General features: G+C 41.9%; 4 protein-coding genes across 11 annotated transcripts; 2 read left to right on the top strand and 2 right to left on the bottom strand.

The window, feature by feature from the left end:
* Positions 1 to 44,599: 44,599 nt before the first annotated feature.
* Positions 44,600 to 45,859, bottom strand: FOXD1 (forkhead box D1). Its single transcript, XM_062513682.1, has one exon. The coding sequence runs from the start codon at positions 45,857 to 45,859 to the stop codon at positions 44,600 to 44,602; it is 1,260 nt and encodes a 419-aa protein (XP_062369666.1).
* Positions 45,860 to 56,448: 10,589 nt separating this feature from the next.
* On the top strand, positions 56,449 to 63,801 carry BTF3 (basic transcription factor 3). Its single transcript, XM_062512894.1, has 6 exons — positions 56,449 to 56,533; positions 56,842 to 56,910; positions 60,013 to 60,126; positions 60,330 to 60,531; positions 62,873 to 62,929; positions 63,443 to 63,801. Exons 2-6 carry the CDS (start codon positions 56,842 to 56,844, stop codon positions 63,487 to 63,489), a joined length of 489 nt encoding a protein of 162 aa, XP_062368878.1. The 5' UTR covers positions 56,449 to 56,533; the 3' UTR covers positions 63,490 to 63,801.
* Positions 63,802 to 78,942: 15,141 nt separating this feature from the next.
* Positions 78,943 to 88,267, bottom strand: ANKRA2 (ankyrin repeat family A member 2). Of its 3 annotated transcripts, XM_062512762.1 has the most exons (10): positions 88,020 to 88,267; positions 87,865 to 87,925; positions 87,159 to 87,547; positions 85,110 to 85,268; positions 83,698 to 83,763; positions 82,256 to 82,353; positions 81,988 to 82,113; positions 81,531 to 81,597; positions 81,359 to 81,439; positions 78,943 to 79,727 (listed from the first exon to the last, which is right to left on the bottom strand). In XM_062512762.1, exons 3-10 carry the CDS (start codon positions 87,445 to 87,447, stop codon positions 79,672 to 79,674), a joined length of 942 nt encoding a protein of 313 aa, XP_062368746.1. In that variant the 5' UTR covers positions 87,448 to 87,547; positions 87,865 to 87,925; positions 88,020 to 88,267; the 3' UTR covers positions 78,943 to 79,671. The 3 variants fall into 3 exon arrangements, with proteins under 3 accessions (XP_062368746.1, XP_062368744.1, XP_062368743.1); XM_062512760.1 differs by lacking the exon at positions 87,865 to 87,925 and having other exon boundaries at positions 88,035 to 88,267; XM_062512759.1 differs by having other exon boundaries at positions 87,865 to 88,267.
* A 16-nt stretch (positions 88,268 to 88,283) lies between these two features.
* On the top strand, positions 88,284 to 98,940 carry UTP15 (UTP15 small subunit processome component). Of its 6 annotated transcripts, none has more exons than XM_062512755.1 (12): positions 88,284 to 88,508; positions 88,898 to 88,935; positions 89,017 to 89,201; positions 90,310 to 90,488; positions 91,271 to 91,396; positions 92,082 to 92,217; positions 93,354 to 93,438; positions 95,471 to 95,620; positions 95,796 to 95,897; positions 96,098 to 96,231; positions 96,724 to 96,782; positions 97,286 to 98,940. In XM_062512755.1, exons 1-12 carry the CDS (start codon positions 88,409 to 88,411, stop codon positions 97,507 to 97,509), a joined length of 1,518 nt encoding a protein of 505 aa, XP_062368739.1. In that variant the 5' UTR covers positions 88,284 to 88,408; the 3' UTR covers positions 97,510 to 98,940. The 6 variants fall into 6 exon arrangements, with proteins under 6 accessions (XP_062368739.1, XP_062368738.1, XP_062368737.1 ...); XM_062512754.1 differs by having other exon boundaries at positions 88,284 to 88,498; positions 88,843 to 88,935; XM_062512753.1 differs by having other exon boundaries at positions 88,284 to 88,498; positions 88,843 to 89,201.
* The last annotated feature ends 22,956 nt before the right edge of the window (positions 98,941 to 121,896 follow it).

A 121,896-nucleotide genomic window follows, 5' to 3' on the forward strand; every position in this document is an offset into this window, starting at 1 on the left:
TGATCAGCTTTAAGCACTGCAGTTCTGTTTGGTCCTTAACAAAGTGGAAACACTGTGTGTGTTTTTTTTCAGCTTACGAATAGTCCATGGATAAACAAGGCTGGGAAACAGGCACCCAGCAGAGATCATAAATAAACACTGTCCCAAAACTCTGAAGTTGTGATAGTTTTTGGAAGAGGGCAACAGGATATTGCATTTTTGTTCTTCAAGTACTCTGCCAGAGTACCGCAATGCACACAAGCACTCCACAGTCCTGCTTCAATTTCTGTGTTGTATATAACACCTCAGCTACAGACTACACTGTTTCAACACCCTTGTACATGTTTAGCAAATCCTGCAAGACTTTTTACATCTTACAGGAACATCAAGCAAAGTAAGACTAGAGTAAAAGTATCTTGAAATGGTCTGAAGTTAAAGGTATTTCAATTTCCTCTCTCCAAGTGGAAGGAAGATTTTAGAACAATAAGTCTTGAAAACTTTCTGTCTCTGTTTTTTCTCCATAAAATGGGTGTAACAATACGTACTTCCCTTGGTAAATGCTGTGAAATCAACACATGAAAATGCAATATGGAACTTGGGTATTTAATTGGTAGTATTACTGCAGTTCTTCATGCATTTGCTCTGAAACTACAGTTACTGTGTGAGGACATCAACCAAAAACCTTACTACAAAAACATTAATATGTCAATAAACATCACAAAAAAATTCACGCACTCTCAGTTAAGCAAAATACCTCACACAATTAGGTCAGGCTCTTCAGACAACACTTGCAAAATTCAGGCCCAATTTTTTATTAATTCATCCTTTAAACAAAACTCAGTTTTGATTGATCAACTGGTTTTCAGCAATGCTGCAAAAAAAGCCAAAACACCTTCTCAGGGATTATGCCGACAGGAGTTTTGAACAGGTTTGGGGCAATATTCAATGAACTGTAACTAATTATTTTCATCTTATCGCCCACAGAGTCATTGCAGTGGAATGATGTTTGGCTAATTTTCCAAAGGACACGTTTACTATAGATTGTTCTACATCGCTGTCAGGAATGACAGTGAGCCAAAACATACTCTGCCAAGGGAAGTGTTTGGCTGATGAAATTATAAATAAGTCATCAACCAAAAGTCTGTTAAAATGAATCATCATTAAATGTTTCTCTAAATACAGTGTTTAATATCAAACTCCAAAATAGGAACTGCAAGACAGTCTTTCCCTACCTCATTCACAGATCTCCTCTTTGAACACATCATGAGAATATTAAGTTAGTTAATTTAAGCTATATGTGCATGCAAGCACATGCAGAGAAGCAAAGACTGTGATATGTTTTACATAAAGCAGGCCATTGTGCACTGATTATAATGTGTAAAGAGGAAATATGTTTATACCACAATCTATTCTAAACTCAAATAGGCAGCAGTACACTGTGTTTATAAATACAAATGCAAAACCTATGTTAAGATAATGTTAAGAGTCTGGATTCTAACCACAAACCCTAGGAAATTCAGATCAAACCTTGAAAGTCTGAGCCTGATTCTGATTTCCATGTAAACCCAGTATCTTCAGCAAAATTTGTACAGGAGAAAACAATGAAGGCTAGGTACAGGAAAAAACAGGTAGCTGTGACAGTGTCCCATGGGCTTCTCTTAATCTAATGAAGTGTGTACGCATATGTGGGTGTGTGCAAGACGGGAAGGATAGAAATGTGCAGTTTTGACAAGCACATCCTCAAAACTCTCTTTTGTTGTTCAAGACACATGTAGACATTACAGAAAGCTTGGAGTAAGCTGAATATTATCAGTCTTTTGTGATGCATAATTTACAGCATTACATTACCACATTTTAAGGGGACTATAAAAAAGGAGCATGGCCAGGGATGTCCCCACTGAGATACACAACTGAAATATTAATCAAGAGACTTCAGTGAGGTAGGAGGAGGAAACGACCTAAGCCTGCAGTCCTGTGCACTGGAACACCTGTGTGATGTTCCAGTGCACAGCCATGACAATATAAGAAAATATGATAAAGGCAAGAACAAGGTTGGAGCATTCCAGGTAGACAAGGAAGAGACATGCAATGAAGAACGGTTTGTCTTGTGGTTTACCTCTAACAGCTGGAGCAGATATTGGCTTTCCTCTATTGGCAGAAGTGAACTAGCTTTCCAGATGGTAATGCTGAGACTTCAGAGCAGCCAACAAGGATCTCCTGCAGCTACAGTGTGTTTCATGTTTCACCTTTCTGCAGCTTTCCATATATACAAAATTCCATACATATATCCTTTAGTAGAAATGGCTTTGAATATCTTATTTTCCCTAGCAAGAAGGCTTGTGCTCTGATGAATATAGCAAAGCCTTCCCTGAGACATAATCTTTTATGAGTGTCTTGTAGACAATGAATTGTGGAGTCAAGGCACATCTGTAGAAAAAGCCACTTATCTAGAGGGGACTGATAGGTGGTTAAAAAAGTCACCATGTTACATTGTGTTATGTCTCTCTGTAAATGCTCACCCAAGACTTGGACCAAACTTGGAAGTCATAATGAGGTTCTGAAAGAGCCCTGAGAGGGTAGTTTAGGTGGAATTTAGGTGCAATTTTTTTGCACTAAAATGAGGAAGTCACAAAAGCATATCCAGTTGCTATACTCTTAAGCAGCTATAGATACCTATAAATGGAGCAGCCATGTAGCACAGATCCTGTAAGCTCTGCTCACATGGTGCCAAAAACCTTCACTTTGAATGGCCTTAATCTGCCTAAAAGCAGAAGTTGACCTCTTCTTTCCTGTAATAGCTGATGTCCAGTGAACCTCCTGAGGAAGAAGAGATGCAGGCTGCTCACTGTCCTCAGCCTGAGGCAGTCCCCACTCATGCTCTGCAACACATTCAGTGCTCTCCTACCAACTTCCTCAGAGACTCGCAGTTCTTCCTTGGATTGGAGCTTCCTTGTGGGCTGGAAGGCAAACAGCCTTCAGAGAGGAAGAAGGCAGTGTCCACACCCATGTTATTAGTAACAGTGACAAAACTGACTCCCAAATCAGACAGAGGAAGGACCAGATGGCACTATCTGACTAATCTGGAAACAGATATGTAAACCTCCACTGAAAGAACCAGAGGGAAGAACTTACAGTCCTCAAAAGAAGGCTGTCCATCTCACTTCATCTAAAAGAAGAGGAAACCCAATGCACAGACTCTGTGAAAGTAAGGAAGGGAAGTATGCTAAAATAATATTGGATGCTGGTAGAATCCCAAAACACATCAAGAAGAGTGGATTATACCTAAAGGAAATGTTTCAATAATGGTTAAGTTTGCTTAGATGTATACCATTTTCAAAGGAAGTACAAAAGGGGACAATGTTAATGAGTTTCTGTTCCCAGTTAATGAAAATTATACTTCTGATGTTTCTCCTGGATTTCCATACTATTCATCAAATGATTTTTAATGAGACACAACTTCACAACTTGATCATCTTTCCACAAACATTGACATGCTTGACGCAATCAAGAATCATTACTTTACTATCTAGTCCTAAAGTTCATTACTGTAAAAAGCTTGAAAAAAATGTGTGTGTATTGTTTGCTACTCAGTTTATTTAAACCAGTACTTTCTTTCAGATTACCTTATTCAGGACCTCTGTGTCATAAGTAAAGCAGTAAGTACTTCAAAAAAGCTCTAAAAGTTACCTTAAATGTAAAGAGATTAAAATACTCTGACTATGGTCCCAGTTGACATAATCTAGTGAAAACCAGGCATCAACTCAACTAAACGAGTCTTCCATGGGCAAAAAAGATTATGATAGAAAACTCAGGATTGGTCCATTGTTCCTACCCCAAGGGCAATAAAGAAAAATCCAGGAAACTTGTTCTTTATTAAAAAGACATAAAGAAACATGCTGTACAAATCAGTGTGCCAGATGAGAGCACTTCTATATAAGGCTGGATCTAGAAGACAAATTCAGAGATAAATCCTGCCTCCAGTCATAAAAACCAACACAGAACATCACAAAAGCAAAGGGAAGATCTCCAGTAAATTATATTGTCTTTCACCATCCAGCTTGAGATACTAACACAAGTTTGAACCTCAGTAGGACAGAAATCATCCCAAAGGAATAATATTCTTGTCTTCCTATGAGAAGAACATGTTTATGCACACTGCAACTGCTGTTAATGTCTCGTGGGAGATCCATACAGAATTTCCATTGCATCTAGATGGAGCTGTCTCCTGAAGTATGTACTGTAGTATTGAATTTTTGTAATATGTTCTTTCTGCAAAGGACTCAGAACTAAACCCAAGGAATTCTTAATCTCTTTCAGTTCTTGATCCTCTTGAAAGAAATCTTGATGTTCATTACAAATTTTTATTTCTCATAACAGCTTTATCTGAAAAAGATTAGATAGACAGGGTTAGGTTTACAGATGAGTAGATGGGCTCAAGCCAGAGATGAGCAAGTCAGACAGTCTGCTGGAGACCCTGTGAACTTCATCACAATGTTCATCACCCTGTGCTGAAAGGAGCCCTCAAGGCCACAGTCCACAAGTAATGGAGATGGCTGCCTGACATCATGTTGGTTGTGGTTTTCAGGCTTTATTCCATTTGTTGTCATGCTGATATAAATCTTGAATGACTCCATTAGGGGTTGCTATGTTAGTGGGACAGACTAGTTTTGCATCTCTGGAAAGTGAGCTTGGCTCCTGTTCTGTGGGGCCTCACTTGCTAGACAGTGAGAGAGCATGTTCAGACTCCTCATCTATTTGCTTTCTGCTCCTGACAAAAAAGTAGCAACTCGTCAACTACACATAGAAAAAGTAAGATTATTTAAAATGATTAATAAAATTATTTGCATAAGAAATCGTTGTACCCAAAAATTAGACTCAAAATTTCTGAGAAGAAAAGTATTTATTAAGAGCTTGGAGTTTTGATGGATTTTTGTTAGTATTAGAGTCACATAAAAAAACACCTAAATCCTTATGAACTCTATAGTTTTTGTTTTGTTTCATAGTAATTTTTAAGTGTGTCTCACCGATTATTTGCAGATAATTTTTTCTGTATCCATAATTTGATGGTAAAACTGTTTTATGATGGAGTTTCTGTGTGATATCCCAGACTGCTTTTATGAGGAGAAATTTGGATTTTGTTGATTGATAATCCTCCTGGTGATTTATCACCAAGTGGTAATATAGGCCATAACACATTTTGATGTGTCAGGCTTTTCAGAATGCATTAATGCCATCAAGGTAGCTCATATACCAAAGGACATAGAGGTGCCATGGTGTTAAAATCCTAGTTTAGGTTCAAGATAAACTCATGCCGCTCAAATTAGATTTAAAAATCAGAAAATAATAAGTGAATCTCACTGGAATCACCAGGACAGGAAAAATATGGAACTGAGTCAACACTGAAGGGAGATTAGGTATGTTTTAAAGAGAAGGACAAGTACAGGACCTTGTCTCTTCCTGAAACCAAAAATAATCCACAATAGAGACAAGCTTATACGAATCAGGGAACTAGACTAAGGCAAAGAAAGCAGGAAGGGGCAAAGACCACATAACCATATGGATAAATCTGAACAACATGTTCAGAAAAAGAAAGGAAAGAAAGGAAAGAAAGAGAAAAAGAAAGAGAAAGAAAGAAAGAAAGAAAGAAAGAAAGAAAGAAAGAAAGAAAGAAAGAAAGAAAGAAAGAAAGAAAGAAAGAAAGAAAGAAAGAAAGAAAGAAAGAAAGAAAGAAAGAAAGAAAGAAAGAAAGAAAGAAAGAAAGAAAGAAAGAAAGAAAGAAAGAAAGAAAGAAAGAAAGAAAGAAAGAAAGAAAGAAGTAGAAAAGAAGGAAAGAAGAAGAAATTGAAGGAGAAGAAGAGAGATGTGTCTATAGAACTTCAAGTATCTGGGAGACAGAAATAGAGGGTGAGTAAGGTTTTCTCCCCAGGAAAAAAATAAATTTCAAAGGAATGTTTTGTCCAAGGGGGCAGGAAGCATGCCTTAGGTTTTGCATAACATTTTGCTCTGCACTTACAACATCTTCTACAAAGTCTTGCAGACATTTCTAAAATCTGAGACTTCTGTTTGTTCTCTGGGCTTATCTAAACTTTGAACCAGGCTAATCACTAGGGTGCCACTTGCAGGTTATGCCTCATAGGTATTGTTCCATGAGCAGCTGGTGTGTGACTAGCTACAGAATCTTTGTCCAGATACACCAAAATTCTATTACACTGGCAGAAAATCTGAGGGTTCAAAATGTCACCCCTAGTCAATGACACAAGCAGCAGCTCTCAAGATACTGAGGTGCTTCAAGTAATTGTAAATGTAAGGCTAGCTGCCAGATGTTGTGCTTTGAATTATAATTTCATACAGTGCTCATACCAATCCATACATTATTCCTAATTTTAAATATTTTTTACAAATTTCTGTGGTTAATTTTTGTCTGTCTTTCAAAGGAAGCCTGAAAGGCTAATTTTTAATCTGAAAATGTACCCAAATCTTGTGAAAGAAGTCCCTGTCTTCAGGCAATATTCTGTTGTCTTCTTTCCCATTTTCCACAGTGGTTCAGCCATTTCTCTTTGATGTGGTCTCTGGCACCTGAAAAGCAAGTAAGCCCATTTCAGCTCTTATGTGCCAGCATTTCAATACCTCCAGCCACCATCTCAGTATTTACAGATGAACTCTGGGGCTGGGGAATAGGCAGAGAAGTGTGAGGGACATCCTGAATTACATTCCTGCACATCCTGACTTCCAATTCTGAAACCAACAGCACAGCAGTTAACCAGAAATCTTTACCACCAGAGTCAAATGACATCCAAAAACCTAGGATTTACGCACATGTCAGAGACTGATTGCAGCTTGTCAGACACTCCAGGCTAAGTGATTTTAGAGCAATTTCTTCAATTGCCAATCTTTTTGTTTGTGTGGACCACCATGAGCAGATGAGCAGACACCCAGAAATCTCATGACTCCAGTAAGGACTTGGCAAAATATACACACTTGCATATATATATATATATATATATATATATATATATATATGAGCAGGCACACACATGCACAAGAGAAAAAGGATATAATGCCTGCAATTTCCTACTTTATTGACTGAATTACGTTTTTGAGACTGGTTAAGTGGACGATGTGCTGGGTAGTTAGTGTTATCATTTTTCTGCAGTGTTAGGATACTTGACATTTTCATTCCCCAGTGACTTCAGTTAAAAACAAATAGGTCTACCTGCAGTCCACATCTGATTGCCAGATGGTCTTTTTGCCTATGAAGCTCCCATCTCCAAGTGAATTCAAATGACCTCACACATACATCTTCAAACATTGCTATCTGACCACAAAAATGTATGGAAAACGCAACATCTGTACATGTCCACATCTTAAATCCCTGTTGTTTTACAAAATATATTGCTTGTCACCCTAAAGTCTCAAGCCTGTTAATGATCTTCAGGAGGCGATGTAAATGGTAGCCTATGAATTTAGAGGTTGTTTGTTGCATTAAACTGTTTAATTTCAGCCAAAGGTCGAAAGATAGAAAAGTATTCATTTGAGTCCACTGAAGCAAACAAATATATCCCCATTAAGTACTTCAAATGGTCCCCAATGCACAGCAGCATGTCACTGTGTGTCTCTATGTTGTGTGTATTCTTATGCAGCTGATGTGTCCAAGCAGTTAAAATAAACTTAAGATATTATTAAACCACCACTAAAAGTTTGGAACCTGCATAACAGAGGTTCACTGAGCCACACAGCCTGTTAGATCTAGATTAGTTCAAGGGGATACCTTGTCATATCAACATCACTGTACATGTAAACCCAATGAGAGGGTAAACACAAGTCCACTAAAATGACTGGGTGAAAAAGCAGATGGAATATCACAAACATTTTCCAAACTGCAACAGACTTCTAGGCCAATTAAATATGGTTAGCTTTGAATGGGAGAGGAAATAGTTTTCTTTGCTGTTAAATGTCAAAAAAAAATATTTCCTTGGGGCATAAAAACCCAGTTCATTTTTGGAAACTTGCTAAAATTAATCAACCTTCCATGAACTTTTAACCAAAACAAAACAACACACAAAGAAATAGAAATATATAGGGGAATATCAGAAAACGGAAGTGGAACAAAAGAGATTTTGAGTTATGTGGTACTTGCATTAGTGAGAGCTTTTTCTCAAGATGTCTTAACCAATCAGCATGGAAAAACATTTGCCTTTTATGCTTAGCAGAATAAGAAATTGAGGATAAAATGGGCTGTTTTATTATTACTATGTGCTTTCAAGCTTAAATACAGTCATGAGAAGCCAGGCTAAGATATTTTATCATGTAGATATGTAGAAGCCAACATGTAGAATTTTCATTTTCAATTTTTTTTGTTGGGGTTTTTTGTTTGTTTGTTTACAAAGCAAATTTAATTTTGGAACCTGAGAACTGCAATTTGCCTCCTGCGAAATAAATTAAGATGACTAGCTACCAAGGGGAAAATGCCAGTTTAAATAATTTGTTCCCTTCTACCTTAGTAGGACTTCATTTTAAAAGGGAAGAAATGACATTTGAAATCCTCCAAATAGCAAGCCATCCCAAAGTTCAGGCGTCCCAAGTTTCCAGAACTGATACATATTTAACTTCTTTAAAGGGAGAGCCTTCATCACACAGCAAAGTCAACAGTGGCCATCAGGACATAAAGAAAACATTGAAGAAATTCAGTTAATCTATCCTAGCAGACGAGGTCATGACAGGACCACGTGCATAAATAGAAGAGGTATTATTTTCAGATGTAGATGTTCCAAACAGGAATGGACCAGCTGGGGAAAGGTTTCCTTCCAAGTCCCCTGAATAAATGGCAGTTTTTGGCTAGGGAGAGTGTGAGCTGGGATGTCATCCTTTTCTATCACTGTCAGCTCAAGGCAAAGTGGGAGCAAACCTCACACCAAAGACACAAAGAAAATATCTTCTACTGTACCTGAGAGGCAGTAGTGCATAATGACAGAAAGAAATGAGAGAAACTACTTTTTCAATTGCATTTGTTTTCATGCTTACTAGTTTTTTTGCCCTGAAGAAGACATACTGAATATTCAACCTGCAGTTTGCAGTGTGGCATGTGTGATACTGAACTTAGATGGGCTCCTTCAGCCTGTGCAAATGAGAACTGTGCGTTTGCCCTGCACTTTTAATCCTTGATAGTGTAAGGATTACACCACTTACTCTCTAAACCAAATAAATGCAATCAGACTAATGTCCCAGAGGGGTTTTCAGTCGTTCTGTGTCATCTGACATTTAGAAGTGTTCGGGCTTAAATTCCCTTCGTATTCTGGACTTGTACAAGTAACCCACAACCAAAGCATTTCCATTCCCTTGAAGCCGCTATTGCAAACACTTTTTGCACTGCTTGTCAGATGTGAAAAGAGGATGATATAATTGAGCCTGCTTTAAAAAAAAATCAAACTGACATAATATTGCTAGTAACTTGACAGCTTTATGTAAAGCCTTCCCCTGAAAACCCAAGCTGATCACACTGTTGAAGACAAGCAAAGGTTAGGGAGAAGGTTTAGGCTCTAGGAATCCTAGACTCAGGCTTTCAGAGGTTCGGTCATATTTAGCTTGCCCTTTGACATGACCCAGGCTTAAACAATAGCTTTGTGGATATGCTAAATGGCCACATCTTGCCAGTTGCTGCCAAATTAATGAGCCCATGTCATTTTTAGTTTACAGTTCAGTCATAAAGCAGCCAAGTGGAAAATGAGGCAGGGACCGTTAAGGAGTGTCACGCAAATTTTCAAAGGGTATAGTCCCTAATTCCTCACTGCCCCTTTCAGAAGTCTCTAATCATTGTTCACTTTCCTCCCTTGATTTCTTCAGATCCTCTAAAGATCCCCCTCACCGGGCAAAAGAGGCTGGTCAGAGGAAATAGGTACCAGTGACTCAGTGCAGGACAGTTGAGGAGGAGTAAAAAATGCAACCTGCACTCATTATGTGCACAAAAGTTTAAGCAATCTGACTGGTCACCTGAATTCCCCACTGGGGCATACACACGAGAGTTTTCCATAGTTATGCAGAGCATAAGCATTAGCTGGAAGCAACAGAAGCACAAGGAAGCTTCCACGTTAAAAGGGATTGGTTTAAAAGGAATCCTGTCTAGAAAAATGCTTCAAGAAAATAATAAAAACATAATTTTCTGCTGTCTTACATTATTTACAGGCAGGAAAATTTAAATCAATGAAGCCTAAGATCCCATCTGCACTTTTAGAACTCTTTTATTGGTCTGTGGCTTAATCAGAAACCCAGAACTCAGTTCAGAGTTGCAAAGCTTTCTGCTTCAATCCTACAAAGACGCACATGTTGTACAAGTGGTTTTACATACTTTCAACCTGAAACCACACAAATCTTACCAGTGTTCCAATGTGACTTTGGAATTTTGAGCAGCTCTGTTCTTCCATGTCTCACTCAGCTCCCACCTGTGGTTTACCTCCTCGTGACAGCTGTACTGGCATATTTCCTCATTCTTAATCCATCTGCTTCCATATCTTCTGTCCATGTTTCTCACCAGCTGTGGACCTCATTCTTCTATTCTACAGCCTGGGCTTCTACCTTGGAAGTGTCTCAGTTTCTCAAAGCTCAACTGTTGGATTTTCCTGTGTGTGGCCTTGCCCGGATGCACAGGATTCCCTCCTTTGCAGTTGTCAGGGATCAATGTTCACATTATCCTCAGGCAGCCTCCATGGTTCCCTATTCAACTCAAATTTGTCCTTGTTGTTTTTAAAGCCTGCCTCAGACATGCCTCAGGCTCTCTCATACAATTTGTCTCCCTCTGTTCTTCTTCTAGCTCTTCCTGATTGTCTAGCACTTGGTTTCCTGTGTCCCTCCAGGAGCTATGTGTATTCCTTGAAATTTTAACTAGGACTATTCAATTGAACAAAAAATGGTTTTGTTTCATGCTGCACTCACTCCCTTTTGGCTTGAGTATAGAGGGTGAATTTGCTAGCAGGAATATTTGCAGATGCAGCAAATTTGAAGAATATAGGTCAGAATATTTTTGGAATATGAATACAAGTATTTGCAAAGAAAGTTAGCTCTAGGAGATATGTTCTTCCAATTGGGAAGCAGAGCGATTGTCACATGACCTCTGTGCCCATCCAAAATTTGAAACACATTTCACATTTTAAAGAAAGAATTTTCTCACGGAACCTCTTGCAAACCATTTACAGACCCCTGGTTAGATTGTGGTGCTGCACCACATGCCCTAAATAGAGAGCAGTTCAAGGCCACACAGGAAGAGCCAAAGAGATTGAGCCTGTCTAAGAAATAATTCTTCCCCAGGCTCTCAATATGTGGAGGTGAACAGTTTATATTAACCGGTAGGAACAAAAATATTTAGGGATACAGAAATCAGTCCTCAAAATACATGAGGTATTCTGGTTTTCTTGGAGTGCACTTCAGGTCATCCTTCTCTCAACCCATGCAAGCTTCTCCCAGAAGCAGGTATGGTCCTGTTCTCCTGCTCCAGCCAGAAGCCAGTTCCAGCACCACACCCATCTTAATTTAAGGAAGCCTCTTCCAGTTCCCAGCCTAGTCTTGTTCCTAGCTATTTCAGACATCTGTGCATTTCTGATAAGAGCACCATTGAACTGTCATTAAGCTGTTTTTTTCCTTCTTAAATGCCAGCCCTTGTGGTTGCTGAAGCTGCAAGCAGATGTTGTCTCAGACGGTTTCATTGGACTAAATGTTGTTGAACAATTTTAGTTTTCTCTTGTAACATCAGTTCTTGTTCCCTTAAATGTGTTCCAAGTCAGCCGTTCTTGGCCTCTGTTCCTTTTTTAATCCTTCTTTTTGAAACATGGGTGCTCAGAATGGCACATTTTATTTCAAGGGCCTCACTGGTATCCAAAAGATTAGCATCAGTCCCTTTTCATCTAGTGAAAATGCCTCTTTAGGCATATATTGTGACCACATTTGACGTATTCATTGCTATATCATGTCTATATTTATTTTGTATTCCCGTTATTTTCAAATTAAAATCTTAATTTTTATAGCAAAATTCATGCTATGTAGCAGTAAACGTATGATCTTAAAATTTGCACTAATGACTCTTATCCTGTTTCTGTTACTTCAAACCAAATGTAATTCAGGTTTTTGTGTTATAAATTCTGGCTCACTGCCATACCCTCTCCTTTTGTGCTGATAACAAATGTCATAAAAACATTTCTATGCTTTCTACAGAGTCATTTTCTCTACCATTAATTAAATCCTTTTAAAAGTTTAGCTCAAGATTAATCTTTGACGACCTCTTTCAGTAACCCTTAGCCAATGAGATGCTCCTTTGGTTGTCTTGTTGAGCTTCCACAAATTCCAATATCTTTTTTATATAAAATGTTAATTTCTCATGTAAGACCATGTGATACACTTTACCAGAGCTGAGATGAAAGAGATCATTCTTATTTCCTTGTTTAACAATGCAGTTAACAAGGAAAAGGTCATTCCTTTAGTGTTGCTTGTTTCACCTTTATCTAACTCAAATCCTGTTTTTCACTAACTTTCATGTGTGTAACTATCTTAGTCTTCAAATGGGCATACTCCTGAGGTCAGACTAAAAGGACTTTTTTTCAGCTTACTACTTTCCTACTTCCTGAAACAGTATGTACATTTTCTGTCCTCTAAGCAAATGCTACCGGATTTAATATAACTCATTTATTCAGGATCTCATCACCACAAATTGCAGTCTCATCTTTCAGTTCATTAAGGACTCAGGAAAAAGTTATCCCTTTCCAAACACTTTGTGCTCCCTATATCATGTTCCTTCTCAGAGACTGTAAATTTCCATGCCCATTCCCTCATTCTTGCTTGTCTGCCCTGTTCCCATGTCAAGAAAAAGGTCCTACAGAAAGGGAGGGAAAACTTATAGCTTCTCAGACCCCATTTAGACTATGTGGAGGATCCACACCCCTTACTCTTTAGCAATATATGGTCATCTTTTTTTTTCCTTCTTCACCTTCCTTCTTCCGCTTTCACTTCCTTTTGCATGGGCTTGACTTTGACCTCAGCAGTTTTTATCCACCTCTGTACTTCTGGTGCTGATACTTGCCTCCCCACTGCCTCTTTAGATCTTGAGCAGGACCTGAACACAATGTTCCAACCTCATTCAACAAAACATGTCCCAATACCTGTGACCTCTTAATCTTCTTGTCTTTCCAACCCATTCAAACACTCTGGTAAAGTAGAGCCTTTAAGCAGGTGCTCTTCAAGGAGGAGGAGTTCTGCTGATTTAACCCCACTGTACAACTGTGAAGACAATCATAATCTTCCTTCAATATCTACTTTCAAAAGATATCATGAGTAATGGACAAACCTGAGACAAATTAGATTGGATGCATGAGCTATATCCTGAGAGAAGAAGAGAGACAAATAATTGGCATGAATAAAACAATGGTTTAAGTCACCCACTCTAGTGCAAAAATCTTTCTCTCCTTTTCACTTTACCTTTCTTTCTTTCTTCTTCTTTCTGTCTTCATTTTTATCCCAGCTCCACATTTTTCTATCAGTATTACTGTCCCCTGAATTTCCCTACAGCTGCTAGAAAGCATCTTAGAACACCATCTCAGATGCTTCATTCTGAAGTCGTGGAGGTGTAAGGTGCTGCTCTGTGGCTTGCTGCAAGGTGTCAGTCCAAAGTCACTGCAGGAAAATGCTGGTGCTGGTTTCAGTAAACCTCTCTGGTGAGGTGCAGGGAGTACTGGACTGGTCTCACTTAAATTCTTCACAGCAGGATAGCACAGCCTGCCATAGTTCACGGAGAGAAATGGGGGCAATGAAGATCAGACATGGGCTGCTCAGAAAACAGACAAAACTGGCTTTAGAAAGGTGTCCAGGACCAACAAAAGAGATACTGAGTTACTGCAAGAATATCTACAGCAAATAATTTTTGTATTATTCGGCAGTAGAGAAATCCAGATCACTACTGAGGTACCAGCCTTCTGTGTAATGCTGCTGCTCTTGTGCCCTACAGAGAAACCCCCTCTCATCCATGTTCTGACATGCCAAAGGGGTGGGCACATGTTCTGTTGGCTCTTCCTGCACCACAGCAGAATGAGCAGCGGAGAGCTGTAACTCCTTAAACTCCCATAAGCTGGAGTTGCCAGAAAAGGAAAAAAAAATGCACAAACCCAAAACCACCACCAGAACTATGTTACAAAATCCTTGGTGAAAGATTGACATTTTCTTCATTTGAAGCCCAAGACCTTGCTCCCACTGAAGACATCATTCACAATACAGGCCTGTAACCTTGACCAAACACTTCCTTCTGTGCAGCTGAATTTTTAGACTATGCATAGGATAGATTTGCAATAGGATGCAAACCTTGGCTAAGGCAGTTATAGATGAAGCATTTGAAAGGCAAATGTATTTCTAATGGCAAAAGTTCATACACAAAGTCACTGGAGAACGGTTTATTGTTATTTATTTATTTATTATTATTCTGATCTCTTATTTAGTGAGTATTTTATCCCTCACGTTCTGACCTTGAGCACTCTGCACAGCAGTTCTAAAACTACCCCAATCAGTTACTTAGAACATAGACTGACATGGTCGAATGGCTTGGCATCAATATTCATCCATAACCTGAGCAGCTAGATTTGCTTTAATCCCATAAAAAGCAGGCAGGAATACAAATGTGCCAGATTATCAGCCGAAACAAACTAGCTCTGCATCACTGGGCTCAGTGATGCTGTGCTGATTGAATCCATTGAAGTATTTGGCCTCAATATAACCTCAAGAAACAGTCTTTCAGAAAAATAATCAATGCAAAACAGTGTTGTCACTGGAAAGCCTGGAACTGATGCACATTATTACTACTCAAGTTCTTTGGTATGATATTTAAATACCAGTGTTTGAATGCCAGGGAGCTACAGGCCAAAGAAACTGTTCCAAGTTGGATTTGGTAAGCACGGGGTTTTCTTTAAAGCACATTAGTCAGAAAAGTTCAGTCAAAAGTCATATGTAAGAATATTAGCCCTTGTGCAGGGGTTTTCTCATTTGTGTTGGCTCTTCAAACGCTTTGGAAGCTGTACTGAGCAAAAACTGAATAGCTGAAGATGGTTGTGCTGGAGGCGGGCTTTTTTCCACGCCTTCTTCACTGTGCATCCGCTTGCCATTGGAATCCCACAAGAAAAAATTCCATTCTTACAATCATAGTTTTGCAAAAGCAGTTCTGCAAAAGAGAGGGAAAAATATTATGGTGAAGCCTCCTTTTTCCAGTTTTCTTAGTATTAAAGACAATGGACCCTGTGGTGTCTCACATAGCTAAACAAGGGAAGGGACCCAGCAGAAATGAACATCTTAGTCGTGCTAAAATAATAATTCTAATGCTAGGATTCCAAGTGGTGAAATAGTCACAGCCTTAAGTCTGATCCTTGAATATATTGTGAGAAAGCCCCTATTCCCTCCTTACAAATCCTGACACTGAAACACATTAATTAATGAATTAAAACATGATTAAAGCCAAAAAAATCAGCATGTAAGGAAGGGCCCAGTAGGTGGCCCTTACAAAACTTATACCTTGGGCTCATGTAAGTCTGAGCAACCTGCAGGGACCAGACAGCTCAGGGAGCAGCAGAGGTTCCTCAACAGTATCCCGAGGCTCCCAGTGACCAAAGGACCACAGCTCTGGAAACATCTAGAGTAACCATGAAACTCAGAGTTAGTTGAATTGTTTGTAAAGACCACAGAGGCTGGATGACCTTTTGAACACAGGGCAACCTGTGAAGCCTGGCAGGTGTGTTATCTAGTTGAGTGCCTCACAGATGAGTCTGGCTCACATTAGGTCCTCCTAGTGTGGTGGCTGGAGGACAAGCCATAGGAGCATTGTTTTGTTCCTGTATCCTTTCCTTAGAATGTGGTGTAAGATATGAAACTGTTGGGGCACTTTAGCAGACTAAACCTTGTGTTCTATGTTCTCATGGCTTTATCAGACAGATAAGTTGGAGTCTAACTTACTTCAAATATAACAGACACACTAGGAAAGACAAACTACGGCAGATATGTCCTTGAGGCAGTGAAAGAAAAACAGCTAAATTCATCTTCCTGCCTCTGACACTATGGCCCTTCTGTTATTCCCATTTTATTTTCATACCTCATATCCCAAGTAACTTTGAAATCAAGTTCATGGTAACATATGATGAATATATTTTATTGATCTTTCCTCTAGATTGGCCCAAGGCTGAACTGCTTAAGCAATAATGTCAGCACTCCAACAAATGGAAAGAGGCAACCAGTACCTCTCAGCTTGAGCTCCCTCTTCCTTCCTCTTCTCTTCTGGAAGTCTCAGCATTCAGCTGAGACTGAATGGCCTGTTGGTGTCCTTCAGAAGGAAGCCCAAGCAACCATTTTGAACGTGGTTTAGGCATAGCAGCCTCTGTGAATTTATTCTGTACCATACTCTGCTTCTATATTCAGTTACAAGCATTATATGGCTCTAAAGAAAAAAATAACTTAGAAGTTACTTTCATTACATTAATTTTATTTCAAATAATGTTGCTCTAGATCTGGATTTATGCCTCCTATACATCAATGCCTCTTGAAGTATAGCTGAAGCCAAAACTACACTTCAAAACAAAGTTAAAGTTGCATGTGAATGCATAAGATTGTATGTTTTGCCTTTTTCCCCAGCCTTCTCAGCTAACTCTGATCACAACACTAGCACCCCAGTGGCAGGTCAGTATTCTGCCAAGCAGTGGTTCAGAATGGATTTCACCAGGTAGGGAGAGGGGTGCACCATCCAGTTATATCACCAGCAGCAAATCCTCCTCCCATCCTGAGCAGGGAGTAACATCTTCCTTCAGTCCCTTCAGTCTGTGGCTTAGACCTCTGGCTTGCCTTGTTTTTTTTTTTTAACCTACTCTCTAGCCTGCTGATGATGAATATCAGAAAATTCTGAGGAAGTTGCCTTATGTCATGATTTCAGAAACTGCTGGCCGGTCAAACACAGAAATGGAAATTGGAAATGAAACTGTTGAAGTAAGAGCCTATAAGAAAATACAGAGAGAAAGAGCTGGGGGGAGAAAGAGAGAGAGAGAAGGAGAAAGGGTAGGTCCTCTTTCCCTGGTTTACAAAGGTCTTTTTTTTTCCTTTATTTTCACAGAATAATGAAAAAACAGCTGAAGGGACTTTTTAGAAATTTGTGTTCTAAAAACATGAAAAAAAAATCCTTTTTTCTGCACTCCTTCTCTGTATCCACTAGTTACCAGTCCTAGTTACAGATCTGAAATTACTGATTAGTATCTTGGACTTGCACAAATGAACAATGCACAAATAAGACTATCAGTGTATTCTGAGTAGAGAAAAGTTAATGATTATCATGTTTATAGCTTGAGTTAAAATGAGAAAGCCATAAAGACGAACTTCTGATAAGGTAATACCCATATCCTAGTGAACTGTGAGTTTTCTACTGGGCACCAAGGTCTCCTGTCTTATTAGTGAGTCACTTGGACAACCTGCTTATGAAGTAGTTTAACCTAGCAGGACTAAATTTGATAAGTGTCTGTAGGAACACTAGCATAATTCCTTGCTTTGGTCAGCTGCTAATTTGCTAGACCTCCTCTTGGGTGTAACTCTAGAGGAGTGTTATTTTTTCCTTCTTTTTCAATTTGAAAATCCAACAGAGTCTATCCAACAAGAAGGCAGCATGTCTAAATTGCAATATGCAGTTTGTATGTACATTTGGTGTAAACCAAGTGTTTACTTTGGCTATGTCATGTTGCAATAGATGGGTCTTTCATGAACAGCATGAGAAATGGAAGAACCTGCTCAAGTCAGAAAAGGACCTTAGCCTTCAGATCCCAGACCTTCAGCAGTAACGTGTCATTGACTCTGTGCTGCAGTTGGGGTACCCATCTGCTCTGTAGCATGTTGCCACAGGTGTAGACTGTTGTTGTTTCTGACCTTTTACATATGCTTATCTATACAACTGGATGAGCGTCTTTCTGTTTCATTAATGTTGTAAAGCCTGTTATTTACCCTGCAGCTAGAGCTTCATATAGCAAGAAACTCACATAAAGCATTACTGAAGTACAAACAAGGTTTTCAAAAATTTAGCATGATTGCCCTTGCAGTCACTGGAATTGGATTGGAACTCAAGCCTTCAAACACAGAACAGGCTGGAGAGGTAAGATCCATTTTGCCTGCTAGAAAAGAAAACAGTAGTCAGCTGGATGGTATCTCCTCTATTACCTTAAAAATTATGGCTAACCAATTAGGATGAATAGCTACAGACAGGAAAAGAAAATAGTAAGGAATAGCTACGACGTTCAGATAAAAGATGCAAGTACATCACACTTTGGCAGAAATTAAACCCTGTTGTATTTTTTCAAATATTGGCCTGTGTACAGCAAAAGGATGAAAGGTCTAAACTGTGATTTAGGTACTTGAGAGGTCTCAGAACACTGCAGATAGCCAAGAGCTGCTGGTAGAATATTCGGTCTTTTTCTGTGTGTTAAATCTGGAAAGGAAAAAAATCTCAAGTAGCATGGAGATAACATGGAATAAGCAAGCATAACTCTCCATTTGGTAAAGCTTTGGAAAACAAAAGGACCGCCTTGGGAGATTATGGATAAGGATATTGATGAAGCTTTTACATTTTATAAGATAATAAAACAACTATAGAAAATATTTTCTTGTACTGCTTATACTATCATAACCCTGAGCAACAATAATATATTGACTGCATGGTCACCGTATGGAATTGTGTATTGAGCTTGTTCTTTGATGGTCAACACATTGCAGTGAATGGCTGAGTTTTATTAGTTTGTTAGTGTGGTTTTTTATATAATAAGCTACAAGTAAGGATTGCACTTCAAAATACATTTCACACAAAAACACAGTAGAACTGCATCTGTAACTAGAGGATTCCCAGTGACATTATATTGTTTTTGCTTTTGGCACAGCTGGGAACTAAAAGTGTCTTAACTGGCAGAAGTATCTCAAGTCTCCAAATGTGAAAGGGTTTATTACCAATTACTATTTTTCAGTTCCTAACCAACTAATGACTCTCCCAAAATAATCAGAAAGAGAAACGCTGTCCCCATATTACAAAATCAGCAGAAGTTGAAAGAACAGGCCTTGAATTTGACAAACAAGTATTTTTCTTGTGATTTTATGACTAGAACATGACATCAAGCAGCAGTCCAACAAATTCCAAGTGTGTGACTCCCGGCCACCTGCTAGGAGCTGGTGTGGGGCTAGTGAATATGCAGTTCTTGTTGTCTTTTGTGTTTTGGATCATCATCATTCCAGAGATAAATTTGGAGCTCTACAGAATCCTATCTCTTGGGGATTGCTAACACTTGAAAGTGGAATGAGCTTTTAGAAGTGGAGTCACCAGAATGGCTAAATACCACAAAAAAAAAGGCCTGGCATAGGGATAATGGGAAATTCAACAAGGTAGGCATGAGACATACACACAGTAACTAAACTAGAAAATTCTAAAGCAGCAAATTAAGAAACAAAGAAAAATAAATTGCAAGAAAACATCCTGTGATGGTGCCTTTTCCACCACACAGCCCCCACCCCATCCCAAGGCCACATTATGATATGAGAAATGCTCATTAGACTTTAGCCTTGATGAACAGTGCCTGGGCTCAGGTTCTCTTGAGCTTATTATAAACACTGTCTGCTCCCAGAAGCTTGTGCTTTCTAATAAGCTGCTTTTTTTTTTTTTATTAATAGCCTTGGAGACTTATTTTTTCTTGCCTAAATAACAACCCAAGTGGAATCATGTTTTTGTTATCAAACTTTCAAAGTTACTAACATGCATTGTGGCCAAGATGGAAAATTACTCTGACTAAAGCCCACTCTCTTGCAACCCTATCAATAGCTGTCCAAAATAAGACCCTTTCAGCTTTTCTGGACCACAGTAGATTGTGGACAGAGACCTCCCTCTAAGCAGGCTTCTCAGAGCCAGCAAACTCAAGTTTGCCATACTTAGAGGGCCACTGAATGACGACAATGGATGACACCAGGATGCCTCAGGATAACCTTCAGAAAATGTGAACGTGAGGCAGAAAGTCTCCCCAGGGCAAGTCTTGGTACTACACTGTGCAAGGGATGCTCTCAGGACCCTGAGATCCACTTTGACGACCTACTCCCATCCTACTCTCATCACCTCCTCTTTCTTGTTATTTTCTAAATTGTAACATATTTTCGTTGCTTTACAACTCACAATGGAAGATAGTTAGCTTGCTGGCAGTAATTTCAGAGAAAATTAGTTCTAATGTCAGTGGCATTAATACTTTGTAGTCTTCCACTCTCGATAAATTTGGCTCCTTTTGATATCTCCTGTTGCCAGGAAGCTGACCCATCACAGCTCCAAATTTATAAACATTATTACCAAGATATTCTAGTAAATATATATTCATATTTATATATGCAATTATATATTTTTTAATTTATATATTTTAAAAATAATTAAAGTTGGCATAAGCTAATATAGAGTATACCCAAAGGACAATATACAGCAACATTCAGCCTTAGGTGTTTATAAAGACTTGTACTGTCTGAAGTAATCTCTCTCTACATTGCTTTTTCTCTGCCTGTGGATCTAGAGATTGTCTGAAGGAATTATGGAAGACCCCCGTAATACAAATAATTATCAAAGCAATCTGGCTGAGCAAAACTGTTTAACGGATGGCAAGCTGCTTCACACTGTGCTACATTATGCTTTACCAATCAAATGCCTCAGTAGTTAATTCATTGAGCTCCACATGGATTAAACAGGCTAGAGTGCACTCATCCTCTCCTTATGCAAAAGGAGAAGATTTGGTTCAAATGTTGATTTGCAACATGTCAAGAAATGTTTTCTTCAATTAAGTAATCTCATATTAAAGAGAGTTCCATGCCAGAAAAATAAACAGTGCAACTTTTCTACACATGTGTAGTAGTTACATGCAGGATACAATCTTGTGATTTCTGCGAGGCAGCTCTTGAAGGCCAGGAATTAATACTTACATCAGGATCACAGCTACAGAAGTATTAGGTGAGTTTTGGATTCAATTTCATCTATATACATTATAGCTACTTGTTTCTAGTGGGTCTACACAGGTTTAGTAATCATAATAGAGAGAAAACACGTCTTTCAAATTGATGGTTCTTAGTGAAGAAGAATTAATCCACAGACTGTGCTCCACACAAACTTCAGTACTAACACTCCTTTTACACAGTTTAATTCCTCACAGAAGGTTTTATTTCCCTCTGGTCTGAAACAAATTGATTGGGATAAAAACAGGTAATTATTACTAAAAAAAAATAGGCATGTCTTCTCTGGTCTTTACTACTAAGGAGATTAGAGATACAAAGATAATCACACTCCTAAGATGATGAAACAAAACAAAAACTCCATTTGTCATTGTCAGACAAAAGAAGAATAAATGTACTGTATGGTTTTATCTCATCTTCAAGCCCCATGACTAGGGGTTGAACACACACATCCTGAAGTCTATGTAGTAAGAGCAGAGATGATTTTTGGCCTTGTGACAGGGAGTTTGCATTAAATAAGCTAGACCTAAGGAATATATTTTCTCAGGGCTTTGTGATGGCATACCTGAATTATGAATAATTACTGACACCCCATCTGAGAGCCCAAGCAGCACACCATTATGCAGCTCATTGGATCTCTTGGGAAACTGGCAGTAAGGCAGCTTTGCTTTTCTCTGCAGTTTTGCTCACCCAGCTGCAGTAACTGGCATGCAGTGGAAGAAGGCTGGGCTCCTTACTCTGCTATGGCCCATGCAGCAGTGGAATAAAACCCCAGGAGTGTGACCCAGAGGTGAGGAGACTCAGGATACTGGGAAAGCCCCTACAAACATATGGCCCAGTTCATCATTTGGTCCCTTCATCAAGCTTTTAGAGAGCACAGGCTATGGTGGGCTTGCTAGATTTTTTTTCATTGGGAGAGGGGAGCAGATTTTTATTTTAGGGGGGACACATTTGAAATCTGAAATAACAAGTCAGCACATTGTTTCATATTCTTTAGGAATTACAACATCCATGATTTTCTGTTATTTATAATGAAAATAACAAAACAAACAGTCCTTTAAAATGTAGACAACCTAAAAATCAACTATAAATATCAACTATATCTATTGATTCACCCTCAATATCAAATCAGGGGAAAAACATGCTAGAGAAACTGATAATCTAACAGGTGCTAGACACCCCACCAATCAAATCTAATAAGCTCTGTTGGAAGCTTTAGAAGATGGTAGTCTGACTCACACCCTATTGCTCTGAGCAGGAACTCAAGATGCTGCTATGTCCTTTTCAGAGTCAGTGACAATGAAGGTCTGTGATACACAGGGATTCCCTGCTGCTAGACTTACACCTCCTCATCCTTGGTGTGATCCCACTGAGGCCAGGTGTCCTGACAGAATATTATGCACCTGCTGATGATCTGATTAGAGGTCTTCACCCACTCCCATTCATTAAACACTGCCTAGGAAACAGGCTCAGACATGGTCCCTGATCCATCCATGCATGCACTGGTACCAACTTTGCAGGTGTGTTCTAGCACACAGCCAGCATCCTCTAGGAAAAAGCCTGATGGTGTTGCCCGTGTGGAGGATGAGACACAATGACCAGCACTGACACACTGTAGAAATTGAGGTTTATTCCCATATTCCCCAGCTCTAGAGTTTGTACTGATGCTTAAATCTGACTTGGACATGAAGCAAATTTGAATTCAAGTGCAGGAAGAGGCTTACATTCATATGACAAGCTAGAAGCAGTGAAGTGGCCAGGCCATTCTCCAGCAATGAACATAAGTGAGAGTGTCTAATCAATTATATTATGGCACAATAAACAATTAGTTAATCACAAAATTACAATGGATTTTTAAATTCAGAAATTTTTTTTAAGTTTTAGATTTTTCTGGCACTGTGAAATTTTTGTGGTTTAAAAATGGGTAGAAACTTCTTCATGGAAGAAGAACAAATCCCTGCTGGTGACTGGACTCAAGTAGGCACCACTGCTCTGCACAGTTACTATGTCTGAAGTAACATCTCTCCTTGATTCTGCTTTACCTCCTATCAGAGGAGGCTTAGCAAAGTCAGTAGGTTTGCTTCTTGTCATTGACTGACTGGGGATAAATCTTTACCTTCTGTACGTAGGCTGTAATTTGCTCAAACCTTTGCCACAGAGATGCTGCAAGGATGAAATGCAACATCACATGTAAGATCTAAATAGGATCTCATTAAGCTACTGGCAATGAACAGTGCAGACAGTAGCGAGTAAGCTCTTTCCCACCAAATTCCTGTTTCATTCCAGATGAGCTGTTGGGTACAGTAGGTACAGTCCTGTGAAGTTCACCACATGTACACACATACACTTTGTATTTCATTTGCAATGCTGACACCCTGTTCCAACAGTTTGCAGAGGCTGGGATTTGTTTCAATGGTTTTAACTGGGCCACTGCTTGTTCTCAGCTTCCTGTTGCTTTGATCATGGTTTTCCAGCTCTCCTCAAGTAAGTTGTATCCTCCAAGGTGGATTTTCTCCTTTCCTGTGCTGGGCCAAAGCACCTAAGTGACCTTTGATTTTTTTTTCTTTCCTCTTTTTTTTTCCCCTTTGGCTTTTTGTTTTGTTTTGTTTTGTTTCTGACCCACCATATGTGAGATAATTGTGCCCACAGGAATTCCTTTCAGAGTACCTAAGCACAAAAGAAAAACACCCGGCCAGTTCTTTTTCTAGAGCAGTACAAACATTTCCTTAAACCTAAGTGTCTCAGGAGGGGCATTGATAGAAGGCTCCTTTCACCCAGAAAGCGCAGTCTGTGCTGAGCTGCCGGTGAACCCTCAGCCGCCTCCTGCATTTTGACGTCACTGATGGAGCAAAAGTTTTGCCAATAAAAGCAGTCAAGTTCTTTGATTCCAACTTTATGACAATGGAAAGGAGGATAGGGCCAATCACGCTGTGGTGGAGTTTATTAATGGAAAAGGGGAGTGGGAGCCAGTAACTCTTTGGCAACTTTTTCCTTTGACTACTGTCCCCCTGCCTTGCACTTGATGGATGGAAAACTGCATGCTCTCCTCTTCAGTGATAGCTTTCCCATGCTAATAATCTCCCCAGTAAGAAGGCCTGGACTAACATTAGGAATTTGCACAGCTTGGGAAGGGCAAAGCAGATCTTAAAACCACCCATGTGATTTGATGGCTGTAAGGAACCATGCTAAGAAAATATCCCTGTACTCTGAACTCATCTTATTAAGGGAATAAATCTGATTTCTTCTTTGAGCTCTCCTCCCCTGTGGTCTGAACTGTTAACCCCTTGGTTTTAATAGATGAGTTATGTCCCTGGACAATGACATAAAAATTTTAGTCCTATTTACAGCATATCCCAAGAAAATGAATTTTAATCTCTCCTCAAAACTGCTTGAGAATGCTTCTGTCTGTCACTGCACTAACAAAAGATGGGGCTGACAATAAGCTTATCGGGGGCTCATTTTTCCCAGATTCAGCATGGTTGTGTACTGAGGAAAGGGACTCTGGCTTTAAATCCCAATTTGTGGAAAGGGCAGATAGGTGTTGCTTTTCCCTCCTTTCCCTGCTCTGTCACTAAAATTGCCAGTAAATGACTTGAACAAAGCAAGAAGAATCTCCATACCATGGATCACTGAAGAGCAAAAAAAGATAGGGGGACAGCTGTTTTAGTGGTCAAGTCAGCTTTAGGGAGGACCAAAATCAAAGTAAGGAGCAAGACAGCCAGAGCTTGGCTGGAAGGTAAGAAAGAAGTGGGGAAAGCCACTTCATTGGGAAAGAAACTGATATGGGGCCTAAGTGCCTCTTTTAACTTCACCAAACACATCGCAGAACAAGTCAAAGCCGAGAAGTTTCAGGAGCTCCTTCCCTCTCCACTTTGTGATCCAGGACACCGTCAGTGCAGCCAGAAGTCACCCAGTCTGGATGGTTATTCACAGACCTTTGCTGAGCACCAACAAGGAATCAAGCACATAAATTACATCCTGAGCAGTACACTCCTGAACACACCTCCCAGGGAAGCAGCAGCCGCAGAGGATATGAAGCTCCTGGCATAAGAATTCTGCAGCACAGTCTAAGATAATGTCAATAAAAATTCTGAAAAGCATAACTCCATAGGAGTCCATGATTTAGGGCATACTTTAGGTGTGACGATCTTATTACTGTTTGTAGGGGGAAAAATTTAGAATAAAATTAGAATAAAATAAAATAAATAAAATAAAATAAAATAAAATAAAATAAAATAAAATAAGGAAGTACTTAATTTGAGCTAAACATCTCCAACATTTGTAGTTGTAGAATATAAATTTCACAACAATCCTTGCCAAGGGTCATTACAGATAAGAATACCACAGTTTATCTCTCTTTGTCTGACAACTAATAAAACATCTCTCTCCCTGAAAGTGTACAGCTTTAGATAACTAAATATCCTTAAAAGTGCATAGAAAAAAATGCATTGAAATACAATTTATTAATTAGCAGTTGTGGGGGTTGAGGATGCTAAATGTCTAGGGATTTGGAATTTTTATGACATGGACCCAGATTAATAAGAAAATTTTGATATATGTAGGTTGAGGGGGGTGGTACATAAGATGTAAGTGCTAACATTCACAATACGCTATTCAAGTTTTTTATAGCAACTTGAAAGCAGAATTTATAGAGTGCTATTAAAATGCCTTTGTTGTACATGTTAGACCTAGATAGCAGCTGGATTAACCTTAATTTTTATATTTTTTATAAGACAAAGAAAAATGTGGCTGTGCATCCCAGCATGTGAGCGAGTTTCTCAAATACAAGGCAGCAGCCAGAACAACAGGAAATCGCATAAGAAAGCCCAACTCCTGGCTAGCAGAAGCACACTGACCTCTCCTTCATGTCACTGGGTTTAATGCTCAAACTTCGCTGTAAAAGCTTCTTCCCCGAGCCTGGGTTCATAAACATGTTAGCGCTCCTTGATGTTCCCAGCAGAGGACAGTAAGGAAAATACAGCCCTGAATAGCTCACATTGATTTCAGCAAATACAGAGCAGGAGGGTCAGAACCATTTCCCAGCCCAGAGCCAGTGCTGTAGAACTGAGCAGCTATTCATAGCCACTGGATCCTCTCCAAGCCGTGAATGTAGATTTTCTTGTATCATCTTTGCAGAGAGGAATTGTGGTCCCCAATGCCTCCCGCTTGATTCGGATAGACTGTTTATTTGTTTAGTCCTGTAATGATATTATCCACAGGGCTAGAGTCACACAGGGAGGATTAAGAATTCCTGGGGGAGAAGCCATGTGTTTATTACCCTGACAGCCCCGTGTGACACAAGCCAACAGTTATCTGTATTGTTCTTCCCCTCTGAAAACATGGAGCATGCAGCGGTGGGGCGAAGGTGTTGGATGGAACTCGCAAAGGCACAGGGCGAAGAGGCTGTCACAGAGAAAGTGGTAGGATTAGCATGCTAGAAACTCCTTGCTCGACTACTTACCAACAGCTCTACCTCTGGACGCTTTTAAATGTAAATGACGAGAGGGGGGACATTAGAGACCGAAGCCTTTCAAACATTGATAACACTCACAAACCTGTGCATTTAACCTGTCTTTCAAGAGCTTAATAAGCCATGCAACTCAGATTTTAGCCGGAAAAGAAAAAGGAAAATAAAAATAAAAAGGAAAATGAAAATAAAAAGGAAAAGGAAAAGAAAAAGAAGAAGAAAAAGAAAAAGAAAAAGAAAAAAGAAGAAGAAAAAGAAAAAAGAAAAAGAAAAAGAAAAAGAAAAAGAAAAAGAAAAAGAAAAAGAAAAAGAAAAAGAAAAAGAAAAAGAAAAAGAAAAAGAAAAAGAAAAAAGAAGAAAAAGAAAAAGAAAAAAGAAAAAGAAAAAGAAAAAGAAAAAGAAAAAGAAAAAGAAAAAGAAAAAGAAAAAGAAAAAGAAAAAGAAAAAGAAAAAGAAAAAGAAAAAAGAAGAAAAAGAAAAAAAGAAAAAAGAAAAAAGAAAAAGAAAAAGAAAAAGAAAAAAGAAAAAGAAAAAGAAAAAGAAAAAGAAAAAGAAAAAGAAAAAGAAAAAGAAAAAGAAAAAGAAAAAGAAAAAGAAAAAGAAAAAGAAAAAAGAAGAAAAAGAAAAAAAGAAAAAAGAAAAAAGAAAAAGAAAAAGAAAAAGAAAAAAGAAAAAGAAAAAGAAAAAGAAAAAGAAAAAGAAAAAGAAAAAGAAAAAGAAAAAGAAAAAGAAAAAGAAAAAGAAAAAAGAAGAAAAAGAAAAAGAAAAAAGAAAAAGAAAAAGAAAAAGAAAAAGAAAAAGAAAAAGAAAAAGAAAAAGAAAAAGAAAAAGAAAAAGAAAAAGAAAAAGAAAAAAGAAGAAAAAGAAAAAGAAAAAGAAAAAAGAAAAAGAAAAAGGAGAAGAAAAAGAAAAAGGAGAAGAAAAAGAAAAAGAAAAAGAAAAAGAAAAAGAAAAAGAAAAAGAAAAAGAAAAAGAAAAAGAAAAAGAAAAAGAAAAAGAAAAAGAAAAAGAAAAAGAAAAAGAAAAAGAAAAAGGAGACCTGAGTTTTTAAAACAGCAACCAAAAAAAGCACCAGCACAAAAAGCTCTTGCAAGATTTTGCATAAACCCAGCAAAAGGGGAAGAGGGGCCAAAGGGGAGGAAGAAGGTTGTTGGTTTGGGGTTTTCTTCCTATTATTTTTCTTTATAAAAAATCGTTTCCTATTTTAATAAATATTTAATCATGGAAAGGGAGGGGAAAGGCCAAAAGTAACAAAGAACTGTAGGTTGTTTAGATTGCTTGGGAACTCCCTCTTTGCAGCTGACCATTGCTACATGTAGGTTAATTTCCACATGGAGCTGGAGAAACTCTATCCCCGGTTTGTGAAGTATGGGTCAGCCGAAGCATGTTAATCTGTTTAGCATGTGTGCTTCGTGGAGGTGCCAGACCACCACCGTGCAAGAGCAGAAGCAGCAGCAACCACAGTCCTTAGGGGTAGTTAATAAAGACTTAAAGGGAAACAAGTTTATAAAGGTTTCAGTTCCTGCACCGTGCCAGCTTTGGACATTTCAGGCTTCCAGCCCTGCGGATCAGAAAACTGAGAAATCCCTGGGCTATTTATCGCAGCCCTAGAAGGCAAAGCGCCGATGATGCAGCCTGCGCAGCCGGGGAAAGAGCGGGAAGAGCCGGAGTGCTACTTCTCCCCCTGAAAAGGGGGCACCAGCTGAATCTCCCCACGGCTCTAGGGGCATCCCCAGCCCCCGTAGCCCCGCACAAGTGAATATCCACTGCCTTGGGTAGCTAGAGATGGTTTTGGTACCTCTGTTTTAACCTGCACCCTGACCGATGAAGAGCCTCACACCCAGCTGGAGGCTTGGAGAGTCGTATGAGCCACTGAATGAGATAATAGCAAATAAAACTCCATGGGCTTATTCCTACAACCCCCCACCATGCCAGCTAATCAACGTCTCGTCTCTCGCTCAGGGATGAGCTGCAAGACATGTGGCGCTCGGGCTGACACGCCACTTCTCTCTCATAATTTTTTTATTTTCCTTTGAAATTCTAGACACTTATTAAAGCATTTTTAAATAATCAAAATATTTGCTGATGAGTATTTATTTTGACAAGGGTTTTGGTTTGGCTTTAGTCTTTCTGTCCAACTATATAGACTGCAGTATTAATTTACTATAAAACCAAATGTGGTTGAGATTATTCTGCCTCGACGCTGGATTTCAGTCATTCGGGAGAAGTTTTTCTAGCAGATTAAATGAACAGTCACAAATAGATCTCGTTCCATTTTCCAGCGTGATTTGCCATGTGTTCTTTGGAGCTAAAGGAAGCCAAACACCTACCGACAGGAAAAATACCCCGCGAACAGATACATACCGTCGTCGTATCCTGGAAACAAGGGCATTTATGCAGTCTCGTGGTTTTGCTGTCCTCATCGAAGATCAGAAGAAGCCACGAAATGAGATGGGGGTCCAGAGCACGGAACCGAATTACTTCATCCCGGAGGAGTTCTGGACGGTGCCCTTTCACTGCGGAGGACTCGGAACCAGAGTGAGCCCGGGGAAGGATCCCCCAGTTTGGACAATCTCTACCTGGCAATAATTTTTTTTTTTTTTTTTAATTCTCCAGGCCTTGAGCACTCATTTCTGTTGAGTAATGTATTGACAGCAACAAGTATGGGGACAGAGCCAGAAGCAGTCGCAATATAAATGCAGTTACCTGGAGAAGCCTCTGCCCTCTTTCCCACTGCCTGGCAGACAGGCTCCCAGACGTCCTTCCAGCAATAATACGCATGTGAACTACTTCCCTTGTTTCTTCTTGACTTGCAGGGAACAGTAGCAGTGGTCACCCACTGGTGTCTGCTGGCACTGGCTCATACTGGGCTGGAGTCCGGCTCCTCTCAGCAGACCCAGCTCCCTCCAAGAGATGAAGCTCAGCACCAAAAGAGCCCCCTGCTAATTTTCCTGGCCTTTTGTGGCATCTTCAGTAGTTTACTTTCCCCTGCAAAGCTGGGGTTTTTTTTACTTTAACATTTTGGCAGTTTTGTTGGTTGATGTGTGGGCATTGTTGTTGTTTTGTTGTTTTACAGCCTTGCTCACCCTTTTCTCCTTACATTTTTATTAACGCTTAAAGAAGCTCCATGGCTTGACATTGCTTCTGAATCCAAACTAACACGTCTGTAGAACTAGCTGACACTGATGTCAAGCATCCTTAGGCCGAGGTGTGCAGGGGGAAAGTGTCAACTATTTCAGAACAGGGTATCCCTCCCAGTTAATGCTTGCGGAGTCAACACACACACACAGATGTTTTAAAAACTTTCGGGGGAGGGGGAAAAAAAAGTGTTCTCTGCTTTCCCCACTGAAATCTTTTACAAAATGTTATTTCCTTGGGGAGCATCTTGGAGTGGTGGGGAGGGTGGGGGTCAGGGAGGTAGTACCCCTAGATTAGCACTATCGATATACGTGAGAAGCCCTTCTCTGCTTAGGGTGTTTAATGCTCTGAAGCCCTGTCCTCGAGAGGAAGCAGAGAGCTCCCTTTGCTCCCATTGCTCCTTGTCCTGAGCAGGCCTGTTTTGGCTTCTCCAGCTGGGCAAGGAGCACGTGGGGAGATGACATTGTCATTTCAAGACGCTAAAACTCCTTTTATTGTTCTAGTGTCCTACAACCTATTTTCTTTCTCCGAAGGATCCAGTAAGACCTATTCTGTATGAAACAGCCACTGTGCATTCTGATTGCAGGCCAAGTAAGAGTCCTGCCACAGGAAGTTTAACAATTAATTTTAAAGAAGTGTGTGTATTCTACACTTGAAACATGCTCCTGGTCAGAAACCCAGGCCTTCCCCGTGTGGCAGCTCTGTTCTCGGTCATCTCTGCTTCTTTTGGAGCAAGAGACTATCACTTTCACTTCGGTCAGTAATGCCAAACCAGGAAAACAAGCCTGCAGTGGCTCATGAATAATTGTGATAATTTAGTGGCATCTGACTCTCAGACCCGTTACATCCAGTTAACAGCATCCAGTCGGTCTTTTCAGAGACCAGAAACATGGCATAATTATGTGCAGATACCAGGTTGGCTTTCCAGTAAAAATGAAAGCTCAACCACCTTTGAGCCTGCACTGGCGCAGTCGCAGCGGCAGCAGGGTGGAACTGTGTGGACGGGGAACGTCCGTACTTAAAGCCAGCCCACACAGAAGGGACAGGGTGGCAAAGGCCTTTCGTGCTGCTGCAGAGGGCGTGCTAGGTGAGGGGAACTCCCCAGACACGATGCAGGGAGGCCCGGCACACCCCTCACACTGATGGGAGGGTACAGTGGGCACAGCCACTGAGCTGCGGAGAGCGAGTGCAGAGGGGCGCGGAGTCACTTAGCGTCCAGAACAGCAATTCCATGGCTGAGAATCTGGTGGGGAGAACTGATGCATTTTAGAGGTGAGACAGAGTGCCAGCGCAGGAGATCCTTCTCCATCCGTGCTGAGACAAGAGTCATGGAGCCTGGCTCACATGGAAGGGCCAAAGTGGCGGGGATACTTGTATCGCTGAGCTTTCGGAACACCCCGTCAACAGCAAAATGTCGGGTGGAAGCACCTGCATGGTCACCATCCCTCTGGAGATGGTTCCACTCCCTGGCCAGCAGGCTGAAGAAAAAACAAAGAAACAGCAATAAAAAAAAATAATCTGCACAACCCAAAACAGCTATACAAAAAATGCACAAAAAACCCATCCCTGCCAAATAACCCACCTCCCTCAAGATCAGGACGTGAAATTAGGATTTCACAGTAGTCAGGGCAGGCACGCAGCTGTGCCAATGTGTAGGCCGGGGGACGATGCAGAGCTGGAAAGCCATCGCCTGTGCGGCTCCTACTTGCCAGGTGGCTCCGCACGGGTACAGCAGACGGGTCGCACCTCCTCGGCTTCACCTGCCACGAGCAGAGGATTTCCGTGGCAGGACATCACTGGATCTGTTCCCTCGGCCAGCCCGGGACATGCGTTGGCGGCGGCGATGCCCTCCTGCCATACTGCCGGCACCCGGCCTACTTGCTGCGGTTTCTGCACATTCCGGGCCGAACGGCATTACAAAATGCAGTACCTCGGGCCAATAAATTCCCCCAGCTCAACGCAGAGTAGGCTTCCCCTTTTAGAAGCTCTCCACGTGTAAAGAGGTAGTTGGGTTGTCTCCGAAATAATAAATCCTAACAGCAGACAATAAAATTTGCTATCACAGAAGTAACAGAAGCCTAAAATATTCCGAACATACTCCCTGAACAAATAACATAATCCGTGGCGCACTAGAACACATGGTTTGCTTCAAACATGTTTCATTTTGTCATCGCATTGAGTGTACAGTATTTCTCTTTGGGTGCAAGAGTGATTGATATCTTTGGAAGAATTGTTTGCAAGAACATTAAAGTTGCCAAAGCAAACACGTTGGAGGGAAGTGTGCAGAAGGGGGAGCAGAAGTATTTGGAGTAGATTTGGGTTTGGGGAGTTCACACAGAGGTGAGACAGCTAGAAGTAGAACAAATAAAAACATTCTGCACACTTCATCTAAATAAATTATACACAAAAATTGCCCTTTTGTAGCCAGCTACAGCACAGTTACAGCACTTTCCTCATGCCCCTATAGAATGTGGGCTGGAAGCCAACTTTCTTCAGCTAATGATTTGTAACTTTTGCTCCACTTGAATGAGTCTATTAATATTTAGATCTCTCCAATTCTGCTCCATACAGGCTGTCAGCATTGTTAAACAAAATAATCTATTTACCTTCAGTTAGACGTGTCCAGCAGTGGCTTGCGTGGCTCCATGATGTACATTAATATGTTTTTCTTACGCTCCACTGCACTGGCCAAAGGCAAAACTTCACATATTCTGTTCTGTCTTTTTAAAAAATAATGTTTGACAAAACTCATTAGATAGTGCAAACTTTGGGGTGTTGGTTTAATAACTTCCATTCCTGAAGAACAAATATTTATCTCAATTCTCTTTTTATCTCTTTCTGCCATCAACATCTGGGGAAAGCTGTTGTTCTGACCAGTTGAGATGGCCAGATCACATGGGTACTTTGGCGGGACATGGAGCGGAGTGCGTGTTTTCAGACATGCAAATCGCTGTCCCTCTGAAATCTCCCTTCGTAAAGCCCCTGACCCTTCGCGCCCCGCCAGCACCGCCGCAGCGGCCCCCGGGGCCCTGGGAAAGGCTGTCCCCCAGTGGGGCAGGGTGGCGTAGGGCCCCTTGCATCAACCTGCTTCCATCAAAACACCTGCTGGAAAAATAAAAATAAAAATAAAAATAAAAATAAATAAAAATAAAAATAAAAATAAAAATAAAAATAAAAATAAAAATAAAAATAAAAATAAAAATAAAAATAAAAATAAAAATAAAAATAAAAATAAAAATAAAAATAAATAAACGAGAGGGAGAGAGAAATGTCTAGAGCTCTGCACATCTTCCCCAGGGGTGGCTATGACTCTGTACTCCTTCCTGCATGGAATTTTCACTGAGGTCTGGATTTCAGAGAGTCCTAACCCATCTTCTACCCTCAACCTTCCCCCTCTCTCTTCCCCGTTCCCCCCTCAAAAACATCTAATCTCCCACCACCTGCCTTCTTGACCAGCCTGGGGTGAATGGCACGGCTGCACAAAACGCATCCGAGGCAAAGGCATAACCCAGACTAAAAGGAATGGAGGAATGGATTGGTATCAGGGCACAGGTTTCAGCTAAACCTCTCACCCCAGAGCTCTGCCTCTCTGCTGCTTGCAGAAAATCCACAAGTGAATTTACTATAAAACAAACAATGAAAAAGAACAAGAAAAAAAGAGATTAAATCCCGGTGCTAAGAAGGAAACTTGCTATATAATGCCCACGAGGAAAGTAATGTGAAACATGTAAAGTGTAGACAAACAGCTCAGCCACCTGCTGATTGCGATGGACTACCAGGCACACAGCTGCAGCTGCCTTGGGTCTGAACACGAAGCTCTGTCCTCATCTGCTTGTTTTCCAAAAGAGAGAGGTCACCAAGATCAGTATCTATCCTTGGGCTCTAGAAATGCAGACAGTGGTCCCGGGAAGAGCCTGTACACTAAAATTAAGAAACTCTGAAACTCACTAAAACTCAGCAAACTCAACTACTTGTCATGCAGTTCACTGATCCTTAGAGTCCAGTCACTCTTCCTGACTGTATCTTGGGCATTTCTGGATTTGTATTTCGTGATGAAGTTCGGTAGGGGCACAACCCTTGAGCGGGGGCAAGCAACAAACCTGCCTTTTGGAGTCTGTGTGTGTGTGAGTGTGTGCTCTTTTACGTCCTCAGTAACCCACTGCGGCTCAGCAGACATGAAAAAGTTTCCTGCTTGTCCACAGGGGCAAATTCCTCCCTTTGACAGAGGGGTCTCCCCTCTCAATCCAGGGTGTGGGTCCCAAGGGATTCCCTCAATCCTCGGTCCTCCAGTAGAGCAGGAGCGAGATCCTCAGAGAACATGAAGATATGCGCTCTCTGCAGCTGAAAAAATCTGTCCTCTGAGCTGGACTCGCTTTTGGAGGGAGAAGGAAAAAAAAATCTATGTCCCTAAGGGAAGTATTTGATTTGATCGGTTTTGTCCTTGGGACTCGTCCTGTTGAGTTCACTGGAATTAGACATGATACAGCGTGAGCAGCTCCCCGTATGTCCCTAAGGGAAATATTTGATCGGTTTTGTCCTTGGGACTCGTCCTGTTGAGTTCACTGGGATTAGACATGGTACAGCGTGAACAGCCCCCCGCCTGCCCGAGGAAGAGCGCGGCAGAGCCGGGACACTGCGGGAGCCACCCCACTTCCCACCTGCCGGCTCATTCGAGTCTCCAGCAAGTCCTTGCCCCTCCGATAACATCTCCTGAGTACTGGGACGAAGAGGAGCAGATCCTCTCAATTCTCTCCTGTTCCCCTCCTCTGCAGAGGGTTTCAGGATAAGGTGGCTCTGGAGACTTGAAAGACAGTGAAGATGTCAACTGGATTTCTGTGCCTGACGTCCCCGTATGTCTTTCTCAGAGGCTCAGAAGGGCCTCTCCTAGGACAATGCGGGGAGAACGGGAGCCGGATATGTTTTCCTGGTAGGTCGGACATTTTATCCAGAATGCCCACCGCATCGTTGTCAAGAAGAAGAAGAAGAAGAAGAAGAAGAAGAAGAAGAACTTAAAAAAAAATAATAAAAATTTAAACCCCAGCTTTATTCTCTCTTGATGCGCTGTAACCACCAAAGGCCAGGGGTTGAAATGCACACCACCAAGCCCCTACCGACCCGGTGGTACCCACGGGGCCGCCGCCGCACTCTGGTTTGCCGGAACAAGGACGGTGCGCTACCGAGTCAGAGCCGGCTGCCGTGGGCTCGTCGCCTGCCGAGTGATGAGTGTGAGCCCTTTTCAGGCACTTTTGGTCATATCTATCCCGTAAATTAAGTCATCTGTGTAACAGGCTTGAGGTAACGAAGACAACATTTTCTTCATCCCTTCCCTCGTCAGCGCCAATCGTTGACTCGCCTTTATGATGAAAAAACGTGTCTCTGTCGTACGGGGAAGAAACGGTGCCGCAAATCCGCGAGGTGCCAGACTGAGTGCTTTGGCTGAGGCTACCTTTCCTGGGAGCGGGGCGACCCTAGCGCTGTCCGCGCCCCTCCGCACTCCTCGCGGGAGCAGAGAAATGTGTGTGTGGGTACTTAGGTGCGCGGCGGTGTTCTCAGGTTAGAGACGGAGGCACAGGGTACCCCGGGAAGGCTTTCCAACCGCCCTTCCTTTACTCAGCCCGGCGACCTGTCGGAAACTGCTGCTCTGCGTTGGACTTCCTGCAAACAACGTCTGGGGGACAGGAGCCGTCATTTCCTTGGGTGACTTTTCCCCACCCTACATCCTCCCGGTTTTTTACTGCACTCTTCTCTCTGAACGAGGCCAGCGGGGCACAGCGAGGAGGTCAGCCGGGCAAGAAGGGAGTAGGGCTACACGCTCCGCACCTGTGCGAGGGAGGGGAGGACGGAGACGGCCTTTCCCCTTCCCAGAGCTCCTGACTGGCTTACAGCAGGCAGAGGAGAAGGAGCTGCCCAACCTTAACCTACCCCGGCCGCCGAAGAGGAATCCAGGAAGAAGAGGCTGTGCCTGGCGTCAGGAAAAAATCGGGACCAAACATAACGCTTGGGGAGAAAGACTTTGGCCTAGCACCATTTCTTTCCCCCGTTTTTATAGCTCAGTTATCTTCTCTCCTTTCGAACTCCCGCCCCCGCTCCCCCACTTCTTTCTCTTTTGGAGGTGGGGGCGGGGTTGTGAGGGAAGAAGAAATTCTGCTGAACAGGGAAGCCAAGACGGGGAAGGAGTTCCTTTTGACTGCTCAGGGTGATCTATCCAGGCCTTCTAATTAGAGAGGGATCCAGGGTGGCATTAGTTTCCAAACATTTTAATCGAGCTTTAAGCAGCACTCTTTTCAATAGCAGGAGATAAATGTAGCAACTGTTACCGCATCCCTGAATGGCCACCTCCCATGGCGGGCATTCAGCTTTCCTTTCAGAAGCCCTAAGCAGTTTAGTCTATGGACCCAGTAACACTCCACATATCTTCTAATTAGTCTAATTAGAAAAGTGGATTGATAGATACAAGGAAGACACAGTTAAGTTAGGAAGATGGTCAATGCTACCAGTCTGTGCTGGGGAACCGCTTGTTCTCAGTGTGAGGGGAAAAAAGACATAAAGAGAATAAAAGAAGAAAAAGAGAAAAGAAGAAAAAGGAAAGGAAGAGAGGGAGAGAAAGAAGAAGAAAGAAGAAAGAAGAAAGAAGAAAGAAGAAAGAAGAAAGAAGAAAGAAGAAAGAAGAAAGAAGAAAGAAGAAAGAAGAAAGAAGAAAGAAGAAAGAAGAAAGAAGAAAGAAGAAAGAAGAAAGAAGAAAGAAGAACCCCGGGGCCTGACAGGAAGAACAAGTCCATAGAAATCTGACGGGAAGGGGCTGCTGTCTCTTAATTGAAGGGGAGACATAACCGAGGTGCTTCTCCTGGCTGAATTTTCCCCCGATCCGGGTTGGAAGCACTCCTCGCTGTACGGCACAGCCCCACGCTGGGACGTGCCATTGGACTCTGCTCCGGACCCCGCCGACTCTCTCCTGGGACAGGGGGCCCTGGGCTCACACAGATACGGAGAGGAAGGAAGAGAAACAGAAGGGGCCGAAAGGCGGCCACCTCGACCGATCACCACCCGTGCTGTCGCCGGGGAGAGATCACCCGCGGAGACCCGTCTAGCGGAGGCAGCACGGGTGGCTCGAGGAAGACTGAACCATTAATTGGGCGATAAATCAGGGAGAGGAGCATGGGGCAGTGCGCGCAGGTGTCAAAACAGAGGAAAAGTCTGCCGGTCAGCATGACAGGGCAAGGCCTCCTGGCCCCCTTCCCCGTTTATGCCTCCGCGTTAACTCTCCTGCCCTCAGACGGGAGAGGAAGAGGAGGGGAGAGGGATAGAGCAGAGCCCGCGAATCTCGAGTCATCTCGGGCCACGGTGGGGGACGGGGCCGCTCGTGTTATAGTCTACGCTGTATGCTCCGAGCAGGCTTGTGCACCTGCGGGCCTTCTCTTTCTTCTGCCAAGCCGGTACAAAAGCCAACAAGAGAAGCTTGGGAACTGCTCCCATCTCTCATTTCGGCATTCAGCGATAATTGAGCTCCTCTCCGTCCCGCTCTCCTTGCTCCTTCTTTCCTTACCTGCCTTTCTCCGCACTTGCTCGAATTCTGGTAGATTGAGATTACGGACCAAATTACAAACTCTTTCAAATTCAATACTTATCTCGGGAAAAATGTGTGTGTGTTTCTCTCTCTCTCTCTCTGTGTGTGTGTGTGTGTCTGTGATTACAATCCAGCTTGTCAAAGTCCCTAATCAAACTGCTGGCGAAAGGGGATTCGTAGACAAAAGGAAACAATGGAAGTCTCGTTAGATCATTTTTCTGGACATTGTTTATGGTCTGGAAGGGATCAATCGTTTCTAAATGTTACGAGTAAAAATGATCCTGTGTGGAATGCAGCTAATCCTTTTAAGTTCCTGTCAACTGTTTCCACTCAAAGAATCCGATTTTCCAAATCAAAGGTGCAGAACTCAATTGCCGAGGGATTTATAGCGTCGGCACCGGGCTCCCCTCACCCCACACGCCCCCGCGCGCCCCACGGTGGGTGTCGACGGCAGGACGGGACTGGGCCGAAGGTTGTCCTCGTCGGGGGGAGTTATGAACACAGAGTGAGGGCTCCGTCGACGGCAGCAGTGGTCTGCTCCACCGGCGGGCGGCCGAGACAGCCCTGTTAGGACAGGGCAACATACCTGGGGCCCGGAGGAGGCACAGAGCCCGGTCCCTCCTGCCCGTCTGCCGGCAGCGCCCCCGGCTCCGCCCCGGCACGGCCGCGGAGCTTTGTGCCGCTTACCCGGGCGAACCGCGCCGTCTTGCAGCCGCAGGCGCAGCAGCATCTCCGGGACCGGGTTCAAAATCTCTTGTGGAAGCGCTAGGTTTGGTTTGCCCATGTGTTAGCAAGTTGTTGCGGACTCCTCCTGGGTGGGGAGGCGGCTGGAGGAGAAGAGTCTTTTTAAAAGCAAAAACATCCACTCCACATCTCTTGTCGGTAGCCCTGCTCCGGTGAGCAGGACGGGGGGTCTGCCTTAGAGGAGAACTGGCGGGACTGGGGATTCCACCGAAAATCATGTCCCGGCCGGCAGATGCTTGAGCACCAGGAGGAGAGACATCGGAATGGAAGTAGGGCTGAAAGCGATCTAAAGCGGTTAATTTTCAGAGGAGGGTCACGTTTTGGCTTCTCATACAGAAGCGAGAAGTAGAGGGGAAGAGGTCTGCGGTGTGGTGTTTGCGGGGTCTCCGGCCGCCGAGGCTTGCAAGACAGAGCGAGGATACACACTTGAGTGCGCTGCCACACCGGCAGCGCCGTCTGCACGGAGAAAGACAGGCTAAGGATTTCCATTAAGGAGGGAGGGATGTTTGACAGAGCCCACCGAGCAGCCTAAGACGGCCTTTTGCGCAATCAGAGGCAGACTGGAAAGAAAGTATGCAATTTTTTCCCCACGGTCTGTAATTTCCGATCCCGTCCATTTTCGAGGCAAGTCGACTGATATATCTGATATACCTGCCCCTTCTCGTTCGGCACTGGGTATCTTTTCTCCTTTTTTTTTTATCCCCTCACCAATGATTCTTTTAATCGTCTGTTTATTCAAAGAGGCTGTTCTCCTCTACCCCCCACCCTTGTGCAGCCGACAGGTGGAATTTCACTGTATACCCGTATATTAGAAAGCTATCTTTTTCGTCTGATTGTTGCTGAATAAACAGACTTGACAGTGTTTATTTTATATAAAGAAAACTCAGGGAAGTCACCTCATTAATCTTGACTGTATGTATTTAATGTATCTCGTATATACAGGTGTGCATGTACTCCCCTGCAATGAAACTAAAGAAGTCCTACTACCACAGCGGTACGAAGAGACATTCACGGGTTTTTAAAGGACTTGCCAAAGCCTGGGCATTAGCAGGAGAGATGACCGCGGTGCGGGCACTGGATGGTGATATCACCGGGTGCGAGAAACACACTCCTGAATGTTCAGATTCTTTTCGAAGCTCTCACATGGTTTCCTGTTTCGCGCAGGGGACAGAAATACCTTCGGATTTACCGTAGAGATAAGGCTTCCTCAGCCTTAAGAAACCCATTAATGCAACAACTGAATTATCTAATTCTCCTTTTGCTTTTAACATAAATTGCATAACCTGTCATCTAAATATGGGGGCCCGCAGATTTCTGGATGCCGTTTTTATGCCGCAGCCAAAGGGAAACAGAATCAGTTCAACAGGTCTCCTGTGGCTTAGAGGAAGAGCAAGTTTAATTATTTTGATTAGAAAAATGAAAAACCCACAACTACAAATTTCCTTCTGAATTCTGCTCAGAGGTAGGATTTCTGAAATTGACTAAACACCGCGTTTAAAACAAACAAACAAACAAAATAAAAACCAAACAAACAAAAAAAACCCCCGTCTTTTGCCCAGTCCAGTCCAAATGTTTCTCTGCATTTTGGGCCCTGCGGTGGCTAGCCGATAGGTCTCCCCGCGACACAGAGCGCAGCGGGTGCCTCTGTGTCTCTCACTGCTGCACTGAGGGCACATTTTCATACGCTTTGCATCTTCCGTGGGCTTGATTCCCGCGGAGACGCCGGCCGGCGCCTCCCCGCTCACACGCGCGGAGCAGCGCCGAGGCCGCGGAGGCTGTGCCCCTGCTCCGCTGCGCAGCAGTGCACAGCCCTCGGTGCCACCCGCACTGCGGCAGCCGAGCTGCGAGTTTGGCCGAGGGTCTCCCCGTGCGTGCCTTCCCAGCCCCGCAGCCTTTGCCTTTGTTGTTTTCGGTCGTGCCGGTGACCGAGAGGCGAGCCGAACCAGGCGTCTGGGAAGGGGCCGGCGTGTCTCCAGGGCCGGCTGCCCGCAGCACACCTCCAGGCGGGAGGGACTGGCAGAGAGGAACAAGAGTTCTTCCGAAAGTGAAAAACAAGAGCAAGAGGTTTACCGACTTAGAACTCGTGTTCATTTATCCGTCTCTCCCCGAAATCGACGGGCACTCAACTGCGCAATGAGGCACCGAGCGCGGTTGTTGCCGCAGCGTGGATCCGGCAGCCGCTTGTCACCTTTTGAAGTACCATTCTCCCGCACACACATACACACACTTCTGCGTGAATGTCTCCTCCACATCTCGGGCGTGCTTTGCAGCGCAGGAAGGAGCAGCGAGCAGAGACCTAACGGCCGCTGCTCGACGTGACTCTCACGGTGAGGGGTGGAAAGCAGAAAGGACTTTTGGAGAAGGAAGGCCTTGCAGTCACCTGCAGCAGGTTACTGGGGCTTGGGGGTGAGGAACGGCGGAGGCGGACACCTACCTAGTCGGGATGCACCTAGCTGCGGGCACATGGCAGGCAGTTCTCGCCGGTGCTCGGTTCCGATAGCATGTGCAGCCCGTCGCGGAGGGAAGGAGAGGAAATACCACTGCAGGTGGGGAAGCCACTGTGAACGAGCTGAAAAAGGAATCTGCAGTGGTTAGCAAGTTCCAGAGCAGAGAGGGTTTGGCATCGATCATAATTTCCATTACTTCTCTTAAATACAGTATTATCAGAGTCTACAGCAGTACTTACTGTAACTACTAATGGAAAGTACTACATAAGGAGTGGAGTCTCCGGGCCGTGCCAAGGGACAGTAAAACCAGATCCACTTTCCCACAGATTCCCCGAACAGGCCTCAGTCTCGATGGAGGAGACCATGCGCTCTGCCCTCACCAACTGCGCTACAAGAAAGGGAGCAGCTGAGAGCAGGTGAGAGCCTCGCCCCCCTCTTTCATCTTCCGGACTTGGTGCTGGGGCCGATCCTGGTATTTGAAACCAGCCGGCAAGCACGGGATGTACACCTCGCTGACCCCCGGTGCTTCTCACCGCACCTAAAATACAAACCAGACCGAAGGTGTGGTCCAAAGGAGGTGAAGGTGAGGAAGGTTTGGATTTAAAGCAGCTTCGGGGCCGGGGAGCTGAGCACAGGAGCCACAGGGGCTCGGCCGGACCTCCGGGCTGCGCTGCCTGTCGCAGCCCACGGCGATGTCGACAGTGAGCACGATGTCCGGCCTCTCTGCACAAGGCTGCGGGAGCGCTTCAGCGGGAAGGGCAGAGTGTGTGGACGTGCAAAATAATCATCTTCGAAAACAGGGAGGGAAAGGGAAACCTCTTTTTATAGGGGATGTGGGAAGGGACCTAACACAGTCCTGCCTAAGAGAAACGTTATACAAGATGCTTGAAAAGAAATATTAAAAAAAAAACCAAAACTAGTTAAAAATATATAAATCACCCATCAGAAACAAAGAACTATGTGGAAGGAAACATTTCTGGATAGAGACACTGTGTGTGGCATAGAAGACGATTGAATACATAAGGGCTTCATTAAATTCCCAATAGATAACATTTGGCTAAATCTATCCCTAGATTAAAACTCCGCATAACAGCACCATAAACTAAAAAGTTTCTTTTTGTGTGGTCCTTCAGGATGAACTGATTGAAACATTAGCCCCTCATAGAGCAATCCCCTCCCAGTTCAGATCCAGTAATTCGTTTCAGCCCTACGGGGATATGATGAGCAAGGAGACGGGTTAATGAATCCACACTTTGTCTCTGGAAGGAGAAGGAGGCGATATTATACTGCATGTCCCACCAGACTGTTTATTAGGGCCCAGACCATTTTGGAGGAATTGTTCGTCCGGGCTCAGTCATTGCGAGGACTACACTGCTAGCCTCTCTGTTAGTCTTGAAAGCCGCGGAGAGCACGGCGGGCTATTAGCATGCGAATGGGGCGCTGCGGCCCGGCGGTGCTGCGAGCTCATCAAAGGGCTGTGTTGCCGGCGCCTTTTCTGGCGGCACCTGCTCTGGGGCAGCAGCGGGGAAACAGGGACCCTCGGGACCGGGACTGAGGCTAGGCGGCTTCCCCGCCTACTCGACGAGAACAGGCAATAGGGTCCTTCACCACGACCCCCGGTCTCTTCCTCGACCTTCCTTCCCTTTTCAGAAAAAAAAAAGAAATCTATACCACCTACAGCAATTTGCTCCTGTCAGCTTCCCTACCAACTCCCAAGGGAAGGTCTTGTCCGTACGAGATGCAGGCAACCGGCGAAAAGCATGGAAAGAGCAAGTAGCCAAGCAGTTTACTTGCCATATACTTGCCATAGTCCCCCCTCTGAGGGGAACTGAGGGACGAGCGGTGGGCACACTCGGACCCCACTGTCCGCCGGCCTGGGCCGGGCTGGGCTCTGCGTGGGGGAGGTCGCCGGGCTCTCCAGGGTCTACTGCAGAGAAGCCAAGAGAAACAAACACAGGGTGGGTCGCCGGAATCTACCCTTCTCATGTAACTGCTCGTGGAGATCGCTAGGACTCGAGGGGACAGAACCCAGACTGAGGGCCAGCAGCATCCCTCCTTGGGGAGCCTCGCACCGCTGCACGGCCACAGCTGCCTTCTCCCTCGCAAAACCTTTCCCTGCTTGATCTGCATCTTCGAGGGGGGCCTCTGCTTAGCTCGGTACTCCACGCTGCACTGGCCTGTCGGCCCGGCACATCCCCCGGCCAGTCCCGGGGAAAGTGAATTAATCGGTCTCTCGTGAAAAAGACGCGCTCTCCCCAGAGGATATGCACACGGTGCCTCTGAAGTATTTTCCCTTTTGTTTTAGAAATTAGAACGGACTTTACTTCTTTTTCTGCTAAGGAGCCCGGGACATCCAAAGAGGCCTTCCAACTCCAGACTGCAAATGGAGCCCAGCAGAGACCTTATGTCCAGTTTTCCTGCTTTCTGAAACCCACTATTTTAACAGAGCATTGCTACAAACAAAACGGAGAAGCACCACTTTTCTATCTATGAGAATATCTAAAATCAAGGTGACGAAGTACTTATATATGTAAAACCCCTCCTCACTCCAAAGAGTACTAAAAGGCATCCCTCCCTTTTAATGTTTTTTTTTATTATGAAAATTCACATAATTGATCCCCGAGTCTCCTAAATTGTTATAAATACAGTCGTAGTTGAAAAGCGCCTTCCTGGTTTGAAAAATGCATATGCCTAGCCCACAACAAGTACTCACACGCCTACTCTTAAAACATGCGATTCTCTTTTCCATATATAAGCTCTGAATATTTGAGGACGGATTTTTAGCTAATTTTTTTTTAGTCTACAAAATAGATATCTCTCGACCTTATGCTATTAAAAACGAGTGTTTGGAATCAGAAAAACTGCTTTCATGGATTGTTTTGTACATTCAGATATCCTTACTTCGACAGCCTATAAACTTAATCAACTCATCACACGAGGATTTTACAAAGCGCACTTTATATTTTATGTATTGAAAAGTAGAAACACATGCCGCTATTATCGTCACAGAAACATAAATGTCTAGAACAAATCTCTCTTAAGTTCAATGCATGCCCTTTATTAGTAGTATTTTCCTTTGGGCCTCTTGGAAACCAAGCTATGATGCAGTTGTGATTTAAAACACACCCAAAAGTATAAAAATAGTTTTAAACCGGCTTTTTAATCAATCCCCTGATTGGTGCCTTACAGAACTGGGCTTTACTCCCTCCAGAGAGACCTATTTCTATTTATCCCCTTTTTCGTTCCTGCTGTTTTTTGTAGAGTGTTTTTTTGTTTTGTTGGTTTTGTTGTTGTTGTTGTTGTTGGTGGTGGTGGTGTGGTTTCTTTTATTTTCTTCTTTTTTTTTTAGTTTTTTTATTGTTTGGTTTGTTTTGGGTTTTTTTTTGTCTTTCTTTATCTCCTAGGGTTAACAATGCATTGACTGCAAAGACTGTATTTTTATTTTCTTCTTTGCGATCAAATCTGCACATAATAAATTTCAAGCTAGAATATTCCTTGACTATTGTGCTATTAATCTCAAAGAAAAAAATATCAGTGCCCCAAAGAAAGGAGAAGTGCTAAAGACGGAAGGATCCAAAGCCAATTTTTTGGCTGGGCTCCTTTGGTCTTTGGGTTCGGTTTTGATTTTTTTTTTTTTTGAAAATTAAATTTTTTATTTTTGAAAATGTGTAAAAATTTTACATTAAAATGGTACAATAATACTTGCCAGTAATTTTAACAATATTCCTTGTAAAGAATACGCATAAAGTACAAAATAAAAAACTCCGTAAGTCTATTATAATACAAAACACAGGTTAAAATAAGAAATGATAATCTTGACTTTCTTCTGTGTAAACACGTTAATCTTTTCTTTTATAAAAGTACATGAGACAAGTGTACTAAATGTAAAAGTATTGCTCTGCTGTCCTCCCTCAAGCCTTTCTTTCTCCTGTACATTACTGTTTTCAAGCTCCTAGACCTGAGAATCTCTGAACTTTAACAGTTTAGAGACATTATTTATCACCATGTTTGTTTATTTTTAAGGAGTAGCGAGTAACTTTCCGACGTAATGACCGCCTGCCCGTGCAGTATCTAGATCTACACCTGTCTTTGCACTAGTGAAGGTCACGGGAGGTCCGTCGCTGGCGGCGGACGGCCCCCGAGCCCCGTCACAATTATCCCCACGCAAAGACAGGCAGCCCCCGCGGGCAGCGTCCGCCGGGCGTCCGAGCGGCGGAGAAAGGAGATACCCCAGATCCTACCTTCGGAAAGACTCCCAAACACTTAACAGTTAGAGATCCGTGCCGCGAAGCCGGGAGTGGCGGGCAGGGCGGCGGCGGGGGGCAGGCCGCTCCCGGCGCTCCCCAGCGAGCGGGCCAGCCCCGGCGCCGCGGTCGACTGCGAGGCGCAGCTGCTGCCCGCGCCGGGGCCGGGGCTTCCCCCGATGATGCTCTCGATGGAGAAGGGCGAGCGGGCCAGTGCCGCGCCGCTGCCGGGCTTGGCGGAGTGCAGCGAGGCGGCCAGCGCCGGGCCCAGCGGGTGCGCGTAGCCGAAGGGCGTCCGTGCCAGCTCCGCCGCCGGCAGCAAGGGGCCCGGCGGCCCGGCTGCGGCGGGGGGCAGCGCCGCACCGGGGGCGCTGCCGGGGGCGGCAGGGGGCTGGCGGGGCGGCGGAGAGGGATGGTGGAAGGCGAAGAGGGCGGAGTGGGGGTGGTAAGGCTGGATCTGGAGACCGTAGCCGCAGCCGTAGGGTCCGTAGGCGCAGGGTGGCTGCTGCGGGGGCTGCGGCGGAGGCTGCGGGAGGAAGGCGGCTGGGTCCACGGCGCGCAGAAGAAGCTCAGGCGCCGGGAGCTGCTGCCGCTTGAAGCGCTTTCGGCGGCGCAGGAAGCTCCCGTTGTCGAACATGTCGGCGGACTCGGGGTCCAGCGTCCAGTAGTTGCCCTTGCCAGGATTGCCGGGCTCCCGGGGGATCTTGACGAAGCAGTCGTTGAGGGAGAGGTTGTGGCGGATACTGTTCTGCCACGCAGGGAACTTCTCCCGGTAGTAGGGGAAGCGCCCGCTGATGAACTCGCAGATCTCACTCAGCGTCAGCCTCTTCTTGGGGCTCTGCAGGATGGCCATGGTGATGAGAGCGATGTATGAGTAGGGCGGCTTCACCAAGCTGTTCTTGCCGCCGCCGCTGCCCGCCCCGCCGCCGCCGCCCGCCCCACCGCCGCCCGCCGTCGCCTTCTGCGGGCCACCCCGCGAGGGGGGCCGAGAGCCACCGGCAGCGTCCCCGCCGCCCGCCCCGCCGCCGCCGCCACCTACGCCTCCACCGCGCACAGGCGACCGCGGCAGCAGGGCGGCGGCGTGGAGGTCGCCCACATCCTCCTCGTCCTCCTCCTCGTCGTCGTCCTCGTCCTCCTCCTCGTCCTCGGCGTAGGAGCGGCGGCGGCGGCGGGTCTGTGGCTCCTCGTCCTCCTCCTCGTCGTCCTCCTCACCCACCACATCAATGTCGGTCTCCTCAGCCAGAGTCGACGCCTCGGACATCTCCGAGCTAAGGGTCATGGCGCGGCGGCGGGGCACCGCATCGGAGGCGGCCGGCGCGGCGCGGCAGGCGAGCGGGCGCTCTCCCCGCCGCCGCCAGGCCTCCTCGCCGCTCCGCGGAGAGCCGCCCCGCCGCCGCCGCGGGCAGGCGGGCCGCTCCGAGACGCGCCGGCCCCCAGCGCCGCTGCCGCTCCTCTGGAGCGCTCCCGCCGCCCGCTCGGAGGCGGTGGCTGGTCAGGGTTTTGTTTCGGGGTATTTTTTGCTGCCGTTTGGATTTCTCTCTTTCTCTGTTTTTCCCTTCCTTTCCCCTCTTTCAGAGATCTTTTTCGGGTTTTTTTTCGGCTGGGATCAGTTATTGTGGGCGCAGGAAGATGGTGCCCTCGCTCCTGGAAGTCAGTTTCCCCTTCTTTCTCCTCACCTCAGCCCCCAGACATTAATGGATGCGGGGCAGGAGGGAGCGCGCCTAGTCCTGGGAGGAGGAGAGGGGAGGAGGCTGGCGAGGAGGGAGGGCGTAGGGGATGGCTTGCTGGGCCTTAGGAAACACGGTGAAAAGGCTGGGGCTTAGTCCCAGGGAGGGCGGCCTTCCTCCCCGCCTTATAGCGAGGGGGCCATCACATGGCTCCCAGCGTCAGACCCTGGAGGGGGGAGCGGCGCCCCGTCTCCCCTCTCCTCTCCCCAAGAAGGGCGCTTCGCCACCGTCCCGGCTCCCCCGGCCTCACCTCATCCATCTGGGGGGACCCGCGGGGAAACCGGTGCCATATTTAACGGAAAAGGGGGGAAATAAAGATAACACTTGACCCCCCAGGGAAGGGGTGGGGAAGTGCAGGTCTGTCTCAAAGTGTGGGATCATCTTCCTAGAAACCGTCCGGAGGGTTTAGAGGCTTCTCATCTTTCGGGGCTGCCCTCAGAGACGGGGCGCTGCTTCCCGTGGGAAGGAAGAGGGTGGGAAAAAAATCAGACCGGAGAGGGAGATGGTGAGTTACTAAACTTCAAACTTCTGTCCGCGGAATGGTTTAGAGACATCCTTCCCTACCTCTCCCCCGTCACTTTCCAGAGTTTAATTTACTTTAGAATGAAATAAAATATCTCTCGATGTTGACCTCACAAGCTCTAAAAAAACAGCCTCCAAAACACATCACTATACTCAATTTAATTGTAAGGCTATGGTTATTAAACAGAGAGAAGCAGCTCCCTCCATTATAAGAAACACTTACAGAGAATTAGCGTTACCTCCTTTGTATGCAAAGGAAATAAATTCACTGGCCTAGAGAACGAGACTTTCGCTTTAAGCAGGGGCAACACCCCTGAGAAAGCGACAGAGGATTGCTTGCTAATTTAGTGACACTGTTCCCCTTTTCAGGTGATCTATGAGACGACGGAAGACCGGGGACCCCTTTATGCAAGGGCTGACAGAGGAAAAAAAGAAACAAAAACTCCACCAAAGAACCCAAACAAAATAAAACCCCCACAAATTTGGATAGAATGCAATTACCATGGTCTTAAAAAGAAAGGCTTTGAAAAATCCCATCGTTTCCAGTTCTGGCAGGATAAACCGCAATCAGGATCCGACTGGGAAAGGAGTAGGGGAGTATTTCGTTCTTAGGCAGAAATCGTCGTAAGAAGGGCAGATTGATACATCAAGTGTCTGGTAAAATCTCGCTTTGCAAACAACGTTCACACCCAATTTCTTGAAATATGTTCTCGACATACTGTCCTAACCCAAAGTTACAAGCCACCCCGTTTCAAACCCAGTTCCATGGATTTACAACATAATCCTTTCTACTATTTCCAAATAATCCTATTTACATTTTGTTCACTACTAAGGCGCCTGCAAGACAATGCCACAAAAAGTCACATAACAAGGAAGAAGAAAAGAAAAGAAAAAATTAGAACCCCTAGACCCAGGAACTGACTACTATTTTTTTTCTCTGCAGAAAAATATATATCACTCGAGATTTACAATTCCTACAGTTCATAAAATCTCTCTTCGAATTAGTTTTGAGGTCCTAGGGAAGCTACTAAAAGAAAGGGAGAAAGGATTTTTTGTCTTCAAGATGTTTCTCGTCTTTAAAAATAGTATTTTAGCTTTCTGCTTCCTTTCCCCCACCTTTTATTCATTTTCTTCTCCTAGCTTGAACGTTTAAAACCGTCTTTTAAAAATCATGCTTTTTAAGAAGAACGGTGAAGTTTAAAGACGCACGGGGAAGAACCACTGCAGCGACGAACCACAAGAGCCGGGGACTGCCCTCCATCCTCTGCTAGCAGAACACACGGGTGCTTCACTGAGCGTGTGACACCGGCGGCTCTTCGATAGCAGCGAGTTCCCGGGAGCCTCGGCTGGGGTGCGGGTCTTTCTGGACGCGGCCGATCGGGGTGGCCTCGGGAGCTGATGGTGACCCCTCTGGAAGGCTTGGGCAACACTGCAAGCTCTCGTCTGTCGCTGGTGGGGTATTTATGTTGTGTGTGTGAGCTGCTGAGGGGATTCCTTTTTGGGGGTCAGTTGAGTCAGCCTCCAGTGCGGGCAATCAGTACCTGATGTTACTTCAGTCCCTGGAGATGGCGACTTGCCTTTGAGTATCTTCTGATGGCTCCCGTCTCAGTCCCGGCAGGTGCCGTTTCAAAAAGCAAGAAAGCAAAGGAGGAAGGAGAGCAGCGGCGGCTCAGCCGTGAGTGGCTCTTCCCTCGGTAAAACCCGGTCAGCGGAGGGACGGCGGGCTTTGCTCTGTCTCCCACCTCGCGGCCGGTCCCGCTCCGCTCCGCTCCGCTCCGGGCGCTGCTCAGCGCGGACGGGGGATGCCATCTACCGGCAAGGAGCGCCGGCTGTGGGGACGCCTTGCGCGGGGCTCGGGGGTCAGGCGTGCCTCCCCACCCAAAGCAACCCGCGAAAAAGGCAGGGTCGGGCAGGAATCCCCCACTCAGCGACTGAGCGGGACCCCGAGACCCTGAAGGAAAGCAGAGTTTTGGAGGGGAGCTAAGAACAGCCCCTACGCGAAATGGAAGGAACTTCCTCGACTAACTTTACCACCTCCATCCCGGGGGTCTCTGCCCACACACCCAAACGACCACCCTTGACCCAGGATCTCGGGGGCTGTGTTCTAGGGTTTCCTGCTAGTTGTGAATGATCTGATACATCATGCACCTAAAAACACAGTTGCACAGAAGCAAGATGAGAAATACAGTTATCCAGCTAAGGTTAATACTTTTTTACTGTTTGGGCATATTAAAATTATTTTAAATTTTTAAATTACTATAAATTGTAATTTTTGTTATATATTATACACACAATTCCTTCGTGCACATACAGAACATCCATATTTTGCCAGTGCAGCCCAGACCTTTATTAAAAATCGAAGATTAACCTTGGGCACTATTCAGGGAATTTTCAAGCAGTCACACTGGCACTCTGGCTCATGTGCTCTGGAGTTTTCTGGAGCTGAAGAACTGGACTTTTTCTTAAAGTATAGAACCATTTGTTGACTAATTTACGTTTTCTGTGAATTTCGCGTCTTGGGTCAAAGATTGGACTGAATTCTGAGGTGCTTGTGTCACAGAACAAATAAATGCTTCAGCAATGACCTTGCAAAAGGAAGGTGGTGTCCATGACAGAGACAATAACAGTGACAGCTGTGGTCTTCTTTGCCCAATATAAAAGTGACTGCCATTTTATCTCCACTTTTTTGGGTGTTTATTTTCCTCTGCTCTTGCTATGTAGTTTTGGGAAAGGTAACACTTCCTTTAAACCTTCTGCAGAGGCTGGGATTACAGTCTTTGTGATCACAATGCATTGAAGAAGGTTGGCAGCAGTCACCTGAAAAGATGAAGAAAAATCTGGGGTTCTGGCCATGTCTACTGCTGAAAAATAGTTTACCATCCTTGGAGATGATCTCCCCTCTACCCTTGTCAGTTATTTCTTTTCTTCTTGAAGATTTTGGTTTGGTTTGTTTGGTTGGGTTGGATTTTGTTGGGGTTTTGTTTTGTCTTTTGGTTTGGTTGGTTTGGGTTTTTTTTTCCTCCTTGTTCTATAGTTCTTGCAGGACATGTACATTTGCTCTGACAAGTGAAAGTCACTTCCTATAAGTCCCACTGGATTTTTAACTTCTGTAAAAATGTGATTTAGTGCTCTCATTATGTTCTGACTTTAAGAAACATTATTGTCAGGTTAGACCAAGACCCATCTAGCAGCATAAACTGACTTCAACATCAGCTGAGATGTTTAAGGAAGAATATAGGAACAAACAAGTGTATAAAATTGATTCCTAGCTGCCAGAAACGTAAGTTTCAAGTTGTTTGTTTGTTTGTTTGTGTTAAAGCAGAGATATCTGAATTTAATAGCCTGTGACAGAATTTATTCCTTTAATTAGTCCAATAATTTTTTTTTAAATCATGTACATTAACACCACTAAACATATTCTGTGGTGAGATGCTCCTAAGCTCTAACCATGACGGGTAACAAGCGTCTCTTTTCATTAGCTTTTTGCAAGTCACCTGCTCTTTAAGTGTGATTTGTTTTAATTTTTGTACTAGAAGAGTCAAGGAAGAAACACTTTCTCCCTACTGTTCATGACTCTGTAGATTCTATCATAAATTTTTTTATTGGTCACCTTTTTTACATGCTGGGGAGTTCCCCTTCAGAATCACTGGACTATCACAGAAGTAATTATATATTTCTCACAATCTTTGTCATTCTCTCCACCTTTTTACTGGTTCATCTCATCCCTATTATTTTCATAATAGTCCTTCAAAACAGCATGAGATTCTAAAATTTGCTTTACCAGTTTTAATTTCAATATATTGTTCCTACTCTTTTAAGACAGTAGCTACTTCCAGTGCCAGCGGAAGGATATCAGATGTACAAAAGCACTGGCTGCCAGAACTGATATAGCAGAGTACTTTTCACACACACACAAAAAAAATCATGCTTGTTTAGGTTACCCTTAATTTCATAGCCTCACCAACTACTGAAAACATTTCTAATATTTTCCACATAAGCTCTACTTTTTCATTACAGACAAGCTGTAGCAAACAAGGAGGCAGATTCTGTAATTAGTGCCTCAAATATTTGAGATATTTTCAATTTCATTCTGTAGAGATGGAAGTAAGCCCCGAAGGAGTGCAAACTCATTCATAAATGCAGTGAATACTGGCAGGTATATTCTTTGTTCATTTAGAAAACCTTGGGGATAGCTATATTGCAGTCAAACTAAAAAGAAGATCAGTTTTTCCATCTAGAACTTAGTGGGCAACAAGTTCCTTCCAGTACTTGAGCAGAAATAACAGCTAGCTGTTGCAGAAGGAGAAAGGTCCTAACCCTGTCCAGCCTTTCCACCTCTTGCCATTTACGCTCACCACTTACCTCCTGCTGAGCACCAGTTGGACCAAGAGTTCTAGAAAATTAAAGAAGCCAAATCCAGAATGAATAAGAATTTTGCAACTGCTAAGGCATTAGTAAAAGGTAGCATGATGGGACCTACACTTCTAAAGTGGGCCAAATTTAGTCCTGATTCATCCTAGGCTAACTGCAATACACTACACATTTACATGCTGATGTTGGGTCATGCTGTCTCAACAATGTTTTGACTTGTGTTAATTGTTTAAGGACAACACCAAGACCACTGTCTTCACAGAGGTCAAAACATTTCTGTGATTGTGGCTTGAAGGATTTAAGTCCTCTTGAATTCTGCATACAGGATGCCTATAGGAATAAACTGTTTGTCTAAGTCTCTAACATCTGCACATAAATTTGAGTTTTCACACATAGCCAGTAAGGAATATAGTGACTTCTATCTCTTTCTTATTTTCTAGCAAGACATTTGTTATTGACTAAGACTAACAGGCAAGCCTTTCATGGTGAGCTTCTAGCAGATTTTTTAACATGAACTCAAAAATGTCCTGCAAAGCCTGTTTGAACCATGTACAGTGAAGGCAGGGGATTCTTCATGTAGTACTTCTCCAACTACTCTCCAGTAAAGATCTCTAGGGTGGTACAGAGAGAGGCATCCCAGAGGTCATGAAAGGCTTGTGATATGGCTTGATGCCCAGATATTTTGGGTTGCTGAGTTTAAATGTTACAGACATGGTGAGAAAAGGACACTTTGCTGGGCAGCAGCCTCTCTTCCTTGACACTGAAGTCTACTTCAGGTTAACCCTGCAGCACATGATACAACATGGTAATATGTGGGATGAAAACAGTACCAGACTTAAGTTCACTCTTTCTGGGCTACTATCAATGCTTACATATTTTATATACCTTAAAAAGTTACTAATCCTTTAGTGAATATTATATATAGATATCTAGAGATGGTTTCTTTTCTATTAATCTCTCTCTCAACACTTTTGGTTCTCTACTCCATAATGTTACTATTTTCCTCCATTAAATTGCTAACATAAGTGGATATTTTCAAAATTACTTCATGCCTTCCCCCTTATGTTCTGCAGTTAAATACAGCATTCTTCTGAACAAATGTTTTCAAATGAAATTTTGATTATCAGATTTCCTTTGCTGCCTAAAACCTTGTTATCTCTGATAATCAGGACAAATATTACTTCACTGTAGCCTAATCATTTCTGTTTATGACTTGTGATTAGTTCCCTCAATATGATACTAATACCTCTCCTCAACATGCCCTGTTATTACTCAGCACTGCCATGACTTTCAGGACAACCTTTCCACTAGCATTTTGAGAGCAAATGTCATTCTTCTGTCTTTAAACTTTCATAGAATTTAGGAAATAAATTTTCCAAGTAATCATTTTAATGATCTTCCTCAACTCCTATGCTGTTCCCGTGTAGCTAATGAACTCTTTTTTAGCAATGTATATATATTCTTTGATGTTTTTGAGATCATGACTTTCATCCTTTTGCAGAACTGAAAAGGTGCTTACTGAGTTCAGGGTCCCTCTCAGTGGTACAGGCCTTGGATCTGCTTCATTTCTCAATAGAAGTTCTTCAGCTACAACTAAATCTAGGTTTATGTTAATGTTTCCCATTATGAAATTAGGAAAGAACAACTGAAGAAAACAAGCCAATACTATTTTAGCAGGCTAAAACACTTTTCCTCAGATGTTAAGTTTGTTTTTTGAAGGTCTCCTGTTTGATCCCTGAATGTAACCAAATCTTAGAGTCCCTTGAACTGCCACTCTTGAATCACTTTAGCTGAGTCCTAATACAACTCAGTGATGTGGTTGTCATCATAGTTTGTCTTCAAAACTCTCACATGAGGACATATGAGATCATATCTCTAGATCAGTTGATCATAAAATGCCAGCTGGAAAAGCATTTTCTGCAATTCCTATCTTGGAAAAATCTTTCTGTGATTAATTTTCACTTCAGTATTTCAGTCTAATAAAATATTTTGCTTGCTTGTAATCATCATTTGTCCTAACAATTGTAGAATATTTCATATATATTGATGGCAGCCTGTGATAAAACTGAATCAATTTTTACTTTCAACACCTTGCAGTGACTCAGGTTTGGGTGTTTTTGTTTTTGTTGTTTGTTTTTATGTTGTTTTTTTTTTCCATCTCAGCTGTCTTCATTTCTGCTGCAAGTACATTGGCAGTTTCATAATGCAATAAACTGATAAGCTTTCTTTTTAGTTGCTAAGAAACTCTGTCTTCCCCAAACTATCCTCAAACACTCACTTCTCCTAAACCTGTTTTTTCTCCCTTTCTGAATTATTTTCTGGGTTTGCTAGTTCAGATTAAATAATATGGGCTTTCCTTGCCATCTTTTCCCACAAACTGATTGACTCTTCAAATTTTCCAGATACGGTAGACCAAATTTTTGGAGGTCCCCCATCATTTTTTACATTTGTTTGATCACACTCCAATTTTCATCTGTGATTCACCTGGTGGGAAGCACAGAGGCTGCTGCTCTTCAGCAGCACCTTTTGAATTGTCATGTCCCTGAGAATTTCTATCACCACCAGATGGAGTCATCTTGGGACTATCATTAATTTTCACTAATTACAAAAGCCTCGATTTTAAGAGGATCAAAATCTTTTGTACAAATTCACACTGAGTCCTGGTGTAGTGAAAAGATAACGTAGGAGCAAACAAAATTTACAGACACATGAAAAGTAGTGCCTTGGCAAAACTTTGGCTCTGGGGATTACTAACAAGGGAGACAATGTTAATCAATAAAGGAGAATAAATTAATTATTAACATAGTCTTACAGAAACAAGACCAAAGAGAATAGTTAACTGAGGATATTCCAGAGAAGAACCAGTATAAAAGTTCAAAATACAAGGTGAGATGGCAAGGCCAGTAGTCTTCCTACTGGTGCTAGTAGGCTCATGGGTTCAGTTGTGGTGGTGATTGCGACCATGGAGCAACAAGGCTTCTCTCTTGCATCACTCCGTGAGCACATGCAGCACTGATGAGAATGCCAGGCTCGCTTCCCCATAAATCTGCTCCTGCCCTCTGCTGTGCAGCACAGGTCCTGCAACGACCGCCTTGCCTTCTGCTGGAGCCAGGCATGTGCGCTCCCCATGGCTGTGAGATTAATCCCACACAGACAGAGTAAACTCAAACACATTGGCAAACTTTGGGGGGACTGGAATTGCAGGCCTTGAATGATCTCTGCCACAGAAATGCAAACTGAGGAACAGGGTTTACAGATATTCAAAGGCAGCAGCAACTGTGTGAGCTAGGGCACAGGAGGTGTTTTTGGCTCTCAGAATAGAATTCGGAAAACACATAGACTGCCAATACATAAAAAAGGCATATTAAGGCCTCAGTGAGGGAAAACACGGCTACAAGGGAACATCTCTGAGGAATCCAACAAGGGCACACAGAGGGTAGGTATCCAGTGACCAGCAACAAGCAGCCACAATTTCTAAGCCATGTCTTAGAAATTACCATAATATAACAGAGGAGGAAAAGCCACAGTGAAAACACACAGGGTGGAAGAAATAAAAAGAACAAGGACTGACACACAGGCAGTAGTGACAGAAAAAACTCAGTAGTTTGGCAGGGAAGGGGCAGGTGGGGGTTGGTTCTTTTAAGGGGCCCCACCACAGAGCCCTGCACTGGGCAGCTGGGAGGAAGGAGGCAAGTTGCTGGGGATCACAGGGAGAAGCACAGCCATGTGCTTTGGGAGCGGCCCTGCACTACACAAGTGAGAAAGAGACACAATGCTTATATGTTTTCTAGTATGAAAAACAATAAACATAATTAGCGAGGCTACATCTGGGGCACCATGTCCAGTTCTGGACTACTGGAGAAGGTCCAGACACACAAACACAATTGCTGGGGCATCTCTCTTATGGGAGACTGTGGGAGCTGGGCCTGTTTAGTCTAGAGAAGTCTAAGAAGGGATCTTGTCAATACACATTAATATCTCAAAGGAAGGTGTCAAGAGCATGGTGCCAGACTTTTTTCAGTTGTGCACAGTGACAAGATGAGGAACAATGGTCATATCTTAAAGAAACAAGAAATTCCACTTCAACACGAGGGGTAATTTCTTTATGTTGAGGGTGGCCGAGCACCAGAGTGGGCTGCCCAGGGAGGCTGTGGAGTGTCTCTGTAACCATTCAAAACCCACCTGGATATGTTCCTGTGTCACCTTCTCTGGATGACCTTGACTTAGCAGGGGCATTGGACTGGATGATCTCCAGAGGTCCCTTCCAACCCCAGTGGTTCTGTGATGCCAGACCATGGACATCATGCCTTTGGCTGGGAAATTCTGTGGCAAAGCTGCAGGTAGGGTGGGTAAGAAAGCAGCAAAGTGAGTAAGGCATGGTAATGCGAGGTATGGTGAGGGGAGGCATGGCAAGTCCTGGGCCCTGCCCTTTGTCCACAATAACCCCAGGCAGTGCCACAGGCTGGGGCAGAGTGGCTGCAAAGCTGGCTATGGGAAAAGGACCTGGGGGTGCTGGGGACAGCAGCTGAACATGAGCCAGCAGTGCCCAGGTGGCCAAGAAGGACAATGGCATCCTGGGCTGTTCCAGCAATAGTGTGGGCAGCAGGACCAGAGCAGTGACTTTCCCCTTGTACTGGACACTGGTGAGATCACACCTCCAGTCCTGTATCCAGTCCTCAGATCTTCACTAGGAGGAAGACATTGATGTGCTGGCAGAAGACCAGAGGTGGTCAACAAAGCTGGCGAAGGGTCTGGAGCACAAGTCCTACGAGGAGCAGCTGAGGGAACTGGAGTTATTTAGCCTGGAGGAGGCTGAGGGGTGACCTTATCACTCTCTGCAACTACCTGAAAGGGGGGTGTAGCAAGGAGAAGGTCTGCAACTGATCAACGGCGGGGGGGGACATGGTCTTAAGCTGCACCAAGGAGCTTTAGGTTTGCCATCTAGAGGGATTTCTTCACAGAAAGAATGACAAGATATTGGAATGGGCTCCCCAGGCAGATGCTAGAGTCACTATCCCAGAAGCTGTCTAAGGAAGTACTGGCCGTGGCACCGGGTGCCATGATCTAGTCGACACGGCCACGGTCGGTCACACGGACGCAACGACGCCACACGCCCGTCCCTACCCAACCTATCCCGGGACTCCGGCACTCACCGGGCCCCGCCCGCCCCGAGGGCGGTGGGGCGCCCCCTGCCTGGTCTGGCGCTGCGCACGCGCGGTGCGGCACGCAGGTCCCTCCTTCCGGCCGCCATCTCGCTGCGCCCGCGTGCGGATCCCGGCTCCGCGTCCTGCCCGCCGCCTCCAGCCGCGCTCCGCGCCCCTCCTCTCGCCGAGGTACCGCGGGGGCGGCGGGGGGCGGCCGGGAGGGCAGCGTGACTAAGCCGGGGGCGGTGGGCGGCGGTGGTGGTTGGAGAAAGGGACGGCTGTTACGGACTGGGCCTGAAGGGAGGCTCGGCTGAGCTCGGCGGCTCTGCCCGCGATCTGGGGCCGTTCCGGCCCTGTGGCGGGGCGGGGCTGCCCGCGTGCCGCGGAGGACGCGTGTGGGCGTGTGGAGAGGGGCGGCTACAGAGACCCCCGTGCCCGCTCGCCCCCACCTGAGTTACCACACCCGGCTGCTCCGGGCGCTTCCGTTGTTTTCGCAGATGAAGGAAACCATCATGAACCAGGAGAAGCTGGCCAAGCTGCAGGCCCAAGTGCGCATCGGTGGCAAGGTAGGAGCCGCCTCTCCGCGCTGCCATCGGCATTGCGTGTCCCTGCCCGCATATTGGGCCTGGCACAAGGGGTCCTGGAAACGGAGGTGGGGAGCAGCCCTGAGTGCTCTCACCTTCACTAGACTGTTCTCAAGGGAAGCTGTGCTCCTCCACGGTCCTCTGAAGTTAGTTTTATAGGTGCAGTATCTAGTTGGTGAATCGCCAGCCGTTTCTCTCAGTATATGTAGACTTATTATTCTATATTGGGAGAATGGGAATCTCATCATCAGCAAGGTCAAGGTGCTGCACCTGGGTCAGGGCAGCTCCTGTTGTCAACACAGGCTGGGGATGGACAGATCAGAGCAGCCCTGCCCAGAAGGACTTGGGGATGCTGGTGGGTGAGAGGCTGGACATGACCCAGCCATGGGCACTCCCACCCCAGAGAGCCAAAGGTGTGCTGGGCTGCATCCAGAGCAGTGTGGGCAGCAGGGCAGGGAGGGGATTCTGCCCCTCTGCTCTGGTGAGACGCCAGCTGCAGTGCTGCAATCAGCTCTGGGGTCCCCAGCATGGGAAGGACATAAAGATTTTGGAGCAAGTCCGGAGAAGGGACCCCACGTTGTTCAGAGGGCTGGAGCTCCTCTCGTGTCAAAATCAGTCTGAGAGAATTGGAACCGATAAGCCTGCAAAAGAGGTGGCATTGGAATAACCTTATTGTAAGCCTCCGAGTACCTTAAAGGAGCCTACAGGAAAGATGCTTCAGGGCTATTTACAAGAGCACACAGTGGCATGACTTGAAAGTAGATTTAGATTGGATATTAGGAAAAAATTCTTTACTCAGAGACTGATCAGTCACTGGAACATATTGCCCAGAGAAGCTGTGGATGCCATATCACTGGGGGTGTTACGGGCTAGGTTGGATGGGACTCTGAGTAACCTGGTCTGGTTAGAGGTGTCCCTGCCCCATGGCAGGAGGGTTGGAACTAGATGGTCACTGCAGTACTCTTCCAGCCATTCCATGATAATGGTGTGGACTGTTTTAGAAAACGTGTGGAATTTGCAGTAAGAATACCTTACAGCAGGTGAAGTTGGGTATAGTTTTCGTAACAGATCATAGAGAGTTATGTTGCTGACTTGTCAGAAATACTTAGGTTACTCAAGGCAGTTTTTTGCCTTTCTGTGCAAAGTTGGGAACTCTATGCTTGTCATACTTCTGTAATTGCAGAGTAATATAATCAGAACAACTTTTTATTTTGTTCCATCTGAATACATGTATTTGTGTTGTGTGTTTACCTATAACCTGAGAAAAGTATGTTTAATATAGTCATAGTTAATATGACAGTAAACATGTTTTCTACCTGAGGGAGTATACAATGTTCTAGATTACAAATTATTCAACAGAACTCTTGCTGACAGTTTCCAGGAGCTTTCATTCCAGCGGTTGTTTTTTTTTTTTTTCTTTTTCTTTTTTTTTTTTCTTTTAACCAGTTGCTGGAGATTTTGGTAGCCTTAAAACAGGGTTTATGTAGTAATATGTAGTAATTAGGTGCCTTGGTAATTTTTGCATTTTCTTGGTATATGTTAATGGTTAATTAGAGAACTCCTGTATTATATTGCTGATTGTATATGTATTAACTGGTGTATGTTTATTGACTGTAGAAGCTTTTAGTGTCCATCATGTGAGAGCATGCATTCAGATTAGAGTTCCTGCAGCTTTCTGGTTAATATAGGGCTTTTAGAGACATTAAGCAAAGCGTAGAATAGTCATTTAGTTCTAAAATTGGCCTGTGAAATAGTTGGAATGCCTGCACTTGCAATTTTTTTTAATGGGAAATTATTTCTGGGATCGTAATGGCATTGTTGCCATGTAAGTTGAGATGGGTGTGGAGGAGGTACATATTTCTCCGTATCCCTTGATTCAAGACATTGTGTTCTGAAATTTACTGAGAGTTCTTTCTGTCTAGAGGGGCTTAGCATATACCTTATCTAGCTCAATTCTTGGGTAGATGAGGCACTAAAATAAAGCATTTCTGTTACTTTAAACCTTTGTATGTGCTAACCTGACAGTAGCAGGGTGTGATTATCTAGTTTTCTAGACAAAAACATAAATGTTTGAGCAGTACTCTTCCAAATGTTTGTTTTGTATGAATTTGTCACTGATATTCCTCATTGTTGGTAACAGAATTAGTGTCCAGCCAACTCTCAGACTTCTGACTGTAAACTGAAAAGGAATTGCAGCTATTTGTATGGCTAAGCATCAACGCATTGTCTTATTATTAGCATGTGGTAGATGAACAACTGGAGTGGGAGGACTTAGATTAGTAGTTACATTATGTCAAAAAGTAGTTTAGTTTCACTTAATGACATTTTATGTCAGGTTTTCCTGAACCCTTGTGCAGGCAATTAGAGCATGATGTTTTCTGCTTTTTCTTAGAAATAGATATCTTCTAATGTGGGATATTTACTTCCCTGGAGAAATCTAGAGCTCTGGGTCTGTAGGACAGCTTAACCTTTGCGTATTTGCTTTCTGAACAGGGTTGGTCTAGAACACTAGAAGTATTTTTGAAAATGCATTTCTAAAATATTTTTGAAAAGTAGGCATTCTTCAAATATGTAAGTACATCAGATGGCTATTTAGAAAAAAAAGTAGTATTTTGACTTTTCTCATATTCATTTGTTAATGATGTGTTCATATGGCCTCTGACTATTATCAAAATTTGACTATAATTTAGGAAAGATAATCTAAGGAAATGCTAATAACTTCTGAAAATTGCTTAAAACTCTTCATTCTTCAGTTTTATGTCTTGTGATAACTTGGGTTAACAAGGGTAAATTTGCAGCTTCCCTTTTCTAAGATGCTGCAGTAAACAATGAAATTTGTGGAATATTCTCTGATGGCATTGCTCCCTAAAACCTCATGCTTTTCCCATGTGCAAATCTTGCCTTAGTGCAAGATAAAGACTGCTGCAGTGCACTTGGGCAGCAGGGTTGCCAGCACTGAAACATAGGAGCAGTATGTTAGGTTGATTTGTAGATATTACAGTGTAGTTACATAGCCCTTAGGATTAGAGTTTGTGAGAACTACTTAAGTTTTACCTTGTAATTTTTCTTGTTTGTTTGGTAAAGGGTACTGCTCGCAGAAAGAAGAAGGTTGTTCACAGAACAGCTACAGCAGATGATAAAAAACTTCAGTTTTCGTTGAAGAAACTGGGAGTCAACAATATTTCTGGAATTGAAGAGGTAATTGCTTCAAAGGAAAAAAACAGTTTCTATGTATAAATAGAAAATGTATTAAAATCAATTTTTTGATAAGTAACAGGTCCTAAACTTGTTTGTAAATTATCAGTAGGTTTTCATGGAGCTTTAAGAACTTTGATTTCCTGTTAAATTGAAAAATCCCGTTAGACTGCTTCAAATACTGGATTTTTTTTTTTTACTTGCAGGTGAACATGTTTACCAATCAAGGAACAGTCATTCACTTCAATAACCCAAAAGTTCAGGCATCTTTGGCTGCTAACACCTTCACTATCACTGGCCATGCTGAGACAAAGCAGCTGACAGAAATGCTGCCTAGCATCCTAAACCAGCTCGGAGCTGACAGTCTGACCAGCCTCAGGAGATTGGCAGAAGCCCTACCCAAGCAATGTAGGTTGAACGTGTTTCATGCTGGCAACTGACATGAGGCTTATTTCTGTAGCAGCAGTGACATTCCGTGCACTCTAGTTGTCTGCAAGGATGTTGTAAAATGCTTAAAAGTCAATTTCATTTACAGCTCAAATCAGATGGCAAGTATGACTCAGTAAAGCAAAGTCACTTGTTGGTGTGTCTTATAGCTGGGTTAGCACTGGAAAACTGTAGCCAGACTTGGTGTTCTGGTAGTTTCCTTCTGGATGTGGCTACTGTATTTTGACTTACTGTATTCATTAAAGCTGGGTTTATTAGTTACTCTCTAAGCATTAGGTTTTAAAGGAAGATAGCTTGAGTATATCTCTTGACACTTTGAATGGAAATGTCAGCAATGAGGAAATGGACATAACAGATCTCTTGCAATTGCTTTGCTCCCTCACAGGTGTGGTGAAGGTATTTCTCCGTGGGGTTTTTGATAACTAGGAGAAAATTACAGGGTATTTATAAGGAAGTACATTATAATTTCAGTATGCGTAGAACAATGTAGAGAACAGGGCTGATAGGAACAATAAACTAGATACACCAACTTTTGTTCCATACATAAAATAGTCAAAAAAGTATGAACGTTTGTTCCTTCTAAAACTGGGAAAAGTAGAGGAGAGACTTAAATATATAGTGTTTGAAAAAGGTGCTACTGCTACCGGAAGAGAATTAGGAGTGAAAAACTTGCTGACACTATGTGTCCTTGTGTCCTCTGTTACAATCTTTCTACTTCCTGAAATATCTTAAGCCCATTCCTTTAAACATACAGAACAGCCTAAACATGGAAAAAATGGGATAATGTCATTGTGTCCAGTTTTGGCAGCTCTAATTTGATCACTTATTTTTTTAATTCCTCTGCTTTGTTGCCAACAAAGCACCCTCTAGTTACATTCCTAAAATTGATGGTACCCTCCTGTTAACTTACCACTGAGAAAAAAATTGCTGAAAGTAGTCTTCAAGATGTGGGGTAAAGTGTTCTTTATCACGATCCTCAAATCCTTTCTTCTAATGTCACCTGTGTGACTTTCTTGTGATGGTAGTAGGGCTTGGAAAAAAAATAGTTCTTGAAGGATTTAGAATGATTGCTGAAGTTCTGATAACAATGAGAAGCTAGTTGTAAGAGGATATATTCTAAGCTATATTATGGAGTTTTAGAAGGAGGGAAGTTTGTTTGAAGTGATTACTTGTTATGTTCTAGTAAATGACTATTTCATTCCACCAAGAGTGGATGCCAGACTAGTTGCATTAAACTTTCTATTCTGCATTGTCTGCTAGATTTGGAAGCCTAATGTCAATGAGTGAAGCATCTGTGATGATTGCAGATGCTAAAGTAAACTTGGACTGTTCTTGGGGATGAGAGAAAACGTAGGTAATTTTAGACAAAATAACGTGGTTTGCTTTTCAAATACTGTTTTTAACATTAAGATGCGCTTAAGCTTTAACAGTTTTGTACTGCTTAAAATAACAAATGAAGGTTAGTGATGTCCTTGACCCAAGCCCTTTCAAAGCAAAGTTTAATCATCAGTTCTGGTTCTGTAGAAAGTAATGTACAGGTCTAGTAAGAACCCATCTTTTACCTCATGTTTTTCTTAAAAACTGAGATGGATTAATTAGAATAAAGCTGAGGAACTAGAGAGTAAGAGACAACTTGACAGTTCACGGAAGAATAGTTTTAGAGTAGTGGCACAGGCACCTAGACACTTGAGATGTCTGTTGTTAGCATTATATTTCTGCCCAGTTCATCAGGTACTTGCTGGTCTGCTGTAATGGAGATGGTTAAGTCTCACTACCTCTGTCAAATGCAACAGGAATGGTTAAAGAAATTACTGAGTCAAATATGGACAAGAGCACTAGGTCACCTCAACCACCTAAGGAGTGTAAAATTGTGCATCCAGTTCCATGTTCCTGTGACTTTGCAAAGGAACAAAAGTACCTTTTAAGTACTTCTTCCAGTGGTGTGTCTGTTTGCAACTTCACAATTGCACCTCAGCTTTCTTTAGATGTGTAGGATAAAAAGATCCTTTCTATTTCTTAAAACTTGATGATGTAAAATACCATGTGGTAGCCCATGAACTACCACAGGTTTTTTTTTTTTTTTCAAGAAAGACTGGTAAAATCGATCTCCACTTGTATTTGGAAATTACTGTTGTGCAGGGCACTCAATACACCTAGATACAATATGTTGACCAGTATGCTGTTTAGCATGCATCTTCTAATTTCACTCTTGGGCTGTTTGAACATAAACATACAGCTAAACAATAAATCAAAATGCCTATGGTGATCTTGAATGAAGCTTTTGAACTACTTGCTCTTGCAGCTGTGGATGGAAAAGCACCACTTGCTACTGGTGAAGATGATGATGATGAAGTTCCAGGTAAGAACAAACATGGAATAGAGGAAAAGGAAGTGAATTTTGCCAAGAGATCTTATGCACAGTGTAAGATCAGACCAGGGATAGTAAGAGTGTTGTCTACTCACTTGCTGTCACAGAATTTCTGTGGGCGGATTATTTCATTAATTTCAGATACCCTGAAAGACTTCACAGTTTGAGCTAGCATTTTAGTCCTATGTTGAAATGATAGCTACGACTAAGATAATTATTTAACTTTCCATAAGAAACTGCCTTGTCAGAATTGCTGCCCAGCTGTTACAGTGAAAGGCTTTTAGAACTGTGCCTTCTAATTAACCATCCAAAATTTCCTTGGTTGAGCAAGGAGGATGAACCTTGAAGCTCTTAAAAATTATTTGCTCTGTGTTTTACAAGCCAAAAGTTTTTATGGTGTAAAACCTTGCTGTTTAGTAGGACTTGGGGGAAAAAAATTCAAACCCAAAATGTTTGGCAGAGGGGAAGTGGGTCAAACTTTAATTCCAACCATCTTTTTTCTAGATCTTGTTGAAAACTTTGATGAAGCTTCGAAGAATGAGGCAAACTGAACTGTCACCTCCTGAATAAAAATGACACTTGAAAAAGCTACATGGAGCTGCTATTTTATATTGTGACTGCCTTGATTTTCTTTCCTGATGAGATCTCAAGACCTGTGATTTTGGAAACTCCTTGAATCTACAGCTCCTTAGTTACTGCTTGTACACAATATTATTTTTGTGGCCTGATTGAACAAGCCTATGCTTTGAAACAAGTCAGATTGCTAACAAATTTCTGCCTAGACACATTTTTTGAGTAACTTGTATACAAGCAAACACTCATGTTTAATGAACTTTGGCATACAATAAAAATACAAAAAAGTTTCTGGTGTGACTCTTTGTCAGAAAATCAAGGGCAAAAATATTAAACAACTGGCTCAAATATTAAACAATCTTCAGAGGTTTTGCTTTTCTGGAGAGCGTCTTCCTTTTGCTGTGTTAAAAAGCTGGCTCCTGGAAAAACACTTCCTGTGCATAATGAAACCTTTTGGACTTAACTGGTGAATTTCGGGTGTTGCAGGTTAGAGCTAGGCAGATGCTTAGTCACTTTGTAAGCTGCTGAATATAAGAAATAGAACTGTATTTTAGCAACAGTTAATAATGGCTTAATATAACAGAACATGCAAGTCGAGGAAGAATTTTTACTTGCCAACTGCTTGCTGCTATTCTTCACGGCCTTTGGGAGCTACATGTGAGTGTTAAAATTTATATCTTCAGTGAGTGTTTATTTGGTATTTGAATTGCATAACTGTTTAATGGCTTAAACAATACAATTTTAATTTTACTTACCTGAAACCATCAGTTATGTGGGGGAATGTAGCACAGAAATGGGGAAAAGCATTAATAGAATTGATAGTGGCTCTTAGCTAAGTCTGTATTTACCAGCTTCAGATCTATTAACTAATAATTTGAATGTTTCAGGAACGTGTTGTTTGTATTGCTTTTTGGGTTTTTTATTGTGTTTCAGAGAAAAAGGTAACATTTTCAGGCACAAGAAAGACATTTTAAATTCCATTCTGACCTCTGTATAGATGGAGTTTCCAGGGGTGAGAGCTAAATTTCATGTTTGTGAGTCATAGATATTAGTGGCAAATCCGAGCACTTGCATAACAAAAGTTAAGCTGGGACAGAACACCCAGCTACTGGTCTTCTAAGCTGGTTTCTAGAGCAGAAACTTGAAGAAGTGGGGATTCAGCACAACTTGTCAAGGATAAAATTCAGGGTAAGATTTGCTATAGCCATAGAAAAGCTCTCCATGTGCCTGGGAAAGGGTGGGTCTGTGTCTGACTTGCCAAGCAAGTTTTTTGTGGTGTACATTGGGAAACAGTGGAAGAACTTGTTCAAGCCCTAAAACAGCAGTGATTTGAGGTAAGACAGCAGACTAATGTGAGCATGACATGGCTGAAGTCAGGTGCAAGAACTTTTGAGTAACAGTTGTAGAGCAGTTGTCTTGGTTTACAATTACTTTTTACAATGAACTGTGCTTGTAGCATTGAATTAACTTAAAAAGTGCATTCATTGAATTGTGGCAATAAGGTAGAAAAATTAGGCCTGTGCAAATTTGACTTTGGAAATTAGGGCAGCAAATGTAGTTGCTGTGTATAAGGGAAAAAAAATCTGCAGAGTGGCTTGCCAGACTTCCTGTGTCCTGTTGGATAAATAAATGATATATTGGGTTTTTATAATTTTTTTGCCTCTTCTGTGATTCAGATATGGTAGTCCACATAAATACTTGCTTTAAGTCATTGTAGCCTTATGAAATACCTTCTACTGGTTTCTGTCTTACGAGGTAACTTCAGGCCTTGCTTAGATGTTCTGGTGTTAGCCTTTTCTACTCCAACAGACTTACATTTGGTACTTGAAAAATAAGATCCTTACTAAAGCAGTGTCTTTGAAGTGCCAAGTAAGGCTAATCTAGTGATCAAACAGCCATGTGACATGCCTGTGGAAATCTTCGTGCAAGGTGTGTTCCCAGTACACTCCCAATCAGGAAATACTGGCATAATCTGCATCTTCAGACTCTGACTGGGGATAAAGGTATGAGCAAAATACATTCTTGACTGTAGTAGAATCTAAATGGAAGTAAGGTATCTATCTGGTAAGGTTATAGTATTCTTCGTATTTAACTTAGTGTTCAATCCTGGACTCAATAATGTGATGATTTTTTCTCTTGGTAAGGAGTTTGGTTATGGTTTTCCTAATCTGCTATTAATTACTAGAAACTGGGTATAGTTGTGCTGATGTTTCTCGTCAGGTTGAACTTCTGTGCAACCATATTATAATTAGGCTATTACAGATTCCTATCTGTAGTTTGACTCAAGGAAAATGACTCTCCATTCCAAATATTTTGGACAATGGAGAAATTTAAAAAATGCCTGTGTTTCTACTGAGTTTTTTATTTTTAAAAGGCTAAGGGAATGTCCAGGTTCTGTCACATCAAGCTCTGAAATAGTTTTAACTCAATGCAGTGGTGAGTTCTAATGAGGTTTTTTCATAATGTTTGGGACAGATTTTTGGAAGTATTTTCATAATTTTTAGTCTTATACTTTAAGGACTTTGCAATGTTATAAAATTAATATTTTCTAATATAAAAATCCAAACAACCCTTTTGGGAGATGGTGAGGCTATGTGTTTTATTAAGCTAGTGGTATACATATGAAACGCTTCTAACTATGTTTTTAAAGCTCTTGAAGCCACCTTGCATTATTAAGACATGTTTGTTCTTATTACTAAAGTCTTGTGAGTATGTGGTTGTGTCTCTCAGGAAAAATAACCATTGATAATTTAATTTAATTTGTAGTGCACATTAAACATACATGACAAATGAAGAACAATTGGTTTAAAATGTGCACAGCTCAGTACTTCAAATGTAAAATCAATGCTTGTGTATCTTATATTATGTTGATTTGCCTGGAGTGTGGGGGAAGTTTAGTGTAGTTGCCATCTCTGAGATTTTGTGCTGATCCTGTGTTTTGTGGTTGAAACATCATACAGACAATTTACTCGTCTACTGTATCTGCTGAAAACCTAAATATGTAGTGGTACAGTTGGAATAAGAAGCTAGTCTCTCCTTTAAATATGGAAATAGTATTGAACAAGTTAGTAAACTGGAGAGTTAATATTCAACAGATATATAGGGAAGTACATGTTGATGGTGACTACATTACAGCCTTAAGTGACTGGCAAGATGGTGGTATATGTAAAGAGGAGAGATTTCTAGGCTATGTATTTTAAAATAAGTACTGAACATCTTGCACTTAACCAATACATGTGGCTACTATTTTCTCTGAGCTAGTCTTTCTTCGTTTTCTATCATTTCAGCCACATCTGTGAGAGATGCTGAAAATGCTTCCTACTGGATATGATAGTTGCAGGATTCTGACCAGTAACAGAAATTGGATTCTGAGAGGAAGTCTTATTCTACCAAAAAAAAAAAAGAGCTTATGGTGCACCTGAACCAAGCTTATTTAGCTTAGGTGAACTGTCTGTAGCATGAGGGAGTACCACGATTAGTTTGACTGTGAGTTGAGCTCAGTAACTTTAAAGATGGATGAAGAGTGAATGTGTAGGGAAGCTCTGAGAATCAGGAATGTAACTATTTCTGTGTACTCTAATTGAGTTTAAGATGTGTTTTCTTGGTACCAAGGTACCTACAGTCTCATCATGAAAGTTTTAACTTCTGTGCTAATATTCTGTCTTCATGCACGGATTATCATTATAAAATAATGTTACTGAAGAGAAGGAAGACATTTTATGTAATACTGTTACTATACCATCTTGCTGTAATCTGGGTTTTTTGGTAAGAAATTTTACAGATGTAATTTACATTACGTTTACATTGCACCGTAAGTATTCTGGTAGTGGAAAAAAAAGCCATTCTAACCATGTTTGTGTAATGCAGGGATTAATGATACTTTAACAGGCGAGTTACAGCCCAATGTATTGCATTGCTAGTGAATCTAAACAAATTAGAACAATTGTTGATCAATTATGTTGTAGTTGTATAGGCACTAATGATTATAGCCTATGTCTGTAACTTCTTTCATGGGTGGAAAGCAGCATTGTAGGATATCTTGCTGCTATTCAGATTGGTTGAAGGTCAGTTTAAGCCTGGAAAAGCTTTTGGTTTTGATAGAAAGTAACCAGAATTTGCAGCATGTCTCGCACAGAGATTTGATGTGCACTCCAGGTTACTGGCAGATAAATGTGGAAGTATCTGCTGTGCTTGAGATCCTTACTCGGTGATTTTTTTTTTAGATTTATGTTTTTTCTTTTATTTCTCCTGGGAAAGTGTAGTAATGGGTTGCATCCTGCTCCAAATTTTTTAGGACACACCTGAAGTTGAGATAACAAGTCTTAACATTGTCTGTGTAAGCTGTACCTGAATTAATAATGTCTATAAGGTTTATTATGCTGGAGTCTCAAAAATTTCAGTCCTACCCACCTGAGCAGTATCCTGCTTTACAACTGACATATAACTTGAGGTGAGTGTTTGCACCTGCATGTTATCACTGAGTTTAAAATGATGGAGTAAGAGTAGAAAAGGTTTGAAGTTGTTGAAAGTATCAATTGGAACAGAAGGAGCTGTGGGTTTAAGCTGCAGCTCCAGGGACTGTGACTAGTCCTGCTATGCTTTCCAGTTTTTTCCAGTAACTGTGTTAGGCAGATGTAACAGTATGACTGGACAGTCAGATCTCTCAACAGTAGCATCTTATGAGCTGCTGTTGTGTGATGGGTTTCTAATAACTGTGTATAAGCAAGACTACTGCCACCTTTAAGAACCCACCTAGGATACAGGAGGGCTGCTTGTCCTCTTGTGCCTGCATAAAGAAAGGTAATATGATGGGGGTGCCAAAATCTGTGCTTGTGTGACATTGGTGCTTGACATGACATCTGTGGTGTTACATAGACACTGGTAATCACAGTAGAGTAGAATGGTGTTGAAATGTATGGGGTGGTGAATATCTTCTTTGTCTCTTCAGTGTTGTTGCCTCTGCAGAACTAGGAGGAATTGAAAGTGATAATGTTTCATTAGAGCAATGTAGGCTAAGATGCACGGTGAGCAGACTTAAGTGGTTGGGGGCTGTTTTTATAATACTTACCATGAACAATTGAATCTTAAAATCTTTGGCATTTGTGCTGATTTCTGACATTGGCTTCACCTGTACAGGTCAGTCAATCCATTTTGCTGTGTGTTAGAGTTGTGGTGTTCATCTGCCCCCACCAAGCATGAGCTTTACATAAATATACGGTGAGGGTAATGTGAATGTAAGTGTTTGTAGGATTCAAACCTAAACTAAAAATGAGATGAAGTGAAAAAATTGAACAATGGTGTCAGCAGAGTGGCAGACAAGTTTTTATTTCAGGGACAACTGGTATTTAAAACACCAGGGAGGAGTTAATTTGACAATTCATTTTTTGCCTCCCAGCTGCTTTGCACCAGTTAGTGTTGTTAGGAGTCAGTAATTAGTACAGTTCTTTCTGGTTTAGGGAAGCTCCTAAACAGTGTGAAACCAGCATAGCCAGCAAGCTAGGGTTTGCCTTTAGCGTATGTTGGGGGCAACATTTGGATAAACAATTCCCATGTACATCTGCAGCATTTCATGCTCCAGTAATTACTAGCCGGGGGTGATGATCTTTAAGATTTTTTTGGGGGGTTGGGGGTGTTTTTACTGTGTAGAAGCTAGACTAGCTTAGAGGTCTCAGGATTCACTGAGTCATCTTCTACCAAATTCAAAATTCAGACTTGCTCAGATGTGACCTTGTGCATGTGTACACTGGTGTCTAGGCTGACTTCTGTCAGGAATTGTATTCTAGATGGATTGTAATTCTGCTTTATTGTGTCAGCCCCTGCATTTGTACAACAGACCCTTTACTTTCTTTATATTTGTTCTTCATATTTTAGCATTGTCCTATTTTAATAATTTGTACCTTGAAAACAGGTGAGTATTTATGTCAAAAACTGGTGGTGTTTTTGCTCCTCATTATGTTCCACCTTAGCAACTTTCTGGATAGAGAGCTGTATCATAGGATATACAGTATATTTGACAGACAAACTATGTAAGCAGTCTGTAAATTGAGTTCCAGTGGGGATGCAAGGCTTCTAGGATGAGCTGATACATTTTCTGGGATGCTGTGGACCTTCTAGAAACTGGGTTTTGTGTGAACAGAAAATCATAATGCTTCTAAACAAAAGCCTTTTTGGAGACAATGGCAGTGTTGTTATGCCTGTGATCTTACCCTATATTTGGGATAAACATTATGCCACAGTTGCAGAGGAGATAAGCAAGCTATGGTTGTGATGCATTTTCAGAAACAATTGTTGATTCCCTAAATTATAATATTTAAGAGACATACACATGTCTAGGTGCACAGTGTTCTGGCTGCAAACTGGGGTGGAAGGATCTATGGGGTTTGGCTAAAGTTTGCCTGTTTTTATGTGGTGCTGGAAGCCTGAATAAGTTCTGGGACCTCAAATGTGCCCGCACTCTACCCATCATCCAGTGTCCTTTAGCTGACAGTAATGTACAAGCTTGAGTTCAGCTGTTGGATGTTATGATAGTCCTCCTAAAATGCTTGGCAATGGTATATAGTAGAGGTGGTGTGAAAGTGACTCTGTTTTGTAAGCTTCATTTTCTATTTATGAAGTAGAAATGCTGATGTGCTAGAAAATTTCTTAGGCTGTGAAAAGCATGTGATGTGATTGTATTTGCTATGTTTTGATTTCAGTGCTAAAAAAGAGCATGTACAGTTGATTTACATAATGAATGAAAACAATATCTCCCACAGTGCAGGTCAGGATATTTTTCCAGAGGATTATTTAGGGATTACTTAGGTTTATTCTTGCAGGAAGAGGATGAGCTGTACAGTGCAGTCCCACAACTGTAATCCACCCTGTTGCTGTGTCCATCTTCCTTTCTGTTGGGGTCTGCAACCTTCCCTGCTGATTTCTGTGTACATGGTTGGCCTCATCACTGCTCATCTGCAGAAGATGGACTGACATGCTTTACAGTCCTGTATGCCTGGAGAGTTGCTAGCTTAATTTGGTGACAAATAACCCTCAACAGAAAGATCTATTCAGACGTCATTCCTAGGACTAACCCCCAACAATATCTTTGATCTCTGAAGTTCCAAGTGACTGGATTCCTAATTCACCCAGTTACACATTCATTGCCAGATGGAGCAGTGTACTTCCTGAAAGCATTATGTGCTGCACAGCAGGAGGTGCATGCAAGCGGAACTGCTATAACAATACTAATGATGATCATTCTAGTGATGGGCAGTGTCTGCACTCCAGTGATTTATACTGTTGTAAAGGAAAAAAGTCTGGTCCACAGTGTTCAGGAAAAACTACTGGAATACCCCTAACATTAGCCCTCTGGTTAAAAATGCAGAACATATTTGAGTCTATAATTTCAGTAAATGCAGTCTGGTTTTTTTTCCCCCCCTTATTCCTTCCAGAAAATACGGAGTTACACCTGGTTGATGGTTGGTGTAGGCTAGAGCTGTGAATGTGAACTGCTTAGCCAAACCAAGTCACCTAGAATTAGAATAAACTTCCACAGTTGCTCTACGTCTGACATTTTTTGTTCCATGTACTGTTATAAAACAGTTGTGGAAGATGAGTAATAGTTCTGGCATTAGTTTACAGCTGTTTCCTCAGGCTGAGCTAAGCATCATCATCATCAGGATTTTAAAAAAGCAAGATTCAAGACTTCTTAAAGGTAGATTGTAGGACCAAGACACAGTGAAGTTGCTCTGGAAATGTAAAATTGGTGCATCCTGTAAATAAAAGTCTGTCTCATGTTGTGTCTCAGCTAAAAGTAAGGTTCAGTGGCTGATTTTCATCCTGGAGTTGTGCAACATTATTTCTTACTGCAGGAATACCAGTGGGTTAACAGCTACTGAGTTCTCTTGGGTGGGGGCAAGGGAGAAGTGTCATGGGGCACTTCCATCATGGCCCTGGGAGAGAGTTTGCCTCTAGTGCCATAGTGGGGAGCTGAGATCGACTCTGTGGATCATGGAAAAGGTGAAGAGCAGAGCCCCCATCTTCCATCACTTGGCTTCCTGCTGTGGGCACCTGCTCCTTGTGTGGCATAAGGAGGTGTAGGATACAGACTTTTCTTTTTTTCTTTTTTTTTTTTTTTTTTTTAAATACCAAGGAAAAACCCACGGGAGGGCTGAAGGGAGATTATGCTCTACCCTGGGAAGGTCTGGCAGGAGGTTGCTGCTTTCTGTAACTGTCTCAGAAATACAAGTGGGGAATTCAAAGTACAAGACAGATGAACAAAGAAGGCAACAGAGTGGAACTAGTAACAGCCCCAGGGAAAACCAGAGCAGACAGGGAAGAGTGTTACAAAGTGCTCATCAAATTTACATGCAAATAGTAATGCTAACATTGTACATGATTAACGAGAATACCCTGCAAAGTCAAACGGGAATGAATAAGACAAAAGATTTTGTGCAGCTCTGAAGCATTTGGCTGTTACTACTACATTAAACTGCTGGCAATCTGCTTTGTGAGCAGAGTTCATGGCATCTGTGTTTACATGCTGCACATTGAATTTGGCAAAGCATAATTTAGTTGACCAGGAAAAGCAACTTAATATATATGTATATTAATACTCTGAAAGAGTGCATATTGTCATTCAAGTTGAAATGTAAAAGATGAACAGTTACTGTAAGAAATTACATTGGCAAGAGCTTTTGGTAAAAACTTTGGAGAAAATCGACTTGGAATTAAGATTATGACTACAGAATTTTCAAACTCCTCTGGTCTTGTGACAAGGAAACACTGCTGCCTTTGGACTCAATGGTGTGGTTCAAAGGTTAGTCTGTTTTAGTGTCTTCTCGCTGACATCAGAGGCTACAGAAATCATTCAGTAGAACAAAATCAGAAGACTGACCTTTCAAAACACTTAATCAATATTGAAGTTCCCACCACTTACAATTTTTGCTACTATAAACAAGAAAAAATTAATACTGAGAAGTATTTTCACCAAGAGAAACAAAAATTCATTGTTGTGCCTCAGAGAAACACAAAGTATGTGGAGTGAAGCATGCTGTTAATATTGCATAATCACCAGTTGTCTGTGCTTTTTACACAGGGATATTTTTCCTGTGAGTAAAGCTTTTTCTTTGTATATATTTCCCCCTCCCCCCCCAACTCTTGACTAAGATTTCCTCAGGGTGTCTGAATCATAGCTTATGAAATAGTGCTGGTTGGTCCGTGCAAGGTCCTCAGAAGAGCCACAAAACTTCAATTCCATGTTCACTTAGCAACATAATGTTACATAGTAAAAAGGGCTTATGATGCAGCAAACAGCTTCTGAAAGATTGCCATCTTCACCTTTATGCTTACTCTTGGGGAAGGTGTTGTGATGACTATCTGACAGTTGCTTGAAATTCTGCAGCAAAAAGATGGAAGAAATTTAAATTGTATTGACTTAATCTACATTCCTCTATAACAATGTCTTCACGTATAATTAAAAAATGCATTTCCAGTATATGTTTTGAGGCAATAGGTTAGAATTAGTCACTTTATTTCCTATATATTATCTCATTACTGACTGAAATTCAAGAAAAATACAGGGCAGATATTGAAGGTTCATTATTTAGAACAATACTTTCCTTGACACAAATAATACTGGGAAAGGAGATTCTAGTTTTTAAGCATACTGATGTAGTTTTGTCTATGCATGAGATGTCTTGAAATTTAAGAAAAAATGGCTCAGGTTATGGTATCTCAAGGAAACACAATTTGCATTTTATCTGCATTACTTTTCAACAAATGTGGAAGTTCAGCATTTGTTTTTACAGAGGACATTAAATCTTAGTATTTTTAATATGCAACTTTACAGTAATTAGCACTTCATCTTATTTTACTTTAAAATTACTTACAAGAGACTTAATTTCCTGGATTTTGATGATGAAACTTTTTTTCTCTCTTGCTTCCAAGGCATGATTTGCTGTTTCTTTCATCTGATTTAATCATGCATGATCTAATAAAACTGGTGTAAACTACATAAGAATACAGGTGTCAAAAGGCTGGGAGACAGACAATGGAGCAAGGATTTCACCAACACCTGCAAGGTCAGTTTTTTTGCTTCACTTCTCCTAAGGCTGATTCCATTTCAGGTATCAGTGTCATGAAAGAAATGTATCTCTGCACTGGCTCTCACACAACCTTTCAGAGATTATTTCTGACCCAATGTGCACCTGCTGTGTACCACAGATGTTTCAGTACATAGAGTCAGAGAGAAATGTAGCCAGAAATTCAGGTTTAATACATGGAGGTTTGGATTTTTTTCTACATTTTACTATTTAGTATATTCATATATTTTGTTGTTTCAAAGTTAGCATTTTAAATTCATTATTTCTCTGGCTCTGACTCAGAGAACTTGGCTGGATTGTTCTCCAGCCTTGCAGTCCCTTTCATCAGCATCACAGTGCATGTTCTTTAAATAGTACTAATTTTCTTTGTTTATGGATTTATTTTCAAAAAAATAGCATCGTAGAGACACTATACTAGAAATACAGGAACTTGAAGGTTGGGCTCACTACCCATGGACTGGGGAAGAAAGGCAGGGATTAGTGGTGTATGGATGTCAGTAGATGCCAGACCTCTAGCGGACACAATGGAGAAATGCTTGGAACCGTGAATATTACATGGGGAAAAACCCTATGTAGTGTGGGAAGAGCTGCTGAAAAGTCTCTTTCAAAAGCTTATCTATTAATCCTGAAAACTGTTATGTCCCATTATTCACTGTAGCTTTGACTAAGTGCAGTAGTCCCAGAAAATCAGTTAACATAGTCTGATTTTTTTTTCAGCTAATTTTAAAATCTTAATTGCTGTTTTGACTGAACAGCTATGCTGGGACATCCCCCAGACAGGAGGACAAGGGGCTGGAAAGCAGCCCTGCAGAAGGAGATGTGACGGTTTGGATTGGGTACAAGTTGAACATGAGTCAGCAGTGCTCTGTCAGCTAGGAGGTCCACCTGTGTCCTAGGGGCATCAGCCGGGCAAGGGAGGGGATTGTCCTGCTCTGCTCTGCTCTGCACTGGGGCAGCCTCACCTCCAGTGCTGGGGGCACTTCTGGGTGCCACAATGTAAGAGAGAGATAAATCTATTGGAAAGTGTCCAAAGGAGGGCCAAGAGGATGGTGGAGGGCCTTGAGAGGAAGCTGTATGAGGAGAGGCTGAAGTCACTTGGTCTGTTCAGTCTGGAGGAGACTGAGGTGACCTTGTGGCAGCCTACAGCTTCCTCATGAGAGGCAGGCACTGATCTCTTCTCTGGTAACCAGAGTTTGGACATAAGGAGATGGAATGAGACTGCATCAGGGAAAAGTTTAGACTGAACATGAGGGAAAGGCTATTTATTGAGAGAGTGGTTGGTCACTGAACAGGTTCCCAGGAAAATGGTCTCCAAGCCTGTCAGCATACAAGGAGTATTTGGATGATGCTTAGTCATGTGGTTTAGTCTGAGGTAGTTATAGAATATTTCAAGTTGGAAGGAACCCATAGGGATCATCCTGCTAGGAGAAGGGAATGTGATGTGATGGTCTGTATGGTCCCTTTCAACTTTAGATACTCTATTATTCAAAGGACTACAGTGACTGAAAAAGGCTGTAGTGCAGGAGGCTGTGGCTTTTCTTCCCACACAGTTGGTACCTGCTTTCAGCCACTGCATGAAAGATATTTAGGAGCTAGAAATTCAGTGCTTGCAATTAGACTTTCTTGTACCAAGGAAATTTCAACCTATGATGCATTGGCCTAGGTGTTCCAGGAGTAACGGCAGAGGGCAGATGGAAAGAAGTCAGGTAGTGTCACTGTTCCCACTGAAGCCACACACTGCTCATTAAGGTTTCCTTCCCCTTGTGTCAGACTACAGAGAAATGGAGGCACTCCAAGCTCTGTGATCAATAAGATCCACTTATTCCATGCAGCTTTGTGGGAAGATATGTAGGAGGGACCTTCCCTTTGAACATCCATTCCAGCACTGGAAGTCAGGGTGCCAGAAGACTGTGTACATCAGTTTAACCAGTGGACATCTAAATTGCAGCAATCAAGTCTCGTCACTGGATTCATCGTGGTAATACCTTTCTACTCTTATAATTTCTTTCTCATTCTTTTCCTTATATATTTTCTTAAGTGGTACTTTCATGCTTTTATATTATTACCATAGATAACAATAACTAAAATGACTACGTATATCCTCTCAATTGCAACCAAATTGTTCTAAAACAAACCCCACACCAACACAAACACACACACACACATATGTATATATATATATATATACATATATATATACATATATATATACATATATATATATATATATATATAAACCCACAATCATTCAGTGTATTTTGACTCTAATCCACCCCAAAGGATCTGCTCATTACTCAAATCCCTCCAGACTATGTCCAGCACAGTTAAGTCTTTGGGTACTGGATACCTTTTCCCACGGCATTCCACCTGCTTGGGTGCACTACTAGATCATCCTCATCAGTATCTTTCCTTCACGCATGACAGGAGTTGCCTCCAGGTTCTGAGTTTCTGTACTCTTCCCAATCCTCTTGTCAGTACCTACATCCAAGGACAAAGATCCCCGTTGCCTGGCTTCACTACTGTCTGGTTTCACATCGTGGGCTGCAATATCCCAGCACTGGACCAGGCAGGTCACCAGAGGCTCTCCTGCTGAAATCTTCTTGTGCATTTCACAGCTCACCCAGGGTTATACATGGGGTGATTATCTCTGGCCCTGCCTCTTCCTCTTCACTCATTCCTGTGTGAACTGGTTTGATATAGTATTTCTTCTTCTGTATGGGGATGATTGCTACTATCACAGAAACTGTGGGGAAAAACTAAAACTATCCAACATTTTTAGTGTTAGATAATCAAGGCATTACTTCTGGCCAGGATGTTGTTCTGGCCAGGATGTGCAACAGAAGTAATTTCATCCACACATAGCCTGGGTGTGCAGAGAAAATCATACCATGACACATGAATGTCAATAGATTTTTTTCAAAAACTTTATACAGTCAAAACCCATAGAGGTTCATTGGTTCAATGTTCATTGGTTCCAAGTTATGTAGTTCTTAGTATTTGGTTTCTTATTGGTTACATTGTTTGCCTCCGATGCTAATTAGGTCCTCATTTTTATCACTGCTTTCCCAAACTAGGTGTCTCCAACCATGCTAGGGATGTTGTTTGGAGTCGATATTCCATTAATGGCCCTTGATGGCTGTTGATGCCATTATCTTTCGTGTCTCTTCTGTGCTGCTCCAAGTCTGTTGAGATGTTAAGCTCATCAGGCCTCACCTAGTGGTACAATGCCCTGAAAACAAATTTCAGGTCCCTTCCTTCGGGGCAAAGGTGAACAAACCTGACTAAAGTTATAAAATAAAAAAAAATTAAACTTGTTATATTCTGCAACACTACCAGCAGAGCTTGTTCCTCTGGTTCAGCTGCAGTTCGAGGGGCCATGGTGCCTGTTGCTCTGCTTTCTTCCCTCTACCCTGAGCATGCTGTTTAGGGTCAAGCAGTGATCAGGAAACAGTAACCAGGATCCAGCACACTGCATGACTTTGTGCCTCTCTGGAACTGCCACATTGGTTTTCCTTCACATATTCTGCCACATTATCAGGATCCCGTAGTTGTTGAGGAGTGAGAAGAAAGATATGTGCTAATGTCTTCTTCACAAATAACTTACTGTGTGAAGGTATGACTGTTAACGTCTTTGAAATTGGTCTTACTGTCTCTACTAAATTCAAGGCAGCAGGTTTGATGCAGAGCCATGACAGCTTGGCTCCTGAGATAGACAAGGGTCTGCTCAAGCCCGAACTTCTGAACCTTGGGGTAAAATGACAAGTTCAAGGGGAGCATATGGGACAGGTGGTTTGGGAAGGCTGTTCTGTCCTAGTACCTTGGCCAATGGAGAAAAGAAGAGGGAAACATGCAGCTGGGAGTTTAGGATGAAAGGAGGCTGCACCCTCTGAAACATGGAGAGAGAAATCCCCATGGGTGTGTACCCCAGACAACTCTCTCCCTTTTTTATTTGAGTGAAGTTGAAGGACTCCTCTGTCTTCTTTTTGGAAAAACCTCTGGTGTTTATGGATTTTCCTGACACGGGTGAGCTTCCAAACCACTGAAGCACAATAATCCTTCAAAAGCTGGCCCATTTTCTCCCACATTCCATGCCACTCATGACTTATCTACCCTCAGAGCAGATGTCTGAATAACCTCCGTAGAAATATCTAAACGTGATGTAGACCGCAATGAGGAGACCTGCCAGATTTAGCAACCAGAAAATGGTCCTCTTAACATGCAGAAGGAATTAAAATTTCTCAAAATCTCTTATAACAGGAGTGGAAAGATGGCAGAAATCATCCTCTCTAGTTCCCCCCTGCCAGATTGGACGTGACTATTAATGGAGTCCCAAAAGGTAGTACCTGACGTTAAGGGTAGGAGAGCAGCACTGAATACATATCCCAAATGCCCCTCATGCCCTTAGATCATGTTATCATGGCGTAAACTGATGTCACACAGTACAGCAACAGAACAATCCTGATCCCTCTCCCTCCTCTGAAAACTAGCATCAGGAAGAGCATATACAGTAATATATAAAAGGGTTAGGTACAGCACCCATACCAACAGACAAAGCAACACTGTGACCAGCGCCTCCCTACCTAATACAGCAAATACCTAGGTCAAGTTTGTTTCCAGTCCTCTCTGGTTTTATTTGTAATCTCAATCCTGCCTGCTCCATAGTGAGTGCCAAACAACACTGCTGTGGTTTTAGGAATTGTCATAGATGAGTGATAGGATGATTGTGAAGTGTATGTTAAGAGAAGGTTTACTGATGTATAGTTTTGTTCTTGTTGTTTGTGGTTTAGATGTCCTCTGTTCTCCCCATAGTCCCCTTCCCCCCGTCTTGTTGCCACCAGACAGCCTGGGATGTCCAGGACAAGGACAGGAGGGAAGGTGTGTACCTGCACCCCTTGCATGGACATTTGGGAGGAGGGCAGGCTTCTTACTAGGACACACAGCACGACAACACCTGACCCCCAACCGAGGTACAAGAAAGCAGCCTCCAGTAATGGACAGTGAAGAGGAGTTGACTGATGGACTTTGGGAGGGGCCAGGGTTGGCTGATGCAACTGCAGGGGTACAAAAAGCAGAGCAGCCATGTTGTGGGTGAGCACGTGGCAGACAATCACATGCTCCCAGCACCGTGCCTCTTTCCTCATTCAGTCCTTTGTTGTATTTTGATAAAAGTTTAATAAACCTTTAAAATTTTAAAAATAAGCATAGTTTCTGAATGGTACTGCCCAGTTTAGTGCTCCCACTGAGACACTTAAAACCATACTGCCACTTACTTCCTTGTCCACTCCCTCTCTGCTTTCCCCTGAGGTGAGATAGAAAGGGGCATTCAAGGCAAAAAACCATCAAGATCACAGGTTGAGGTAACAAAACTTTACTGGAAACAGCAATGAGGTAAGAAAACAAACATTAATAGCAACAATGTACAAAAGAGAGAGTAATTAAACATGCAAAAATGCTCACTGCAGAGCTCCACCACCGCACTGCAACCAGTCCACCCTGACTGGAAGAACTCCTTCTCCCTGGAAGGGACCTCCTCCTTCTCTTAGGAGTGGGGAGAGATGATACAGAAGAACCTCTGGGTCCTAGCTCCCTCCTCACTATTGCAAAAATGAACCCTGCTCTGGCTCCAACCAGATAAATATTAACTGGGGAACCTCATAAACTTCACAGACAGAGCATATTTTGGTATTATTAACAATACTGATATCTGTCTTCTGTGATGATATCCCTCACTATCTAAACACATTTCTTCCTGTGACTATGTATCGATGAAGTAGGACACTGCATAGTGCCACCCAGTGCACTCAGTGTAAACATTTAGATGGTCAAAACCAGGTTTATTTACAGAATGTTTCATGCACAACAACTGACTCTTCTAAATTATATAATTAAGAAAAGGATGACATTGCACATTTGTATTCACAACAGTGAAAGAAGAGGAAGAACACAAAAAAGGTTAACTAAAGCCAGAAAATAGTTACACTGAGGTAATGTTACAAAACAACCAACTCTTGTCACCAATCAGAGCTGAAGAGCAGTTCAAATCTCCAAGCCAAGATGTGGAAACTGCAGAAGAGCCAACCATTATTCCTTGATATTTTGAAGTAGCTTTAGTAAATGAGACTCGATAACCTGCTGAACTAAAGCAGAGAAAGAGATAAGGTTAATTAGTGTTGAATTTTTTTTTGTGTTTTTAGGGTTATACTGTTTTTTCTGGCAGGTACCTGCTTGTCCCATGCAATCATTTAATAAAAACCAGACATGTATAAATTCACTCTGTAAATAAAGTCAGCATTCCTTCAGAAAATAAAAGCTTTGTATAATGCAAAAAACAATACACCCAGTTAGGCAAACAATGTTTTTGGAAGTCATCATCAGTTCTTTGGTTTGAATAGGCGGATAGTACATGGAAAGCAATTTTCTTGCCTACAAACAGAAAGTATGCAAAAACATTTATTAGAAACCACTTCTGTGAAACACTGGGATTAAGTTCTTGAAGCAGACTTCTATGCAGACTTCTACGTGAAGTTGCGCTGTGCTGTTTTCAGCTGGGGTAGAGTTCATTTTCTTCTCAGTAGCTGGTATGGGGCTGTGTTTTGGATTTGTGCTGAACACAGGGTTGGTAATACAGAGATGTTTTTGTTATTGCTGAGCAGGGCTTGCACAGAGACAAGGTCTATTCTGCTTTTGGTACTGCCACACTGGTGAGGGGACTGGGGGTGCTTGGGAGGAGAGAGAGCCAGGACAGGTGACCCAAACTGACCAAAGGGATATTCCAGACCATGTGGCACCAAACTCTGTATTAAGTGGGGGAAAGAAGCAGGAAAGAGGGGGACATTTGTGGAGATGTCATTTGTCTTCCCAAGTAACCAAGTCAGCTGGGGATGGTGGGGCCTGGCTCTCCTGGAGCTGGCTGAACACCTGCCTGCCCATGGGAAGCACTGAATTAATTCCTTGGGTTGTTTTTCTTGTGTGCACAGCCTTTGCTTTCCCTATTAAACTGTCCCATGAGTTCTCCAGCTTTCACCCTTGTAATTCTCTCCCTGATCTCTCTGGTGGGGGAGTGAGTGAGTGGCTGTGGGTGGCTTGGCTGCTGCCAGGGGTTAAACCATGACACTGGCTCATTCATAAGCACAGGGTTCTGCTTGGAGAAGCTACATGTACAGTACTGGAATTATTTTTTCATTCCATTCATTTCTGTAATGGCAGACATTTCACAGCTTTCAAAATGACAGCAGTAATGAGGGAAAAAACCAACAAGGAGTCCTTTCTTTGTCGTGGTTTCCATCACCAAACTAGATAGTATAATTCAATGGTTACTGTCTGCCTCCAAGACAAACTAAAGCTAGAGCTGATCTGACTGAAGGTTTTGCAAACTACATAACATCATGTCAGTCAAGCAGGGTGAGGGGCTTAGAAGGGGTGCAGGGCTCTTGCCACTGTCCAGTAACACACTCCCTTGTATAGGGTGAGGCAGCAGCTCAGCTCCCCTTGTCTAAGTCATGGCTGCATTAGCCCTAAACACCATTATTTGTGTCCAGTGATACAGATCTAGGTCAGTGACATTTTCTTGCTAAGTACCTGACTTTCTGAAACAAGAATGGAAGGTCCTACTTATTTTGGCCTGATGCATTTAGGATTATTAAGACTTGTAGGACAGGTAACATGTTAAGAGCTACAAAACCTCTACTAGGCCATTACAGCAGCAACATAAATGAGGGACTGTAAAAATTAAATTTTTTTAAAAAAGGTTTACATTTGCAATACTCACCACTCCGGTAGCCCAAGGCTACAGCCAAATCCATGGAATTATAGCCAGCGTCTGTTTCGATAGTTGGATCAGCACCATTTTCTGTATAAAACAGGAATAAAATCTTCTATTTCTGACAATAAGAACAAAACATCCATTATTACTGATAATTTGGTCTGGACAGTCTACTTACCGAGAAGGATTTTTACACATTTCACATGGTTCCCATGTACTGCATATAGCAAGGGTGTGCCTCCATTCTGCAAAAGCAGAGAAATGCCTCAGACACTTAGTGATTAGTCCACAACTGTAATTCCTTAACACACGAATATGCTTCCATGTACCAGTAAGAGACTTCCTAGGTGTCATAAAAATGAGGTTCTGTTCTAGATCTTCACAACTTCCATAATTTTTGTCTACTATTCAAATTCTAGGATCACACTTCTACAAAAAGTCAGCGATAGTCTCATTCTCTTTCTACCAAGAAGTCAGAACTAGCAGCATCAACTTCTATCCTATCCTATGGAAGTTTTGAAACTCTCTGGTATTTCAGAAGAGATAGAACAATTTTTAAACTCAAGCCAGTGCTATGTCTTACTTCAATTTTCTGACCAAAGCACCCTCTGACTATATTCAAGCTGGAGTCTTACCCAGTCATACTCATTGACATCAACCCCACAGTCGAGCAGCATTTTGACAATATCTGTGTATCCTTTACTGCAGGCCAGTGAGAGGGCACTTTCTCGCCCCTTCCCCAGAATCTGAGGATCTGCACCCTGAAATAAAGTATCATTTAAAAAAAGAAGCAAATATGAAGTTTTTGCATAGACTTTAAAAATTTTAAGCAGCATCAACAAACTTTGAAAGACAAACTAAAGAGTAAATTAATTCAAAATCAATTATGATTTTTTTCCTTACATTCTGGAGGAGAAATTCCACTACTGCAATCTGCCCATGAGCTGCAGCCCACATCAGAGGGGTAAATCCTTCTTCATCCTTATGATTGATTAAATTTTCTGTTCAGAGAAAAATGTATAACTTAGTAATCCTTTTCACAATGCACTGTATCAGCTGGTGAAACGTGCTGATAGTAACATTTATTCATCAGGAACCAGTGTGACCTAGAAGTCATTCTCAACTTCAAAAACAAAATTCTGTCCCCAGTGGTGGTGGTAGTATCTCTGTCCAAGAAAGAAAAACACATCCAACTGAACAAAAGTAAAAGCTGAGCCTTTAGTTTAGTAATATAAAATTAAAGTTGTTAAGCTCTATAAACCAAACACTGTTTTTACTCAGAAATATTACAAGTTGTCTGTAATCTGAGCTTCACCTTTGTAAAGAAGATAAAGGATGTTTGAAAAATAAAAAGAGGTTCATCCTGTATTATACTGTAGACTGTGTTTTTGCAATAGTGAGCTACACAATTTTGTAAAGAATGAGCTTCTACAGCAATATAGACAAAACAACTCCATACCCCATAAAGTTCATGTAATCAATAAGGTGGTCCGTGAAAGTGAAAACAATTTAAGTCTACATTTAGTGCAGGTGGAAGAAGAAAATAACTTTTTCACAATTGGCTGAAAAATATTTCGGCTGGATTTCTTTTTAATATCTAAGTACTTAAAAAAACCATGCTTATCATAGCACCAAAGTAAGCATTTTTAGCTGCTACCAGCACTCCAGAATTGATTTGCTTTTCATATACATGGCTCATTGCAATGTATTTAGACTCAGAGAAACATCTCAACAAGGATGCATTGAAAAGCATGGGTGATTACTAGTAGTGCAGTAAGAATATACAGAATATATTTACTGTTACTAAATTGATAAATATGTTAGGTAGATCTTAAATTTTGTACGTGTACTATGGACACATAAATGCCACACTATTAAGAACATGTAGTACCATGACATTGCTGGTGTGAGCCCTGGCTTAAATTAGTGACATGTAGGTCTTTATGCTGATTGACTAAAGAGAACTGGAAGGCCACTATTAATAGAAATATGTTTTAAATGACAAAGAAAAATTAAAAATAAGATGAAAATAAACTCCTGCAGCAGAACTAACATATTTCTTTCTTAATTCCATGGATTCCCTATATAGCTAGAGAGCAGGGAGAGGAAGGGATTTACCTACTCCTATTAACAGTCATGTTTCAATTTAAAATGCAAATCATACAGTGAACGAGTAATAGACTAATACAAAACATTAGTCCACATCTGCAAAGAACAGATACCTCAAATGTCCTCCAATTTGTACCAGAATTGAGGACTTCATAGCTTTAGGGAAAAGGTGAAACACAATAACATATAAATGACCCAAATGGGAAAAAATTGCATTTAACCTCCATCTGTCTCACCTTGTTCAATACGTGTGGCCAGATATAACATTTCTCCCTGAGCAGCCAGCTGATGAACTGATAAAGCTGCAAAAAAAAGGAAGGAAAAGCATGTGTTACATCCATCAATTTTTGTTCTGCTCTGTTTAGAGCTGAGCATAACATGTCCATTTGCTTCAGCAGTACAGAATTTGGAATTGAGACTAGATAATTTCACTTTACAGTCCAAACTTAAATCACAATTAAAAACTGAACATTTTCCAAAGAGTTTAATAGATTTAGGTCATTTTTAAACCAATGCAGCATTCTTAAAAGCAAGGATGCTTCCCACACTGACTCTTCACAAAGTAACATGTTCTCTTCACTGCTGTTTGGTCAGCAGCCCAAGATTACTTCAAGACCCATTTCTTAAATAAACATATTTTGATAAATTAAGGATGTTTAATTTAAAAATCACACTTGATTCACCAGAAGACCCATCCTGCTACTAAACAAAGAAAGTTGCTAGTGCAACTCGCAGTCACTACGATGTCGAATAGATCAGACATTACAAAACTACACAAAACCTGACACATAAAGGGGAAAACAAAGATTGTGGGACTTTTTAGTTATGTCGGAGATTATGAAGAAATAACCTCTGATCTCACAAAAAACTGTATGGGTGTATGATTTTGATAACTGCCACTTGGAACAGGCCTGAAAGGTGCTCAGGAGGCCATATGTAATAAATTACCCACATGATGTAGTAATAAACTAATGATTACATTAACTGTAAATGTTCACTGTCCTCTTCCAAGTCACTACATGAAAGTCTAGTTTGTTCAGAAAGACAGTGTATTTTGTTCAGTGGCCTACACTGCAGCTCCTGATTAATTTTTTCCATGCAAGTAGCATTTTTCTTAAAACCCTGACTTGTAATTTATAGAGAAAATTTACTGACAAAGTAAATTGAAGCAAATTAACTTATAAAGGAAATGCTTGACAATTCAGAAAAGAAAACCCACAAGAAATAAAGCTTCCTTGATTTTCAAGATCTGTGATAATCATGACAAGTATTCTGCATTTATATTACATTATATCTTAAGTATCTTGCAGCATTTACCAATCATCAAATTTTAAGATGCACAAGTTCTGAAAACACAGGCATGAAGTACATTAACTTACAACTCAGAATCTAAATCTTGATTTTAAAGTATAGGTAAGCGTTTTTCTGGTCTTTTTCCTTCTGGAAAGTAAACTTCAGTCATGAATTCCATACATCAGGTGGATGACTATTATATGGTTGGACCCATGTGAAATTAGACAAGACTATCTCAGTGTTTTCTTCCTACCTTAAAGTTCATTGCAACACTAAAAAAACTGCATAAATCTGTCAAGCATCCAACAGAGAATTCACAAAATAATTATTAATAGTAAGACGTAAGAATACTTACAGTTTACAAGTAGAGGTGTTGTAGAGACTTCATTTCCCCTGTGTTTGTTAGTTAGTGTAGTTGATTGTTTTATTGGTGAGAAATGCTTAGTAGTTGATGGAGTATAAACATGTCTTACTTGGATACCAGGGGAAGGAGAAGTGTGGCTGTTGCATTCAGCTACATTGAACAGGAAACAGAGAGGATTTCAGTACTAGTAAGAGCATTAAAAGCAAGCCACAGATTCTTAGTCAAACTGTAAAGCACCAGTATCACAAGACCTTTAAAATCCATGTGATTTGTGATGTGTGCTTTCCCAATGTATACAGTGGAAGCTGAAAAAAGGGTTGCACTAATTTCTAGCATAAAACAATTATGCCACTTCACATTTCCAGTATGGCATAATGTCACCCAGATACAAGTTAGTGCCTAAGGTAAGCCTTTGTCTAGATTTTCAACATACCTAGCATGGATTTATTATTTAAGAAGCCTCTACTTGTCATCTTCTTATGGCAAGTCATCTTTAAGGCAATAACATGATGTAGCTCTGGTCAGACATGCACTCAGGTACCTGCTCAGCCTTTGCCTGCTCCCTAACCAGTCCACTGCATGACTGGAGACAACCTTCATTAACTTTCTTCATCAGGGCTCTTCCCACTCCTGGATAAAATTTTAACAGCATTATGAATGCCTGATGAAAACTTACCCAGCAGGAAAACAGATTCCACACTAACTTACATAAAATGCTACAGCAGGTCACTGCACAGAATTCAGGAAGTCATTCACCACTGATATATGTATTCCTTCATACTCACTTTTCTTGCTTTCTCTTAAAAGCCAATGGCATTTTATTACAAAACATATTTATATGTTGTATTGGCTTCTAACTCTGAAAAGTAGCTTTTGGTTTTGAGATTAAATACTGAAAAGACATACTGAAGGATTAAACTCCATAAACTCTTAATTGATTTGACACCAGAGTGCACCACTAATTAATGACTAGAAGCTAGTTAACACACACATACTGAATTAACACCATAGAGATCTTCACAATCACAAATGCAACCACAAATTCAGGGAGAGAACTAAAAGAAGTAGAGTGTAACAGAAAACAAAATTATGTTTTGTTTGCCAATCAAACAGCTACAACTGACGGTACTGAATTAAGAGTCCTGCCACAGATTTTGACCTACAGTCCCTGGATTTGCAGTTACAAACGTTACCTCAGAAAAACAACCCTATTGCTGATGAGTGTAAATCTGCCACTCAGACCTGCAGCTTGGTCAAGCAAGTCAAGTCAGTGAAGTCATCAAAATTCAAAGTAAGCCTGTGTTTGCATAACTAATCAATAAAGGAAATAGGTCACACGAACTTTATGAAAAGATATGCCACTAACGGTCTGAAATATGACAAGTGCTAGAAACCACAGTTGTTAAGGGGAAGTAGATGGAAGTTCTAATTTTGCTCTGTATCAATATCCTTGGCCGTGAAGAAGCATGAAGCAATTCTGATGAAGCTGCCCAGCAATGGCTGGATTAGCTGCAGGGAACCAGACCTGGAGCAGCATTTGCTTTCAAGTAGGGCAAAGCTACAGTGGCAAGACCATTGCTAGGACTTGAGGCTTTGTACAGTCACAGTGACAAAACACATGTGGCCTACATTATCTTTCATTACCCTCATGAAAAGATACAACATGCTACTGAAAGCTACTGAAGCTGAAGTGATCATATAGTGCTTTCAGTCGTGTTTTCTAAAGAAGCATACTGCTGTAGGACATGCCATACAGAAGCAGCTTGTTTTCCTAATTAGCATCAGCTCTTACTAACTTAAGAGACTTTTTGTGCCACTGATTTTTCAGTTAATATAAGTATTTAAAATGTAGTGTAAATATTAATGTTAGAGAAAAGTTTTACATTAATAATCCATTAAGCATATAATAAAAACATTACAGAAACACATCTTAGAAAAGTGATGAATAAACATATAATGCAAAAGCTTTTTTTTTTTTTTAGAAAACATAATAACAGGATGACACAGTCCATAGATAATATTTTGTACCATAAATTCAACCTTTAAATAGGACAGATGCAACTTCAAGGTCAGAGTTGACTTGATCTTGAATATTTTTACTGTCCTCCTCATTCAAAGACTTCACAAATCGTGAGCAGACATTCATATCAAATCTATTGGGCAAAATGAATTTCATCCCCATGGTGACACTCTGAGCTGGGCTTTCCTCTGTGCTGGTGTCAAGCTGATGTTCCACTTTAATGTCTGGCATGGGTGGAAGGCTGTAGTTTGTGGTACATTCTTCCACAATTAACTGGGCCCCGACATCCAAGTTTGTCGAAGATGCCATAATCTCAGTCCTGTACAAGTTTCATGCAAAATAATGCTTCATTGTTTCCAGCCAGGAGCAATTTTGGCCTACCAAGCCAAATTTTATGGACAACCTGCAACTGAACAGACATAACAGGTTAAGAACATTCTGGTAAAACAATGCATAAAAACACATCACACTTTATTTAAGCTTACGGCATTTAGTTTTGTCAGTCAAAACATTGGTGAAACATCAATCTTGTTGCTGTCACAAATTGGTCACTAAAACCTCGATTTATGTTTCAGCACTTGATGTATAAACCAAATTCCATTATTAAGGAAGTAGGAATTTAATGTATGTAAAATGATGTCTCAAAATACTTGCTTACTTGCAACAAAAATCCCACACGACAACCAAGCAGGTTTATACCCAGCCAGGAACAAACTATAAGATTACCTTATCACCAGAAACATTAGATTTGAGGGAAAACTTCAAGCTCCTTTATGTCTTTTGCAACCTGAAAAAAATGAATTGCTTCTACCGCATGCGTAGGAAAAAAAAAAATCAAACCAACAATCCCTTTTAAACGGATAAATGTAACCCCAGAATACCCGTGGCTTGCTCACAGTGCCGCTGCAGCCTCGGACAGGGTCGCGTTCGAGCACCTCCCGGTACGCCTGGAGCCGAATCCCTCTTGGAGACAGTCCGTAAGGACAGGCCCAAGGGCGGGACGCCCGCACCGCGCGGTCGCAGACCAGGCCTCACCTCAGCTTTCAGCAGCCACCGCCGCCTCTAGCCGGAAGTGAGGTCACGCCGCCCCACCGATTGGCCGCCGAGAGTCGCGCTCTGATGACGCACTTCCGGTGCGCCCGCCATCTCTACTCGCGGCAGGCGTGGTGTCCGCCATCGCCGGACCGCAGCGTGTCCCGTTTGCCCGAGCTCATCGGACCTTCCCGAGCTTCTTCCGCTGAGCCGGGGCCGGCCCCGCGCCCCGTCCGTCATGGCTGCGTACAAACCAGTGGTGGTCCAGGCCTGCCCCAAACTCGGGGAGAAGATCACGCAGGACACGCTGTACTGGCGAGGATACAAGGTAGGAGGAAGCGGCCCAACGGTCTCAGTTACTGCCCCAGAATACCTTTTTTATACTACTTTCATGCAGTTAAAATGTTTTTTTTAAAGCACGCATGAGTTTTTCACCTCAAAACGCGTAATCAATGGGTCAAAAAATTGGAAAAATTGGCGTAAACTGGAGAATAATTACAAGAGCAGGAATAGTCTGTCAGAAGTAGAACTCACTGTAATCGTAGCTAAAAACCGTTTTGATTCTAATTGAGTCTGGAGTTCTTTTTAGGAAAAATAGTTTTTGTTTTGCTGTTCTCATGCTGGATGGTGTGCTTATATGTATTTAATGGTCTTTAATCACAATTGTTTTAGACACCTGTTCAGATAAAGGAATTCGGTGCCGTAAATAAAATTGACTTCTGCCCAGTCCCGCCATATAACTACGCTGTCACAGCATCCTCGAGAGTAAGTGGCTTTTCTGAGGCTTTTGTGCTCTTGTTCTTCAGTTGGTATCACGCAAGATGTAATGCCCTCTTGTTTTGCCAGATCCACATCTATGGCCGTTACTCCCAGGAGCCCATCAAGACGTTCTCTCGATTCCGGGACGCGGCATACTGTGCCAGCTACAGGGACGACGGGCGGCTGCTCGTCGCCGGCAGTGAGGACGGCAGCATCTCCCTCTTCGACGTCAGCGGCAAAGCACCGTTGAGGCAGTTCGAGGGTCATACCAAGTAAGGCAGAATTGGTTTGTTTCGTTCGTGTGCCTGAGCTTTGCTATGTTTGCATGTCACAAACTCGTCACAGACTGGATGGTTTGGCCTTAAAAATCGTCTTGTTCCAACCCTCCTGCCACAGGACAGGGACACCTGGTACTGCTCAGAGCCCCTTCCAGCCTAGCCTTGAGCACTACCAGGGAGGGGCATCCCTGTCTTCTTTGGGCAACCTGTTCAAGTGCCTCAGCAATATAAAGTATTTATGCTAAATTATAGTCATGTGTCTGCTTCACGTGCTGTTGAAAATCTGAGGAATACTGACTTAACATTGCTTTTGACTGTCTCTTGTGATCTTACTAGAAAGTAGATTTTGAAGTTAAATTTAAAATAGGAGTGAGTTTTAAAAAATTCTAAATATGAATCAAGTACGTAGAAGAGTAAATCCATTTTCTGTTTCACATAGGTGTCTCTTAATATGTTGTGTAGATTAAGTCTTGGGTGTACATTGCATTGATAAGCACATTTTATTTGATGTTGCTAGGAAAAGAGTTCTAAAAAGTGTTTAAACAAAAACAATGAAGAAATACACCAGGAAAGCAGGAATTCCTTAAGAAAAAGCTCCAAAAACAAAACCGAAAAGGTGCATAATGGTAGTGTGGGGTGGGGAAGAATTTAGGAGTTCTGATGTATCAGTGAGGAGAAGAAAATGATAATGCTTCAACAGACTTCTGTGCTATGGAAGATCAATGTGTGTTTTATCTATGTAGAGCAACAAGAATATCCCTTTCAGTGGAGAGTACCCAGACTGATCTTGAGTGTGTTTCTGTTAGATGTGTGCAAATTGGGTGTTATGTTCTAATGGCTAGGTTAACTGCATACCTGTGCATTCTGCCAACATTAGTTGTATATTTAGATGGTGATAGTGAAGACTTCAATAGTGATTTTAAAGGACAAGAAGACTGTTCAAAGCAGCTGTACTTTAGATTTTCTGTTATATAGTGAGGTTTTGTAAGTTCTGATATTAAACATTGCACTTCTAGGTTAGAGTTCTTTAATTCATACAGACTAACTCTTCTTGAAACATAATTATATTTTAACTTTGGGTATTGTGGACTTTGTTTTCTAGACCAGTTCATCTAGCGGGCTTCCTGTCTGACAAATACCGAATATTTTCTGGTGGTGATGATTATTCATCAAATTTGTGGGATATTCCAAGTGCCACAAACATAATCTCTTACAGTGAACATACTGACTATGTGAGATGTGGCTGTGCAAGTAAAGTGAATGCAGATGTCTTCATAACAGGTTTGGTTTTATTTTATACTTCTTTTGGATTGAAGAAAAATGCTGAAAGATAATTTTTGATACAGTAGGGCCATGTTTATTGTATTTTAGTCATGAAGGATCAGTCTTCTTGTACAATGCCTACTTTGTTGTTTCCTTTTTTTGCTTGCTTTTGAAGCTTGACATTGACGTTTATGGGGAAACTGCAGGAACTGAGTTTTAATATCTTTTTGGTTTAGCCTATTAGGGTTAACAGAACTTTTGAACAAAAATGGTGTGAATGTATCCTTTGGCTGGGTGTGACTGGAATGTTTTACCAAATTTCTGGAGCAGGACACTAGTCTGTACAGCCCATAACTGGCAGACTCAAAAATGTGAGGTCATGTAGAGTTACTTGTAACCAGTTGCTTTTGGTTTTCCTAGCAGTAGCTTTGTATCAGTCTGTGGAAAACTGTGAAAAAGCCCCAGTATTCTTTTTTTTCAAGAGGTTAGATTTTATCAGGCTGCTTGATATTTATTGTTATAAATACACTTGATTAATGTAAGTGAAATGAAATTATAACAAATTAATTTTATAGACTGGCATGTAGGTAGGGCTAGGATTAGAAAATTTATGTTGCCCCAAGGCTGTAAAGTAACCAAGGTAAATGACAAGGTGTTTTTACCATGTATAGTTTAAAATTGTTTGAATATAGTTTAAAACTATTGCTATTAGTCAGGAACTCCTTTAGATGGTAGGACACAGCTGTTTTAGTTCCCAGACTAGTTGAAATTATTAAACTGATTGATGCTGGTATTTGCAGGTTCCTATGATCACACTGTGAAACTGTTTGATGCACGAACAAAGAGTAGTGTCCTGACAATAGAACACGGCCATCCCGTGGAGAGTGTGCTTCTGTTTCCTTCTGGTGGACTTCTAGTATCTGCAGGTAATTCTATAAAATCAGATAAGTCACGTATCTTTTTTGTGGCCCTCTTTTGAGAAATACTTCAGCTACTTATTTTTTGTGTGGTGTTTTAGTTTGATAAGGAGGTGGTAAGTGATGTAACAGTTGGATTTCTCAAATGTCTTCTGCAGGAATCTGTAGAATCCTAGAATCTTCTGTAGGAATCTGTTTATCTGGTGGGTGCAAGTAAGGGTCTTCCTGTTAGTCTTAGTTTTGATATTCTTGTAGTTGCCAATTCTGCCCCTCCCCCCCCAAGTTATTTTTAATAACAAAATGCAGACTCTAATTGGTTCACTTCTAAAGTGAAGGAATTAACATACTTAGGTTTTGAAAAGATGGGACTGTGTCTTTCTCTTCATGTTGACAAGCTTTTTTAGTCTCCTGTTGCAATTGCATCAGAAGTCCTGTAACCCCATAGGTTATACACTTTTACCTTTTTGTAATTAGTATGGTTGGAGAATGGTTGAATCATTCAGCTCCATTCATAATGGCCTAAAAATAGAGCAGGCTATTGCCAGGAGGTAGAATGGAAGAGTATGGTGAGTAGGTGCAGAAAACTGTTAGGTAAAGGTACCTGTGGAGATACTGCATTACTCTTTGAAAACTTCTTCAGAGAAGCATAAATGTATACATATATAAGACTGTTTCATGTTCTTCCTCTTCACAGGAGGTCGATATGTCAAAGTTTGGGATGTACTAAAAGGTGGACAGTTACTAGTTTCACTTAAAAATCATCATAAAACTGTAACTTGTTTGTGCCTGAACAGCTCTGGACAAAGGTTATTGTCAGGATCCCTGGACAGGTTGGTGTATTTTGAGGCTTCCTTATGTTTGCATTCTTTAAGACTTTTATTCTTTAAAAGGTGTTATTTCACATCACTGTTAACCTGTGCGTGGTTTTGGGGCTTTAATTGAGAATGTGTTTTTTTGGCCAAGGTACCTACTGCAAAGCTGTCCCTGCTTTTGCAAGGACTTTGGTCTAAATGAGCTTTAGAAGGTTCCTTCCAACTCAAACAATACTATGATTCTATGATACACCTTAACCTTTTCCTCTTACTGATCTGAATATCAATAAGGGTTGTGTGTACCATTTGGGAATGCATATGGGGAACTTCTGGATAAGTGTTCAGTTTTTTAAATCTCTAAACTGATCTTTTCAGTCTTTGTAAATAAACTATTCTTAATTTTATAACAGTTTAAATAGCTAAAAGTGTATTAGTATTCACTTTTTAAAAGCCTGGGTGTTGTGTTTCTCCGCTGTTGCTTCTAGTACCCAAGAGTGCTTGTGAATGTGACCTCTTTGCTTTTTTGTTTGGTTTCAGTTGATGAGTACTTGTAGTTGGTGTCTTGTCTCTGAGACATTAGAAATATGAAGTGATCTGAAATTACAGTGTTTTCCTCCTTCCTCCTGTATTTCGTAAGCTAGTTCAGGCTTTATGATTACGTAACACTGAATTTTAGCCTTTTAATATAATACTTTGTTTACCAGTTTGTTAAACATTTCATATTTCCAACCAAATCCTTAAATGGCAACTGGATACGAGAATTTCTTATGTATTTGCTCCCAGAAATTGCTAGTAAATCTTGTATTTAAAATTTAAGAACAAATTTGAAGTGATAGTGTCTTAGTGTTTTCCTAATATGCATTTCTGAATTCAAATAATTGCTCTATCTGCCTTCAATTTTTTCTTCTGTTCCTGCCCCATTTTCACCTCTTTTGGTGTAAGAGCAATCCTGACTTGACTTGTAGATACCTTTTAACAGTACATTACTGTTGCAGGACTAATACTTAAGAAGCTCAGTGTTAGTCTGAGGAATGCATTGTATTAATACTCAGTTTCCTTAAATGATCTGTTTAAGATCAGCGTGATGAAGTTCCTGTAAAGTGACCACAGTAAAGCTATTCTGACAATGTTTTTATCGTTACTCTTCTATGTAGGCATGTGAAGATTTACAGTACTACATCCTACAAAGTAGTCCACAGCTTCAACTATGCAACATCCATCCTCAGTCTTGCGTTGTCAGTAAGTGCATTAAAAATCTTCCTAGACAATTCCTGGTACCTTTTAAGTCACTAAAGCAAATAATTGTTGCTTTCAAGGCTATTAGGTGTTCCAGAAGAATGCTGTACATGCAAAGCAGGGTGATTGAAAATGTTTCCCCTGAGTAACAAACACTAAGAGGTTTTAAACATAATAGATTCACATACCTGACTAGACTAGATGAGTCTAGTCTATCACAGATATCACAAGTACCTTACCTGACTAGATCAGCATAAAATCTTGTGTTTATGAAGTAAAGTATTCACTTACAGAAGGGAGGTCCTTTGACTTTCAGAAAATTGTACTCACCTTTTTCTTTTGAGGAATGCTGTAAGTCCGTTTGCATGGCAGCAATAAAAAAATGTAGTTAATTTGTTGCAAAATTTATAATAGGTTGTGAGCTTGCTTAAAAGTTGTTGGCGTCAGGTTGCTCTGAGGGAGAAAGAAGGGTGTGAGCATAAACAAATTTGTCCGTCAGGACATGTCTTGGAAGCAGACAGCAGAGACTCTTCTCAGAAGCGCTTGATTTCCAGTAGATAAGTGACCTGCTGGCCAGAAATTTGGAGGCTAGTACCAGTTTTTAAACAATACTGTTGTCATGTAGTACCCCTTTATGTAGCATCTGAACAGCATGTGAATGGGCCTGTGAGGGATCTTTACTATCTATGCTGCTTTACTATTGTCCTGCTCCGCTGGAATGTAGAGGAAAGTGTGTGTAGGGAATATTTTCATTTCTTACCATGTTACCTAGGGAGCTAAGCTAAAATAAACTTGGATTATTTTTTCTTTAAGTGAAGAGTACAGAATCCATTGCCTTTTAAGACTCTATGGCATCTGCAAAATATGCAGATACTTATAGTTTAGCATCTCTAGAGCGTGTATAATACATATTTTGAAACATAATCTTGTTTCCTATTGATTAAATCATTGGAATTTTAAATGGTCCCACAAGAACATATAATGCCTTTACTGAGTCAAACCAAAGGTGGGTCTAATTCCAGATGCTGCTTCCAACTATAGTCAGCTGTAAGTAAATGTGTATAGAAAACTAAACCCAGGGCAAGTGTGTTGATATCCTCCCAGGTTTCATTTTCAGATGAGAAATTACCTCATCAAAGTGTCGTTTTGGTGTAACTCAGTGCATTATTTCTGTTCCATAAACTTGTTCAGTCCCTCCTTGAGGGATTAAACTTTAAACTTGATTGATTAAACTTTAAACCTTGCCTATATTCCTTGACAAGGAATTCCACATTTCTGATACTTGTATGAAGAATACCTGTATTGTTCCACTTGAATCTTCATAGGCTTCAGTTGATGCCCTTAAATGAGCCATTCACCAGCTGATCTCCATCTATACCTCTCATAATTGTGTAGGCTTTTATTATATCACAGAATCATAGAACGGCTTGGGTTGGAAGGGATATTAAAGATCATTTGGCTTCAGCCGCCCTGCCCTGGGCAAGGACATGGCTAGACCAGGTTGCTCTAAGCCCCATCCAGTCTGGCCTTGAACATTTCAAGGGATGGGGCATCCACAGTTTTCCTGGGTGAAATGTACACCCACTTCGTTGTATAAGTGAAATTATGTATGCCAGTGACTGGTCTTTTGAACAACTTTCAGTTGTTCCTCAAAATCCTGCTGTTCCGTGATAGCTTTGCTTTCTAATCGGTTCTGTTCATGCTGGCTATATGGCAGCCAAAGGTAGTTTGTATGCCATTGGAAAAAACAGAACCTTAGAGTTGCAGAAGGGTGTTGATGCATAATTGAGCTTGATTCACTAATCAGTCTATAATGCTGCTTATGACCATTGCCTTCAAGCTGTCCCAGCTTTGAACAAGGTATTCAATCACAGAACCTGAAAGAGGTGCCTTCCACCTGAAGTCATCCTTGATACTGTGGTTTGAACCTTATCATGAAGCATAAAAATATGAAAATGTGCATGATAGAGCACATACATGCATTATAGAGCACAGATAAAACACTGGTCCTTACTCTGTGATTTCTTTGTGCTAGCCTGAAGATGAAACCATAGTTGTAGGCATGACCAATGGGGTGCTGAATGTCAAACACAGAAAACCAGAAGAAAAGAATGAAAACTCTCAAAAGAAGAGACAACCAGCATATAGAACCTATGTGAAAGGAAGAACTTACATGCCGAAACAGGTATGATGTGATAAGAAAATATGTGCTGAAACATTTCTGAAAAATTGGTTTCTTGGAATATGCTGAATTGGAGGAAGGGAAGGGAGGGAATATATAAAATTATTCATGGTAGTTTTTCTAATCCATTATGTGTATTTGTATTTGTCTTACTCTGAACTCTTTTGTTAAATTCTAGGAAGATTTCTGTGTTAGTAAACCTGTAAAACATGTTTTGAGAAAGTATGATAAGTTGCTGAGAAGCTTTCAGTCTTCCAAGGCTCTTGATGCAGTAATGGAGGTGAGGTATTGGTTTTTTTTTCTTGTCAGAATTTTGTGCTTTCACTTGATGTTATTTTTTCCTGTATGTCATACTAATTCATTTTACTGTATAACTAGAAAGAATATAACTTGGGTTCCATTTTGATTTTTGTTGATATCAGCCCGGTGTTGTGTGTAAAAATGGTGCTTTGATACTAAACTCTTCTTATATATGTCCAGCCACCCATCATGCTTCATACTCCTGAAGTCACGGTTGCAGTCATGCAGGAACTACATCGCAGAGGAACACTGAGAAGTGCACTTGCAGGCCGAGATGAGAAGCAAGTTAATCTCCTGCTTACGTTTGTGGCAAGGTATTTATTTTAACAGAGTTCCCTCAGTAGATTGATACTTCTATTTCCTAATAAGTTGCCACAGAGTTTAAACAGATCAGGGGTGGAACACTGGTACTCCTGAAATCTCACATGCCTTTTTCATTCTGATACCAAGGTTTTGGGATAGGTTTGAAACAGGTTTACCTGTCAGCACAGAACAATGTAGTTGATAGTACGAGATACTCATTTGCCAGACACTCTGCCCTTAGTCTGTTATTTTCTGTCTCCTTGATGAAAACTGTGTTTTTATGTGCTCAAGGCTTTTTGGCACTCCTCCAACCTCCAGTGCCTTCCTGAAAGGAGGGTAAATACCACATATGTGGGTTTTTTTACTTGCATCTCTGACTGCTGTTCTGTCATGTCTCTTCATCAAGAAAAATTTGCCTGTATGCCTGTGTGAGAAAGCTGCTTGGTGCTGGTGGAGTGCTGTTGACAAAACCAGTAAAATTGGAATGTCTTCTAATATTACAGGCGTGTGATTGAGCCTAGATTTACTCCAGTGTTGGTGACTGTTGCCGATATGATCACTGGTAAGACAACACAAAAAAAACCTCTCAAAGCCATATGGATAGCTTGCAGATAAGATTGAAAGTGCTACATTTTGAAGAAACCAGTTCTTTATGGCTTTGTTTATTTGTGTGGACTTAGTATCAAGAAAATGATCCAGAAAAGAAATATTTCCAGATAACTTCGACCATAGTTATGATTCAGTTTGCACGGGCTGCAGGAAGTGCCTTGTGGTCTCTAAGTACCTTTAATACTTTATGGTTCTGTGTTTACATAGTATAAATATAAGCTTCTTATTCAGTGAAATAAAAATAGTATTTTAGGTCATAAAAACTTCGGTTTCTGTTTGTTTGATATACTGCTGCTGTAAGTACATACATCCACTGCTTTCAGAACAGACAACGTTAAAGTTATTTTTCAGAATGTTGGACTTGTGCTAGAATCCTTAAATGTATCTCTAACTAGCTAATGTAATTTTTGCCTTTGTATATGTCTGTAGATTCTCAATTGATATTTTTCTTTACAGACATTTATCAGCCTGTGGTTGGGCAGTCAGCAATAGTTGATAAACAGTTCCTGAAACTCCAGCAAGCTATCGGAAAAGAAATTGACTATCAAGAAGAACTACTAGAAGTTTTGGGAATGATGGATACGCTGTTTGCTACTTTTACTAAGAAAAAAGATACATGTCTAGAAGAGAACAAAAGCAATGGTGTTACAGAGATCATTGAAACAAATAAGAATTACTGACACCCATCACAACAAATTGTCACAATTGTGAACTTCAAAGTCATGACCTATTCTCCTGGTAACTTCTTATAATGGTGACTTTGAAAATAAGCCTCTCTATGCTGAAATTCTGTCTTTTAAACCATGTTGCTGAATAGGCTTGATTACTGAAGACAGAGAAAGAGGACATTTTCAAGATTGTCCATGCAATTTTTTTCAAACAAGTTAGTTTTAAAGTTCTATTTCAGAGTTACATAACTTCTTAAGGATCTACCTGGTGTGATTTTTGGTAGAGGCAGGGCTGTAGGGGTGGCTTCTGTGAGAAGCTGTCAGAAGCTTCCTTCACATTTGGCAGAATCAATTCCTGGTGGCTTCAGAGATGGATGTGCTGCTGGCCAAGGCTGGGCCAACTAGAAATGGTGATAAAAAAACTATTGCGCAGTTGGAATTGGGCCAGAGAAGAGCAGAGTGAGAACATGTGAGAAGAATAACCCTGTGGACACTGAGGTCAGTGAAGAAAGAGGAGCAGGAGATGTTCCAGATGGTCCAGATGCTAAGGTTCCCATGCAGCCCATGGTGTAGCCCATGGAGATCCTTGGGGAATGCAGAGATCCATCTGCAGCCCATGGAGGAGCCCATGGAGATCCTTGGGGAATGCAGAGATCCATCTGCAGCCCATGGAGGAGCCCATGGAGATCCTTGGGGAATGCAGAGATCCATCTGCAGCCCATGGAGGAGCCCACACTGGAGCAGGTGGATGCCTGGAGGAGGCTGTAACCCCATGGGAGACCTCTGGAGAGAGGGGCCGTGCTCCCAGGCTGGAGCAGCCTGTCCTTGGAGGGGACTGCACCCTGTGGAAGAGTGACCCACACTGCAGCAGTGTGGGGAGGACTGGGTGCCCGTGGGATGGACTGACACTGGAGAAGTTCATGAATCCCATGAGAGGGGACCCCACAGTGCAGCAAAGGAAGGACTCCTCTCCCTGAGCAGTGGGAGAAGCCACAAGTCATGAACTGACCACAACCCCACTCCCTGTCTCCCTGTGCTGCTGGGGGAGGAGGGAGGGGTGGGGGTGGGAGAAGGTGTTTTTAAGGGTTTATTTACTTCTCATAGTCCTGCTCTGATTTTGTTTAGTAATAAATGTAATTAATATCTCTAAGTTGAGCCTGTTTTGCCCATGATGGTATTTGGTGAGTGCTCTCCCCCTGTCCTTGTCTCAACACACAAATCCTGTTATATTATCTCTCCCCTGTCCAACTGCAGTGAGTGAATAAGGGGCTTTGGTGTCTGCCTGGTGTCTGGCCAGCACCAGCCCACTAAAGGTGTGTGTGTCCAGTACTGTCAGCAGCCAACAATTTTTGGTTTTTATTTACTGGAAAATAACTGATGTTTGTGTAATTTTAATGTGTCACTGTCCTTATTTAAAGCTCGTATCCAATGTCACATCCTTGGAAATACAAAGAGAACAATGCACACACTTTGACAACCCTTGACTACATTGTTTTTTCTGTCCTGCTTCATCTCCATTTAAGATTTCCATGAATTCATAGCACACAGCAGAATGACTCAAGAAGTGCATGCTTATGTGTATTGAAAAAGTTTAGTTTAATTTTTTAAATTATGCATATGTATTTATGAATTGCAGTTTTCTAGAAAGGAGGTAATACTTCTAGAGGGGAATTAATTCAAATTAAATTAATGTAATGAGTAAAGTGCACACCAGTGAGAAAATCCTCAAGTTGAATGTCAAAACTCAGTATTTGTGTAATTCTGTCACTTTCAGTGCACAGTAGATGGAGTTTGAGTCTATTGTTTGAATGCTAGGATAATAGTTTATTTTAGCTTCAAGCAGGGCTGCATCAGTATGAATACTTTGGAAAGAGGTGTGCCAAAGGCTGTTGAACACATGTAATATGTCACTAGGGTAGAACTTTGTTCTTAACCTGTTCTATTGCTTGAATTTTCCCCCTGGCCTGGGATTTGAGATATAATAGGAACTTCTTGCAAAATTAATTTGCTCATATGTGACATTGAGAGGCAGATACCAGTGGTAGAAATAGCTAAATCAGTTTTGCAAATTCTACCTACAATCCTAAAAGTTGTGACTGAAAAGCATGGAGTGCTGTCTGGTCTGCCCTTAAATTACTCTGTGAAAAATCTATGTTCCTGACTACTGGGATTTACTGGTTTTCAATATTTAGAATGAAAGCAGGTAATAATGAGGAACATGTTCATGCAAACTTCAAGCTTCTAGTTTCCTTGCTGCTTACTTAATTATTTTTATTTTTTATTTTGTTTATGTTAGTAGAACTAAACTTTGTTTTGTCTTTTGGAAATTCCTTTAATTGTGTGACCTAATCTGGCAATATCACTTAGATTTCACCCAGAATTAATTTTTGGGAGTGGGGATGGTGGGGAGGCTCATCTTGGAGCCTCCTTGTTCTGTGGACCGGTATTGCTTGGAGCTGAAGTGGCACATTTCTCTTGGCAGCATAGTTTTCTATGGTTTGAAAACTAAACTTGACATAAAACATACTCTTAGTTCTTACTGACAGTATTCATGTCTAAAGTATGTATCCATTTCAGTGCTTTAAAGTTTGATGTGTGGCTAGTAGAGGCATAGGAAAACGTTAGATTAGAATAGTGGTTAGTTGGATCTAAACTTCCCTTTCCTGTGTTCAGGCACCTGAATTACATGAGAGAAATGGAGAGATGAGCTGGTTGGTAATTTTGCTGCTTTAAGGGTTAAGGTTTAAGGGTTCAACTGAACATTCCCCAACAAAGACAATGATATCTTCCCTGGACTAGTTCTGCCAGTGAATGAAACTTTTGTTACTAGGTCATGTATACATTCTAATTTCTTGAGGGTAGTTCAACAGATAGGCTTGACCATGCTGTTGGAGTTTACTAAATTGTATTGTTAGAGGTGTTCGAGGCTGACTAACGGCGTAAAAACTTTCAGTATTTTAGAAAATACTAAAATACTTATCATCTAACATTAAGCTATGTAGAGTGTTTAAAAAATAAGAAGCTGCAGCAAACTTGTGAAAATGAAAATCAGGGATAACTTGTCCATTACTTGATAGGGTCATTTAACTCACAAATAGGGATGTAGACAGATCAGAAGCATTTAATGCCTTATTCAGTTCTGTCTTCTGCACATCATAGCCTGTGGGATCGATCCACCCTGGTCTCTCCAAGAAGGCCATGACTAGAGGGACAATGAACTCCCCAGCTGACTTTGAACGAGTTTGAGGCTTCCTCAGCTGGATGTGCATAAATCTATGGGCCCCAATGAGATTCATCCCAGAGTACTGAAAGAAGTGGTTGATGTTATTGCAGGACCTCTCTCCCTTACTATTCCTTGGGAGTCTGGAAAGGTCCCTGTTTACTTCAAGTGGCAAATACTGTCTCAGTTTTCAAGAAAGGTGAGAAGGAATGTTGGTAAGTACAGGACTATCAGTCTCAATGCAGTGCTTTGTAAAATTATGGATTAAATAATCCAGGAGTTAACTGAAAAACAGTGGAGTGACAATGCAGTCATTGGTCACAACCAGCAAGGGCTCATGAGGGGAAAGTCCTTGACAAATTTAATTTCCCTTTATGTCAAGCTCAACTATCTAGTAAACTACAGGAATCCAGTGTATGTGGACTATAATTTTGTAAACTCACTTGGAGAAGTTTCTCCAAGGTGTGGCACTTGGGGAGCGGGGTGGAGTTAGAAGAGGAGGGGTGGGAATAGTACTAGTAAGCAAGTACTAAGTAGTAGTAATACTACTAAGCTCAAGAAAACACCTCACTGCCTCTTTGCTGATGATACCTTCCATTTTGTAGCATTACTTTTTTGATGTTTGAATGTTTTGTGAATCAGAAGACAGTCTCTGCAGTGTATATTTTTTTCCTATGTTACTTGAATGTGATCTATAAATATTTACTTGTCATAAGTTTTGCTAGATACATAGTCCCAACACATACAAAAAGCTTGCCTAAGTCCTTATTTGCATGACAGGAATGCAGGAGGTGGTTTCCTCTGGAAAAGAGGCCAGCCAGTATCTTGTATTACATTGTTACATTGGAAATGATGTAAATTAACCTTTAGATAGTAATTTCCCCATCTTTTTCAGTTGTCAATATTTTGCATTGACATCCTAGGTCTACAACTGCTGCAGATGCACCTATGCTTGTATGTTTGTATTCTTTTGAGTAAAACATGCAGGTTGCTATATTCAGTGGTGAGTGAATGTAGCAACTGAAGTAAAGCAATCCTTATGTGTGCTTCCAGTAAAGTGTGCTGGGGCTGGATGTAGAGGAAAGCTGCTACAAAATGACTGCAAGCCATCCCTAACCTGGCTGCACCCCATCAACTTGTACCTCTTTTCCTTCTGGTGAGTGTAACTTTCCAAAGTCCTGATCTCACCATAACCAGCAGATTCTCTCTGTAATTTTGGAGTTGTGGACTTTTGTCCCTGCTTCTTTGCACAGACTCTTTTTTTAATGTGATTAGCCACACAAAGCAAAAACAATGAAAAGTTTCAAATTTTAGAAATGAACGCACGCTTATTAAAGTAAAGCCATAAATTCTTGCTGAAAGACATGAGATGGTAATGGGATTTTACTGGCTTCTTTCTCTCCTTCTGGGATTTGAGAAGTAACTGACTTTTCCATAGAACTGAGAGGGAACAACATCTCTGAAGCAAAAATACTAATATGAATGAGTCAGGTGTTCCCCTCCTCCAGCAGGTGAAAACACAAAAATCTTGGCTTCAATAGCAACCTTTTATACCCGATGGGAGGAGGTTACCTGTCCCTTTTCCTGTTGGTTGTGTACTTAGGGACTTAACATTCTCTCCCCCCCTCCGCCTACCCTTCTTTCTTCTCCCCTCTCATCTTTCTCCTTTTTTGGTTATGTGTTCAGCATTGCTTCTGTATTGGTTCCCAACAGCACTGAACAGGTGCAATGAAGAGATCAAATAAACCATACCTTAAACCGTGGGTAGCAACAACTAGAAACCATAAATGACACTTTGCTTAACCCATAGTTCTTTTGGGCTGAAGCAAAATCATATTTAATCTCTCACAGGGAGGTATGTTTTTGACCTCTGCTCTGTTACAGCAGTCCAATCTGCTTAATATTAGTCTAATGCTGTTATGAAGAAAGAGTGCTGTCCAACTACAGTAGACGCGTTATGAATTAAGTTACAATGCAGCTAGAGGAAACTTGCTAAGTCTCTACCCCCAGTCTGGTACTCATAACCCCACACCTTCAGTGCTTTGCCCTCCTTAACCAGTGAAACAGGCTGGAAGAAAAGCCTTAAGAAGTCACCATAAGACGGTTTTAAGAGCAGGTGGAGTTACAGGCCATGTATACACGGCAGCTGAGAGGCTAAGATGCCTCGGGATCCGTGCACTATGCAGCACGAAACACGCGTGGAAGGGCCGCGCAGGAAGCTGATCAACCAGCGCCTCGCGTGGGCAGCTCCCAGCCCGGCGCTGGTGCCTACGAGAGCGCGGCCCGGGAGCGGAGCGCTCCATCCGCCGAGCGGGAACGCGGGGGCTGCTCCCGCCCGGCCCCCGCATCCTGCGCTCCGCCGGGAGAGGGCAGCGCTCCCTCCCGAGGGCGCCGGGGGCTCCCCCACCCGTGGCCGGGCCGCCGTCGGGGCCGCGCACGAGTCCCGCCGTGCATTCCCTGTCCCGTCGAGCTGCCGGCGGGGAGCTGCGGCGGCCGCCTCGGGGTTTGCTCCCCAGGGGCCTCCCAGCGCCGGGGCTTTTGTTCCCTCGTCCCGCGGGCTGCCGGGGCGGGGGCGGCGCATCCGCGGGCCCGGGCGCGTCCCGCGGGCGGCTCGGCAGCACCGCCTCCCTCCCTCTCTGCCTCCCCCCTGCCTGCCGTCCTGCCTTCTGCCCTCCCTGCCCGGCGGCGGCGGCGGCGGCGGCGGCGGCGGCGGAGCCTGGCCCGGGACACAACGCGTGTAGGTAAGGCGGCCGCTGCCCGCCGAGGGCGAGCGCAGCCCGCGGCACCTGCTGGCCCGGGGCCGCCGGGCGGGGAGCGGCGGATTGTCCGCGCCTTCTCCGAGCTCGGAGGAGCTGCGGCGATGTTCCGCCGGCTGGGACTGCGTCCCGGCGCCGTCGTGCGCGGTGCGCCCGGGAGAGCTCCGCTCCGCAAAGCCTTTGCGTGCGCTGTCATTCGCCTTCAAAGCCCCAAAAGGCGGAGAGGGATTTGAGTAGAGCTTTGGTGTGGGTTTGTTGGTGTTGTTTTAAAATATATGTCGTTGTTTGTTTTCTTGTTTTAAGTTCATTATTTTGATATAAAAACTACTCTTTTTTTCCCCCCCAGATGTTTTCCCCCAGTGGGCACAAGGTATTCGGTCTTGATCATAAATGTTCTCGTCTTTCTCATACAGAGCAAAATACGTTTTTAACTTCTTTACTCCTGACTTTTTTAATAGTCAAAAATATAAAGACAATAATTTTTTTTAATGGTGAAATTCTGAGAAACACCTTTCAAAGCAGTTCTTGGTAGTGTTTTCTTGAGGCACTGCTGTGCACAGCTTAGAGATGTGCCAAGTTTTTAAATCCTTCTTCACTTTTATCAACTTAAGTCCTGCCTCTGTATGTGATCCTATACAAAAATGGATGAAGTACTTCTCATAAATCTTATAAGGTACACAGATGTGACTGAAAACCCACCAGATGTTTTATTTTACAGCAGTGATTTGCTCTTTACTGCACATTGTGGAAATAGGGTATCAAGGGGCATTTTACTAAGTGGCATTTTCCCACATGAGTAATGATTTAACTGTATTCTGTGGACTGGGTATGAAAAACTGACAGGACAATATCTGGTGGAAGTATTATACTACTTAATGGCTTTATAATGCCCAAACAGTAGTAAATGCTAAAGCCAATAAAAATTTCATAATTAGAAAGCTACTGTCTTAGTCAAAATGGGTGTTAAAAGGAGTAAGACAGGTATCCCACAGTGATATCAAGCATATTTCATTTGTTTCAGTAACCTTAGTTATATGTTTGGTTTCATTTTTACCATTTAGTAATGTATAACCCACATTTTACTTTTTAAGGTTTCTAAACTCTAGAGACTAATTTTCATTAAGAATGTTAGTACAGGAATACCTAAAGGATGTATTTTGCCAACCTCAGCAACAGGCTTCTGTCAGAGGAGGAATTTTTTCTTGTATTTTTTTCTTTGTTTTAAAACCCAAGACTGTTCTTGGAAGGAGAATAAGTGGTCCTTTTTTTGGAGACTCTTAAATTCCCTTCTCAGGATCACAAATTGGCTGTGCTTTTAACAAATTAACTTGATGTGTTTTGGATATATTTTCTATTTCAGTAGCCCTGAATGGGGTGATTGTTTTTTTTTTTTTTAAATAAGATTTGAGCTTCTGTTTGTCTCAAATTGTTGAAAAGAGTGATGTTTTAAAAGGTGGTTAGCTGCATTTCTTCTGTTAACTTGCCTTCAAGAGCAGCTAATGTCTGGTGAAGTAATCAACACTAGTGCAAACTGCTTCATGATAAATGTGATAGGCAAAGGTTTATTTCACCTCTCAGTTTAAATGGTGTTAGAAGGCAGTAAATGAATGTGCTTGTGAAGCTATGAGCTGAGGGTTCTGCTTTGTCCCCTCCCTATCCCCCAGTGCTCTAGATGTTCAGGAGGCTCTAGTGGAAAAATGAAAGGTCACGCCAAAAACCTTGGCTGTTAAGTTAAATCTCTGACTTTGGGAATGTAGTATTTATTACACATGTATTTTCAGCTTGCTATTTTTTTCCCTTTTAATTTATTTTGTTCGAGGTCTTTTAGTCAGGTCCAGAAAAAATATCTGTACTTAAAAGAATGTTCTGTACCACATTTGACCTGATGGCTGTGGAGTGTAGTTCCTGGTGCTGGGGAAGCTGTGAGCAAGCCTTTGGTGTACTAACATAATGTAACTCAGATGGAATCTGTAAATTCAGGAGTACAGTTTAGTTCTGTTGCTGCGTTTTTTATAGCAGGAGCTGTGTGATGAGTGTTATTGATGGACAGTGGCTTGTGTGTCTTGAGCACCACTCTGAAATCTCACAGGTTTTGAAGAGTATTAAGATCTGGGAAATATAAACAGACTATTTGCACAGTCAAAAATAATAAAATGATGGTAATGGTTAGTAATGCCGTCAACAAGCAGAAGTAAGCTCAGTAGAAGACCTCTTGATCTGCATGTGCTGCTAGACTTCTACAAGATGTTTCACTAAGACAAATATGTTGGATTTTAAAGCATTACAAATGATGCTCTGGAGATTCCTGCCTGCCTTCCAGTGGCCTCTGGGTGGGAAGCCCTACTTTATTGTTGTTTTGGTTGACCACAAATGGAGACTTAATGTACCTGTCTTGATATAGTGGTAATAAGACTAATTTTCAGTGTTTTATAGGCACAAGTTTCACTGTGACCACCATCAAAAAGAAGTGTAATTACAAAGGAAGAGTTGAATTCCAAGGCACCTGTGCAGCATCATCAAGGGTTTATTTACAGTATGATATTTTTGACATTCAGTTAGTTGCTTGACTGTTAAAAAGCAGCAGGTCTGTGGCACAGAGGTGTGGGATTGTGATCTGAAAGGAGAATGAAGCAAACAGAGCACAAGCAAAGACTTTATGTTTTGTTACCTTTGAACTGATATATGGGAGTATGAAATTCATGTTCAGCTGCTCACACTTTGCATCTGCCTACAAGGCAGAGTTTTTTGCACAAACTCTGATCTGATGCAACTTAATGCCATGGAGCCATGGAGGCTTGCTGGAGCAGCCACAAAGCATGAAGTTCAGTGAAGTTTGTACAAGTGACTGCTGGATTGCAGAGCAGCATCAAAGCCAGAGTCATGTCTTCACCTTCTCTCTCTCTTCCACAGTGATGTGCTTTTTTTACAGGGAAGAGGAGAGAGTTGAGTTGCTGGTTGTGAGCTGGGTTGCTGTAGGATCAGGAAGTTTGCTTCTCTGTTTAGGAGAATGCTGATGATAGACAGTAAGTACTAGGACAGCCAATAATAGTCACAGTGTTGGCTGCAGGGTCACCTTGTCAACTGGTAGAAATGCCTTTCTGCTGATACTTATATAATGCTGCCCCTTATCTAATTTCTTAGTGCGTACAGAGCAAAAATGTTTGTAACTGACATCTTACAATGCAGTTAAATTAATAACAGATGTTTTTGTTTTCCAAGGGTTTATTTTCTTACTGTGGTCCTTCTAACACATCATGATAATTGTGGAACTCCAATTAGATGTAAAATGCTAATATTTGTAATGTTGAAAAAAAAATTAATATATAAAGGTCCCATAATTTATAACCAGTAAATAAAATATTGGGTGAAGAATATTGAAACTATATATTACAACTATGCATTGGAATGTCTTGTGCTTTGACAAAACCTAAGCTGCATGTTGCTGTTCCTCTTACTGACTTCAGCTGGTTAGGAACTGGCGATAACATTTGTCAGTAAGTTTAAGGGGATATTGTAGATTAAAAAAATGTTTATTTGCTAAAATGATGGTCAAGATCTTTTTTCTCATCTTTGTATATTTACCTCTGCTTGACTGAAACCTCTGCTGCAAGTCTTTCCAGGTTTGCACATCACAATATATGATTCCATTAATTTAACTGCTAAACTGGATGCTGAAAAGGGGTTTTTTTTTGTGTGTGTATAGATAAATTTTGCTACTCCTGTCATTGGCAGTGTGGGCAATGCCTGAAACCAGACCTGTTTATCTGTGAGATGCCGGTCGTGTTGGTTTCTGTGTCAGAGGCACAGATGTCAGAGGAAGGGATCAGGTGTTGCTCTGTGAAATTATGTGCATTCATGATGTTGGAAGCTTGACCCTCCCCTTGCTGTGTGGGGTAGGACTCCATGTTAGCACTGGCAAGGATTTGTCTGCATGGCACCTTGTGTGCACTAGGGCCCTTGCTTTGTTGTGGACATGGGCATCTCTTTGCTGTACAGAGGAGGTGAGTGGTGAGTAGTAAGCTGCATGTATGTGATGGTGTCTCTTTCAGTCCCTCGATCTGAAATGGAGTCTGCACGAGTGCTGCGCTCTAGCCAGAACTGAGTATTTCCTCCCTACGTGCATCCTCTTCTTCCTGCCCCTCCCAGCTACTTCCATCAGCCAGGCTGATTTACTGTAAACCCCAGACAGAGGAAAGACGTGAGCTATTCATGTGAAATCTTTTTCAGAACAACCAGCACTATTCAGAGTGTGAGAAAAGCAAAAGAAGCCGCTTAGTGATGTGTGTTGACATTTATTGATTCTTCTACAGAAAGCAGTGAGTACCATTAGGTATTCCTTTGTATCCAGGAAACACCATTATAAACTGGTTTGTCCAGCCAGTACACAGGGAAAGTACTGATAATCTTTCAGCATGGTTCTAGTCAGTGCTGTGTGAAAAACCTTGGTTGGTTCTGATGAGGTTATTAATTCACTCAGGATTTGTGTTGAGCTATGTATTTAGTATTTGCAATTGCCCAGGTTCCCAGTGGATCCAGAATGTGATGCAAGCAAAGGTGAAGTAAAGCCAGGATGGCACCATCTTTCATCTTTCCTTTTCACAACTCACACCAGTGAGTTTTGTTTGTATATATTTGCCAGTACAAAAGGAGTTTGTTGTACTGGTGATGCAATTTTTATCCCCCAAAGAAGAACTAAACAAAGTTTTCTAGCTCACACTTTCTGTAGAATAAGTAGACTAGAGTGGATACCTGCCTGTATCATCCTTGCAGAGGAGAACAATGTTGAGACACATCTTTTGAGACTTTGGAGGTCAGGATAATAATTTGACAAAAGCATCCAAGAGTAGTTCTTACTCTCTTGGCATGGCATAATGAGTTGAATGTGCTCCTATTTTCTTGCAGTGGAGATGGTGGACTTTAGTTTGGATGTGTTCCTTTAAAGATTGAGAACCTTTGTAGGTAGTGCGGTTTTATACATTGGAATAGAGCAATGGAGTCAGATGGCTGACTGATGTGTCTTGTTTCAGACAATCATGAAGTGCTGCTCACTTCAGAAGAGCAGCAGTAGTTGTGAGGTCTTGGATAGATATTAATATGCATCATCTATTCTGCCAATTAACACTTGTGAAAAGCTCAACCTTAAACTACTTCTTGTGAAACGAATGTTACTGTTTCTTAACTTCTCTTGTACCCCTGTTTTCTTCCGTACCAACAGGACTGTGTTTCCCGTGCAGCTTCTCTTAAGACTGGGTTTGGGATGCTGTTGCTGGGAACTGCAGAGCTTTGTTGAAGTGAGATGACTTGGAGTCAGCTGGAGGATACCTCCTTCCTACACAGAAAATAAGGAACCCCTCTATCTTAATCTCGCTGCTGAATAGGCTGACTGGATCAGTGTTCACCTTGATATCTTTTTCATACAATATGAAAGGTTTGTATATTTTTTTTTCTGGCTGAACTGTCATGACCTGTGATTTTGTAAAGGATTTTTGCCTTGGTTTGGAACTGCAGGAATGTATAGACTTGTGAATTTACTTGAACTGATGGGCACCAGGAGATGAGGATTAACAAATTTATGGTTTAAAACAAGTATATCTGTGGATGGTGGGTGGGTAATTTTTGTTTTCAATTGAATTGCATTTAATTTCTGCATTTGTAGAACAGGAACTTCTCAAATCCTGACTCTTACAAGGCTGTATGTATGCATTAACATGCAGTGAGCTGCACAACTGTGTTGTTCCTGGAAAGTGTTCAGCTGTAAAAACAAGGCTACATCTGGACTGAGAGCCCTATCTGAAAACAGACTCTTTTTTTTTTTTGTAGCCTGTTTCAGCATGTTGAAGAAGACTTGTGCATAGTTGTTGAATCCACCTTGCTGCTGAAAAGATATTCCTTCTGGTATGTTTTTCTCATTTGAAAGAATACTACTTTTAGACTATGAATTTTGAGAGTGTTGTGAATCTGAAATATAATTATGGAAATCAGGGATGCTGTGATGACTGTCATTGTATTAGTTCTAGTGATGACTAGTCTCAGTAGTTTTCTGTTTATGGTAGTTAAAGCAACCTGCCCGGGGGATGACTTCTGTGAAGATGCTGAAAAAAATCAATCTGACACTTGGGATATCGGCTGGTAGTGAAAGTTGCTACAACATAGTTCAAGTTCAATTTTTTTACTTCTAGAGATAAATGCTGAAATTCCTACTGTTTAATTGGCTGCAGCTAGGAGTGTCTCAGCAGCTGGGCTGAGACACCAGTGTTTCCTCATTCTGGCAAGATTTGGGGCAATTGGATAGCTGATAAACTTCATCTCCTTACTGCCCCTTCCCCCCCTTCTGGAATATGTCGACCTAATTTGCAGACATGAATTGTACATTATATCAATGCCTCATGATGGGTCTGTAATAATTCCACTGGTTTGCTCTGTTTGTAGATGCTGTGACAATGGAGTTAAGTTGCTCTGAAGTACCTCTTTATGTAAGTCCTACAGCACTAGGCTTCTGCCTGGAGAGTTGCTTTCTTTTGGGTAACAGCTCATTCAAAAGCAGGGTGAATGAAACTAAAAACCATTCTCTGGTTTTCTGAGGCTGGAGGCTGTTGATTGTTGCTGTGTGGATGTGATAGTTTTCAGTAGTGCAACTCAGCTCTCTGAAGGAAGTTTTGAATTATTTCCCCTTTGTGATCATTATTTTGTTCTCCTTCAGTATTCTCAACTGCAATTTTCAAAAGCAGCTTTACTGACTGTGAAGAGACACCGCTCATTTGGTTTCCCACTATTTTTTGTATTTTGTTTACAAAATTCCAAAGTGCTGTTCTCTTAGTTTCCACAAAAGCAGGAAATTTTGTGTTACATAAAAAAAGAAGTTGTAATTTGTAACCAAATGGATATTCTTCTGAAAACCTGAAATAATTTCTTAAAATAGATGAACTCCAAAATAAAAAACAAGCAGTAACATGGGTGAGGACATACATTAGATAAACTTAATTTATTTTGTGCCTTCAAGGGAATGTGATCGTGAGTATTAAAACCTGGGAACTCTGGTAGTTAGTATTAAAAACACATACTTGTGTTTTATATATCTATTTTGCTTTGCAATGAGGGTAGCAGAGGTGCACAGATGATGCCTAGGGGGAAGATGGGAGAACACTAAATGATTTTCAAAAGGGTGGTAAAAGATGCAACAAAGACAGAAACAAAACAATGATCTGCTTATTGTCATGAGATGGGGGTGGAAATGGAGAAATACAAATAATCTGTACTCTGGTGTATTGAAGGAACATATGATTTGTAAGGCACCAGCATAATTTTTCTTTGTATTTGTCAGCTTCAGAGTTGAAATCTCAGGCTTGCAAAAATTAGATGCAGTATCTTTGAAGGCATCAGGAGAAAAATATTTTTGAAGCCTGCTCATGTGTGGTGTTTATTGTGTGGTGCAAGGCTTTGAAAACAAATTTTTACATGGAAAGTAATTGAGGACATGGTGATACCTGATCTGACTGATCTTGTATCTTCCCATGATAAGGTAACCGACCACTTTGCAAAGGGCAGTGCAGTGGTTTTGATTCAGGTTGTTGAAAATGAAACCTTTGATACTGTGTTTCACTGGAAATTCTTAAAGAAGATAAAGAAGGGGAAGATTAATATAAAGAGTGAAGATATATGGGTACTGCAAGAACTGTTAGGGTAGAGAGAAAGATTCTACAAGTGATAGTCTTTAAGTGTCATAAATAGGATTATTTTAGTATTTTGATTATAATCCTATGAATCAGAGGTAGACTTGCAAAATATATGTAAATTTGTTGACATCATGGTTTTGGGAGATGCTGATTAGTACTGGGAAGAATTCGGTAATTATGTGGGAAGACTGAATTTTCCCAGCTATTATTTATGCCAGTAAAAAGTGGAAAGAATGGTGCAAAACTGTGCATTTGGTGGCTAATAATGATAGATGTCTTATGATCAAGGGACTCACCCGGGGAGGCTTCAGGAGTGTATCTATCACTTGTAGTGTGGTGGATGGGAGAATTGATTTTAGCTGAGAACGTTCACCCCAAGCTTTGCACAACTGAGCATCTGTACCAGATCAAAGCTTAGCCGGTTGTGGTCCTGTGCTTCGGTAATTTTCCAGTTGTGTTCTTCAGCCTCTCACCAACCCAGGTGAATAAATCTCTGAGAGTGCTCCTAACTTGTTAGAAACCCAGTGAGAGTAGTTTGGCTCATCACCAACTCATTTTCTTGTGGGGGCAGCAGATGGAGGTGGTGTCCTTCTTCTGAATGCCCATTGTCCTAACATGCCTGAGGTTAGTGAAGAAACGTGGACTACCATGGACTTGCAGTGGGAGCACATGGGCTGAGTTTCCCAGAACCTGGGACTGTAGTAATTTTTTAACAGTCTTCTGTATTTATTTCTGTGTGTGTGTGAGAAAGATGTCAAGTTTTCTTTCAACCCCCATCTGGAACTTGGAGAAATCTTAGCAGACCTTATACTGATCATTTGATGTAGTTAATCTAATGAGCTGGTGCCTGGAAGTGTTGTAGCTTCATGATCTTGCCTATCACAGTATTGTTCCTGATCTTAGTGCCTTTGTAGTGTGTTTGGGAAGATCGAAGAGTTCTGTCCATCCTAAAAAAGTCCTTGTGTCAGGGCAGTTATCTTCTATTCATTAGATCCAATTATTTCATCAGTTCTGGAAACTCCTTCCAGCTGCTTCTGCTTTATTTGCGTGACTTTGTTGGAAAACAATCAAATCAGCCTTTAAATTAAACATGAAAGCCATTTCTGATTATTCAGTTCTTTAGTCAGTTTTCATTAAGCAGTTCTCTGATGAGCTGAGCTTGTCTAAATGCTGTTCCATTTCCATTGCCTAAACGCTGCCTTCATGTGCCATAAGCAAGGATAGAAAAAACATCTCTGGAAAACTGAGGGAACACAACAAATACTTGCACTGCTGTGAATTTAGATATTTATCTGATGTATTCCAGGCCCTTCTAAAGGGCCACAGTGGAACTGCAGAATACCATGTCGTGGCAATTGCACACTGCTCACATGTAACTTCAGAGATGTCAGCATATAGTTCTAACACATTATTTTCTGCAAGAAAAGTGGAAGAGATCAAAAGGTAGAAAGTACTCTCTTCTTTCCAGCCTCCATGAAAACATAGTTTTCGTTCACTGAGAGAGGGAGGAATGAAAGGGACCCTGGTGTAGGCTGGGTCCAAGATTAGGATGCTTTTCACACCATATGTAAACATGCTTAGCATCTATAGCCACTGGATTTTACCCTCTTCTTGTAAGAATGCCTGTTTTGAGAGGATTGTATTTCATGTCAGATTATCTGACAGTAACTGCAGTTTTGTGCTTATAATACACATTGTTAAAGATTATGTGCAGGGTACTTTATTGACTCACTGTATGTGAGCAGCTGTTAACACTGGAGGATGTGTCCATACAGTGTGGCTACTTCAAACTGCCACTTCAGCAGCACTGAATTTCTTGGCAAATCTAAAATTATATGTACAATCTTGTTGGCATAGTGATGGCTATTCTATTTTGTTACATAGAGGGAATGCTTTCAAAAAGCTCAAGGACTTTGCTGGTTTAATATAATTTTGGTGAAATATAATTTAATATAATTTTTGTGAAACATCATTGAAGAATATTCTATGCAATTACTCCATTTTGAAAAAGCATTATTTAATGCTCTTCTTCTGTATTTAATTTTGGTGGCAGCAGTACATTAAAATGTAATTACAACACATATCAATGCCATGATTTAAAAAATAAATGGTAATGAAACAGAAAATCAAATATTTCACGCACATTTCCTCAGTTAGTTTGAGGAGCTTGTTTCTGGCTTCTAGACAACAAATTACTTTTAATCACTCTATAAAATTACTCTTTATAAGCCAGTCTAGTTTTCAGGATTGACTAGCCAAGAATACACTGACAGTTCATAGATGTCTCTTCTTTCAATGCTAATAATGCATCATTTAGGTATATAGAACTTGAATGCAAATAGCTTTTGCCCTCCTAAATTTTGCTTTTTAAAAAACTGATACAAATAAAATTGTATTTAGCCAATTGTCTCTGTAAGAAGAGCAGCAAGCTGAGTTTTTCATTTCATTGTATACTAAAGAATATATGTGGAATAAGACCTCACTATCTTCAGGCAGACACTAGTCTCATTGTAGATGGTAGAAAGTCTCTTCATGAAAGATGGAAGATAAAAGCAAAATATTTGATGAAGTGCCCTTCATCAAAAAAAATAATGTATAGCAGTTGTTCCTCCTACTGTAAACAGTTTTTAGTATGGAGAAACAAATCCCTCGTGGAAAAACTTTCCTCTTATTTAATGGTAGGTAACTATTTTTTGTTTGTTTTAAAGAAATGCTATTGATTATCAACTTTGATCTTTGACATTGGCAGAGAAATACCTTGCTATCATGGGGCAAACATGCTGTGGAAGTAGTGAGCTCTCAAGAGTAGTAAATAAGTGCTCTCAGAAGTTTGTAAATTATTCTCTCCTGGGAGCCTTATGAATGTTTCCCATGGGAGCAGGAGAGAAAAAAATGCTGAGCCACAGAGTATATCCCCAGCATTTTCATGAAGGCACCAAAGGGACCTCATCTTCCCAGGTGATAGTGCTGAAGGTTATGTGTCTGTCTTTCCAAAGGAACTTTTGGATGTTAATTCTCAAGGAAGAGGCAGAAACACAGACTCCTAGGTTACTGTTCGCAAAATGTACATTCCTAAGGTATCATATGCTCCTATGTACAACCACTAGAGCTGGCTAAAAGTCCCCAAGGTCTAAGCTTACTTAAATTCTCTTGTGCTCTGTTATGCAAAATCTCCCTCTTAAGGTGTCTCTGCTCTGATGATTTTACTTGTGGATGGTTTTGTTTCTGATGCTGTTACATCTTCCTGGGTGAAGCATAGGTACCAAGGAGGGAGAGGTGCTTGACACTGATGTATGGAAGTATTCCTACAGGGAGGTTTTGGAGGGTGTCTCTGGCTGGGCTGGGAGGGGCAGAGAGTAGTATGTGGCACCAGGCTGCTTGCAGCCACAGAGTCTGAGGGCTTGGAGTCTTTCAGACTTGTGGGCTGGGTCTGCAAAGTGCCAAACACTATTCCAGCATGCTTTCCTGTGATTTGAGTGGGAAGTGGCAGGGGACTTGGGTGTTGGCTGTGAGTAGTTGATTGTCTCCCTTTGAAGCTGTTTGCCTTCCCAGTTCCTCCATGCTGTAGTTGATGTTTGAAGAGGGGTGGAAAGGGATAATTTTCCATGGTTGGATACAGATTTTTTTATTTGCTGCTTTTGCCAGCTATTTGGTTACTTCAAGCCAGCCCTTTGTGGAAAGAAGACAATTTCTGGCCTGTCTTGTCCATTCTGTGCTTTCACGTTCTTTGCGCTTGCAGTGGGTCTGGCCATAGGTCTGGGCCTATCTGAGGCTGAAATGACTGCCTTACTTAGACTTCAGAACACACAAAAAATGTGGTTTAAAATGTAAATGTGTGTTTTCAGCATGCTCTTGCCAGTGCACAGAGCGGTGTTGACCTGATCCAGCTGTGGCTGGAGTAATTTGTTGTTGTCTTCTCTGGGAGCCTCATCATGGGAAGCCTGCATGTGGATCCACAAAAGAGTATGCACAGGCTGGCCTCTGGATGCAGGCTTGCTGCCAGAATGAGACAGAAAATTTATCTAAAAGAATGGGACCTATTTTAAAAGATTTGAAGGAAAAGAATGGGTGCTTCAAAGGGTGTCCATCAGCAGGCAGATAAATTTTGTTCCACTGATATTTATTTTTTTCCTCTTAGTCCTTAAATTGAGATTTTTAAGGCCAGGGACTTTGTGCTTACATGATTTTGTGCAGTGTCTGCAACAGTAGAGCCATGACATTGCATAGGACATGATAATAATAACTACTCTGATTTGTATATTTTAAATCAAGTCAACTGAAAGAGATTGCTCCTTTTCTTTTAGTCAGCAGTTGCATGTCAGAAGGGATGTTAATTTTCTTATTCCAGAATTTTTCCTGACGTGTGTTAACAGCTCATTGTTAAGCTTTTTAATTCCTCTATATTACTTTATTCATGAACATAAGTTGTTGTGTCCCTGACAGCAAAACACTGAATGTTATTTTCAAGGATAGATGAGTAAGAATATTAATACCCGTTTTAATACTGAGCTTAATTTTTTTTCTGTTTCTTCTGCCTACTCCCCTCTCCCATCTGATGAAAGCATTCCAGACATTTTTATTTCTATCCAGTGGTTCCAGAATTAAAAGATATGCCATTAAATATTGGAAGCATCCAATATTTATCTATTTGGTTTTTTATTTATACTTGTTTATTACTTTGCTGTATGGGACTCTTAAAATTTTTCTCCACCTTAGCTGTTGTCACAGTTTGATAACAAGCTAAACAGCTTAAAGACTGGTGGTGGCAGGGTAAGGAAAATATAGGCAGTTTGATATAAAGTGCTGATTTGCTATAGACTTGCTCTGTGGTTCAGATTGTTAAAAACACTGGTAGATTTATTCTGCATGAACAGTCAGTTCCATGACTGTCTCTCATACTGCTGCTGACATAGAGCAGGCATAAAAAGCACAAAGCCAGCATAAGCTCTGCATCATATGCTCTTACTGATGTCTTAGGATTTTAGGTTTTATACTTTCCATGTGTTTGTAATCCTACAAATCTTTAATGTATAACTCCAGACTCCATATAGAGTGTTAGCTACTGCTTTCCCGTTTTGGTCAGACAAAACAATTCTTCTCCAGCCCTGGGACTCAAGTACACTTTACTGTCTCAGGCCCTGAGAAATGTACAGAAAAATGAGTTTGGGGAGGGAGCAAACTTGGGGTAAGTGACTTCATTACCTGAAGCTGTAATTGGAAAATTAACCCCCAAAATGCAAATGGACCAAACTTATAAAAATATAAAAACCCGTGATCCATCGTTCATTTTGGGTGTAGCCCTGGGACAGGGCTTTGTCTGCCCTAAATGTAGCTGAAGGCCCTTCAATAAATGTAGCTGCTTTTTATTCCCTTAATTTTGTCTGGCCTCTGTTTTTAGGTAGCCCCACAAAGCATCATCACTAATTCAGCAAAAATGAGATTGTGTTCCCATGTCTGACATGGGTCAGGTTAGTGGCTGGATGTTGCTTATTGTGATGTGGAAGTGGTGTTGCTGCCAGCTGAATCTTAAATTGGGTAAAGGGCTGGTTGAGAGGATTAAGCAGAAGAAACAGGACTGAGAAGGACAATTTTTTGTGGTAAGAAAATGCCTTAGAAAAATAAAACCTAGAAATCATCTGGGCATATTGGATGTGCATTGAATGGAAAGCATATGTCTAACATGTCTATTTTTTAAGGTGGGTAATATTAGAGGCAACTTAGTGTGCAGCAGCATAGACACTTGCTATGTATGTCATGACCTGCTACTTTGTTTCTTCTTTTTAGAGGAATTTTTTTTCCCTATATTTTGTCTCTGTTTTTAAAATTCTGTTGGATTCTAATTCCTTTTGCTGGAGGCAAATCTTGCAGTTCTCAACAAACCCCCTTGTTTTTCTGTCTGTGTCTCAGAAGAAAGTGAACCTTTGTTGAGGCTAGTGAGGAAACAGGAGGAGCTCATTTTGAGACATCAAGTTTGGGTAAAAGCCAATATATGCAATTTCGAAAACTCCCAATACAGCAGATGTATTTCAGTTTGTCACTGAAGAGGGAGTATTCCAATAAATTTAAACCACAAAGGATGGTCTCCTATTAAAACCCAACAACATAAAAGAATTATTTATCTCTCTTCCCCTAATCAAGGCCAATAATTTGTTAAGCGGTTAAAGAAGCACAAAGTATGTACCAAGTGCAGAAGGTGGGAGAGGCCAGACAGAGATTGTTTGGGTGGGAGGAAGGTCACAGTGCTGTGTATTAGGGAACTGTGTGAGTGGTGTTTTCAAACAGGTGGGGAAAATCCATCTCTGTGGAGTAAACTTGGGCAGCTTTGATCCTGCTGTGAGGCAGGGGAGTCAGCTAGTTAACTTGTCAGTATCTCATCCATTCTTCTTTGCTTGGAATGCACTTTTATCATCAGTTTGGACTTAGCAGAGTGCTTATTTTTTTTTCCAGCTTATGTGGGCTACAAAAAAAAGGGGGGCTGTAGCTTCTACCAGTATTTACTTCTTTAAAAAGGCACTGCATCTGAACCAAAGTGAAGAACCTTCTGCTTTTTCATATCAAAAGAGGGAAGCTTATATGTCTTCATTAGGAAATTTCTCTTTTAATGCTTTTGTACTAAAAGAAAGTGCTGGGACCTTGCTAGAAGTATCCTCCAGATTTTATTTTGGTGGTCAGTGAACACCTTCTTTTCTTGCTTTCTTGACAAGAACAGAGAACTGCCTCAGCTCCTAGTCAGTGGACTTCCTGTGTGCTGTATTGCCCTAAGCACCTGTAGGCGTGATTGTGCTGGTTTTACCCTGGGGGGAGGGCACACTAGGAAGTTTTTCTCCATGAGAACTTCATCTGTGGATTGATGGGACCAGTTGGAGCCTGGTTTAGTTGTTGACAGCCTGAGAAACCAATTGGAAAAGTCGGTTCGCTCCGTGGATCACATTTGAAGCAAGTAAACCCCGGGAAAGCTCTCATTCATTTCCATCCTCTCACAAGGTAACACCGACCTGGCCCGGGTCCCTCTCCTGTGGGGCCAGGCAGGGCTGGGCTCGGGAGGCTGCCGGGCCCCGTTTCCAACCAGGAGCCCCGATAACCAAAAGAAGCCGAGCCCATTGCTGAGATCCTGGCCCTTTTCCCGGTGTGTCCGTGGCTCGGGGGGCCCTGCCCTGCCCCGGCTCGGAGCAGCCCTGGGGTGGCCGAGCCCGCCCGGCCGCCCTCATGGGCTGGGGGGAGGCAGCCGGGCCCGGTTCGGGAGAGCCCCCAGGGCTTTGTGTGCTGGGCAGGGCAGAGGGAGAACCCCCGGGCTGCGGCTGGAGCTGGGGGCGGGCAGCGCCGGGGGAAAGCCATGGACACACGGCCTTGGCACCCATTTCTCCTCTGCGTGCACTTTGCAGTTTCCATCCGGCCCCCTCAGCACGGCCTGGGCACCCTGAGATCCTGACACAGCTCCGGCATGGCCTGGCATAGCCCCTGCAACTTCTGGGTGAGATTTTAACTTTTCCAATGCTCAGCTAAGACTTACAGACTTTCCATCCTTCCTTGGGTGAGAGGAAAAAGAGCAGAAAGGATACACCAAAGTCAATGAAGCAAAAGCGAAGTTTCTAGATGGAAGGAGAATGAGGAGATGCCATGAAGGTTGGCTGAAAAATCTTTTTGTAAGTTATAGGAGTGGACTGTACTTCACAAAAAAAATCCTTTAAACCATGAAAAAAAGGAAAGACATGGGGGGTAGACCAAGGTGTAAAGTGTTTGAAAGATCCTTTGTCCTGAGGGAAAAAGGGGGATCTCTGTTCCTGGGAATGAAGTATGAACAGAGAGAAGTGAGCTGAAGAGAACTTTTACCTTTGAGTAGCTCATCCTTAAAAGTAATACCCTGTGACTTTTTAACATGGCCTGCAGCTCAGTTCTGAAAAGAGTAAAGTGGGAGGAGTTTCATGATAGCAGATCCCGGGCAGCTGTTAATCATGAAAAAGTGGAGTCAAGAAAGAACTGGCGATTTCCTCTCTTGGTAAAAGATCCTTATAGCTAAACAAAAAGAAACTCCTCTCCCTAAAGTGAACTGAAAAAGATTATTTAAGTAAGGAATTGACTGAAGTGTCCCAGTATGTTGTTAAGCTGTAACAAAGGGGGGAAGAGGAACTGGTCTGAAAATCTGTTCTGAATTTATTATTATTATTATTCTTTGTGTTGTTAATAAAGTTTTTTTTTTCTTTATTCCCTTTTTAAGTTTTAGGCCGGCTTTACTTTTACCCCTAATCCTATTTCACAACAAAAGGTAAATATATTACAATTGGCAAACCTTGAACTATTACAGTGATGCTTCTTACTTGTGCTTGGAGGTGCCTGCGCAAATGCATCCTGTGCATTTCTGAGAAACCTGCTACATGCTGAAGAAGTACCTTCAGGTAGCTGGTGCATAAAACTGATGTGGTTTGGAGAACCTGCCGTGGTGCATTTCCCACATGTTGGCAGTGTCTTTTTCACAGGTTCAGGGGCTGAAGACCAGCCTTGTGCAAATGAGTGTGGGTCTCTGGGTGCTGGTGGAGTTTTGCAGTACGAATCAGCAGAGGACTGGCTCGTCTAGAAGCCACTATGCATGCATATTTAATTTTTCTAAAAGGCTATGTGTGGGCTTTTGGACAATATATAATATTAAATGTAACTCCATCAACACATATCTTGTCTCCAAGTTTGTATGTGGAATTATGCTTATTGCATTTGTCTGGATAGAAAAAAATAATCATACTCAGTTTGCTTCTTCCCTTAAGTTATTAAATGGTGGGGAAAGCCACCTTGTTTTTTGTTTCGGATATTTTTAGCTATACAGTTAGAAAGTTAATGCTTCTAGAGAAATGTTCAGCTTTTATTTCTTATTTTTGTGAGTTTGTAACTTCTTTCCTTCCTTGCATGCAGTGTTGCTGTTTCATTGTGTGCTGAATCCCATTGCATTCAGTTCAGCTGGGGTGCGTGCTTTCTTAAGCAAGTCCGTAACTGCATTTACTGCAATCTGTAGACAAGATCTGTCTGGTGGACATCCTAAAATCATCACAGGACATTGGAAAAGCATGTTTATAACTTTTTTCTTGGTATTAATGATTTGAATATGATTGATTTGTGTTAATTTATAATTTCCATACTGCTAAAATTTCCCTATTTTAACATCTTTTGTGTAGAAGTGCATCTTTTGTGTAACAGTTGAGTTGCAGCTGAGTTGCAGAAAGGTCATTAAAACTGTATGGCTGCTACTGTTCTTGTTCAAGCACAAGTAAAATATAAACATTTTTTGAAGTGAGTCTTCTCAGCTGTGAAAACATATTTCTGTGAAATTGCAGTGGCCAGTGGCAGCTGACATGGAACAAAATATTCCTATTGTTGATGGCAATACTTGGGGATTTGCATTTACTTCAATGTATTGGCACTTGCATTTTGGAAACAATTAAGCCATTGTTTTACCCCAGCACATAAATATTTTTCTTAGAGCATGTAATTACAAAACTGGTATTTGTTTGTCCTGTTGAATTTAGCGATTATACCCTTGAAAACCCTAGATAACGCATTACTTCTCAAGCTATTATGCTGTATGCATAGTTTGGTAAAGAAATTATTAGCTTACTTTAGAATGTGTTATATTTATTGTACAAAGCTGCTGACAAAGTAGATTTATCCAGGCTGTCTATCCAAGAATAGAGAGCAATTGTTGAAATTAAGAATGGTGGCTTGGATCTGGAAGTCCTCTAAAGATCTTTTTGTGTTGCACCCATTTTGCTGGGGCAGGTTCCTGATAAGGAAGATGGTGGTTTCAAAGTGGAAGAAGTTCAGTTCATGTTACTGGCCAGTCATTATATTGAGGCATGGAGTGTCCTGCAGCAGACTAGGCAGGAGGAGCTGTGGAAGTGCCATGGTCAAACCTTCAGCCCCTCCTGCTTGCTTGGATGCTGTCATGTTTCAGCTGTGAGGGATTGCTACCCACATTTCCCTCTTCTCCTCACAAAGAGCCTACCCAGGACATGGGGTCCAGGGGACCCTGCTGCTGCATGTCTGACATGGTCAGCTTTCAAGTGTCCTAGACAAACCAAGGGAAAATGTGTGTCTGAAAAACCTGTTTGGTGACACTGAAAGAGTGCATAGATCTATAAATCTTGTTAAAAACACAAACCTTGCTGATCTCCTCCCTGGTGCCAGTGCCAGGACACTGGCACTGTTTTCTCCTGGTAGTTAAAGGTAGGCTTTACTTTATGGATTTCAAAGAGGTAAAAATGAACAATTCCTCAGCCACAGGTTTAATGTGTTTGGAGTTGAGTCTATGTCTCTCTTAAGGTCCCTTTAACTGCAATGTCTTCTCCCCAATTCCCCTGTATACTTGTCTGGTTTTGTCCTGGTTTGAAAGACAGGTGTTTGCTAAGGAAAGCAGAAGCTTCCCTTTGGACTGAAAAAAACGTGATTCTTCCGATTATTATAATTTTGGAATTAAGAGAGCTCTCAGGCAAAGATATAGGGGTAGGAATAACAGTTCTTTACTAGTGTATCTAACAGGACAAACAAGAACAACAACAGCTATGAAATTACCCACAAACAGAACAGTAACTCAGTCCCAGTGTTTTTTGGCTGCAGGCACCTTTTCCCTGAGCTGCAGTTCCCAGTGCTGGGGGCGGGCGGGTCCCGCAGAGCTGCAGGAGGGCTGGGGGTGATGGCAGCGCTGTCCCAGGGGGAGAGAGAGATGGAGAGAGAGCTCTCCACTCACGGTGTGGGTCCTGGTGCTCAG

The sequence above is a fragment of the Cinclus cinclus genome, chromosome Z (genome assembly GCF_963662255.1).
Source record: "Cinclus cinclus chromosome Z, bCinCin1.1, whole genome shotgun sequence".
Lineage (NCBI taxonomy): Eukaryota > Metazoa > Chordata > Aves > Passeriformes > Cinclidae > Cinclus > Cinclus cinclus.

What these genes read in the sequence shown, in the direction of transcription:
- FOXD1 (XM_062513682.1), bottom strand. Translation starts at nt 45,859, where the DNA reads ATGACCCTTAGCTCGGAGATGTCCGAGGCGTCGACTCTGGCTGAGGAG.
- BTF3 (XM_062512894.1), top strand. Translation starts at nt 56,842, where the DNA reads ATGAAGGAAACCATCATGAACCAGGAGAAGCTGGCCAAGCTGCAGGCC. An exon ending in AAGTGCGCATCGGTGGCAAG is followed by an intron (nt 56,911 to 60,012) that starts GTAGGAGCCGCC and finishes TGTTTGGTAAAG; the next exon opens with GGTACTGCTCGCAGAAAGAA. An exon ending in ATATTTCTGGAATTGAAGAG is followed by an intron (nt 60,127 to 60,329) that starts GTAATTGCTTCA and finishes TTTTACTTGCAG; the next exon opens with GTGAACATGTTTACCAATCA.
- ANKRA2 (XM_062512760.1), bottom strand. Translation starts at nt 87,447, where the DNA reads ATGGCATCTTCGACAAACTTGGATGTCGGGGCCCAGTTAATTGTGGAA. An exon ending in AACACCTCTACTTGTAAACT is followed by an intron (nt 83,764 to 85,109) that starts GTAAGTATTCTT and finishes TTTTTTTTGCAG; the next exon opens with CTTTATCAGTTCATCAGCTG. An exon ending in AGCCTTGGGCTACCGGAGTG is followed by an intron (nt 79,728 to 81,358) that starts GTGAGTATTGCA and finishes TCTCTGCTTTAG; the next exon opens with TTCAGCAGGTTATCGAGTCT.
- UTP15 (XM_062512753.1), top strand. Translation starts at nt 88,409, where the DNA reads ATGGCTGCGTACAAACCAGTGGTGGTCCAGGCCTGCCCCAAACTCGGG. An exon ending in CTCTTGATGCAGTAATGGAG is followed by an intron (nt 95,898 to 96,097) that starts GTGAGGTATTGG and finishes ATATATGTCCAG; the next exon opens with CCACCCATCATGCTTCATAC. An exon ending in TGTTGCCGATATGATCACTG is followed by an intron (nt 96,783 to 97,285) that starts GTAAGACAACAC and finishes TTTTCTTTACAG; the next exon opens with ACATTTATCAGCCTGTGGTT.